Source organism: Schistocerca americana, chromosome 8, assembly GCF_021461395.2.
Source record: "Schistocerca americana isolate TAMUIC-IGC-003095 chromosome 8, iqSchAmer2.1, whole genome shotgun sequence".
NCBI lineage: Eukaryota > Metazoa > Arthropoda > Insecta > Orthoptera > Acrididae > Schistocerca > Schistocerca americana.
The window spans coordinates 212,011,859-212,118,922 of NC_060126.1; the positions used below are offsets into that span (position 1 = coordinate 212,011,859).

Genomic DNA, 107,064 nt, shown 5'->3' on the forward strand with positions numbered 1-107,064 from the left:
GAGTAAGCCGAGCATTCGTTTGTGATCACAGAAATAATACTGTTTCTTTGGTGACTCACCAGAGCATGCCAGGGTGCGACCCAGGTGGCCTCTACAAGTGCGTCTGTGAACTGTATGGATGTACAATCTCTGAATTTGCGCACATCATGAGTGAAGGTACATCAGACAGAAGAGGGTGAACTCAGCATGCAGGCTGCTTGCCGAATGTACCCGAGAAGTTAAGATTCGTTTCAGCACAATAAAACCAATATCTTACTCTAGTGACTATTTGATTCATGGGTTACATAACTGTACTGTGTTACTAAAACTGTATAAATGAGCTAAAACCAACCAGAAAAAAAACTCTAAATGCCCAATATATTTATGTTCTCATTTTTAGTGATTTTATTCCAAAACAGAAATTCTGAATATCACACTTAATTAACATATAAACACCACAATGTATTTTGGAGATACTCTTCTGCATAAAACACTCTCAGATGTTAACAATGATTCGGAACTGAGAAGTAACTAAAGTGGAGTGCAATAGGAAATAATACTACATGTGGAAAATCAGAGTTAAAAAATATATTTATTTTTTGAAAGCAAACTAATCAAATTAATAACTGCAAGCACAACTCAACTGTTTTATTACGTTCTTTGACATTCTGTGAAGTTAATATCTCTTGGATGACAGTTCATATTTACAAAAGAACTAGTGTATCAAAACAAGTGCAATGTTTGTTATTATGAACAGTAGGAGTGCAACATTTACAAGCATCATATCTTCACTAACAAGAGCAATTTTTTATACTTTATTTCAGTATAATCACAAATGACAGTGGCCATACAAGGACAGTATACAAATAGGTTTTCAGATTATCTCTCTGATGCAGTCGCATAATAAATTTTAAATTCTATTGTGTCTTCATATCAGGATCAAGTCATATGTAACGAACACCCAAGCTCTATCTGTACGTCAGAAACTGAATGTGACACTGAACCAAGACTGGAAACAAGCAGTAAAGGTGGGAAAAGCCGTCAAATTCCCTACACTTGAAACCATATCTTCCATTAGTGCATTATATAGAGGTTGCCATGGGATATGAATCAAGTCACAGCACACTGAAATTCTATTTGACCATTTTCAGTTTCTAGAAACACAAGATACCCTTGTAATTAGTGTTTAAATACCTTCAACTAATGATGAAACAGACAGTCCAAAGCACATTATACACAGGCAGTATGAAACCACTAGAAAAAAAAAGTCCTTACAATACACAGTTTATGATTGCGTTTCCTTTGTAAGGAGCTTTTGTATCAAAATTAAACTGGTAGTCACTATGACAAACTAAACACAAGAATTCCCAAAAGAAAGTGCAGGGTTCAGTGTGCCTGCAGATATACTGATAAAAATATTACCGGAGGTCATCTTTTGCCTGTAGCTGTAATACCTGCAGAAGCACATTGGCCTTCTGCTAAAGAACGAAATGTACACAGAACAAAATTAATAAAAATGAATTTAAAAGATCTATCACCTTAGCAAGTCACTAAAAACAAAAACAGCACTCATGTACACTCACAATTGTACTCTCACTATCCACACACACGCACACACACACACACACACACACACACATACACACACACACAAACACACACACACTTATTTCTCCAAAACTTCACTGACAGACTATGAACAATGGGCCATACATGTACAATATACAAAGATATATTAATAGGCAGGGACTAAAAGAGGCACAAGCGATTCCAGCACAGCACCAGTCTCCTGCACTACTCAAACTTGTCGCAGACGAGCCAGGCGCTGAGTTAGTTCATCCTGCTCCTGAGACACTTGTGTCGATGCCCCAACAGAGCCTAACTGACCCTCTGGCAGTTCCATGTTCAATTCCAACCTGTATAGAAGAAAAATCATAAATTCTTTCAGCACCCTAAAGACCAATTCTCATCATATACACTAATAAAAACCTGCTATTACATTTTTTTTTTATTGACAACTTACCCAATAACTTTCACATAACATGACAGCAAACAAATGAGAATACTATGAAATTACAACCATGATAGCTAATATTTCTCATGTAGGCAGACAGTTGAAAATGTAAATTGCACAATGAAGGTTTTATAGCATTTGTAAGCTTAGAGAAATACGAAGTGTGTTCAAAAAGAAACCAACTTTTGAAATAGCGCACCAACCAGCAGAGAAAGTGTGGTGCAGCTACTGAGCACACCTAGTAGCAGGTTTAGGCAGCAAACTGCCATTGGCCTCATTCATGTCGTTCGGACAATTAGCAAGCGAACCACAGCCTCTGAAGTAAGCACGTGTACAGCTTGCTCGCTAAATTAGGGCAATGAAGGAGCTTGAAGAACAATGTGTGTGTGTGTGTGTGTGTGTGTGTGTGTGTGTGTGTGTGTGTGTGTGTGTGTGTAATTCTGCTACAAACTTGGCAAAACTTTCACAGAGATATTTCAAATGCTTAGCCAAGCATACGGGGAGAACTGTATGAGTCGCACATAGTGCTACGAGTTGTTTAAATGTTTTCAACATGGCAGAATGTTCGCCTGTGACGACTCCAAGTCTGGACGTCCTTTCACATCAACATATGATCAGCATAAGATCATGCCAGCAAATTTTGAGTGAAAAACTTGAGACCTGTTGTGTCAGTGCCAAATTCGTACCGCGTTTGTTGACTGAGGATCAGAAACAGACCCGTGTTGAAATGTGTGAGGAACTACTTGCTGCTGTTAATGACAGCGAAAACTTTCTTAAAAACATCATAACAGGCGATGAGATGTGGGTGTACAGCTATGATGCTGAAATGAAGATGCAGTAATCGCAGTGGGTGGGCAGAGGGTCACCTCGTCAAAAAATAGCATGCACGAGTTGGTCAAAGATCAAGACAGTGATGATTGTGTTTTTTGACTATAAAGACATTATGCGCCAAATTTGTGCCACATGGTCAGACTGTAAACAAGAAAGTCTACCAGGGAATCCTAGAGTGCATGCAGGATGCTGTGCACAGGAAGACACATGAATTGTGGGAAAACCAGAGTTGGATATTGCTTCATGACAACGCGCCAGCTTATGCGTCACTCCTTGTCTGCAGCTATCTAGCGAAACACCTCATTCCCGTTGTGCCCCATCCACAGTATTCTCCACATCTAGCCCAAGCAGAGGTTTTCCTGTTTCCCAAACCGAAAAACACGTTGAAGGACGTCGTTTCCAAGCCATAGAGGAGATACAGGATGAGAAACCTGTGCATCATACCACAAATGTGTTCCAGGAGGCGTTCCAAGAGGGAAGAAATGATGGGAACAGTGTATTTCCAGTGGAGGAGACTATTTTGAAGGGACAGTGCTTAAAATGTTGTATAATAAGCAATAAACCTGTACAGCTAAAGTTCGGTTTCTTTTTGAACACATCTCTTATTTTGGCAATCCCTTCAAAATTCTGAAACTATCAGGGATAAAACACACGGAACAAAAGGTTATCTATAACTTTTACATAAACCAGATTGCACTTATGATAACCTAATAATATGAAAAGGAAGCAACACTCAAGGAAATAAGACAGGGCGATAGCTTCTTCCTGAAGTTCACCATGCACAATGAGCTAAATGTGAAGCAAATCAAGGAAAAATTCGGAAAGGAAGTTAAAAACCAGGGAGAAGGAATTACAACTCTGAGATTTTGTCAAGAGATGATAAGGGACGAGAGCAGCTGAACAAAGTACAAACTGTCTTGAAAAAAGGTTGTAAGATGAACATCGATGAAAGTAAAACAAGGTAATGCAATGTAGTCTAATTAAATCAGGAGATGCTGAGAAAATTAGATTTGAAAATGAGACCTTAATAGTGGTAGATGAATTTTGTTGTTTGGGCAGAAACATAACTAATGGTGGCTGAAGCACAGAGGCTGTAATCCGCACACTGGCAACCGCATAAAAAGCACTTCTGAAAATGAGAAACTTATTAACACCAAATATAAATTTAAGTGTTCTTTCCTCAAGGTGTTTGTCTGGAGGGTAACTTACTGCAGTGGTGAAACATGGACGATAAACAAGTAAGAGAAGATGCTTTGGGAATGTGGTATTTCAGAATAATGTTAAAGATTAGATGGGTGTACCGAATATCTAATGAAGAAGTACTTAAACAAATTGGGGGAAAATTAAAACTGTTACATAATTTGACTAAAAGGAATAAACAGTTGTAGGACACATCCTGAAGTATCAAAGAATTGTCAGTTTTGCAATTGAGGGAAGTGCGGAGGGTAATAACTGTATAGGGGACAAGGTAAAACTGTATAGGGAGACCAAGAGATGAAATCAGTAAGCAGGTTCAAATGGCTGTAGGTGTCAATAGTTATACAGAAATGTAGAGACTTTCACAGGATTGACTGGTGCAGAGGGCTCCATCAAACTTTTCTTTTACACTGAAGACCACCACCACCACCACCACCACCACCAACAACAACAACAACAACAAAAAATTGCTGGTGAATTATCTGTCAGAAGGACAGAAACTAACTTTGCGACATATCTGACTGGCATAATCCCCCCCCCCCCCCCCCCCCCCAACATTGCTTGCTACTATTTTGCAGTAGATGCTTCACAGTGAAGAAGCAACATTAAATCTTTTCTTGAGTGTTGAGATATTATTTACCTTGATTTTTCTTGCTGCGATATTGGTAACAGAGCGAAGTATAAGCCTTTTAGAAATAGTAATTGTTACCACTACAAAATGACTGACATAAATGAAATACAACAGTCAATGTAAATCTGGTACATACTTGTAAAAGGAACTGTTTCCATATACAAGCAATATAAGGATGATACCCTTTCTTACAGTGACATAGTTCAAGAATGACACTTGCAGTGATACACGCCACTTTAAGGGGGTGAGGCGCATTCAGTTCTTACTGATGAATGATGCTTGAAATGGAAATAGGATTAATGTATTTCTCAGATATTGCCAGCCTCTACATCTGTACGTGCATGTGGAACAATGTATTTGGGGACAATGCAACAAGTCTCCAGTGAGAGACAGTAGCCATGGTCACTTAAAAGGGCATGCCAGGAAGAAGTTATTGCTCTGGTGCAGTAACAGTGTCTCTTTGGAGCACAACGTTCTACCCTGGAAGTGTGCCAAGATCCCTGGAGCTTTTATAAAATATTATAAAGAAAATGAGAATGAAAATAACGGACTATCATATATATGTGAATAATCCACACCACTGAATAATCTGCACACCATAATTTCACGGGGGAATATTTGCATTAATTTATGTTTTGTTTACAAAAAAAATTCCAACATAATGATTATATTCGTCATCACTTGTGAAAGAAGTGATTCTCACTGCTATCTTCCCACAGAGTGTCGTACTCAGTTCTGTCCAGTGAATTTCTGATACCACACTTTTAGTTGGATTTTTTTGACAGTGGTATCAGAATGGGGTCCCATGCACATTTCACCCTCACAAATCTGTGAAAAATTTGGTCGCTTGATTTTTCCACTCAGCGTGAACTTGTGGCTTTCATCGGCCATCCATCGTGCATGTTGCTGTTTAACTGTAGCGTCGAATGGCCGACTTATACACACATCTAGTGGTTGCAGAACAGATGTTGGGCTTTCACAGACAATGACCAAGTCAGTTATTCCTTTTTTCAACTTGTCTCGCACACCACTGTAAAACTTGCTTCTCATTCCTGCCAGTTCATATCATGACACTTGATTCTCCTTTCCTGTTCATGGTGCTGTTTAGCGGCATTTCAAAATAACTGGTGTTTGATCCGTGTTACCAATTTGTGATAATGTATAGGAATGTTCACAGTGCAAATTTATCACATAGTGATGACAATACACCATTTTTCCTCATAATCGCATGGACACCATTGAGCGATGGTACTTTTCCTCCAGAAGCATAATCCATTTCAATTGAAAAATCTTGATAGCCTGCCCTGACTAGCTTTGAAACTGGTGATGCATAGTTCTTTTGCTAAAGCCAATGCTTTGAGTTGGCATATTTGACTAGTTACTGCGCATCCATATATTTGCTTCTCATAAACATAATCGAAAAGCCTTTTTTTGAAGTCCAGATGTTTCATTTCTTGGCCGCAAAATGCATGACGATCACCATCCGTTTCTTTAATTTTTTAATGCATCCTTTGCTCACATTGCACTTTCTTTCCACAGCCTGGTGTTCAATGTTCTCTGCTTTGTTAATAATTTCAAAGTTTTTCTTTTTCTTTATCTGTGTGTGAATGGTAACAAGAACTTGTAGCTTGTAGCCATAATTAAGAAGTTAACACTTGGTTAATACTTCATTTCTAACAGGCCACTGACATCACAGACCCATGCGACAACAACGCTATTTTATAACAGGCTCTATTGTTGGAGCCTGAGCAGTACCAACCTTATTACAACTAAACTGCGCACCCCAGTTTTTACTCTTTAAATGTGGGAAAAAATATGCATGGATTACTTGTGTATATGTGGTAGTTTGGTCTGTTGATGTGGAAGTAGTAGTGCTGTAGCCCTGCATAGGTTGTATTTGTCCTCTGAGTAATTAATATATGAAACATTAGACAGAAGCACTGGTGTCTGCCAGTTATTTAAAGAGAAGTATGTGAGATAATATTACAGGTAGTGTATGATCAGTGTTACAGTTTTATTTAAGCAACAAGATCATCATCAGAGAAGAAGTTCAAGTATTCATCATAGGAAGTTGTACAACCAAGTAAGTTTAAATAGTCCGATGTTAAAAGTAAATACATTGTTATATACGCACCTGACCAAGTAACACTGTATATACTTTTTATAGTTTGTTGGAACTCACAGGTACCATTCACAAACGTGCAAGGCAACCAGATTTAAAAACTGAAGCATTGGTATAGTATGAATCAATGTGGACATTATGATCAATTTAAAATTCATATAAGAATGGCTACTTAAAAAGAAAAGCTGATTAACACTTTAGCATCTCGATGGAACAAACATTACATTAATTATAAAAATATAAAAGTTACAACAAAGTCAATGGAATAGTGTTGAAAAACAAACAAACACACACACACACACACACACACACACACACACACACACACACACACACACACACACACACTAACCAAGCCCCCCGTCCCCCACCCCCTCGTGTCTAAGTATAGTTCTGTATTTTATCAACTGCTGAAGTATTCATGTTATTGTCCTTTTCCTATCTATGGCATCACTTCTGCCAACTTCTTCTTAATGGTCTCTGGAGTCCGGAATGCATCACTTCAAGATATCACAAACTTGTGTATGAAAGTTGCTCCTTGGTATATTCAGGAGACAAAGCCACACATTACCAAACCATGTAAGTCTATGAATAATAGCTTCTTGCCTCCTCCCTCCCCTCACTGCCATTCAATGAAGGGTCCTAGGACTTACAGAAAGTAATTATATCTGTTTTGCACAATATTTTCTTAAAGACCTCCTTCATCTTTTCTTCCTCTTAAAGGAACGCTACATTGTGGCAAGTGGCACATCATATGATAATATACCTGCCATTTCTTACCCACCCCGATCCCTTCTCTAACCTGCATCCAAAGCTGATTTGCAAGACCTTTTCAGGAAATTGGAATTTGCCCACAGGCACAATGCCTACTGTGACTGTTAAAATTTACGATGATGCCAGTTAAGAAGTCAGATGCATTGCCTACTACACATATTATGCACACCCCTATCAAAGAGCACACAACCTTACAAATGAAGTTCTATGAAATACCAACAAATATCTGCACAGAAGATCCCAAACTACTGGAAGCATATTAGCAAACATCTTTAGATATAACATCACAACTCTGTTTACACAAAGTAAAATTGTATAAACTGATATGGATGGACACACACACACACACACACACACACACACACACACACACACACCCCTAATACATGCACATGCACTGCAATCACATGCATAAAGATGAACAGTATATTCATAACTGATTTGCTACTTATTATTATTATTATTATTATTATTATTATTATTGCTGCTGCTTGGTCATACAAATATGGCACAGACACTTCACAAACTACTTGACAATCAAACAAAAATTGTATGACATCCAGAATCATGCCCTTAAAACAAATCTACTAGTGCTGAGCACTGATACATCAATAAGTGGAAAAGCACAAAATTAGAATCCAGATAGAACCTTACACTTCCTAGCACTCCCTCATTAACAAAACTGTACAGCTTTTATATGCTCAAAAAGATATATGAACAAATATTATTATTATTATAACATCAGGAAAGCAGGCATATTTAATTTATCACTTGTTTTGAACAAATCAGAGGTAATGGGAAGATATAGCAAAATACTGATGTTCCCTGATCACTGTCAGCTTGTAAACAAGAAGGAGACAATAATAATAATAATAATAATAATAATAATAATAATAATAATAACAATAACAATATCATCATCATCATCATCATCATCATCTCCTAACCTTCTTCAATTATTATTATTATTATTATTATTATTGTTAACAACAACAACAACAACAACATTCCCTGTTACGGAGAGCACTGCAATACAAGCAACTTTCATCCAATTTCTTTCTGTCTCTCTCCTTTTTTCTTCCCAAAAAACCTCTTCTGTATTCACTGTGTTTCTTCTTTCTCCCTTCTGCCCAATTCTTTCCTGTTTTCTTCTCTTTGGGCATTTGCCAAAATTTCTGTTTTCTGATGTTTTCTCAGTTTTTTCCCTCTTGAGGTCTCCCATGATTTTCTTTACCCATTTGGTTTTCAATGTACTAGTTGTTACTAAGTTAAAAATTTTCTTGGTCAATCTACTTTCGTTCACCTACTTTCGTTCATCCTATGTATGTGTCTGTAGAACTTTGCCCTTCTTTTCCTGGTGATGTTTGTAATCATCTGTGTGTTCGTACAGTTCTTTTGTTGGTCTCTCTCTATCCAGATCAGCTCTTTCTGAACTGGCCTGTACATCTTTCTCAGTATTTTCTTCTCTTATTTTTCCATTTCCTTGGTTTTTGTTCTTTCCTTGATTACTGTTGTATCTCGGACATACAAGGCCTCTGGTAAGGCTACTGTACTGAAGTAGTTTTGTGATCCCCTCTTCATTGGATGTTGAATTGAGTCCTGTTTTCTGTATAATCTCTCCCAGGTATTTGAAACTATCTTCTTGTGTTATCCCCCTCCACAAGAGAGGAGGAAAAACAGATGCTAATAACTACAGAGGAATTTCACTATTGCCTGTGACAAACAAAATTCTATCAAAAGCCCTATTAAATCAGCTAGAGCCTCAAACAGAGCCACAGGTAGGAGAATACTAAGGACAGTTCAGAAAGGAAAGATCATGCAGTGCACAGATGTGGCACCTGAGAACGATACTGACAACAAGGAAGTTCAGGGATACCAAAATAAAATTTGTTGACTTCAATAAGCTCTACATCTACATAGACAGAGAAACATTCTTCAACACACTGGAACAAATGAAGGTGGTCAACAAAACCAGAGAGTTAGTCCAGGAAACATTAACAAATGCAATATCCAAAGTGAAGTTTACAGGAGAGATCTCTAAACCATTCAAAATCAAGAAAGGAGTGAGGCACAGGGAGGGCCTGTCACTCATTCTATTTATCTTGGCTTTGAAGAAAATAATCAGGACATGAGACAAAGGAACCAATGGGGTAAAGATGGGGAGAGACAAGAACCATCAACATAACATGTCTGGCCTTTGCCAATGATACAGTCATCATAACAAATACCAGAAAAGAAGTCAAGGAAGTTCTAAAGACACTACATGGAATCTCTGTGAAAACAGGATTACAAATCTCATATGAAAAACACATTACATGGACACAAAATCCACAGACACCCACCCACTGGTAACAAAGTATGGAAAGATAACAAAAATTATTATTATTGTTGTCTTCAAGGCAAGCAATACCGAGAAAATTCATTAACCAATAGATATGACAGCAAATATTGGGAACTCTTTTCCGTTGTTTTGAAACCACCTGTCTTGCCTTTAGTAATGTGAAAATTGACTTCCTTAAAGGAAATACTGGTCTTTGTACATTGCATACTAACTGGGACATATCAAACAATTAAAAACAAATTAACATCAAAGAATGAAATTATTATGATCGTAGGAATATTCCATTATTTTCAACCACTCGCATTACACTTCACCACTTAACGCAATTTTACTATGAATTATTCCTTCATTGCAGTATACTCCAATAATTAGGTAAAAATACATACCCTGCCTCATCAGCAACCTGCTGCATCAGGTTTTCGACATCACTCTGTGGCACTGTTGTGGTGGTTGTCTGTGACATGGCATTTTCCATATACGAACTTTGAACATCCAGGTCTTCAAACTGGCTCTCAAATTTGTCCATAAGGCCTGATATCTTTTCTAAATTCATACTATTCATGGCAGCATCCATTGCTTTCACGACTCCTGCCATTGACTGAGTAACCTGCAAAAAGAAGAAATGTGATTGCATTTCAACTGTAGATGAAGACAGCGAAATTCGCAAATATATATATATATATATATATTTTTTTTTTTTTTCCAAAGGATATCCCACGAAAGCCTAACTAGTTGAAATCTGAGTAATGTACCATTCTTGCAGCAAATAGTACACTCATGCTTCAAAAAAAAAAAAAAAAAAAAAAAAAAAAAAAAAAAAAAAAAAAAAAAAAAAAAAAAAGAAGCCATTAAGGTCCTGTACTCACACGTTGTATGGGGATTCCTCAAAATTTGGAACCCTCTGTATATATCAATTGCTGTGCTGCAACAGTCTTAACAACCTTCGGTTGGCACTGTGGGATCTCCCCAAACCTCACTTTGTTGTTACACATTTGGAGCATGAGCTAACCACATTCACTGGCCACATGGCTTTGAGTACCGTTTCCATCAGTTGCCAGCCAATTGTGAAAGAGAGCATGTCACTGACCAGGATACATAAATATAGTTGTTTTGAAAAATCGGAGACGAGGTCATTGTGGGGTCAGTGTGGATCCCACAGTACCTTGTATGGAACTGCTCTTTCAAGTGTGGACTGGATTGGGGGGAAACTTACGTTCACAGGCTTTTAACCTATTACTGCAAACATGCATTGTCTTCTGGTTGACCTTTTCTCTTTCATAGAAAAATGGAGTGCATTTATAAGGACAAAGACAGTATAAAAGAGCTACAAAGGCAAAATTAGGAGAACTGTGTGGTAGTGCTGATGATCCTGAAGAGTTGTACAGTGAAGTAGAAGACAATGTCGAAATTCATGACTACGACCAAGATGATCAATTCAATGTTCTGACTGAGGACGAAATCTCACTCCCAGAACATTTTCCATCATTTCAGCCTTCTCATCATCCTCTGGCGATGAATGCAGAACTTTCAATTTGGTGAAATAGCAAACAACTATTTGGACAGATAAACTCTATTGCACTTATGGTGTACCCGGTAGGAACATCATTATTCATCTCCATGGAGCTAAAGGAGATGCTTAAGTTGCTATCACCAAGGTGGACTTTTTCACTGTTTATAGCTGACACAATGGCTGAGACTATTGTCCTTTACACTAATGAACAGATAGCCTGTATGGAATCTACATATGAACCTGGACAATCTGTCAGAGGGCTCAGAATTACTACTGAACTGAAAGCTTCGATTGGTTTGTTGTTCTTCCCAGGAATGCTGAAAGATTCAAATCTTAATCTTGATGCCTTGTACAGTCGGAACTTAAGCAGTTAAAAAAAAAAAAAGAGGGGGCATTCGGTCAGGAAATGGTGAACCACCGAAGGCTGATGACAATGGGCACGAAGTGGTGGGGGCTCACCACTTAAACGGCAATGGCTAAAAAACCAGTGCCCTATATGTAACCTAACTAAAATGATCTCCTCACAATGATAGGAGGTCGGCCAAGTTGCTGTGAAAGGCTTAATTCCCCAGAGCTTGTTCCTGTGAACAGAAGACCAGTGGTGATGAACAAGTGACACCATCTGTCGAGAGACGGCAACACAGAGATCATGCCAAGGAATAGAAGAGCTAGCAGGGCAAGTTAGAAGGACTGCAGCCTTGGCAGCAGTGCCAGCAGCTTCATTTCCCATCACACCAATGTGACCAGGAACCCATATGAATATCACAGTGGCTCCCTCAACAGTGAGCAAATGGAAGCTTTCTTGAACCCACTGCACTAAGTGATGGACTGTGTACAGCACACAGAGGCGCTGAAGGGCACTCAGAGAATAGAGCATATGAAACAATTAAAAAGTTTGTGTCACCAGATGTACTGCGTGGCCTGATAGAGGGCGAAGAGTGCTGCTGTAAAAATTGTGCAGTGTTCTGGAAGCCAATTCCGAAAATGGTCAGTGTGAATGATGAAGAGGCACCCAACGCCACAGTAAGCCTTAGAGCCATCAGTGTACACGAAGGTGCCATCGCTAAGTTGCATGCAAAGGTTGAGAAACTTATAGTGATGTATCAAACCTGGATTACTGACCTTACAAAGCAAATGAAGTCCAAGATAAACACCAGCCGTTGCACGAAGGCAAGGCAGTGAAGGGTTGGGAACATGACAAGTAGCATGAAGCTAAGCTGCTGCAAACAGTAGATAAAGCAAACTCCAGGACGGGACAAAGAAGAACGGTGCATCCCATACTGCAGTCAAGGGAGTTATCGAAAAAGAGGACATGGATAGGTGGCAGGGCATGGCAAACAAATGGCATGTATATCTGCTGAGGAAGACATCACACCAGTATGACAGTGGTAGTTCAGCAGCTTCTGCATAGAAACTCTCAACTGGGCTAGTGTAAGAGACACCAGTGGCCAAACGTTTTCCAGGATGGTGGATTATTTTGAGACTGCGTAAGAAGGATGGACATGCATATCAATGAATGAAACACCCATCATCTAGTTTTAAACAGACAAGGGATCAGTACAAAACAAAGGAGGGTTGTCCAATCGGCTCCCTAGGAAGTCACGCTTAGGACACTAAAGGACTGAGTGCTGCGTGCGGCCAGGTGAGACACGTGGAACGACAAAGAAAATTTCCTATCAAGCATGAGCCCAACGAATTTGTAGTTTCAGCAAGCACAAGAGCAACAGGCCAAAAATTTAAGGACAGTAGAAGAAACTCATTGACATAGAAATTCTTAAAAATGGTTTTGCCAGTGGAAAAGTGAAAGCTGTTGTCGATGCTCCATAAGTAAAGATGATTAAGACATCGCTGAAGATGCCACTCAAGGAGACAAGTCCATGGAGAACTGCAACAGACTGCAAGGCTTTCCATGAAAAGGGAGCCAGAGATGCCTGGTAGGAGACAGTCCTTAACAGGGTTTATGGCTATAGCAAAGATGACGACACTCAAGATAGAGACTTAAGGCACCCTATTCTCCTGGATAAAAGTTTTTTTTCTTTATGGTTTTTGGGCGCAAAACTACTATGGTCATAAATGCCCATTCTGTGGCTTAGGGAAGGGTAAAAAACCGAATATTAAATCGGCAGCAATGGGAGCGAAACTCAAAGAGAAGGGAAACTAAAAACGGTAGGATATCTTAGAAAACCACTACTGAAGGGGGAGTTGTATTCCCCAAAAAAGAACTTCAAATGACCAATGTCATCTCACTGGCACTGACAAACTCAAGGACGCGATTGGCTGAGTGCATGTCATCTTCTAAAAGGGAAGATATATCAGGTGACTACAGTAAATGGGCACATAGCGGATTAAAATAGGGGCACTGAGGTAAAAGGTGTCTCGCCCTCCACAGCTGAGAGCAGTGGGGGAAAAAGCGGGACAGCATCACCACTTAAAAGATGTCGATGGCAAAAAAGATAGTGCCCCAATGTAGTGCTTCGAGAATTTTTGAGTAAATTCTAGAACCACTCGATCTTCCACTGTTTCGAACACCCGATATTTTAGAGGTAAATGGGAGAAATGAATACGCCCTACTGTGCATCGCCTATTTGTATACGCAGGTCAAAAAACAGTTACGAGAAAAAGATGGACCTGGTGGCTGAACGGCGGCAGACAAGTACCTGCTGTACGGTCCACAGAGTTTCCGTGTACGGGTGGGTGGTGAAGATCAAGAAAAATTTATGTAGTATTCTGTGCTCTTTAGTGCCTCTGTTGACTGTAAAAAGACTAATGAACAATTGAATATAGATTTCTATGTACATTCACGTCTTGGACTTGCTAGAGGCAAGACGTAGTTCACATTTTGTGAGAAGAGGAATGGTTATTAAGCCAAGTCTCTCATAAATGTTATTTAATTGGTCTCTGGAAGTTATATATTTAAGTGAACATGAAGAAACTTATTGTGATTTGCGTCAATGACATCGTTAATCGACGAGTACGTTGACAGTAAAGCTCGTATATGTGATCATCAGATTACGGAAATAAGAAAATATTTTTTGCCACACACATCAAAAAATGTTAGAACGTGGTGACCCAAATGACATGACCCAAAGAAAACTGGTATTTCTAGACAGAAACGGGAAGAAGATATTAGGTGTTGCCATAGCAACCAGGCCTAACAAGATACGAGAACTGTTTCCAGTATAGTATTTAGTCCAATAAATCAATGGAAGAAAGTTGAGCGTGCAACGCAGTAAAAGATGTGGGAAAGTAATAGCAGCAAAAAAACGGAGAGAAAACCTCAACCTTTCGACCACGAAGATTGGGTGTGGAGAGTAAGCCATCTTCACACAACGTACATCGCACTGACGCTGACACAGTAACCAGCCACTGATGCCGACTACACCAGCTGCTGCTCACTGGTGCTGACTCTACGTCCGCTTGCCGACAACGATGCTGAAACCAACATTCAATGCCGCCGGCACCAGTGTACGGCGCCAGTGCTGTACACTGGCGCTGATTGCACATTCGCTCACCAACGCAGCTAGAACTCTACGCCGAGTGAGTGAAAAACGATAATTATTTGGTAAAGTTGAGGGAACTGTTGAATGATAAACTGTTAGTATAGTTATTATACTCAGAGGTGAATTTTTTTTAAGATCACCAGAGCTAAGAGATGGATCAAGAACATCAACTAGCAGAACCAGTTACAGCTATTAAAGTGACTAGGGAAATGCCAGACTTGTCTGAATTAGTGAATTTAATTAAAGCCTAGCAAGTAGATTCAGCAGCTGTAAACGCTCAAATTGCTGCTTTAAGAAAAGAGATAGGCTCAGTATATTCTAGATTAGATGCTAAGTTAGATGACCAGAAGGCTGATTCAGCCACTCTAAGTGAAAAATTAGATGCTCAGAGAGAAATCTTAAGTAATCAAACTGAAATCTTGAACAGTCAAGCAGCAAATATAGTTTTATTAAAGACTGAATTTGACTCTCTAAATAATAAGGCAGAAAATCTGAAGTTAGATTTAAAGAGTGAACTCACTAGTTCTTTGAATACGCACGTTAATAAACTATTTACTGAATTTAACCAGAAACAGGATGAGCAACTTCAAGATTTAACTAAAAAATTAGAATCTGACATTTAAGATAAATATAATAATATAGAATCTGAATTTAGTGAAAAATTAAAATTTTGTAAAAATGTATGTAATGCTAAATTTACTTCCATAAGACAGGAAATGAATACTTTGAAAGAGAGCACAGATCGACCTAAGGAAGTAATGTCGATTATTCAATTGAAAATCCCAGGTGTTACTACATGCGTTGTTAGTTCGCAAGTAGATAATATAGAACGAAGTTTTAAAGGAAAAATATCCAACTTTGACACTGTAAATGTAAGTAGTTTGGCGGAACCGTTTGAATTAATGAAAGATCGAGAAGTCACCAAGAGTATAATCTCCAGAAACTTTTTGACGGTTGCTTTTTCCGAACTTAATGATGCTACTAGGTCTACAACTTTGCTTCCGCCGTTTTTTCCTCGAAGTTCGGGTTTTATTGTGAAAAACTTACAAAAAAATTATGATTCATAGTATTGCCCATTGCTGGCCACTACATTCTCCCATCTTTCAGATAGCATACAAACCCCACAGCGGAAGAACTGGGGACATTTGTGGGGATACACGAATTGATTCAATTTTGCACTTGTTCATATGATCAGAAGTGCTGATCAGCCAGACTGTATGCCACTGATCGAAAAAAGATGGTAGAGGGAGAGAGGGAGAGAGAGAGAGAGAGAGAGAGAGAGAGAGAGAGAGAGAGAGAGAGCAAACGTTTGAAGAATATGGAGGGAGAGATAGGACTTCTCATTTCAACATTTCCATGTATATTCTGACAGGTGTTGCGACATGGGGGTTGAGCACTGACCTGCTGCAAAATTACCTTTGTGTGTCTATCGCTGTATTGTGGTTGGTTGTGTTTCAATTCTGGGCTCAAACGCATCAATCACTTCGATAATGATGTCCTGTGACTGTCTTCGTCATTTTCAGTAGCTACGAAAACGTTCTGTCTTCCACTGCCATGCTGGTCTTCGACATCAAAATCACCGTTCTTAAGGCGTTGAAAACATTCTCTGCACGTTCTTTCACTAATAGTTCCCTCACCATTGGTCTTATCCAGCATTTTAAGAGCCACAGCCACAGATTTCTTCATGTTAAAGGAGAAAATTAAAACTTCCCCCAAATGGCGAGAAATGGGTACGTAAGTTGACATACTTAATCGAGAATAACATATTAACAGAATCTTCTGTCGGTTCTTGGTAGAACAACATTATAATAAATGAAAAGCACCAGTTTGATTTTGTTCTATAATATTACTTTTATTGTAAACCAGTTTTCGGCTTACAAGGCCATCTTCAGACATTCACACAAAATTTAATGAGAAGTAAGGTCTACACTTGCTCAAGTGAGGTTAATATCAGATCCATGGGATCCTGGTGGAGTCACATCTGTCTCCCAGGGACGTTAACATTCTGTGTTAATGGGCGGAGTGACGACCATCGGATTCCAAATTGTTTTCGGTGTTTCTTCTATACCCATACTATTTTTCCTGCACCAAATTCCCTTCAAATCTTAAACTATTCTGTAGTCTATTCTTGAATTCTTAAACTATCCTATAATTTTAGCATATAGAAAACCAGATATGACAGAAAAATAATAGACAAGAGAATCGTGTATAAAATATAGTGTAAAGTGATTAACTAAAGAACTATTCGATCTTAGTGTACAATTGTCTATTTTTATAGAATATTTTATACCTTTTATGAGATGTGATGTATAGGGGAGGTTTTGTATTAGTTTTGGAAGGCGTGGGTAGTGTAAGTACAAGCATGACTAACACCAGACACACACCACACCTTTCAGACAATCCTCGCAGACATGTGCGACTGATTCTTTTCTTCACCATTTGCCGTTCCATAGAAGTTGCTAAGATTTTCTTCAGGGACTTCAAAGGTGAAGGTCAGAATGTCCGTTCTGTAGGAGGCGTTTAACATCATACCTCTTCTGGCTTCTCACTCAAGTACCGACGAAGTAGGGATCCTGGGGAAGGAGGATGGGAAGGGTTTCCTATCTTTGGGGCTATCCTCTTTCTCTTCTTCAATCTTAGCAACCATTTCTACTTTTTTCCTTTCTTACTTCTCATCTGAGTACCGGTCTATCTTTCCCTCTTTCCATAAGCATATACTTCCATCGCTGAAGTCCTCCTTATTTTCCGTGGTTTTCAATAACCTTCAATTTATTTCATATAAGTAGATCGAATGATCAGGCTACACAAACACACTTCCACATACACACACCATAACACGAAGACGCAAACAATGAAAGTCCAGATTAAAAGGATGTGAGAACCGTCAAGTGTTGTAGGTGGAAAGAAAGTGCACATAGAGAAATATGCACTTATGGTTGTTCATTGTGATGGTTCTACATCGCCTAGGTACTTGGGAAAAAAAAATCATTTTGATAAGGAGCATAACTAATGAGCATAAGTCAAGAAGGAACTAATTGTCATAATTATCCAGGAATGTCAGTCTAACAAATATTCTGACAACTTGTAGGATAGTGGGACTCTTATAACCTAAGTAAGCATATTGTATATTAAACAATGTATGTAGGCATGAAGTAGATGCTGGAAACACAGAAGTTGATAAGTAAAGGAGGACTCTAGGGTATAAAAGAGAAATATGAAAAAGCGAGTGTGAAGGGTGAAGTAAGTTTTACCAGATAATATTTAGTTATAGTGTGCATAAAGATGTATACTAGTGCAATGAACCATGAGGCCTACTCAAGAAGGATAAGGGGGGATGCACCCAGCATGTATTGAATGAGAAGGGCAGAAAGGCATACCTAAGAAAGGCTGACCTACACTGTGTGGACAAGGGCACCAAGATGGGGGCTTGACCTGTACTATACTAAAACAGGAATTAAAAAAGGGGCGCACCTACCAAAACAGAAGAGGATAAACATGTATGTGAGGTATAGGTACTGTTTCTAGAGGGGAAAGGGCAGTATCGTGACAAAAGTCACAAAATTTCGTAAAAATTATTCTGGTAGCATTACTACGTTCTATGAGTGTCAATAGGAACACTTTTATTTTGCCCAGTTCCTCCAGACAGCAAAAAGTTTATAAATAATAAGACCACTGCATGATAAAGAAGTAGTACAAAGAGCTGGAATAAAGAATAAAGTATTTAAATGTCATGAACACCTGGAGTTTGCGATTGGAAATTGAGACAGAGTCCTAACAAATCCTAACTATTACGTAAAATTATGTATGGAATATTTGGGGTTGATGTTAACATAGAGTGAGAGTAGAATAAATGAAAGATTAACTAAAATTTCTTCTAAATCAGTACAAAGATCTATGTTCTAATGTATATTGTTAGAGTTGTATGTGATATAAATTTACATAATGACTGTATAAAATATTGTGTGTTTGATTTAAGGGGGAGAATATATAGTGCTTTGAGAATTTCAGAGTAAATTCTAGAACCACTCGGCCTTCCCCCGTTTCGAACACCCGATATTTTAGAGTTGGGGGGAGAAATGAACATGCCCAACAGTGCATCGCCAATTCGTGTGTGCAGGCTAAAAAACAGTTACGAGAAAAAGACGGACCCAGCGGCCGAACAGCAGCAGACAAGTACCTAGGTCCACAGAGTTTCCGTGTATGGGTAGAGAAGAACAACAAAAGTTTATATAGTATTCTGTGCTCTTCAGTGTCTGTGTTGACCGTAAAAAGACTAATGAACAATTGAATATAGATTTCTGTTTACATTCACGTATTGGACTCGCTTGAGACTAGAGATTTTTAACTTACTTCATGTCTTGGCTATGAATGAAACAAGAGACACGTTTGATGTTCATAAATTATTTGGTTATCAAACAAATGATATTTGAATATGTGTAAATGAGTCTAATGTTTTAAGGACTAAGTTAGCTTGCTGAAGTTGTTGTATGTAGAAGTTGAAAATATAAAGTGATTGAACTTCTACGAGTATCCACATTATTTCAAGGATAGATAAGTAGTTTAATAAATTCCTTTAACCAGCTATAGTCTTCGGAGAAGCAGCTTTTGGGAGATCGACATAGCTGATTACCCAGAGAAGAGGATCGGCTACACACAACATGCAAGTTAACTGACTTGAGAGACGTGTGAGCCTTGCAACCCAATACCACACTGTCTCCAATCGTCCGAAAAACGTTAGACTATCCAGAGTCTAGTTAAAATTACCTCCTCTCGATGATGAGGCCAGGAGGAAGAGGTCCAAGCACAGGGAAGAGGTTTTATGTCCCGTAATTTATTATCTGGAAATGTAGACCGATGTGTGTGCCATAAAAAAGCAACACGACAACATAAAACGCTCTGCAATCAACGAAGGGAACCATGAGAGCACTGGCCAAGGAAGAGAGACTGCAGCCTTGGCCGCTATATCAGCTGCCTCATTTCCAGGGATACAAACATGCCCTAAAGCCATAGGAATGCCACAAAGATGCCCCTGAAGTGGAGCAAGTGGAGGCTGCCCTGAATCCGGTGGACCAGAGGGTGGACGGGATAAAGAGCTTAGAGGCTGAGAAGAGAGCTGAGCGAATCCGAACATATAATATATTGTAGCCGCTTATGGCAACAGATGTATTGGACAGCCTGGAGAACAGAGTAAAGCTCCGCAGTAAAAACCGAACACTCGTCAGGAAGCCGAAATTTATTAGGGGTGTCACCAACAATGTAAGCACTCCCAACACCAAATGTGGTGTTTGAACCGTCAGTGTAAATAAATGTGGCATCCTCCATTTGGGCACACAGAGCAGCAACTGTCCAACGATAAACTATGGGGGGGGGGGGGGGGGGTTACTACCCTTTGGGAGCTGACAAAGGTCACAGAGAAGGCAGGTCGAGGGACGAAGCCAAGGTGGCGCCGTACCCTCATTTGTCAATAAAGTTTTCACAAAGTGGAAGGAAAGAGAACATAACAGTTGACGGAAGCAGCCTCCCAGTGGTAGTAGAGAGGAAGGGCAGCCTGCATACCCTAAATCCAAGGAGGCGTCGAAAAGAAGGGCATGGGTCGGATGGACAGGCATGGAAGACTAGCGTAATGACTCAGTAGGACAGCTCGCCGATTGGATAGCGGAGGTTCAGCAGTCTCAGCATAAAGGCTCTCCATGGGGCTGATGTAAAAAGCTCCAGATGCTAAATGCAGTCCACGGTAGTGGACAGAGTCGAGATGCCGAAGAATAGATGGCTGTGCACAGGAGTAAACTATGCTTTCATAATCCAATTTCGAGCACACTAAGGCACAATATAGGCATAGGAGAACCACTCTGTCCACTCCCCAGGAGTTACCACTCAGAACACGGATGGTGCTGACAGATCACAGACAGCGAGCTAAAAGATATGAAACGTGGGAAGTCCAGCACAGTTTTCTGTCAAACATAAGTCCTAAGAAACTGGCAACATCTGCAAAACGGAAGGTCAACAGGACCTACGTATAGGGAAAGCGGAGGAAACTCCGGACAATGCCAAAAATTTACGCAGATGGTCTTACTGGGAGAAAATCAGAAGCTGGTTTCAATACTCCATGAGTGGAAGCGATCAAGACATCCTTGAAGAAATCATTCAAGAAGGCTGGTCCCCATTGGTGGGCATTGAAGTTCCCAACCAGCTAATACAGGGGGGGGGGGGCGGGGGGGGGGGGGGGCTAAGCGAGGAGATGAAGGAGATTGGCTGTTGCCATTGGTATGAACGATGGAGTGTATACGGTACTAAGAGAGAAGATGTATCGAGACAGGGAAAGACGTACGGCGACAGCGTGGAAGGAACTGTTTAAAGGGATTGGGTGATAATGGACAGATCATGGAGAAGAATCTCAAGTCCCCCATGTGCCGGAGTGCCATCAACAGAGGGGAGATCAAACAGGACCGATTGGAAATGAGGGAAGGCAAAATGATCATGGGGATGTAGCTTTGATTCCTGAAGACAGAAAACGACCGGGGAGTAGGATCGTAAGAGGATCGACAATTAATCCCAATTGGAGCGAATTCTGCAGAAATTCCAATGGATAATTGACACAGGTTGGACAGGAAAGGGAAAAACTCTCACCATGGTTGCCATCAACTCAACGATCGCTGAGAGCCGGCGGCTGATGGTGTGGAATGGTATTCAGCCACAGGCAGAAGATCCTCTTCCATAGGTTGCTCGGAGGCATCTCCTGCCGACAGTGATCGGCTGGTTGATTGGCTGTCAATGGTACGTCTCGGCGACATGGAAGACGGCCAAGGGCGGCTGCCACTGGATGGCACTGTGTAGATGAGGCACGCCATGGCGGAGGAGAGGAACTTTGTTTCTTTTGAGCCTTCTTGGAAGCAGGATGTTGACAGGAGGGAGGAATCAATGGTTGGGAGGTCGGGGTATGTAAAAAATCTTTGCGGGTATGTTCTTTTTTGGAAATCGAGGCATCCGATTTTGGGGCCCATGATTTAGCAGGATCCAATTGAGGGTGATCCTTAGAGTGAATAGGTGATAGTGGGGAAGTTGAACGGGCAATCTTTGGGCTGGCCAATCTGACAACTTTGGTGCTCTAGGCGAGATCTCAAGTCTGTGTGGCTACCTCCTTAGTAGGTCGAGGAGATGCAAGGACAGTGCTATATTTACCCCCTGGGAGTACAGTGGGCTTTCTACTGGCGGATAACTTACAAGCAGCAAACGTGGACACCTTTTCCTTCACTCTGATGTCCTGAATAATTCATTCATCTTTGAAAATAGGGCAATCTCTAGAGGAAGCAGCGTGGTCGCCCATACAGTTGATGCAACGGGGGGATAGAGGTGGACAATCACCCTCATGGGCATCCCTGGCACATGTAACTCATTTGGCCAGATTGGAACACGACTGGCTAGTACGATTAAACCGCTGACACCGATAGCCGATGGGTTGAGGATGTAAGAGCGAACTGAAATGATCTCATATCCCGCTTAAATGTTTGATGGAAGTTGAACTCTGTCAAACATCAAGAAGAGAGTACAGGTTAGTACCAAGTCCTTGTCAAACCTTTCCATGACTATGTACAGCCATCACACCCTGGTCAGACAGGTAATTTTGTATGTCCTAGTTAGATAAACCATCAAGTGAGTGGGTTCAAACCACCCTGCATAATGAATTTAAAGTACGGTGCACTTCCACCTGGACAGGTAAGGTGTGTAGCAGTGTAGTTCGCAGCAATTTTTGTGCCTGGAGGGCACTGATTGTTTCTAATAAGGAAGTGCCATTTCATAATCGGGAACAAGACAATTGCGTCAACACCTTACTGAATAATGAAAGGGTTGCTCAAACAGTCCACGGGTGTACTGCCAGTCCATAGTGTCCAACGGGCACAATATTGTGATGATCAGACATGTCGCCATAGTCAGGTGCGCTGATGAACTGAGCTCCTGAGGGTGGGCAGCCTTCTTAAATCCCCTGCCCCTGCAAGGTGTTCTCTCTGCGGTCTGTGGTTGCTGAGACGCTAGTGTCAGCATTTGTGGTGGCGTCGGTGTAATTGCCTCATCTGCCCTGGTCGCCCATTTGTTTTCTTTGCTCAGTGTCTTTTTAATTAGACTCAATGCTGGTACCCACGCCTTGCTGAGGTTATAGCTGCAATCTCGGTTGATGAGTCTGTCCCTGGTACGAATTTTGATAGCCTCTCTAATAACGTTATCTCAGTATTTAGATGTCTGTGCCAAGACCCTGGTATGTCGGTAGTCCATTTCGTGATTTTAGAACAAACAGTGCTCTGCGACCGCCGACTTGAAGTACCTAAGTCGAGGGTGCCTCTGGTGTTCTCAGCAATGATCTCTGCATTAGAGATGGTGCGCATCCTGTGCCCTAGTGGTTTTAGCACCCCATTTCTCTGCAAAGGGCGGTGGCACCTATCCGCATGCAAATACAGGTCGGTGTACGTTTTCTTCCTGTATACCCCGTGGCCCAGGCTGCCATCCACTCTTCTTTTGACCATGGCATCCAGGAATGGTAATCTTCATTCTGCTTCAGTCTCCACAGTGAATTTGATGTTCGGGTGTACGGAGTTCAGGTGTGTAAGGAAGTCTAAGAACTAGTCCTTTCCATGGGGCCTGATCACGATCGGGTCATCCACATACCAGAGAAAACAAGCACGTGTCCATTTGGATGACGCCAAAGCTTCCTCCTCAAAATACTCCACATAGAAACTGCGTAAGCACAGGCAAAAGTAGGCTCCCCATTCTGACTCCTCCTGTTTGTTCATATTATTCTCCATTAAAGATAAAATACGTGGAGGTCTGAACATGCCTGATAATTGTCAAATTGGATATCTGAGCTTCCAGCTTGAAGTTGTTGAGACGTTTTACGAAATCCACAGAATTACGAATGTGATAAGGGCATTTACCCACATAAGGGCTTAGTAGTTCTGCCAGGTATTTGATCAGCAAATATGTAGGTGCCCTAATGTTGCTGCAATTGGACGTAACAGCACCCCTTCTTTGTGGACTTCGGGAGTCCATTAAGTCTTGGCGGTACAGGTCCTTGACGTGTCAATTTCTTGGCGACACCCTCTGGTAAATCCACGTCCTTGAGAAGAGCCTAGTCCTTTTCTCCACCTTCTTTGTGGGGTCAGCACTGATCTACCTGTAAGATTCGTCATTTAGCAGGCTCTGCATCGTCTCAATGCAACCCTTATGGGAAAGAACAACTGTAGCATTGTCTTTGTCAGCCAGTAAGACAACAATCTCATGGCTCTGTCTCAGGTCTTGAATGGCTGCCCTCTTCCTGCTGGCAATATTCGACTTGATCGGTTTAGTTCTTGTCAGAGCACGGCAGGTTTCCTGCCGTACTTCTTCAGCTGCTATAGGTGGTAGTCACGCAGCAACCTGTCCAACTGCACTGACAATGTCCGCTACTGGCATGCGAGCAAAATTGTAAGTCCCTCCTCCAGAACAGAAACTGCATCCCCAGTCGGCTCAGTGTCCGTGAGATTGATGACCATTTTGCGTGGGGCCTCCAGCAATGGTTTGTCAGAGAGACAAGAGAATTTAGATATCTGACGTCCCGAGGCCTTCTTAAATGCAGAATCAACGGTCACCCAGGTAACACCATCAATCCAATCCCAGGACCCGGAATTAAAATGATTGGCTAGCTGTAGATGCAGTTTATGTAGTTCCTGGGAGTTGTACACAAAGCTGCGACTAGTAAAGTGCACCCTTTCACGAAACAAGGCAAGGCTAGCACGCTTCTTAATTCTCTTAGCTCGTGCAGGATCGATGTCATGCATGACCTTAGCAAAGTTTGGCACAACATCTCTTCAGAAAAGCAAGAGCACTCAGCAAATGGCTCCTTCGGGGGTGCAGCTTGTCTAATTTCTTCATGCTGTTGATACATCTCCTCCCCGTAGAGATATATGATGTGATTCTTAAATTTCACTGGGAGAAACTGAAGAATCACATCAATGAAAGGGTCAACTGTGGAGAAGTCTTGACCTTCGTCAGACTGAGAAACAACTAGGAACTTTGGCACTGATGGAAGAAGTGTCTGTGGCTGAGATTCATCTAGCTTTCTCTTGTGGGCAGAAGTTGAAGTAGAGAAAACCATTGCAAAAGTATCCCCCATGATTAACAGCATCTCCAATGGCGCGCTTCTTCCTCTATGAGGACACTCCCGCCATAGGTGATTGTCCACACTTCAGGTCACACCTCTCCAGAAACAGATGGAGGGACCAATCAGCACATTCAGAAGGTACCAGGTCAGGCATTCGCCCCTCCCTGGGCCTGGCTTTTACCAGGGGGTATGTACGTGTCCTACTTGTCTACCTGGGGTGGGGAATTACGCTTTACACCATCACCGGCTACGCGTGGGAATGCATGGGTTGACCTTCAGACACGCACAGGGAAGAAAGAGAGAGAAAAGGACGAACAAAGAAAAGGAAAGGAGAGGAGAGGAGAGGAGAGAGGTCTCAAACGCCGAAGGGTAAAGAGAAGAGGCAAAGAAAACTGAAGGACAAAGGGAGGACAGAGACTTTCCAGCATAGAGAGCAAAGAAGAGACACTAAATCTTACAGTCGTAAGCATCCGTCTCCAGACGTAGGCACAAAACAGACTCCCAAAGAGAGGGAGAAGGAAAAGGGATGGGGCGGGTGGAAGGGAGATCGGAAATGGGGAGGGATGTGGAAAAGGAAGGTATGTAGCCCGGAAAGGAAAGAGAGCTGCACTAGCTCCGTGTCTCATGCTCGCCACACACATATCCACAAGAGAGTTGTGGATCCCCTGGGGGACTGGATGAAGGTGTCTGACAAGACCGAACCCACACATACCTTGGAAGCTCGGTCTTAAAAATTCCTGATGGAAATGGGGCAGGTAGCCTCTGAAGTGCCATATGTATAGAGTACAGAGGATACCAGTCCTCCAGCAGACGTCGTTGGCTTTCTGCAAATCAAAAAGCATGGCCACAGTCTGGTATTCCTGCAGAAAACTGTTCATGGCATGGGTTGACAAAGTTACAAGACCGTCAAAACTACAAAACGGCATGCTCAAAATCCACACTGTGCAGTGTTTAGTAGAGCATGAGAGTCAAGCCACCAAACCAGCCAGCCATGAATCATACATTCCATCACCTTGCAAACACAGCTGGTGAGAGGGTGGGACAGTAGCTAGAAGGGGGGTGCTTGTTCTTACCGGGATTAGCTATGGGTATGACAGTGTCCTCATGCCAGCCATCAGCCTAAATAAGACTGTATGTACAAAGTAGAAAGTGCTTGCCCACAAGAGTAAGGTGCTGCAACATCTGAATGTGAACATCTTCCAAGATCGGGATGAAGAGGGACCATAGTTTACCTCCCTCTTAGTAAAGGTGGCATTGTAACATTCACAATTCCGAGAGAAGGATATCACCCAAGCGACCTCCACTCGTGTCCAAGGGAGGAAGGCAGATTGATAGTGGTCGGGACTAAATCCCAGCAAAATAGCGGCCCCAGGTGTCGCAGACAGATAAAGGGTCCACAATGACATCATCTGCTGTGGTCAGGCCAGAAATTGGGGAATGGACCTTGTCCCAGAGAGTTGACAGATGTTACCCCCACATAACGGAAGAGGGAGTGAAACTGATAAAAGAACTATTAAATGAATTCCAGCAAGCAACAACAATGTGCACTCAACTATTTATAACGAATACGGTTCAACATCAGAGGGTGACTGTTAAAAATGTGGGGAGCACGTCTTTATGCACGAATCGTGTCATGGCACACGTCAGTCCATAAGGGGACTGGAACATGGCAGCATGGTAAAGATGAACTGCGAGGGATGAGCCATTCTACAGTGGTAAGGATAACGTTCATAAGATACTTTAAGTTGTCATCACAAATTCATGGCTTTGGCAGAGCTGTCAATATTTTATTTTGTAGATGGGTACAAACATTTTCTGTAGAATGTCTAAAATGATGTTTGTATAACCTGAAGAACACAATTATTGATTTGTTTATTTCTGCTAAGCATGTCACCATGCTCCCACAGCCACTTTTACGCACTGCAATGAGGTGGGGTCCACGAAGACCCCATGGTACCTTATGTGTCATGTTTTCCTGATGTACCATCAGAGGATTAACTAAAAGGATGCCACTGTATCATTTGCACAGTTTTCAAGGTACTAGCTACTCACTGTAATCAATTCTCATTATTAAAGCACGAAACTTCGTCAAAATCACCCTTCTCTTTTTTAATAACAACTAATAGTTTTTGGCATATTCTTTCACATCTGCTCATTAATTGTTCAATCAAAGACTCTCAGCATAGTGACTGAAGGGAGTAGCTGTTTGGACATAAGAACAAAGTATATAATCCCTGACATTCATTTGTTTCCAGTTGCAACCAACATTATCTTTCAGTATTATTTACTAACATGCAGACATTTTTAGGTCATATTGTTTATGTGTAATTATGGTCTTGTGACTATAATAAGAACAGAAGACACACACAGTATTTGATGCTAATAACAGTTTCGTTTATTAGTACGTATGCACACCAAACACAAAGTTGCCAACTAGTTAAAGTCAACTAAGTTGGCAGTACCAAGAAAGCTGTTAGTACCAACTGACGTCATTCCATTTCTGTCTAAACAGCTACTCACATCAGCCATCAAACAGAGTTTTCCTAGAGTGAACAATTAATAGCAGGCTGTATGTTGACACCTACCAATGGTTCCGCCATTTCACTGATGGCTGAATATTTTATCAACATTTCTGGGGATGAATATTACTTTCCCTTATGAAACAGAGTAGCTTTCTCTTATCATCCCTATCTGTGCAGCATTCTAATCAGACAAAGACCTTTACCTATCATCACGCACCATGTTGGTTGTAAAACAATTTTCTTGCCATCTGGATCACATCCTTGACACTGCTCGTGTCTCCCTCTAATAGCAAGTTTTCTCCTTGGCATTTTCAACCAGCAACTACAGTGATCACAACATAGCAAAGCCCATTTCATGAATGGAAGAAAATTCTGTAAGATGATCACTCATTCCAGCAGACAGAAATGGTGAGTGGATACAAGCAGAAAAATCAGCTGTGATATCACAATATCCTAAACATGGTATACTCAGTAACATATTAAAAATGTCCTTGGTGTTAGATTGATAAAGTTTGAACTGTGTTCTCTCCCCATCATAGTTTCAATACTTTTCTACCTCGTGTGCTAAGTTTCTACTAACTCCTTGCAGTAACTGTGCAGCATTATTCCCAGCATTCATTTTCCTCATTTCATATTTGACCATTCCTCAAGCTGTGTTTTTTCCATTGCCTTCTTGACAGTTTACAACTTCTCTCATCTATCCCTACCCTCTCAAGTGCCTGCCTCATCTATGCTTCCGTTTCGATATCCATCTTTTGCCCCATGCAAGATCCTTAGTTTGTCATCCTACTTTTCTACCATACACATTAACTTTAACAATTCCAGAAATTAGGCTTTCAAACTCTTATATCATGTCCATGACACACTCACCCCTATTTTGCAATAATACACAATGAACTGCTCTCTCTTGAACTTTTTCAGTGTCCTCCATCACTCTTATCTGATGGTTGGTTGGTTTGGGGAAGGAGACCAGACAGCGTGGTCATCGGTCTCATCGGATTAGGGAAGGATTGAGAAGGAAGTCGGCCGTGCCCTTTCAGAGGAACCATCCCGGCATTTGCCTGGAGTGATTTAGGGAAATCACGGAAAACCTAAATCAGGATGGCCGGACGCGGGATTGAACCGTCGCCCTCTCGAATGCGAGTCCAGTGTCTAACCAATGCGCCACCCCCCTCGGTCACTCTTATCTGATACAGATTTCATAACATGCAGCAATACTCCAGAAAAGATTGAAAAGGTGTAGTGTAGCCAGTCTCTTTAGTATGCCTGTTGCATCTTCTAACTGTTCTGTCAATAAAACAGAGTCTTTCGTTCCCTTTGCCAAAAATATCTATGAGAGTGTTCAAATTTAAGTTATTCATAATAGTAATCCCTAAATAGTTAGTGGAAGTGATTTGTGGGATTCAACATGTAACCAAAATTGAGCAGATTCTTTCTATGCTCATGTGGATGACCTCACATTTTTTTCATTATTTCAATTCAGTTACCACTATCCACACCATACCCACAGCTGCACTCATATGTCAGTAGTTTTGTTATAACGAGTAGCATCGCTGTCGAGCAGTATATGCAGAGGGTGATGGGCAGGAGCAGAGACCTATGCATTGTTCTATTAAAGTAGTTATACATTATAAGTGCATAATAATCAACAAATTGAACAATTTTTTTAACATGGTTTATGTACACTGGTGTAAAAACGTACCATTCCCTACTTCAACCTCTTAGGGGTTTACTACTACTACACCACCACCACCACCACCACCACCACCACCACCTTAATTAGCATTTGTTCCTCCTGTTCAAGCAGTTTTGTCGTGAAAACTTAACACACACACACACACACACACACACACATTAGCATTTATAATATTAGTGTGGATTAAGTAACCGGTTCCCCACTTTTTTGTTCAGGAAATTGTACTTCTCACTTCAGTATATTGCAGGGACACACATAGGAAATGAAGTTTCGGGTATGGACAAAGTACATCTTACAATAAATCCACCACTGTCACTGACTAGCATTCTGAATTTATCATATTTATATCAAGACGGATGAGCAAGTAATGTTTAACATCCATCTATTAGACTTTTACATTCTGCTCTGTGTACTTACAAGTTTAAACTTTTTGTTTCTGGTGTGGACATGGAGAATCAGCCTGAAATTTGCCAAGACAGTGTGAGATACCAGGATTACAGAAGCATCAGATTCCATCCACCTGCTTTGACTGATGATGTCATCATTATGGCAGAAACGGTTTCTTCCAGCAAATACAAAATGACAATGACGTCATTACATACATACGCCAACAAACACGAACAAAAATAAAAATGACACAGTAATGTCTCACTCCACAAATAAAACTAAACTAATGGGACAACCACAGGAAATTGGTGGTTTACGATGGGGACATGCTAAATATATAACAATAAAAAAAAACACCGCACCATCCCAAAACATAGTTTACATCCACACTGGAGCGCTAAAATCAAACAGAATACAACAGTCTACAACGATTAAGTTTAGGTCTTAGCAGTCAGCAGTTTCTTTATTTCCCAACATTTCTTCATTCGCTGTGATCTGGCTGCTCGTTATTCTGCAGATATTACATACTTCCTCCATTCTGATGGTTTGAATGTCAGCCGTGTGTATTTGTTCTTCAGAAGAAGTTTCTCTTCTCTGTGTTGAATTTGATGTGTGGTGATGTTCAGTTCACCCAGATCAATTTTTGCTTCTTTAAACCTGATGTTTTTGGTTTTACTGTTCCAGAAGTAGTCAAAAAGTTGCTCCAGGATTCTAGTATTTGGTAGGCGAGATATGTGGCCAAAAACTGCAATCCTACTTTTCCGCATTGTATCAATACTGGATTCATTTTCTTTATACACTACTGAATTGGGCAAACGTCTTCACTGCCCATTAACTTGATGTTTTTTACTGATAATTGTTTGGAGTATTCCTCTATCAGCTTTCAGCAATTTGTCAGTTGTTGCTTGAGTATTTGGTTTGAATAGTGTTTCACTTGCATATGTCGCTTCTGGTTTAACAACGGAGAAGTAATATTGAAATTTAGCATTTATTGAGAGAGATCGTTTTTTGTAGGTTAGCCATGTGGTTCTCTGTGCTCGCTGTAGTTTTAATGTTCTACTATCTGTTGATGCTCTTTCACTGGCATTCCAGGTGATAATCTCACCAAGATATTTAAACTTATGGGATGCATCAACTGGGAAGCTGGGCATAATTTATGTTTTCTCAAATGAAAATTGCAATCCAACCTTTGCTGCTAATCATTCTAGTTGTTCTATCTGAACCTTTGCTTCATCTATATTGTTTGCTAACAGTGCCATATCATCTGCAAACGCAAGGCAATTAAGTTGAATCTTTCTTCCAATCTTAACAGATGGTGGGTATATCTTTTCCAATTCATGCACAATTTTCTCCAGCACACAACTGAACAATAATGGAGACAACCCATCGCCTTATCAAAGGCCAGTATGAATCTCAAAAAGTTCAGAGAATTAATTTCTGAACTTCACCCTAGCTTTGGTATTTCAAAGGGTGACTGCAACAAGGTTGACAAGCTTCTCATCCAAACCAAATTCTTTAAGAATTTACATAGAGATTCACTATGGATACTATCGTAGGCCTTTTTAAAATCGACAAAGGTGATCACCAGCTTCTTATTCCTGACCCATTGATGTTTCATTATCCACTTGAGACTAATAATGTGATCAGGACAGCTTCGCCCTGAACGAAAGCCTCCTTGATATTCGCCTAGTTCACCGTCAAGCTGTTCATGAATTCTGAAATACAGAAACTTGGAAAAATTTTATAAGTAATATCCAGCAGGGATATACTCCAAAACAAATAATATACAAAAAAAATTAAATTACAGCATTCTGCTACACCAATAAAACCACAGGAATCTGACATTTTCCTGGACCTATATATCTCAATCACAGCCACCAATACAAAAAAAAAAAAAAAAAAACAACACCTACAGTTCAGAAAAGTGGAATCGGACATATCCCTTGACCTTTATAGCTCAACCACAGCTATCAATACCAAAAAATCAACACCTACAATCCCAAAAAGTGGACTCTGATATTTCCCTTGGCCTATATAGCTCAACTGCAGCTACAGATATAAAAAAATCAGCACCGACAACCCCATTTCTCTTGACCTATGTAGCTAAACTGCAGCTATTGAAAAAACACAACACCTATAACTCCGTAAAGTGGAACTAAAACCCCAGCAATTCACAAACCCAAATACCCCATATTAGCTACATCAATTGAAACACAACTGACCTACCATAAATACACACCTAGGTTGGCCACACACCCACACATGCACGTGTGCGCCATATTCAGCAAGAAGAACGAACATCTGCAGAAACTTTATGACAGACATCATATCATCACCCATCTCAGAACGATAACGATACACTCATGAAATTCATTGTCATATCCATACCTAAGAAATTAGCGTGCGCTCTCTCTCTCTCTCTCTCTCTCTCTCTCTCTCTCTCTCTCTAACTCACTGAAAACACTTCTTCAACCCATGTTACCGCGCCAACTACCTAAACTCAAAACCACATTAGCACAATGACGACCAAAATTTAAATGAACCCAATACCACATGTTAAACTCAGCACATCCACAGCCACCACCAGAGGACAACATCAAATGCAACAACACGACATCTACAAACACAACCAACTCAAAAACCCCACATTGTAGTGATGTCACATACCACTATTCCATTACATCACTAGTCAAAGCAGGCGAATGGGATCTGTCACTTCCATTGACCCGAGACAACAATTAAAAACCACACTCAGGGTGGTCGCGTAATACACTTGTCAATTCAATATGCCAATTCTTATGTCAGTCTTGCAATTTGGTACTACTCGCATAATGCTACATGCTTTACTGTTTACTGTGATTAGCTTCGTCAACATTTCTGCATCACTGATGTGAGATGAACAATGATATTTTGAGAATACAGACATACAGAATATAGAAAATGAGCTAGACTGCACAAAACAATCATACGCTAAAGTCATTTCAATTCTGACAGAGGTCCACTTGGTCTTAACAGAATCTGGCATTTCAAAGCTCAGAATGTGTTTCTGAATACCACAGAAAAATGGAATAAAGACATGCATAGTTCTGCCACATAGCTGTCAGATTCATGCCATGTATGAATTGTGTCACATTCCTTCAGTGGATAGCTTGCTTTACACATCCAATGACCAAATTACAAATTTTCCCCTCACACTTCTGTAACAGCACAACTGCCTACTGAGCAATCACATCAATCAAGTTAACCAGCACTCACCTTCTAGAACTACACAGAATGTTGTTGATCCAAGAAGTATTATCTTCTAGCTGAATTAATTCCAGAAAAAGGACTAACCTTATTATCACCAGTAGTCTATGGTTGTTCCGAGTAAGACACTCAGCTACGAATTTTGTTCATAATGATGGATCAAATACACAGTTTCACAAAATTATATTAAAATCAACATTTACCCGTCGGGTTGTGAGAGCTGACTGTACACGGCTGGCCACAGCATCAATTCGGGCACTCATCCGGAGGTAGTTGAGTGCCTGGTTCTTCTGCCGAATAGCATTTTCAGCATGGATTCGTGCTCCTTCCATATTGCCCTTCTGGATGGCCTTTTTACATTTAGTCTTCTCAACTCGTTCCTCCTTCTCACATTTTTTTGAGTTTCTTTCAAGCTCTTTGACAGCAAACTTTAAATTGAACAAATGCTCTATTGTGATCTGTTAAGGCTGCATCCAGATATTCAAATTTGCTTCAGCTACACATTGTTTTTAGTAACACATTCAAGACAGATAAACCAAAATAAATTACTTTTCACCATTTATAATCCAAAAATGAAAATGTTCTTCACGGTTTACAGATTACATAACAAATCCACGGCACGAGCAAAAATCATGCTTTATACATTGGAGAGAAAATGTATTCACCACCCAGATGCAGGACACACAGATAAAAGAAGGCTATAATTATGCAAGGTTTTGGAGCCAGTGGCTCCTCCTACTGGCAGAAGGATTGAAAGGGGAGGAAGGGGGAGGAAGGGAGATGAAGGGAAAGGACTGGAGAGGTCTATTGTCAAAAACTGATTGCTTTTGTTGTTATGCTACACATATTGTAATATTAAATGTAAAAGAAAGGATCAACATGTTGTTTATATTCATATAGCTCATTACTAAGTTGTAAAATTCCACAAAAATTATGAATTAACATTAATGTGCTAATACAAATATTATTAGAGTAAAAGCTATCATTTTTAAGAATACTTGTGAAAGTATTATTCTTCAATGGAGTAGACTTTCACAAAAAGTTATTTACTTCGCACACATGTACCAGAAAAAAAAGGAAACTATCTCGATTGGTCAGAAACAGCTCTGATACAAATGCTATAGATCACTGCAAAACATACTGCAAAATATTGAAGATGGTACTACAAACATCAGAGCAAATGTATAATCAGAAAAGGTAGTCAGAGCAGATAACAAACTAAAGATTTTGATAGATACAGTGAAGGAAGAGACTAGTGGAACCAGAGATGAAGAGGGGCACATAGCATTAAGAGTAAATGATGCACGAGTAATAGATGTGTGCATTGTTGCTGAAATTTTCAATAAAGCACTTGATAACTGTTACTGAAAAGATGCGGCTTTCAGGGACAGTGGGTGCCGCCATGGAATATCTCAGACCAGTCATGTACAAATAACTATAGTAATGCAAGTATAACCCTCACTACTCCAGTAGAAGTAATGCCCAACATAAAATTCTTCAGATTAAGAAATTCTAGTGGCTATGAAAATATATCATCAAAGCTGATTAAACAGTGTGCCTCTTATTGTAGTTACATTTTAAGTTATTTGTGTAACCAGACTCAGTGGAACATTTCCTGAATGCTTGAAAGATGCTGAAGCCTGAAGGTTCAAAATTCTGTCCAATTTCACTTTTGTCCACATTCCCAACACACGTCTGCAATCTCAGAGAGCTGAAACTACCAGCTCTCAGACTACAGACGTGAGTGCAAGTTGTGTGTGTGTGTGTGTGTGTGTGTGTGTGTGTGTGTGTGTGTGTGTGTGTGTCTCTACTGCTGACAATGACCTTAATGGCCGAAAGCTATGATTGTGTGAATCTTTTTATTGTGCCTATTGCGACTCAGCATCTCCGCTATATGGTGAGTAGCAACTTTCCTTCTCTCGTATTGTTACATTCCACATGGATTTTCCATTATAGATAAAAAGTTATTTTTGTGACTTCTCCATATACAGTATTGAAAAATGCTGCCTATTATTTAGTATACATCTGAAAACATAATTGTAGTTATGAATGAGACCACGTAATAATTGAGAGGTAACAGGTTCAAATCATACCCCAAGCACACTGATCTTGACTGCTTACTTTTTCTGAATGGCACCATGCAAATTCTAAGATGATTTGTGTAACAAAGCTGTTATTCACTCACCACTTTACTGAATGATCAATGCAATGTTTTTAAAGTGGCTAGATGTTACAGCATATTTACAGAAATATCTGTCCATGAATCAAACATATATTTTTTCATTATTTGTGAATGTTTTATGATTCAATGGCAATAAACTTTTAGTGACCAAGTATCAGTCTATTTGAACATAGGACTGAGAAAGAGACTGGTGACTGGTCAAAATTTTGTTTAGAAAGCTGTTTTAGCATCATCTTAGGTGATTTTGTGCAACCAACATTCAGAACACACAAATCAGTCTGTGAAGGTTATCATCATATAACTACTGTAAAAACAGCTTACACATCATTGTTGCAACATTGCCGGCATTGATTTTTCATTTCCACTGCATTATAAAATACAAAGCAGTTAACAAGACATGGATGTTATACATTCATGTGCGTAAGGATTATCCTAAAGTGTCCACAAATCCATGTCTCAAATTTTTGTCCCACAAGTAATTTTATCCAGTATCACTGTTCTGAGGCAACAAACACATATCCTATGTTTACTTACTCTACTACTCAATCAGCATCATTTGATTACAGACGCACAATTTTCACGCTGTGTATTCTTAGGTTTTGTCACACTTAAGCATTTTTAACGGTTATTACATGTGACGTGTTGAATCCACTCACTGTCATGCATTAGCATTTTTTTCCTTTGTGCAGGTAAAAAAATGAGTTCATCCTGCTGAGTAGGTGTAAACCACCCAGATGCATTTCGTTACACATGTGCAAGTAGGCTATACACTGCCAAATCACAGTTAAAAAATCACTGACTTTGTGAAACAGGCAGATCTCTGTTATTTTGGTACAGCTTAGAGACCAAGATAAGCTGGGGATCTCCATCATGTATGAAAACATGTGGAGTGTTTGAGACAGTGGAAAAATGGAGCAAAACGACATTTACATTTCGGTGTGCCTATGGTGTGCAAAGAGTCCATGAAACACCACAAAGACTTATTTTATGTAGTGAATGTGAAAGGGTTCAATAGTTACAAAAACTATAAGTGGGAAGACCCAGATTCTGAATCTGCAAGATGACCTCTGCTGCAAAATGAAGATGTCTCCACTGTTTACTAAATTGCCTTCTGTACCCTTTTCAGACAATGAAAAAATGCAACACATAGACATGGGAGCAGTGGAAGGGAATGTGACGAATGCACAACACCTCAGCCAGCAAGAACTGAACGATCCAGTATGAGACGTCAGTTGCCGAAGTTCTAGTTTCAACAGTAAAGGATAAAAACTGTCTACAACCAGACGCTAAAATAACAGCTTAATATCAGACGAGAAAAGCAACTTCTGCAATACTTTGGTCAAGATGATGAACTTTTATAGCCCTACTGCAACATTTCAGGACTACTACACGAATTGGGATATTGACCACAACAGGTCCATCAAAAGCTTAAAATGCATTTTACTGCATATCAGTAAACATTATGCAAGTCTGCTAACTGTGCACTCAACATAAATTACCAAAAAATACAAAAATGTCAAAAGGTCAGGCAGAAGTTCTCTTTTCAGAAGCACCAGTGGTTTTGTGCATTGATCTCAGTAAAGTAAATCTCTTGCTTGGCCAGAAAGCTGGACATGCAAAATACCCCTATATCATCTGCATGTAGGAGAGCAGAGCAGCCCAAGAACACTGGGAAAAAGTGACATGGCCCCCGAGGAAAAATATGACACTGTATGGAGAGATGCCATCAATGAGCCATAGGTTGACAGAAGGTACATCGTACTTCCACCTCTTCATATCAACCTAGGACTGATAAAGCAATCTGTTGCAGCTTTGACTAAAGATGGCAGTTGGTCCAGATACATTTGTGAATCACTCTATGGTCTAAGAAATGCAAAGCTGAAGGCTAATTCCTTTGATTGTCTTCAAATTCAAAAACTCACCAATGAGCCAAATTTCACACAATCTGTGACTGATACAGGAGCTTCTGCCTGGTGTGTTTTTGTTGGAACTGCCAAAAATGTCTAGGGTAACGGGAAAACAAGCAACTATGATGAGTATGTTATTAATTTTTAAAAAATTTGGGTTGTAATATGAGCATCAAAGTACACTTTCTCTATAGTCATCTTGACAAATTTTCTGAAAACCTGCGTGATTACAGCAAAGGACAATGTGATATGTTTCACCACAACATAAAAGTTATAGAGGTAAGGTATCATGGTAGCTGGGATACGCATATTGTGGTGGATGACTGCTGGCACCTACAATGAGTCTATTCTAATGGGCCACTTAAAAGAAAACTATACACACGAAGCTTTACCATAAAGTAGCTATTACAATGTGATTCAGCTTGCTGTGTATCCATATAGTTCTGTCCTCATTCTGTATTTCACTTTTATTGTATGTGACTGATTATTAGGTATAAATTTATAGTGTCATCCTGAACGTCTTTCACTGGAATCTTTGATTAATGCAGAATCCCGGTACTTCCAGGTGGAAGTGACGAACATATCCTATTACACTTATTTCAGCCACTCTCAAGTCAACAAGTAGTTCCCAATCTGGAATAAAATGCACTGTTTGTGCATTAGATCTCTCACTCCCAGATTACTAGGAGCCCACTGTATTCCAGAAATCTAGAGTAAATCTGATAAAAATGGATGATATTTTCAACATCAGTGACCTTAACTTACACTATAAATATTGAAACTTTACTGACCGAAAAAACCATTGTTGATCATTGTTACCCATAATACACATTGTAATCACATAATTTAAAACTCATTATATGAAGCACACCAAAACTGATTATGGGCCAATGGGAGTGTCCGATTCCACCCATCTGCTTTGACCCTTGATGTAAGAGTGTTGTTGTGTGTGACGTCATTACAGCACAGTGTTTATGAGTTGGTTGTGCTTGTAGATGTCATCATGTTTCATGTTGACCTCTGGTGGTGGTGGTGGTGGTGGTGGTGGTGGTGGTGGTGGTGGTTGGTGTGTGTGTTGGGTTTATTTGAGCCTTGTTGTTGGATTGTGAAGTCATTGGCAGTGTCTGTGGTTTCAACATAAAGTTTGGAAGTTTTTTCAATGAGTCATCAATTTTTTTGTTTACGTATTTGGTGTTTACGTTAGATGTTATTGGTTTGTAGTGTGGTAAGACATTTAACTTTTATGTGTGGGTGTTTGGGCAGGGGGGGGGGGGGGGGGGGAGGAAGTATTTACCCCCCCCCCCCCCCTCTCTCTCGAGTTGTAATGTTCTGTGTATTTATGATGTATTGAATGTGTTTTAACTTATGTAGGGATGTTTGATTTGAGGATTGTTCTAGTTTTGGTTTTATTTTTCGTAGTTGTGGTTAAATGACTGATTCCCATTTTCGTAGTTGTAGGTGTTGGTGTTTTGGTAGTGGAATGTTGTAAAAAATTTTTTTTTGTTCGTCAGTTTTTCGTTTTGGGATCATGGTGTTTTTTTTTTTTTTTTTTTTTTTTAGCTTGTCCTCAACCTAACACGCCCAATTTTGTGCAGTTGCCCCATTAGTTTGATTGTATTTTTGGAGAGAGATGTTATTGTCTTATTTACATTTTAGTGTTTGTTACTGTGTGTACTGAGTGAAGTCATAGGCATGATATTGTAGATGCTTAGAATAGCCATTTCTGCCATATTGACGATGTCATGGATCAAAGCAAATGGGTGGAATTGGACACTTCTGTAATCCACTAATTACACTTAATTAAATTATCATTTTATCCCAACAGTAATAATCTTTTCCTTTTTCTTGTGCCTTTGTCCCACATTGTCGTAGGGCTGACATGATTTTACAGATCTGGCATGGCTAGTTTAATGGGTGGCTGGATGCCCTTCCTGTTGCCAGCCTGTCACCCCCAGGATGGAATATGTATAGCCTAGATGTCTGCATGCAGTGTTATTCACATAAAAGTGGGCAAAAGTTTTCTGAATGTTCGTGAATTGTGAAGGTGAAGTGGGACTTTGCTAACAGACCAGTGGTCACCTAATGGGATGTGGGAAACCGCATAAAAACCATGTACAAGCTGGCCAGCACAATGACCTTCATCGTTAATTTGCCAGGCGGTTTTAATACAGGAGGGCAGCACACCTCCTTGCCCTGAAATGGCGTTTTAACATGTAAGTTACAGCTATATGGACAGACATTGCAACAGTAATAATAAAGATGTTTTACGGAAGGCACAAAAACTAGTCGTGTATACTGCTTAATATGGTCAGACTTTTATCTCAGCGCAAACAGTAAAGCAAGCATACATATAACCATGAAGTCTTTGATGATATCACTTTGAACAATTGTGTGTACAATGTATAATTCACAAATTATCACTCCTGATACAGACATTATAGTTACTTGTAATGTCAAATATCGAGTACAAGAGAGATGAAAGATGCATTATACTTCCTGCATTGTGTTTCACGTATGAAGCACATGCTGCATCTGGCATTGCATGGGAACCAATACCAGGGACATGGGCTCCATCTGCAGCACACACTTTGACCCATTCCTCAGACTCTGGCAGATGGGTAAGTTTTAGTCACACTAGCTGAATCAGGAGTGGCTTGAAAAGAAGTCCAGTCTGAGAAAATCGTGCACCATTTGGCACTTCAGATGGGTATGTCGGCAGCATGTGCTCAGTGCTGTGCACAAACTGAAATTGAAACTGCACAAAGTAACAGAGGGAAATCATCTGATCAGCTAAGAAACTGTTGCAACTGGCTATTGCAGACTATGCACAGTGGAGAGGTTGATTGTAAAAGACTTTTCTCTCCCTTTTAAGCATGGCTGCATTTGTTGGAGTATGTGACCTCAAAGAACAATCAAGAACGGAGTTCTAAAAATCCTCATCAGTTACATCCAGTGCTTCTGACAGGTGTGAAAACAAGAGTGTGGTGCACAATTAGGGCAGCATGAATTACTGTGCTGAACCGGTTCTCCAAACCATAACTTCTGATACGTATGTGATGAATAAAAGTGCAACACCTTCTTTTCTCTCTCTCTCTCTCTCTCTCTCTCTCTCTCTGAGAACTAACAACAAAATTCCTACCATCATTTGATGTAGGTACCTAGAGCAATCATAGAGCACATACCAATGTGCCTATGAAAGTGTTACAAAGACTAATAGCACTGAATGCGCCTACTTCCTGATAATTTAAAACAGTTCTCTCTATAAGTTCACCAATCCCATCTTCACAATGTTTTCGACAACAACTGTTCACTCTATTTAATTTTAATATCACGCTTTTTTTGCCAAGTTAAGATGTGACAACACTTTCGCTGGAATTTACATACTGTTCTTTTGTTTAAAAATATTATACCTGCAGCAAGCATGGAAATTCTTAGAAAATTCCATCTAACATGCAATCGCGACGAAATGTTCAACTAACTTCCTCGGCATAAATATAGCCCTATGTGATTATGAGTCATCGTACGTCTCATGATATAACGATAAAAACCATTTAAAGTAACGAAAACACAAATACATGTGAATGTTGATTACAGTAGTTTGGTTGACAAACTTTTGTGTACAAATACGTTACAATATAAAAATAAAGGATACTTTCCATCGACGAGACAGACATTGCTACCGCAAATGATTGGACGAAGAGCTATACCACGTAACGATGATGATATAAGACGTACTGTCAGATGCGTTGGTTCTTCTATCTCTCGTCTGCACAACAAGCAGACGTCTTTAATCAATTAACAAATACACTCCAAATATTAACAAACACAACTGTCACCTCGCCCAAAGAGTACGTTGAGTAAAAACTGTGGCCCAAACCACAGAACAATAAAACCAGAGTGACTGTGGTAGAATTCTCAGAACTGCTGTAAACCAGAGGCAATATTTATGCGCTCATTTTATGAATGGCCTACAAAGAATATTTTTATGTGTATATTCCAGTTTCGCATTATAAGTTTTAACTGATCAAAAATTCATCCATTTAAAACAAATGCCGTCGTAACAAACTAAGCCATGCTTATCGTCAACACTATCTGCTGTTACATCCTAAACGAAAAAATTACGTTTTGCTGGGTTGAGATATAGAATAATCCCCGTATGTCGTTAGCCATGAAGTATTATTGATAAAACATTTAACATGTTTACATGGAGCTCACAAAACCGGATTTCGTTAACCGCTTTCTCATAGTAACACCTCCGAAAAACGGTTTTCGAAATTCGGTTTTCATCTTACGGACGATGTGTCGCATGTGATTGTCAACGTCGTGATTGAATGCAATGTATACGCGTAAACAGAGTTTACGTCGTGCTCGTTGTCGTTATTGCACCGGCAGTGATTTGCTCTTTCGCTTTATTTCGACAAATTTTAGTGTGGTTTGTTTTTTTGAATGAAAAAATTAATACAGCTGTCTTTGCGTGTGAAAGGTCTCATACGCTGAGACACGTTATTTTGTAACCCCAGAGAATATCGTACTACAGAGGAGGATCACTTGTGTTTTGGGGTTCAAAATGAAGTTTTATATTCTTGTGGAAAAGTCGGAAACAGGTTGTTGGTCTGCACTGTCAGTACCTAGAGCCGCCCTTGCTCATATATAAATTAAGACTTCAGTCGTCTACAGGCATTGAAATAAGTTAGTGGTGAATGTTAAAAATATGTGCAGGACCAGGACTCAAACCCAGATGCTCTACTTCTTTGGAACAGTTGCCTTAACCGTATCTGAAATATGGAGACACTTCCCATCTGACTCAAATGCTTAACTTGTCAAACATAAATAGCACCCCCATCCATTAGCCCCACTGTTCATAGGATTTGCGAAGACCTGCAGGGGTTCAGAGTAGGCTATATGGGGCATCTGCACTGAAAATACCTAGAGCTGCCCTTGCTCATGTATATATGGATGTGTGGTGTCTGTTCTGTCAGGCACATCCACTGGCCCTTCCCACCGACACTAGGGATCCTTTAGTATTCACTGGCCATGGTATGATGATACTTCATCAAACTAGCAGGGTCTACTATCTAGACACGCAGTGTTTAAGCTCCAGCCTCTTACATTGGTATCCGCTTCACTGATGTTGCCGACTCATTCTGCCGTAGGTGTGTCATGTAGTGTAGCGCTGAGAGACAGTGACCCAATATACCAATCCAGAACAGGACGATACGGTCTTTACATAAGGACAGGCAAATGGCAATGGATGGGTGGCAGCATGACTGTACTGGGAAAAGTACTATTGCCAATAGCAATCACACCGTAAGCTATTTGCACCAGCATTTTGTTATTTGTGCGAGGCAGGCTCGTTTATGTAAATGTGTAATCATGAAAGGCAAATGTGCCCTTTACAGATCCAAGTGTTGAACACTGTAGAACATAACAGCACCAGGCAAGTGGCGTGCCAGCATTGGGTAAGCCAGACAATGTGTGGAACATTCTCCACAGCAACTGCCATTATCCTTATCACTTACAGCGGGTGGACAAAAATATGGAAAAACAACACATTAATGTGGCTGATATTGTTTGGGGAATTTCATGAATCCACCACAAAACATTAACAAGTTGATAATACTGCACTTTATTAGCAACCTGATACAATACTCCTCATAGCAAAAAACATAGAGAATATAATACACTCACAGAGAACCAAGGGACAGTCATACAGTTATGAAGAGTGCTTCATGCACTGTGTATAAACATGCACACGCCGTGCTGAGGTGCTCAGTCTTGGCTTGGCAGCCATTGAGAATGGAGTTCCTGTTGGATGTTACCGCCAAGTGCGAATTGCACGCAGTTATTTGGTTTTTGAATGAAAAGGGCACTGTGCCAATTGAAATCCATCGCCAATTGACGGAAGTGTATGGTGAGTCGTGCATGGATGTCAAAAATGTTCGCAAGTGGTGTGGAGAGTTTGCGGCTGGTTGGACCGAAATTCACGAGGAACAAAGGAGCGGGAGACCATCAATTTCTGAGGAGACAGTGTTGAAGGTTGAGCAAAGCATGCGCGAAGATCGGCAGATCACCCTGAATGGTCTCTGCACATTGGTTCCTGAGGTTTCCCGAAGCACCAATCACAGAATTTTAACGGAAACATTGAACTACCGGAAGGTGTGCACAAGATGTGGCCATGCATGCTGACTGACGACCACATGCGGCAACGAGTTGATGTTTCTTGTGCATTTCTTCACCGCCTTGCAACTGAACATCCACAACTTTCTAGACTCAATTGCCATGGGTGATGAAACCTGCGCATAGCACTTTACACCTTAGACCAAGCAGAAGAGATTCATAACTTTCTGAACAGCATGGCGGCGAGCTGGCATGACATGGGCATACAAAAACTGCCACAGCGTCTACAAAAATTCATCGACAGAAATGGTGATTATGTCGAAAAATAGCTAAATGTTCAAGCTGTAAACTGATGTAAACCATTGTAGAAATAAACAGGTCCATGTATGGTACTTATAAAAAATAGGAGACCTTACTTTTGGGATTACCCTTGTATAATATAAACAATTTCACGATAGTTTACTTACACAGCTGGAGTAGGTTTAGTAGATCCAGAGTCCCCAGGCACTACCGTATGACAACAGTGGACCACTGTAATTTAAATGGTTCAAATGGCTCTGAGCACCATGGGACTTAACATCTGAAGTCATCATTCCCCTGGACTGCTGTAACTGAACACATGTGAACAATCAATGATTGACATATAACAGAAGCGGAGTATTTTATATATAATACATAATACATGATTATTAGAGGCTACCCTTGCTGCCTCTGAATTGTCTTCATAATCGGCAGGTTTCAGCCGATCTATTGATACTGTGTCCATCTTGCCATTTGTCTCCACACTGAAAAAACCTTAAAAGAACCCAGTTAATGTGGGGAAAGTAGCAGCCTAACTGTATTGTCTCTGATCCAAAGTGACATATATTCAAGTCATATGGAAAAATATGGGACTTACAACCATGTTTTAAAGTTTTTCGGTGCCAGAAAGTGTATATGCATCAATAGGTTGTGCAAAAACTTTACATAGTCTCTGGTCTGCAAAATAGAAGGGAGTGAGGTCAAGAAGAAATCACTGGATACTGGTACTTTCAACATTTCACTGTACACTAGCTGTATGGCAGACCATCCTGTGCCCTCTTTTATAACTGTATATAATTCTAATAAAATCAGTGGTAGTGTAGAAGACTAAGATTCCACATAGCAAGTCAATGCCGTCTTCAAAGTTTGGTGCCTACATTCCACCATTCTGTTGCTGGTGGGACAGTGGCTAATAGTACAGATATGTTTCGATCCACATATTCACAACAACTCTGCATATAATTGGCACTCAAATTGACAATCCCTGTCCCTGTCTCAAGTTGTTATCTGTGGGATGCCAAAACGCGAGACCCAATTACAAACCGAAACAGGAGCCACGAAGATTGCCAAATATCCTGTGCAGGCATTGCCTCTGGCCATTTAGTAAAACCCATCATTTGGAGGGAGAGGGCCTATGAAATCCACATGCAAATGAGAACATCTCCCAGAAGGAGAGAGGATATCACCAATAGGAATCGAGATGTGCCTATTAATCTTGTACTTTTGACACTGTAGGCATTCCCTCACCCATTGTCAGCAGTCCTGGTCACATGACTTTATCTGCTATGAATCACACAGTTGTCCTATTTCGAGGGTGTCGCCACTTAGCCTTTTCTTCAGATATATCACACCAGATACCTTGATTTGAACCATGCAGCTGTAGGTGCTTGATGCATAAACTCATTGAGGCCAGTCCATCTGCCAATGGACAAGGACCTATTCTGATACCATGTCCACCCAATCAATAGTTGTAACCAGCACACAGGAGCATTCTGCCATCACATTATCTTGCCCTGAGATATCTACACCTATATCTATAATTCGCAAACTACTGTGAAGTGCATGGCAGAGGGTACATCCCATTGAACCAGTTAGTAGGGTTTTGTCCCGTACCACTCACATATGGAGCACAGGAAGAATGGTTCTTTGAATGTCTCTGTGCATGCAGAATAACTATTCTGATCTTATTCTTGCGATTCCTAGGTGATTAAGGCAGAGTGGGGTTGTAGTATATTCCTAGAGTTGTCATTTAAAGTTGGTTCTTGAAACATTTTTGGTAGGTTTACTCAGGATACTTCAAGAGTTTGCCAGTTCAGTTTATTCAGTGTCTCCAAGACATTTTCCCACAAATCAAACAAACCTGTGACCATTCGTGCAGCCATTCTTTGTATGCATTCAATATCCCCTGTCAGTCCTATTTGGTGCAGGTCTCACACACTTGAGCAGTATTCTAGAACCGGATGAATAAGTGATTTGTACCCAATCTCCTTTGTAGGCTGCTGCATTTCCCCAGTATTTTACCAATAAACCAAAGTCTGTCACCTGCTTTCCCCATGACTAAGCCTATGTCATCATTCTGTTTCATATTCCTACAAACTACTGTACAGGCATTTGTATGAGTTGTCGAATTCCAACAGTGACTCATGGATCCTTCCCACCAACACCAGCTTTTCTGAATTCCACAGGTGGGAGCTTCCCCTGCAATACATGCTACGTTCCCATAAACCTCTTGGCTTCAACCTTTGTTAGTGCCGTCCTCACACATCCAGCCCCTTTCCCGCTCCAATTCCAGCACTACAGAGCCGTCATTCCATGACCACATCCAGTCTCACCCCCCTCCCCCCCCCCAACCTACTTCCCCCCCCCCCTCCCCACCTCTCCCTTGCTTGCCGCCCAAACTGTAGCACTTCACTGTCCGCCATCCCCACCATATTATCCCTCCCCTTCCTATCGCCATCCCAGCTTCCTCCTTTCCGTCACACAGTCCCCACTCCTATCATGCACTGCTGCTGCTGCTTGCAGTGTGGTTTCAGTTGCCTGAGACTGCAGTCGTGTGTGTGAGTTGCGTTTGCGTGAGTGTGTGTGCGCGCGTGTGTGTGTGTCTATTGTTGACAAAGGCCATTGGCCAAAAGCTTTAAATGTGAAAATCTTTTTGCTGTGCTTATCTGCGACTCAGCATCTCTACTATACAGTGAGTTGCAACTTTTCTTTTCATAATATTGTTTCATTCATATTACAGTCATAGAATACCATAGCTTTTCGTTTTATGAAGTGCACAATTTTACATTTTTGAACATTTAAAGCAAGTTGCACAGTCTTTGCACCACTCTGAAATCTTATCAAGATCTTACTGAATATTTATGCAGCTAACTGCATCATCTACTAAAGACCTCAGGTTACTATCAATATTTTCAGCAAGGTCATTAATATATGACATGAACAGCAATGGTCCCAACACACTACCCTGGGGCACCTCTGAAGTTACTTCCTCCTCTGACGAAGACTCTCCATCCAAGATAAGATGCTGTGTCCTCCCTACCAAAAAGCCCTCAATCCAGTCGCAAATTTCACTTGATACCCCATATGATTATACTTTTGACAATAAGTGTAGATGTGCTTTTGAGTCAAGTACTTTTCGGAAATCAAGAAATAGTGCATCTCCCCACTGCCTTGATCCAAAGCTTCCAGTATGTCATGCGAGAAAAGTGCGAGTTGGGTTTCACATGACTGATGTTTTTGGAAACCATGGTTGGCATGGAGGAGGTCATTCTGTTGAGATACTTCATTCAGTTTGACCTTAAAATATGTTTTAAGGTTCTCCAACAAATCAATGTCAAAAATACTGGACGGTAGTTTTATGGATCACTTGTACTTCTCGTCTTGTTGAAGGGTGTGACCTGTGCTTCATTCCAAGAACTGGGCATGGTTTTTTTGTTACAGGGATCTACAACAGATTATAGTTAGAACAGGGGCTAACTCAGCTGGAAGTTCAGTATTTATCAATACCACTGGCACTAATACTTATTTCATTCATCTTTTCAGTAGTACAAGGATTAAATTGGGGCAATTCTTTCAGGTCTTTCTTTGTAAATGAACGTTTGAAATTGGAATTAAGCAATACAGCTTTTGCTTTGTTACCCTCAATTTCAGTTCAAGTCTCATTTGCTAGGGACTGGACACCAACTTTTTGACACATTACTCTCTTGACAGCCAAATGTATTTCATTCACCATTCCTCTATTTATAGCTCTATGATTTGTTTTACACCTGTTATGCAGTAATCTCTGTTTCCTTAGAAGTTTCTTTGCAGTGACTGTATACTGTGGACAGTCCCTTCCATTATGAATTGTTCTACTGGGGTCATACATATCCCGTGCATGGTCAATTATTCTTTTAAACTTGAGCCAGAGTTCCTCTACATGCCCCTGTCCTGAGCTGAAAGTTTCATGTTCCTCACTGAGATATGATGCCACTGATTTTTTTATCTATTTTATTGAACATATTTATCTTTATGCTTGTTTTGGTTGTCCTTTGTACTTTGGTAATCATTGTTGCCACAACTTCATCACGATTGCTGATGCTAGTTTTGATGAGGATGTCCTTAAAGAGGTCAGGTTCGTTTGTTGCGAGTAGATCCAATATATTTCCATCATGAGTGGGGTTCCAAACTCTCTGTTCTAGGTAGTTTTCACAGAACGCACTTAGTTATGTTTCAATGTATTAGTTATGTTTCAATGGATGTCTTATCACATCCACCACTAACAAGACCGTAATTTTCCCAAATGATTTTTGAATGATTAAAATCTCCACTGATGATTACAATATGATTATGTACAAGTGAAGGTTTTCTCTAAAGTTTTTGGTTACATCAGTAGACGAGTATGGTGCACAATAGAAGGATCCTATTATAATTTTGAACCCACCTCTGATACTGAATCTTGACCAAACAATTATAAGTGCTGAATATCAGTCGAAAATTGCACAATGAATCCTGCTTGGCATACCTTCTGTGGGAAATTAAGCCCTGTAACTTATCTGAGGGTAATTATCACTTGAGGAAAATAGAAAAAAATCTGATCTTCAAACCATAGACAAAAATGTTCCACCATTAAATAAATAGCTAGAAGCTCTCAATCAAAGGCACTCCATTATTGTTCAGCAGATCTAGGAAAAGGTGAAGCCCTTTTAAATTATCAGGAAGGGGTATTTGCGTGATGTCATATGCTTTTCCAGATTTTTAGTCTCCTTTGTCACCCACAGTTTGTTTAGTGAAGTCAGAGAGAGCCACACAGTATTCCAGATCCCTAAAACTTGGCAGCGTCATACCAAACGGATGTCTGTTTCTCAAATACTGGTCTCAAGAGTTAGCTTACTGGTACCAGTTTGGCCAGGCTATCAACAAGTTCATTCCCCATGAGCCCAAAGTGACTCGAGGTCCAGATGTAGCTCATTGAGCATCCACATTATTCGAGGGCACACAGGGAATCCTGGATAGCCATAACCAAGGGATAGTGAGGGTGACACTGGTTGAGAGCTTGCAAACTGCTCAGGGAATCATTGTAGATGAGAAAGGACTCATTGGTACAGGAACAGATATGCTCAAGAGCGCAGGAGATGGCTACCAATTTCACTGAAAACACTACAGCCATCCAGCAAGGAGTGCAGTTCAGCATGTCCCATGTGAGTATAAGCAAAGCCTATGTGACCAGCAACCATCGAGCCATCAGTATAGACTACTCCTGAATCCTGGGATGTACCAAGGATGGAGAAAAATTGTTGGTGAAGGGTCTCAGGATGAACAGAGTCTTTCAGACCTTGTGATATGTCAGGATGAAGCTGTGGTCGAGTAATGCACCACGGAGGTTTATGTGTGTGGACCGAGAAGAGAGGCAGTAGAGAAAACAACTGGAGTTCAGAGGGGAGGGACTGGACACAGATCCCAATCATAACCCCTGACCTGAGTCACTATTGTGGGAGATGTATTTCCATTTTTGGAAAGAGGAGACGGTAGTTTGGATGCTTATGGAAGCATAATTGACAAGCTGTTGTTGGCACCTGATCCGCACTGGAGGGTCCCCAGCCACCACAAGTAAGCTGTTCACAGGGCTAGTTCAAAAGACTCCTGTTGTAAGTCAAACCTTGCACTTGTGTATTGGATCCAGCATCCATAATTCTGAGGGTGATACTGAACTGTATGCCAGACTCCAATAATCAAGATGGGATTGTATCAGGGCTTTACAAAGCTGCAAAAGGATAGTGCGCTCTGCACCCCTGCTGGTGTTACTCAGGCAGTGAAGTCTATTAAAGTGCAGGCAGCACTTTCACTCAAGCTGGCAAAGATGGGAAATCCATGCCAGCCGACCATCAAAGAGACTTCTAAAAAGTGATAAGTCTTCACCACATTGAGCAGTTGGTCATTGAGGTAAGCTCTGGTTGTGGGTGAATGGTATGATGTTGACAGAAATGCATGGCACGAATATTGGTGGCCGAAAACTGAAAGCCATAAGTGAAGGCCCATGCCTGTGCCATGCTTATGGTGCTTTGCAGTCAATGTTCAGTGACACCAACACTAGAGGAGCAACAGCAGAGGCAAAAGTCGTCAGTATACAAGGAGAGTGATACTGAGGGATGCAAAGCTGCTGCTAGATCATTGATTGCTACTAGAAAGAGAGGGACATTCAGTGCAGAGTCCTATGGGACCCCATTCTCTTAGATATGGCAGATACTGTGGGAAGCACCAACTCAAACCTGGAAAGTATGGTGCAACAAGAAGCTCTGAATAAATATCGGAGACAGGCCCTGGAGACCCCACTCATGTAAGGTAGCAAGAATATGGTGTCACCGTGTGGTGTCATAAGCCTTTTGCAGGTTGAAGAAGATGGCTATAAAGTGTTGACATTGGGCAAAAGGTGTCTAGATGGCAGATTCCAGGTAAACCATATTAACATTAGTGGAACAGCATTGGCAAAAAACCACTGTGGAATGTAGCGAGAAGATCATGAGACTCAAGGAACCAACACAGCCGCTGACTTACTGTGCATTCAAGCAACTTACAGAGAACATTGAGGAGACTAATTGGGCGATAACTGTCCATCTTTAGAGTGTTCTTACCCAGTTCCAGTACTTGGATGATTATGCTTTCCCGCCATTGTGATGGGAACTCACCCTAGCTTCAGATGAGGTTAAAGGTGGCAAGGATACAATGCTGACAATCCAGTGTTAGGTGCCTGAGCATTTGGTTGTACATGCCGTCTGGCCCTGGGTCTGTATCAGGGCAGTGTCTAGGATACTGATGAATTCCCATTCGCTGTATGGAGCATTTTATGGCTTCAGGGGGCTTGTAGTAAAAGATAACTGTTTTCACTCCACCTGCTGTTTCGCTGTTTGCTGAAAGGCATGTTGGTAATTCTCATTTGCAAGGGGTCAAGCATACTGCAGAGTAAAATGTTGGGCAACTGTGTGTGGGTCAGTGTAGACAGCACCAATCAAGGAAATACCAGATACACCTGCAGGTGTCTGGTATCTGTAGAGGTGGTCTGATGGTTGAAATGTATCATTCACACCTATGAGAAGGTGTCGGGTGGAATTTGCACATATGTTCTGGACACTGTGTAGTGAACTTGTGACTCTTAATATGCCTTTCGAGGTTGTGGATGTTCGGGTAAGGGCATTTCAGGACATTACCATCTGCAGTGCTTACCTTCCTCCTGATGGTGAATTGTCTCAAAACATATTGCTTGCAGTGGTTTCTCAGCTCCCTACACCTTCCCTAATCTTGGATGATTTCAATATCCATAACCCTTAGTGGGGTAGAACAGTGATCACTGGCTGTGATGTCATTTTATTAGATGGCAGACCTTGTTACAGAGCCACTTAAAGTCAGTGAGATGCTCGATTTATGGGCGCTTCTTATGGCGTTGGAGAGTCTCTAATGGCCTCTGCGAATTCTGATGACCGCCAAGGTACTGTCTTCTGTCGGGGCAGTCCCAAGGAACAGGGGACCACTAAATCAGCCACAAAAAGAGTAGCTGTTGTTGTAGTCTGGACTGCCTCATTGATATCTTCGTGCAGTGGGGAGCCAAGGGCAACAGTAGAGGTGAAAGCACCCCAGTCAACACTGTTGAGAGCTCATCTGGGCAGGCATCCAGGGGAATGACATTGAGAGAGAGACAGGAAGATTGGGAGGTGGTCACTACCATACAGGTCATCATGGAATCTCCAGTGGATGGATGGGAGAAGACAAGGACTGCATATGGAAAGGTCAATGGCCGAATTCTGTGTGCCACCCTGGAGTGTGTGGGGGCACTAGTATTTGAGAATCCAAGGTCAAGTTGTGCCTGTAAGTCTTTATCAGAGCCAGTGATCACTGTTCCACCCCGCAAAGGGTTATGGGCATTGAAATCATCCAAGATTAGGGAAGGTGTGGGGACCTGAGAAACCACTGCAAGCCATATGTTCTGAGACACATCACCATCAGGAGGAACGTAAGCACTGCAGATGGCAATGTCCTGAAGTGCCCTTAGCTGAACATCCACAACCTCCAAAGGCATATTAAGTGGTACAAGTTCACTAAGTAGTGTCCAGAACATATGTGCAAATTCCACCTGACACTTTCTCATAGGTAGCTTGATTCTTATAATATCCCCAGTATCCATTAAGGGCTGGGGTTCATGTTGCTGAGAACCAAGTATCCTGAAGGGCAGTGCAGAAGTCAGGGGAAGTGCTCAAAATATGTGTAGCTCAGCCAGGTGGTGGAAAAAACTGCTACAATTCCACTGGAGAATAATGTTGTCGATGTACTGTGAGGCTCTGAAGGGATGAAGGAAGCAGGTTATGCCCCATGATCACCTGCTGCCACTGGCATAGATGTTAAGGCATCAACACACAAAGACTATCATTCTGTTGTGTGTGCAACCTGAAGCCTCGGAAGCTGCCAGAATCTCCACCTCAGTCACAGGAGGGGAACAGGTGGGATCCGAAGATGTGGGGGAGGCTTGGGTGGGGAGTGGAAGGGTGGGGAACAGTGAAGTGCTGCTGGGGAGCACATAGGGACGAGGTAGAGAGAGGGTAGGGCAGCTAGGTTAGATGGAGGGCAGGGGAGAGGTGAGGAGGAAGGGGGTAGCGGTAAAGGAGAGAAGTAAAAAGACTGGATGTGATGGTGGAATGAGGGCTGTGTAGTGCTAGATTGGGAACAGGGAAGGGGCTGGATGGGTGATGATAATGACTAATGAAGGTTGAGGCCAGCAGCGTTACGAGAACGTAGGATATACTGCAGGGAAAGTTCCAACCTGCACAAGTCAAAAAAGCTGGTGTTGGTGGCAAGAACCATATGGCACAGGCTGTGAAGCAGACATTGAAAGGAAGGATGCCATGTTTGGCAGCGTGCTGAGCAACAGAGTGGTCCATTTCTTGGCCACAGTTTGTCAGTGGCCATTCATGTGGACAAACAGCTTGTTGGTTGTCATGCCCACATAGAATGTAGCACAGTGGTTGCAGCTTAGATTGTAGATCACAAGACTAATTTCACAGGTAGCCCTGCCTTTGATGGGATAGGTGATGTTTGTGACTGGGCTGGAGTAGGTAATGGCAGGAGGATGTATGGGACAGGTTTTGCATCTAAGTCTGTTACAGGGGTATGAGCCATGAGGTACATTCCACCATCTCACCCAGTCTTTTTACGTCTCTTCTTTTTGCTACCCCCTCCCCATCTCTCCTGTGCCCTCTGTCTGACCTCCCAATTGCACATAGCTGCCCTACCCTCTCTTCATCTCATCCAAAATATTTTTAAAGATGCCCAAAGTTTGGTATCCACTAGAGCATGTAGCGACCAAGAGTATTAAAATCCTAATGGTACAGTAAACTGATGAAGCATTTGAAACAAAGTGCCAGTGTCTGAAGCACTCATGAAAAACAGTGACGCTCCTGTAATACTAGGTACAGAAAGCTGGTTGAAACGTGAATTTGATACCAGTGAAATCTTTTGTGAAAATTTAAGTGTATATAGAAAGAACAGGCAAACTGTAAAGACTGACCTCTCTATGTCCACTTCAAATCATGACACAGCTGTGGCAACAATGATTACCAAACTACAAAGGAGAACTAAAGCAAGCAGAAAGACATATATGTTCAGTAAACTAAATAAAAAATCAGTAGTGCCATATCTCAAAACAGAACATGAACCATGTTGAGGAACTCTGGATCAAGTATAAAAGAATAGTTGACCATGCGCTCAATAGATATGTGCCCAGTAGAATAATTCATAACGGGAGAGAACCTACGTGGTATACAGATACTGTAAAGAAACTTCTGAAGAAACAGAAACTACTGCATAATAGGTGTAAAAAAGCATAGTGTTATAGACAGAGAGATGCTTCAATGACTATCATAGAAAAATATTGTCAAATGATCTTTCACAAAACCCAAAGAAATTTGGTCATATGTAAAGGCTGTTAGTGGCACCAAAGTTGGTGTCCAGTCCCTAGAGAATGAGATGGGAACTGAAATTGAGGGTCGTAAAGCAAAAGCTGAATTGCTTAATTCCAATTTCAAATGTTCATTTACAAAGGCAAACACAAGAGAATTCTACATCTACATCTACATCTATACTCCGCGAGCCACCTTACGGTGTGTGGCGGAGGGTACTTATTGTACCACTATCTGATCCCCCCTTCCCTGTTCCATTCACGAATTGTGCGTGGGAAGAACGACTGCTTGTAAGTCTCCGTATTTGCTCTAATTTCTCGGATCTTTTCGTTGTGATCATTACGCGAGATATATGTGGGTGGTAGTAATATGTTGCCCATCTCTTCCCGGAATGTGCTCTCTCGTAATTTCGATAATAAACCTCTCCGTATTGCGTAACGCCTTTCTTGAAGTGTCCGCCACTGGAGCTTGTTCAGCATCTCCGTAACGCTCTCGCGCTGACTAAATGTCCCCATGACGAATCGCGCTGCTTTTCGCTGGATCATGTCTATCTCTTCTATTAATCCAACCTGGTAAGGGTCCCATACTGATGAGCAATACTCAAGAATCGGACGAACAAGCGTTTTGTAAGCTACTTCTTTCGTCGATGAGTCACATTTTCTTAGAATTCTTCCCATGAATCTCAACCTGGCGCCTGCTTTTCCCACTATTTGTTTTATGTGATCATTCCACTTCAGATCGCTCCGGATAGTAACTCCTAAGTATTTTACGGTCGTTACCGCTTCCAATAATTTACCACCTATGGCATAATCATACTGGAATGGATTTCTGCCCCTATGTATGCGCATTATATTACATTTATCTACGTTTAGGGAAAGCTGCCAGCTGTCGCACCATGCATTAATCCTCTGCAGGTCCTCCTGGAGTACGTACGAGTCTTCTGATGTTGCTACTTCCTTGTAAACAACCGTGTCATCTGCAAATAGCCTCACGGAGCTACCGATGTTGTCAACTAAGTCATTTATGTATATTGTAAACAATAAAAGTCCTATCACGCTTCCCTGCGGTACTCCCCCAATTTAATCCTTATACCACTGAAAAGGTGAATGAAATAAGTATTAGTGTCAGTGGTGTTGAGAGACTGCTGAAGTCATTAAAACTGAACAGAATTCTAGAGTGTGATGGAATCCCTGTCGGACTCTATAATGAATTTTCAGCTGAGTTAGCCCCTGTTCTAGCTATAATCTGTCATAGCTCCCTCAAAAAAAAAGAAGGGTAGTTTAAGTGATCCACAAAACTACCGTCTAATATCCTTGACATTGATTTGTTTCAGAATCTTAGAACATATTCTGAGCTCAAAAATAATGACGTACCTTGAACAGAGTGACCATCTCAATGCCAATTAGCATGGATTTAAAAATATCAACTGTGTGAAATCCAACTCGCAATTTCCTCACATAACATACTGAAAGATTTGGGTCAAGGCAGTCAGATAGCTGCAGTATTTCTGATTTCTGAAAGGCATTTGACTCGAAAGCACACATATGCTTATTGTCGAAAGTATGATCAAGTGAGGTACCAAGTGAAATTTGTGACTGGATTAAGAACTTTTTGGTAAGGAACATGCAGCATGTTATCTTGGATGGAGAGTCATTGTCAGATGTAGAGGCAACTTCGAGTGTGCCCCATGGAAGTGTGGTGGGACCTTTGCTGTTCATGTTATACATAAATTACTTTGCAGACAGTATTAACTGTAACTTCAGACTTTTTGCAGATGACGCAGTTATCTAAAAGAAAGTACCATCTGAAAGAAGCTGCATAAATATTCAGTCAGATCTTGATAAGATTTCAAAGTCGGGCAAAGATTGGTAACTTGCTTTAAGTGTTCAGAAATGTAAATTTATGCTCTCCACAAAATGAAAACTCATAGTATCCAATAACTATAATATCAATGAATCACTGTTAGAATCAGCCAACTCATACAAATACCTGGGTGTAACACTTTGCATGAATACGAAATGGGATGATCACATAGGTTCAGTCGAAGGTAAAGCAGGTGGTAGGCTTCAATTAATTGGTAGACTACTGGGGATGTGCTATAAACCTACAAAGGAGATGGCCTATAAAACACTCATGCAATCGGTTCCAGAATATTGCTCAAGTGTGTGACTATGCAAATGTAGACAAGATGCAGATCAAATTCAAAGATATAGTAGCAACAGCAATTGAGAGATTCATACCTCATAAATTGGTAAGAGATGGAACTGATCCCCCGTGGTACACAAAACAGGTCCGAATGCTGTTGCAGAGGCAACGAAAAAAGCATCCGAAGTTCAGAAGAACGGGAAATCCCGAAGATTGGCTCTAATTTACAGACGCGCAAAATTTGGCATGGACTTCAATGCGAGATGCCTTTAATAGGTTCCACAACGAAACATTGTCTCGAAATTTGGTAGAAAATCCGAAGAAATTCTGGTCGTATGTAAAGTACACAAGCGGCAAGATGCAGTGAATACCTTCGCTGCACAGTGCTGATGGTTCTGTTACCGACGACTGTCCCACTAAAGCGGCATTATTGAACACAGTTTTCCGAAATTCCTTCACCAGGGAAGACGAATGGAATATTCCAGAATTTGAAACATGAACAGCTGCTAGCATGAGTTTCTTAGAAGTAGATACCTTAGGGGTTGCGAAGCAACTCAAATCGCTTGATACGGGCAACTCTTCAGGTCCAGATTGTATACCGATTAGTTTCTTTTCAGATTACGGTGATACAATAGCTCCCTACTTACCAATCATATACAACTGCTCGCTCACCGATAGATCTGTACCTACAGATTGGAAAATTGCGCAGGTCGCACCAGTGTTTTAGAAGGGTAGTAGGAGTAATTCATCTAACTACAGACCTATATCATTGACGTCGGTTTGCAGTAGGGTTTTGGAGCATATACTGTATTCAAACATTATGAATCACCTCAAAGGGAATTATCTATTGATACGTAATCAGCATGGTTTCAGAAAACATCGTTCTTGTGCGACGCAGCTAGCTCTTTATTCGCATGAAGTAATAGCCGCTATCGACAGGGGATCTCAAGTTGATTCTGTATTTCCAGATTTCCGGAAAGCTTTTGACACCGTTCCTCACAAGCGACTTCTAATCAAGCTGTGGGCCTATGGGGTATCATCTCAGTTGTGCGAGTGGATTCATGATTTTCTGTCAGGAAGGTCGCAGTTCGTAGTAATAGATGGCAAATCATCGAGTAAAACTGAAGTGATATCGGGTGTTCCCCAGGAAAGCGTCCTGGGACCTCTGCTGTTCCTGATCTATATAAATGATCTGGGACCTCTGCTGTTCCTGATCTACATAAATGACCTGGGCGACAATCTGAGAAGTTCTCTTAGGTTGTTCGCAGATGATGCTGTAATTTACCATCTAGTAAGGTCATCCAAAGACCAGTATCAGTTGCAAAGCGATTTAGAAAAGATTGCTGTATGGTGTGGCAGGTGGCAGTTGACGCTAAATAACAAAAAGTGTGATGTGATCCACATGAGTTCCAAAAGAAATCCGTTGGAATTCGATTACTCGATAAATAGCACAATTCTCAAGGCTGTCAATTCAACTAAGTACCTGGGTGTTAAAATTATGAACAACTTCAGTTGGAAAGACCACATAGATAATATTGTGGGGAAGGCGAGCCAAAGGTTGCGTTTCATTGGCAGGACACTTAGAAGATGCAACAAGCCCACTAAAGAGACAGCTTACACTACACTCGTTCGTCCTCTGTTAGAATATTGCTGCGTGGTGTGGGATCCTTACCAGGTGGGATACACGGAGGACATCGAAAGGGTGCAAAAAAGGGCAGCTCGTTTTGTGTTATCACGTAATAGGGGAGAGAGTGTGGCAGATATGATACGCGAGTTGGGATGGAAGCCATTAAAGCAAAGACGTTTTTCGTCGCGGCAAGATCTATTTACAAAATTTCAGTCACCAACTTTCTCTTCCGAATGCGAAAATATTTTGTTGAGCACAACCTACATAGGTAGGAATGATCATCAAAATAAAATAAGAGAAATCACAGCTCGAACAGAAAGGTTTAGGTGTTCGTTTTTCCTGCGCTCTGTTCGGGAGTGGAATGGTAGAGAGATAGTATGATTGTGGTTCGATGAACCCTCTGCCAAGCACTTAAATGTGAATTGCAGAGTAGTCATGTAGATGTAGATGTAGATGTTGACCCGTACCAAATAGGGCTAACAGGGTATATCACAGACATACAGATAAGGGCAGCACAAATGGTCACAGGTTTGTTTGCTTCACGGGAGAGTATCACAGAGATACTGAAGGAACTGAACTGGAAGGCTCATGAAGACAGGTGTAAACTACCCTTAGAAAGTCTATCAACAACGTTTCAAGAATCGACCTCAAATGATGACTCCAGGAGTATACTACAATCCCCTACATATCGCTCATGTAGGAATCATGAGGATAAGATTAGAATAATTACTGCATGCAAGGAGACATTCAAACAATCATTCTTCCCAAGCTCCATATGTCAATGGAACAGAAGAGACCCTAATAACTAGTACAATATGATGTACCCTCTGTCATGCCATGGTGTTTTGCAGAGATAGATGTAGAATGGTCTTGTGGTATCGGCCACTATTTGGTAGGCTGCACTTTCAAACAAGCATGCCGCCAGTCACACCACCATGTGTCCTACAGCCACCACCATGATACAAGGGCACTGCCACAAATGATAACGCCACTGCCAATGAGATCAAGCATACCCTCTCCAGAGCTCCAGTGACAGGTTTTCTTATGTCCGAACATTCATGCACTGATCCCATGTTGTGAGTTTGCCTGCTGAATAACATTTACAGAAGTACAGGAGTCAACATATTCTGAGTAGACATTGTATTGAAGGGTGACAGATTTATAAATCTTTTGCATCTGTATATATTTCTACATTCAGATCTACTGTTAGCAAATGAAACTGCTAATTCAGCAACAAAGTTATGCATTATTTTTATTATTTGATATCTGAATAAATTAATATCTGAATTCTCTGTTCATGAATGGCATCTGTTTCTCAGTTCTGTATCAGCTAGAGAACCTCACAGTGTGCAAAGGGGAGAGATGGGGATTCGCCTGAATATGTCTTACTGTGAATGATTTTCTGGAGGCATGATTCTGGCGTTAACAGAAGCTGCTGTAGGGCAGCCTGTTCAAACACAGTATAAAACTGCTGTTCAACAATATTCAAGTCTAATTGACAAACAATTAAAGTAAATTGCTCCGAACCTGACATGCGGCCATGTAACTTAAATATTGCTTCAGCCTGATTAAGCCACAGCTGCACCCTTGTAGGGCGAAGAGGAAGTAACTTTACATTCAAATTCTTATTGGAGTTGCCAAAGCCAGAGGTAAGAGGAACAGCAGCTGTCAGAGAAATGATGTTGTTTGCTGCAGCAGAGATGAACTTCTATTTTCATTGTAGTATTTGTGAAGGGTTCCATTGTGTCGCTCTGAAGACACCAAGAAGTTAAGCACTGTTCATAATCAGGGTCACCATTTTTGAGAATTTATCAAATCCACCATGAAACATAAACTGGTTGATAATACTGGATATTAGCAATCTAATACAATATTCTTCAGAGAACAAAACATAGAACATCAACACTTGTTGCAAAACACCAAGGAACCTAAATTACCAAACACAAAACTATCTCCAATCAAGTTCCTGACACTTCAATCAATTATTAACGCGAATCCACTAAAATGGTGTGTTAAGACCATTGGTGTTCAAAACAGTTTCCATTCAACTGGGAATGAATAAATTGGATTGTTTTCATGGTAATCTTATCTTATATTTCCTGCAAAATAGTGTCAAGTTCAGGTAACAATGGAGGTGGATTGTGATCCCGCACCCTTCTCTCCAAAGCAGACCACAAAGGATCAGTAAAATTGAGATATGGTCACTGTGGTGGTCCCAAGAGAAGTGACAATTCAGCCTCGTACTCACAAACCCAGTCCTGGATGATATGAGGTGTGCGAACAAGGGCCCTGTTGTCTTGGAATGCAACATCACTGTGGTGCCCGCCATCACTCAGCCACCAGCCGACAGTGAAAGACGTCAATACGTGCAAAGTGTGGCCAGCCGTGCAGGTGCAAAGATAACACACACGGACTGGGCATATAGATTCGCCGACTGGAGGCATAGTCCATTTTGAGATGACCACTAGAGGGCCGGTGTCACAAGAGATGGAAGCGAGTCTCCACTCTGCCCCTGGCGCCACCACATGCTGTATTCCCAGACTACCAGGATGGTATATAGACCGCTGCAACAGCATCGTACAGCCAGTCCTATGCCTGCCTTTGGTTGTACTTGTGACTAGTGACTGCATGTCTAGGAACCTTGTGGAACTTAGGATACTGTCTCAGCTATCTTGGATGTGAACTGGAGTCCCCTGGACTTGTGCAATTGCTATGTATTGTTAAGTTCTATTGTGAACCAGTATCGTTGTGAATAAATCATTTAAGTATTTTGGATGTTCTTGTGTTATTCTGATACAACAAGAACTGACATCTCTGGAAACACTCATCAAGCGGTTAATCCAGCAACAGGCAGAGAACCAGCAACAACTCATGGCCAGTCGACAGCCTCTTCTCGCAAGCGTAATACATCAACAATCAATTCATCAAATCCCGGCTTCTGTTCTTTTGATGAACCCCTTAAAGAGAGGAAATCACATGAAACAAGAGTGAAGGAACAATTCCAAGCATTCCAGGTAACTGACATCAAGCTCATGAAATCTCTCTCTCTCTCTCTCTCTCTCTCTCTCTCTCTCTCTCTCTCTGTCTGCAGCTCGTGGTCTAGTGGCTAGCGTTGCTATCGCTGGGTCCCGGATTTGATTCCTGGCTGAGTTGGGGATTTTCTCTGTCCAGGGACCGGGTGTTTATGTTGTACTCATCATTTCATCATCATCATCCTCATCATTTGTGACAGTGGCTAGATTGGACTGTGAAAAAAATTGGACTGTAAAAAAATTGGGACTTTGTAAGGTGCTGATGTCTGCACAGTTGAGTGTCCTACAAACCAAACATCAACATCATCATCATGAAACCTCTGTTTCTTTCCTGGTCCAAACCGGTGGTCTATGGTTTGCTATGAAAATTGGCTCCATTGTCCATCCTTTGGAAGTATCGTTTCCGGAGATATGTGCCTTGTTGACACAATTTTACCAGCGCTATGCGCACATTATTTCCTCACAAATGGCTTTCTACCAATGCAAAAAGCAGGTGTCACAATCATATCATGAGTGGGCAGCAAAATTACAAGGTCTCAGTTGCAAATGCCGTGTTGTCACTGTCAAGTATAAGGAATCGTATGCTGAGGCAATGATCTGTGATATGATTATTCATGGTGCACTGGACAGAGAATTCTAGCCTGATGCCCTACAACTTGAGGATCCCTGATTAGACAAAGTATTAGAACTGGTGGAAACGTTCAGAGTCTCGTGCACTGCAGACCAAAAATTGGAGACTTGGGTGGAGATTGCAGCTTCCATGCCCCCTTGCCTTGTAATCCTGAGGGAACCTATGCCCACTGATGACATGGAGGTTGCCGCCGTTAACCCCGACTGGTGTCCTGCATGCCCATCCCAATCTCAGCAGAAGCCTGGCCACTTTTCTTGGCAGTATAACCTTCGCCGTCTTCCATTTTGTCCAGACTGCTAGAAACAGCCTGACAGGGATGACTGCCCAGATCATTGGGCCTACTGCTCTGCCTGAACCTTACAGGGTCATTTGTCGTCAGTGTGTCATTCTGCTAAATCCAGGCCAAGAAAGACTCTTGTAACACTCCAATGGACGTTAATCAGATTTCCACTATTGAGGCCCAGAATACTTCCAATAAAGTGTTCCTGGACATCTCCATTCACAACAGGCCGCTAAAATTACACTTGAGCAGCAGCTAGCTTGATCAATTATGCAACTTATGTACATCTTGGAGCATGCCCCTTGCAGATTTCCTCTCTAAAACAAACTCAGCATTCCTCTCCTGGGCCACACTGATCTTCCTTCAACTTATCGTGGAGTAACACGGATGATCACACACTTGATAGTCAACAGTGGTACTACTTCCAACCTTTTGGCCTTGACACCTTTCGTGCCTTTGGATTTTCCATCAAGCACTCTTATCAATCTGATTTCTGATGAAGTTCCATATACTGGCCTGGAAGAGCTGTGTCATGAATATCAATGTATGTTCCACGAGGAATTGGGTAAAGCACGCAATTTTCTGGCATGTATCCCTGATGCTTGGTGCATGTCCTTGTTATTTTTGTGCCTGTCCGGTCCCTATCACACTCTGCAATCTCGTCAAGGAAGAACTAGATCATCTCACTGCAGAGGTATCCTGGAGCCCATATCCTCCAGTCCATGGGCCACACGATGGCAAATATTTCTCCAAGACTGATTTAGTGGAGGTGTATATGCAGTTACCCTTGGATGATGCTACTCAGAAGTTCCTCATGCTCAATACTCCACATGGCCTGTATCGCCTAAAGCGCCTCGTGTATGGCATTGCTACCACACCGGCCATTTTCCAGCGCTTTCTTGAACAAGTGGTTAAGGCTGTGTCAGCTACCTTGATGAAGTGATTGTTACAGGGTGCATGATGGACAACCACCTCCAGAATCTTCAACAACTTTTCCAGATTCTCCATAACAATAACCTCCACTGCCACAAAGACAAATGCTGCTTTTTCCAGCAGGAAATTGAATATCTGGGACACAAGATTTCCACCAAAGGAATCAAGCCACTAGATCATCACATTCAAGCCATCGTCCAGTTGGCTAGACCCACCAATCTCACACAACTGTGGTCTATTGGTCCGTTTTGGGGAAAGTGTCATACTAACGGAAGTTCCTTCCTGCATCAGCGATGGTGATGGCTCCTCTTTCCCACCTTTGTAAAAAAGGGGTGCCTTTCACTTGGTTTCAGTTTTGTGAAACTGCCTTCCAGACTTTGAAATCACAACTTCTTACAGCCCTGTGCCTTGCCGCTTTGACCCATAGCAGCAATTCATCCTGGCCACAGATGAATCGGAGGCGGGTGTTGGGGCAGTGTTGGTGCATTGATTCCCTGATGGCAGCAATTCATCCTGGCCACAGATGAATTGGAGGTGGGTGTTGGGGCAGTGTTGGTGCATTGATTCCCTGATGGCTCTGAGCGCCCTATTGCCTACACCTCAGAAAAAATATTCCCAGATCGAAAAGGAGGCTCTTGTCACTGTCTTTGCGCTCAAGAAATTTCACATGTTTCTGTATGGGAATAAGTTCCACTTAATAACAGATCACAAACCTCTCATCGCATTGTTCAACCCTGCCTCCAAAATTCCAGACCAGAAGGCTCATCGTTTGCAGTTCTGGGTGCTGTTACTGGCCCATTATCAATATGACATTCACTTTCGGCATACTTCAGAACATACAAATGCAGATGCCCTTTAGCGCCTTTCCTGGGGCCCCAATTCTGAATTTGACAAAGAAGAGCTTCTCTGTTTTCAGATTGATGACACAGCCCAAGCGGTTGTGGACTCCTTCCCACTGACTGGTTCCACAGTTGCTGATGCCACAGGTCAGGATCCTGATCTCCGGTGGGTTCGTAGTAGCATTCTCCACAGATGGCTAGAGAGGCAACCGCCTCCTACTTCTCGGCACTGCTTTACCGTGCATCACCAGCTCATCACCATAGACAGAGTAGTGCTTCTGCTCTCTGAGGATGGACAACCGCAGATGGTCATTTCAGACTCTCTGCGCTCCATGACACTGCAACTGCTTCATGAGGGCCACGGGGCATCACTTGCTCCAGGCTCTTGGGTCGTCGTTATTTGTATTGGCCTGGCATGAGCCATGACAGTGAAGAGATAGTCCAGGACTGCCCAGTATCAGCAGGTGGCGCCACACAAGACTTTTTGTTCTTGGCCTGCCTGCTCTTGACCATGGGAACATCTAAACCTTGATTTCACTGGCCTGTTTTTTGATGACATGTAACTCATCATGGTGGATGCTTATTCCCACGTTCCATATGTCATCCATTGTCCTTTCATAACCACATCCGTTATTGTGTTTACCTTGAAACATATCTTCGCCACTGAAGGCCTCCGTGTAGTGATGGTCACTGACAACGGCCCTCAATTCCGCAGCCGAGAATTTCTCACCTTCTGCGTTCACCATGGCATATGCCACATTCCTACATCCCCTTTTCATCCCCAGTCTAATAACAAGGCAGAATGCATAGTGGGACTTTCAAGACCCAACAGTGCAAATATCTTTAGGACCGTTCCATGGTTAATGCACTCACATTATTTCTCAGCTTTTGCAGGTCTACTCCGATTGGTGACAAGAGCCCCGCTGAGCTCTTGCATGGTCAACAGCGTAGGACACTCCTCACTCTTCTGTTCCCAGTGCTCAGGTCGGTGCCACCTCTGTTGGCACCACATTTCCATCCTGGAACTTCCATTAGGGATTGAGGTTTCGGTCGCCAACCAAACTGGCTGCCGGGTGTGATCTTCCAAGAGGGGGCCCGCAAGGTTTTCTGTGTCAAAATCCAGGACAGGGTCCTGCTCCGGCATGCTAATCAGCTCTATCCCCAATCGGTGCAGCAACCATCAACTGCCTGCCAGCCAGATCCTCACCAATGGTTGTCAGATAGTAGGCCCATCAGCCAGATTCCTCCTCCACCTGCTATGGACCTGCTGGTTCCAGCAGGTGGCATCATAGGAATCCTGCTGCCTCTGGTCACTGGCCAGTCACTGTCTCCTAGCCCTGAGGGTGGTTTGGCCGTGCCCGATGTCCGGAGCCCATCTGGACCTCTGCTGCCTTCATCAGGAGCACAACCTTCAGTGGGAGACATTTCCCCAGCACCACAATGCCCTTCCTGGACATGGGGGCCAGATGAGGAGATGCCTCTCCAGCTGCCTCTGCTACCTAAGCCCCAGCAGGTCTTCTGGCCTTACTGTCTCTGCCATCGCCAGGGCCACTTTTGGCCTTACTGCACCACTCTCCCACGAAAGTCCGATGAAGAACCCATGGACATCTCCTGCATCACCAGCTGCTGTTTCACAGCTTCCTGTGGGAGGAGGAGTGTGGTATCCACCATCACTCAGCCACTGGCCAACAGCCTCGGACATCAACATGCACGAAGCACAGCCAGCCACCCAGCTGCGAAGATAACACATGCGGACCTGGCATATAGATTCACCAACCATCCGCATAGTTCCTTTTGAGGTGACCACTAGAGGGCTAGTGTTGTGAGATCGAAGCAAGTCTCCACTCTGTCTCTGGCACCACCACATGCTGCATTCCCATACTACCAGAATGGTATGTAGGCCACTGCTTTGTACTGCTAGTCTTACACCTGCCTTCACTTGTACTTGTGTCTAGTGACTGCACATACTAGGAAACCTGTAGAACTTAGGATACTGTCTCAACTAACTCGGATGTGAGCTGGAGTGCCATGGTCTTGTGTAACTGCTATGGATTGTGAAGTGCTATTGTGAACCAGTATCATTATGAATAAATCATTTAAATATTTTGGATGTTATACCATGTTGTACCATGGGATGGATCTGATCTGCCAAAATGGTCACATAATCCTTGGCGCTAATGTGACAGCAGAGAGTAACCACTGGGTCCATTGAATAAAACAATATCGCTGCCCAAATAATCACCAAGTGCCCAAATAATCACCAAACACCTGACATGTTTCACTCATGATATGTAAACTTGGTCAGAAGTTGGAAATAGTGTGAAACAGGACTCATACAACTAAATGACATTCTTTCATCTCTCAACAGTCCTGGTTTTATTGATCCGGCACCACATTTTTGTGTTAGGGGCATATGCATTATTGATATGTGGTTTTGAAATTCCAGGTTGTCCTGCAATTCCCAGATTATGGAGCTTCCTTTGATTTTTTTTTTAATTTTTTTTTTATTTTTTATTTTTTTTGCTGACAAAGTTTCCAAATGCAACATTCAGTTCTGCAGTGACTTTTGCAGCTGTCATCCTCTTATTCTTGCCACAATCATCTTCAATGACCACCTGTCACAATTACTGAACACACACTTTCTTCCGTATAGTGCCTTAGCAGATCATGTTTCTTGGCTTTCCATATACGTGATATTAATCTTTGATATGGTTCCTTTTGAAACAGCAAACACTTCGACGTCCCTCTGACATAATACACTCACACCTAAATAGAACCCTGCTCTGACCACAACTGACACTTGCAACATATTGAGGACATTGGTCAAATACAACGGTGTAACCTGCAAGCTTGGCTAGTATCTACTTATACGTTCCAGCATGCATTTCTTACAGTGTTTCCACATCTCTGTCTGGCCCTTGTAAAAGATGTGCAGGCCACATTACATACGGACTTGCACCCACGTTAAAGGCTTTTTTGCTGCTTCATTGCACAGATCATCATGCTGCTATGATTTCTGTCATCCATCCTACTCACACATGTGGTTATCTTTATGAGGGGAAGTGTTGTGACTCGCCGATCATTCAAAGCGCCGCCGCGCAATTACGCGCATCCTCTACGTGCGGCGCTGTCTGCCAGCCATGCAGCAGCTGCGACACCTAAGCGGCCAGCCGAGCAGCGGCCGCTAGATTGGGACTCAGTGCTCATTCGAATGCTAACGTGTACACAGGTCTTGCTTGTCAACTTACTCTGTGACTTATATGTGTTGTGTTGTTCTGAAATATATTTGTTAAACTTGACGTTATAACAATTGGCGACAAGTTGCAAAATCTCCTTGAACAGCAAACGCTTCTAACAGCGGCGATTCGTGATTTCGTTGCGGCGTCAAATGCGGGGCGTTTCTCGTCGTTGGCTGTACCTCATTTTCCTCCTTACGACGAGACGGCGGAAGACTGGTCTGATTATGAAAAACGTCTTCGACAGCACTTCTTGGCATTTCATGTCACGGAGGAACAACCATGTAAGTCTCTGTTCCTTTCCTGGATTTCACCTCAAATGTATCGGTTGTTGTCGCAATTGGCTCCTTTGAAGGATCCTGCATCTTTGTCCTTTGCTGAAATGTGCTCACTTCTGTCTGTCTATTTTCAAAAGCAAGCCCATGTGGTAGCCTCTCGTGTTGCCTTTTATCGTTGTCAAAAACAGCCACATCAATCCTATCGCGCTTGGGGTGCTGAACTTCACGGCCTCAGTCAAAAGTGTCAATTTGTTACTGACGTTCACAAAGAATCCTATGCCGATTCCATGGTACGGGATGCTATTATCCGGTCGGCGCCCGACAAAGAAGTTCGGCAACGTGCCCTTCAGTTGGCGAATCCGACTCTAGATGAAGTTCTCTCCATTGCGCAGTCTTTTGAAATTTCTCGCGCCGCTGGGGCGCAAATAGAGGCGTGGGGTGATGTCGGGGAAATACAACCTCTGTGCGGTGTTGACAACGCGTGCGGCGCGTCCCCGCCGGCCGATGTGGCCGCAGTGCGCTCCCATGCGCAGCCTCGGCCTAGCCGTAAACAACCCGCTAAGAAACTGCAGCAAAACCCCCGGCAACTTCCTTCATGTCCGCGGTGTTTTACAAAACATTCACGCGAGGATTGTCCCCAACGTTGGGCAGTGTGTCACAATTGCAAAAAGAAAGGTCATGTGTCTTCCGTTTGCAAATTCGACCGCATACATGATGTTCACGAACATGACGCTGATTCTGATTCTGTGTTGTCTGTCAATTGCACTTCTTCCCTTTCAGGGAAGTTATTCCTCACTGTCCAAATCCTTGGTCGAGATGTTCGCATGCAAGTGGATACCGGTTCTGCTGCCACTATAATTAATTCTCAGACGTATCTTCAGTTGGGTTCTCCACTCCTGTCACCTGTCACTCGGCAATTACGGACGTACAATAAACAGAAGATTTCTCTCTTGGGACAGTTTAATGCTGAGGTATCTTACAAATCCGTCGTTCGCACTGTTCCCATATTTGTGGTCGACCAGAGCAACGTAGAAAATCTTTTTGGTTTCGATGCCTTTCACGTTTTTGGTTCTCCATAGATGACTCTGTCAATATTGTCTCTGATGCTATTCCTTATGCTCAACTGGATTCCTTGTCAACGACATTTTCGTCCCTTTTTTCTCCTGGGTTAGGCCGTGCAAACAACTTTGAATCTCATATCACGCTCAAACCCACTGCTCGGCCTAAGTTTTTTTGGGCTCGGCCCATTCCTGTGGCCCTTCGTGATCGGGTAAAACGTTAGTTGGATCATCTCACTACTTCAGGGGTCTTGCTTCCTGTCACTTCCAGTGAGTGGTCCTCTTCTGTCGTCGTTGCTAAGCCAAATGGTGATATTCGTCTCTGTGGCGATTTCAGAGCCACTGTAAATGCTCAATGCCTCATCGACACTTACCCTATGCCCGTCCTGAAGAACTGTTCGCTAAACTTGCTGGAGGCCAGTATTTTTCTAAAATTGACCTGTCAGAAGCTTATCATCAACTTCCTCTCGACACTGCTTCCCGGCAGTTTCTGGTTCTTAACACGCCTTTCGGCCTCTATCAATACCAACGCTTGCCATTCAGGGTTGCTAGCGCCCCTGCTCTCTTTCAGCGATTCTTGGAACAATTATTGCTCCCTGTCCCTGGGTGTATCAATTACATGTACGACATTGTTGTCACTAGCTCCACCACTGAAGAACATCTTCAAAATCTCCGCACACTTTTTCATGTCTTACAGACTGCCGGTCTTAAGTTTAATCTTCAGAAATCACAATTTTTTCAGGCATCTATCACGTACTTGGGGTTTCAACTCTCTTGGGATGGTATTCGTCCGCTTCAGCAAACTGTCGCTGTGATCAATGCCCTTCCTCGCCCTACATCTGTTAAGGAACTGCAGGCCTTCTTGGGGAAAATAGCATACTATCACAAGTTTTTACCGCCTGCGGCTTTGGTGGCTCAGCCGTTGCATCCCCTGTTGCATAAAAACGTGCCTTTTCACTGGTCCGCATCATGCGATGCGGCTTTCCAGAAATTGAATACTATGCTGAAACAGGCCCCGTGCCTGGCTACTTATCGACCTGGCCAACATCTTGTTCTTGCCACAGACGCCTCTCAATGCGGGGTTGGTGCAGTCCTTGTGCACTGTTTTTCTGACGGTTCGGAACAGCCCATTGCTTATGCCTCCAAAACGCTCACGGATGCCCAACAAAAGTATTCTCAAATTGAAGCTTTGGCCATTATTTATGCTCTTCATAAGTTTGGTGTTTTTCTCTGTGGCTCAAAATTTCATCTTGTTACGGATCACAAACCACCTGTTTCCTTGTTTCATCCATCAACGTCACTCCCCGACAAGGCTGCACACCGCCTCCAGCGTTGGGCTCTTTACTTGTCTCGTTTCAATTATGAGATTCATTTCCGGCCAACGGCTCAACATGCAAATGCTGACGCCTTCCCATGGGTCCTGATCAGGCATTCGATAGGGACGAACTTTTGTGTTTCCACCTGGATGTTGCCGAGCAGCGGGTTGTGGACGGGTTCCCCATCACTGGGGACAGATTGGCGGCTGCTGCGGGTTCTACCCTCTCCCGGGTTTTACACTGTATTCAGAAGGGTTGGCCAGATCGCCCATCCACTAAGACTTCTGATCCGTTGTGGAACTACTACGCTCTGCACTACCGCCTCACGGCTAGGGATGGTGTTATCCTCCTTTCCACTGACGATGCTTCACCGTGTGTTGTGGTACCTTCATCTTTGCGTGCTTTGGTCTTGCGCCTCCTTCACCAAGGGCACTGGGGTGTGTCTCGCACAAAATCTCTGGCGCGCCGTCATGTGTACTGGCCTGGCATCGACTCTGAAATAGCACACATGGTCGCTGCCTGCGGCCCTTGTGCGTCACAGGCTGCTGCCCCGAAGTCATCTTTGTCACTGTGGCCTTCGCCTGAGAAGCCCTGGGAGCGCATTCATGCTGACTTTGCGGGACCCTTTTTAGGTACTTATTAGCTCCTCGTAATTGACGCCTACTCTAACTTTCCTTCCATTGTCCGTTGCACGTCGCCTACCACTGCGGCAACCACCAGTGCTCTCGCCTGCATTTTTTCTTTGGAAGGCCTCCCCTCTACTCTTGTTACTGATAATGGTCCGCAATTTGCCTCTTCTGAATTTGCGGATTTTTGTGCTCGTCACGGCGTTATGCATGTCACGGCCCCGCCGTTCCATCCACAATCCAACAGTGAGGCTGAACGACTGGTCTGCACATTTAAGGCTCAGATGCGGAAACTTCTGACTTCTTCTGCTGCTGATGATGCGCTTCTCCAGTTTCTGGAGTCTTACCGTTTCACCCCTACGGGCGACCACAGCCCGGCTGAGCTCTTACATGGCCGACAGCCCCGCACGCTACTTCATCTTCTGCGGCCTCCCACCTCATGGCCGTGGGTGCCTTCCCTTGGCCGGTTCACCACTGACGACCTCGTCTGGGTACGGGGATATGGCAGGCGGCCAAAATGGAGCCCAGGCCGCATCTTAAGACACTGTGGCAGACGCCTGTATGAAATCCAGACGTACACGGGTGTTGCAGTGCATCATTCGGACCAGCTTCGGCCTCGTGTGCCGGCAACGCCTGTTCCGAATGCTGCTACACCACTTTTGGCCCTACCTGATGCTCAGGATCTTGGCATCTCTCAATACTCACAACGCAGCCCTCTCACCGTCATCGCGATGCCAGCACAAGAACGGACGCCACCAGGAGACGTGCCCATGCAGGAACCGGATGACCATCCTCTGTCAGAGAAAATCTACTCGCCTCCTCCTCCAATGGACGCCGACACATCGCCCATGTCTCCTGTCATTTCAACTGGACTTGCCGTAATGGGCAGTTTGGTGCAGGGGACCCCAGCAGATTCGAACCCTACGTCTCCTGTCATCTCGACCCATTATCATCGGGGACACTTCCATCTGTACGGGAAGCCTCCTCCTCGAGACTTTACAGTGAGTCAAACAACGCCTATAGACGTTAGCCATCTCCAGGACACCTCCATCAAGGCCAGTGCAACAATTTCAAAGGGGGGAAAAGTGTTGTGACTCGCCGATCATTCAAAGCGCTGCCGCGCAATTACGCGCATCCTCTACGTGCGGCACTGTCTGCCAGCCATGCAGCAGCTGCGCCACCTAAGCGGCCAGCCAAGCAGCGGCCGCTAGACTGGGACTCAGTGCTCATTCGAATGCTAATGTGTACACATGTCTTGCTTGTCAACTTACTCTGTGACTTACATGTGTTGTGTCATTCTGAAATATATTTGTTAAACTTGACGTTATAACAGGAAGTATCCTCAACCTTCACAACACCCACGCATGTGGGTTTTGGAGGACCCCCATGGAATGGTGACAGTGAACAATCAGGATCGGTTCAACCTCAGTGTGTAGGGGTGTGGATTATTGATGACAGCTTTATGGGATCAGTCATCCTTTCACAAAACCTCACAAGTGAGCAATATTTGCACTTCCTGGGAGTGGCTTTGTTGCCTCTGTTCTAAAATGACCTTCGGTGGTATGAAGATAATGTGGTGACTCCATGATTGTTCTCCAGCTTACTTCTGCATTTCAAAAACATGTACTCTAGCCAATGGATCAGATGAATTGGTTCAATCACAGGCCTAATCCCTGTAGATTTCTACCTATGGAGGCACCTGAAAGAAGCTGAGTGTGAGGAACCCATCCTGGATGTGCAGACATTGGAAAAATGTGTTGCTGTTCCTTGTGATGCCATCTGGCTGCTGGATTGCACATTTGAACACAAGAATCAGTTTCTGCTGCATTAGATTCATGCATGCTTAGAGGCCTGTGGGAACCACTTTGAACGCCTTGTCTAACAGTGATATCTTCACAGTATGTGTGTACAGCATTGTAATGTGCAGGCATAATGAATTAATAAATACCATATACCACAGACATCACGAATTTCCAGCTATATGCCCATAATACCTTTTGTTCTACTTATTCTCTCAGGGATTGTTTCCTGCAGGTTGTCCCCTTTTAGATGAATCACTCAGTATAAATTAATGTAGAAAAATTCCTATAATTATCAATGTTAGCAGATTACCTCTAGATGCTAGCATACTTTACACAGTGGATACTTCTTCTGTTAGTTAAGGTACAACTTTACTCACTATACATCCCTGAAAGCTCTCCTTCAAGTAGACATTTACAGAAAATGATGTATGAATGAGTGAAACATGTCAATGACAAGATCTTAGGGCAGGCAATCGATTGTGGCCGTTCCAAATAAACTATTCCAACATTTGCTTCAATCAAGTTAGGGAAATCACAGGAAGTCTACAATACAGTGGCTACATGAGGATTTGAACCTCCACTGTCCATAACACAAACCCAGTTAATCTCATAGTGTCAAGTATTTAGATTTGTCATCACAGCGTCAAGGTAGATATCAACTCTGGCTGGTAGATGGTTTATTACAAATAGCCCATAACTGGCTACTAGGTACATAAATTATCTCCCCTTTCTGCTCCCTTTACCACTGTCTACACTGAATCCATCAAACAATGCAATTTTAGATTTCAAGTGCATTAAGTAGCACAGGTGAGATTTCATTTGGTTGATAAATTTTTCAAAGTTGCCATTTGGAGAATGGTATACTGAGATAACAATTGTGTAAAGATCTAATAACTCCAAAGCAGCCAACTCTAAATCTAGGTCCAGAGAGTAGTTTTTGAATCAATTTATTTAACACTGGATTTTCTGTTGGCATATATAGATACACCAGCAAAGGAAGCAGTTGTTTTGTACCGTGCACTTACCAAGTTTGAGTAGTCAATACAGTTTTAGTATTCAGCTTCCTGTGCTGATAACCAATGGTGACATAGACACAGCACATCTGGCTTCACCACTTCTATAAAGAATGACAGCACATCAAGTTTAGTCCTGACAATGTACAATGGCACTGCTTGTAACTATAGGAGTGATACTCTGGGCTGTATTTGATCCATTTTCACTTAGTTGCTCATGGTGCCTGTTTATTATAGAGGAGCCTAATTCTCAAGGATACTGGTCATTCTTCAGAATAAAAAAAAAAAAAAACTTTATTATAATATTTTTGGGCCATATAGTGCTATCCATTACTTTATCTCTTAACTTGAAGTCAACACTAACTTTGAAACTGTTACTAAGCCCCTTAGTTTTCACACTTCACAGCTGTACGCTTTAAGAAACATTTTTTGCAGGAAACTAATGACATCTGGAGTTGCCCCCCTTCTGACTCTGCTTAGATGAAAGCAAGCACCTTTTTCACCAAACAGGAGTCCTTGTTCTTGTTTAGATGCAATCAAATTCTGTGATGGTGAGGATCCACTTTGTTTAGTACTCCATAGTGCATTTTTGTATGAATTTAGCCACCGTTTGAACACTGACGCACTGTGCATTTCTGCTTCTGCCATGCACTTCTTGAAAGGGTGCCTCTGCATTTTTTGACAAATTTTCATCTGAGATTTACAAAGCCATTAGGAATATTTAGATCAGAACACTGATGTGTTTCCATATCATTTGATGATTTGCTATGTACCTTTGGAATTTACAAGGTCTGTTCAAAAAATTCTGGAACATTCATGATTTCGCACCAATGGAGTTGGAGTGAAATGCAGTTGGCATCCCTACACACAACTGTGTTTAATGTGTAACTGCCGGAAGTTTCATTGTCGTATGTCAGTTACTGACTGTTCAGCGCTGTATTGAATAGAACATTGTGTTGCACAGTTTGCGAATTTTGAGATGGCAGAGTTAAAGGAGCAACGTGTCTGCATTAAATTTTGCGTGAAACTCTAGAAAATCTTTACAGACACACACCAAATGATGCAGGAAGGCTATGGTCACGAGTACTTAAGCTGTGATTGGTGTTATGAATGGTTCACATGGTTTTAAAGTGGCCGGATGGAAATTAACGATGACCCTCGTTCAGGACGCCTTTCAACGTCTACAGAAGACACTTCTCAGGAACTTCAACAAAATTGTGCATGCCAATCAAAGACTGACTTACTAAGGGATTGCAGAGGAATGTAACATTTCAGCTGGATCATGTCATGAAATCCTGGCATCCTTGGAATGCACCATGTTGTCGCCAAGTTCATCCCATGGCTCATGAGTCAAGACCAGAAAGACCTTTGCCTCACAATCTGTGAAGAGCTTTTTGGTCATGCAAATGAGAAAGAGATTTTCCTTAAGAGACTCATAACTGGTGAGGAGACATGGATCTATGGTTAAGGCATTGAGACCAAGGTTCAATCTTCACTATGGGTCGAGAAAGGTTCTCCAAAAAAATTGTTAATTGATGGCACAGTCTTAGACTCTCATCAATGGTACTATTGCAATGTGTTGCAATGTGTGTGAGAAAATGTGAGAAGGTAACGGCTTGAAATGTGGGAGGCAATTCATGGCTCTTGCATCATGATAACACACCTGCACATTCACCCCTGTTGGTGCATGACTATTACACAAAAAACAAAATAACTGTGCCATCTCATCCTCTAGACTTGGCCCCTGCAGACTTTATTTCAAAAGGTGAAAACTCCATTGAAAGAAAATTTGCAGATGGTGCTTCATGTGATCCAGCTAGAGGCGTACCAAAACTACTTCCGGAGGTGGAAACAGCATTGAGAGTGGTGTATCAATTGTGGAGGAGAGTATTTTGTAGGTGACAACACACAATGAGTAACAGGTAAGCGAAGAAAAATTTTGTGGACAAAGCTCCAGAATTTTTTGAACAGACCTCGTACGTTACTATAGTGGCATGTTTTTATTTACTTGAGAAGTTATTGGTATGTATTAAGTTATTGTACACATTTGATTTATTTTTGTTGGTTTGTTTACTATTTACAGTAGAATGGTATCCTTCTATAACATTTTGTTGTTGACTATCATTAAATTTTCGGGGAGATCACTTGCAATATGTGACCAGCTGTTATCTTCAGTTTGTTGTTGTTTTGATAACTCTGATGCAGAGCACTTCATTTGTTTACTGTTTACACTTCGGTTGTGAGTTCATGTTGTTGTTTTTCTCACCAGTATCAGGTTTTCATTTTGTAGAAGAAATTTCCACAAAGTCCAGACTGTAATAATTGGTTTCTTCACTAAGCTTCTCAGTGCACCTTGAGGACTGCAGTAAGTATTTGTCTAATCTTGTATTGGATTGACAACTATATTTAACTTTTATTTACAGCTGAGGTGATTGATAGTTTATCTGTTAACTCAACTAAATTTTGCACTAACTCTGGTAAGTTGACACAATTGTTCACACAATTCTCTGGTTTTTTAGGTTCCTGTGTTTCTTTTTCTCCAAGTGGCATTAATAGAGGACAGAAAGACTTACATTACTTCCAACAGGATGGATTGGTTGGTCAGATGGGTTAAAAGAGGGGGAAAGGGACCAAACTACGAGGTCATCGGCCCCTTTTTCCTAATAAAACAATCCCACAAGTGTGAGAATAAAACAGACGAGACATATATAACACAAAACAGAAAGAAAGGAGGACACAGAGGGAGAAAAGACATGGCTAAAACTCAGATCGTATGATAAAACCTATCCTCATGGATGAAACGTAAAACCAAATCAGCTGGTGAGGTGTTGTCTGCTAAAATCGATTATAACGAGTCCGGTAACCAAAGAGAAAGTTGCAGGACAGTGAAAGAAGGACAGAGCAGAAGAATATGGGCTACTGTCAAGCAGGCGCCACACCAACACTGAGGGGCACAGGAGGTAGCTGTGGGTCACCCAGGCATGGCCAATGTGGAGCCGGCAGAGAAGTATGGAGTCCCTGCGAGAGGCCCTCATAGAGGACTTCCACACATTCATGGTCCCCTTAATGGCTCGCAGTTTGTTGTGCATACTGAGATTTTGCCATTCCGTCTCCCAAAGTCACAAACCCTTGCAGCATAATAATGAACACAAGTCAGTTGTGGGGATGTCCATCTCCAGAAGTGGTTTCTGTGTAGCCTGTTTGGTGACCCTGTCAGCAAGTTCATTTCTTGGGATTCCGACATGACCAGGGTTCCAGACGCACACTACTGAATGACTGGACCATTCCAGGGCATAGACAGACTCATGAATGGACGCTATCAAGGGCGATGAGGATATCACTGGTCGACAGCTTGTAGGCTGCTCAAGGAGTCAGTACATAAAGGAAAAGACTCCACAGGGCATGAATGGAGATACTGAAGTGGACAAGAAATAACCACCCTCTCTGCAGTGAATACACTGCAGCCATCAGGTAAAGAATGCTGTTCAATATGGCCACTGTGAATGTAGGCAAAGCCAATGCGACCATCAGCCATCGAGCTGTCGGTGTAAACCACTTCATAGCCCTGAAACACATCAAGAATCAAGAGGAAGTGACAGTGGAGACCCACAGGGTTATCGGAGTCCTTATGGCCATGTGAAAGGTCCAGACGAAGCTGCGGCCAAGGCGTACGCCATGGAGACGTATGTGAACAGACCAGAAGTAGAAGTGGTAAAGGGAAGGACTCTAGTTCGGAGAGAAGGGACCACACATGATTTCCGATTGTTACCTCCAACCTCGGCTGCCAATGCGGGAGATGGACTGCCACGGACGGGAAAAGGGGGTGGTGATTTGGATGCTTAGGAGGAATGTGTGCTGCATAACTGGCGAGCAGTTGTGCACATATGATCTGCAATGGAGGTACCCCAGTCTCCACCAGTATGCTGGTCATCGGACTCGTACTAAAAGCTCCTGTCACGAGTCGAATCCCACAGTGGTGCACAGGGTTGAGTAAATGCAATGTTGAGGGCGCTGCTGAACCATAAACCACACTCTCATAGTCAATTCGAGATTGGACAAGGGCTCTGTTTGCCGCAGCAGTGTAGAGCGATCTGCACGCCAATTCGTATTGCTCAGGCAACGGAGGGCGTTGAGGTGTTGCCAGCACTTCTGCTTAAGCTGGCAAAGATGAGGAAGCCAAGTCAATCGAGCATCGTAAACCAGTCCTAAGAATCGATATCTCTCCAGTGCAGTGAGTGGGTCATCATGAAGGTAAAGTTCTGCATCTGGATGAACGGTACGATGCTGACAAAAGTGCACGACACATGACTTTGCGCTTGAAAACTGGAAGCTGTGGCCTAAAGTCCATGACTACGCCTTGTGGATGGCTCCCTGCACATAACACTCAGCAACATCACACTGGGGCAGCAGTATGAAATGCAGAAGTCTGTGTACAGAGAAGGTGAGACTGAGGGCCTGACAGCTGCTGCTAGACCGTTAATGGCCACTAAAAATAGTGAGACACTCTATACAGAGCCCTGTGGGACTCCATTCTCGTGGATATGGATGGAACTATGGGAGGCACAAACTTGGACACAGAACGTACGGAGTGACAGGAAGTTTTGGATAAAAATCAGGAGCGGGCCCTGGAGACCCCACTCATGCAATGTGGCAAGGATATGATGTCGCCAGGTCATGTCGCATGCTTTATGTAAGTCAAAGAAGATGGCAACCAGATGTTGCCATCTGGAAAAGGCTGTTCGGATGGCACACAAGTCAAAGAAGATGGCAACCAGGTGTTGCCATCTGGAAAAGGCTGTTCGGATGGCACACTCAATGGACACAAGATTATCAGTAGTAGAGCGACCCTTGCGGAAGCCGCCCTGAGATGGAGCCAGTAGGCCATGTGACTCCAGGACCCAACTCAACAGCTGACATACCATACATTCCAGCACCTTACAAAGAACATTGGTGAGGCCGATAGCTATCAACATCAAGTGGGTTTTTACCGGGTTTGAACGCAGTAATGATAGTGTTCTCCTGCCATTGCGATGGAAAGATGCCATCGCACCAGATATGGTTGAATATGATGAGGAAACGTTGCATGTAGTCAGATGAGAGATGTTTAATCATTTGGCTGAGGATCCAATTGGGCCAAGGAGCTATGTCGGGGCAATCTTCCAGCCACCGTTTGAGAGAGCGAAAGGCTGGGGAGGGGGGGGGGGAGTGATTCTCCAACGCTGAGGCTCGAGCAAAGTGCTCAGCAATCGTGTTTGTGTCGGTAGATAGCATGCCATTTATGCTAACACAGGGAACACGAACACATGTTGGGGTCTGGTACCTCAAAAGACGTTTGATCTTTGCTCAGTCTTGGGAAGGTGATGTATGACACCCAATGGTCGAGATGTATCTTTCCCAACACTCCTGCTTCCGTCATTTGATAAGTTGGCGAATGCGGGCACAGAGCCATTTAAAGGCTATGAGGTGCTCCAGGGAAAGTTGCCGCTGTAGAGCTCGCCAACGTTCCTTAATTGTTTCACCGACTTCTGGCGACCACCAAGGGACTGCCTTACGCCTTGGGCACCCAAAGAGCGAGGGATCGCTTTTTCTACCACGGAAACAATTGTTGTAGTCACCTGCTCAACCATCATATCATTGATACCGTGTGGGGGAGATTCAGTGGTGACAGCAGAGGTGAAAGTTTCCCAGTCGGCCTTGTTTAAAGCCCAACTGGGCAGGTGACCATGGGCCTGACACTGGGGCAGTGACAGGAGATGGGGTAGCGGTCACTACCACACAGGTTGTCATGTGCGCTCCTTTGGATAGATAAGAAAAGTCCTGGGCTGCAAATTGATAAATCAATGGCCGAGTAACTACCATGAGCCACACTGAAATGTGTGGCAGCCTCAGTATTTAAGAGGCAGAGGTTGAACTGAGACAGTAAAGTTTCGACATCTCTCCTTTGCCCAGTAAGCACAGTCTCACCCCACAAGGGGTTATGGGCATTAAAATCTCCAAAAGTAGGAAAGGTTTAGGGAGTTGATCAATCAGTGCAGCTAATACGAGGGCGGTGCAGAAAGTAACCTCCGATTGGTCACAGTGCGGGTTGTGGGGGGAGTAGCGACGCCTTCTGTACGTTTACGCACTCAACAGGTCAGTCGGCATCAAGCCATGGTCGAGTGAACGTCATACCTGCGCTAGTTTAGTTTTTGTGGCAGTTTGAAATGTGTGCTGCAATAGAAAACCCCGCCAAATGTGAAGTGCGTGCTGTCATAAGGTTTTTTACAGCCAAAGGATATTCTGCAGCAGCTATTCATCGTGAGCTTTGTGCCGTGTATGGACCAAGAGTTATGAGTGAAGGAGTTGTCCGTGAATGGGTACGTTTATTTAAAAGTGGACGAGAAAACGTTCATGATGAAGAGAGGAGTGGTAGACCATCATTGGTGACTGACGAACTCGTTCAGACAGTTGATGCAAAAGTTCGTGAAAATCGACGTTTCTCAATGTCGGAGTTGTCTACTGGTTTTCCACAGATTTCTAAGACTCTCTTGTACGAGATAGTGACAGCAAGATTGGGTTACCGTAAGTTCTGTGCACGATGGGTGCCCAAAATTCTTACCGACCACCACAAAACTCAAAGAATGGCCTCTGCATTAGACTTTCTGTCACGTTATGAGGACGAAGGTGAACCATTGTTAAACAGAATCGTGACCAGTGACGAAACCTGGATTAAGTACGTGAACCCTGAGACAAAAGAACAATCAAAGATGTGGGCACATTCAAATTCGCCTACCAAACCAAGAAAAGCCTTGCAAGATTTTTCTGCTAGAAAACTGATGGCAACGGTGTTTTGGGATGCCAAAGGGGTGTTGTTGGTTGAATTCATGGAACGTGGTATGACCATTAATCAAGACGTGTACTGTGAAACAATAAAAAAGTTACGACGGGCTATACAGAACAAACGCCGTGGTATGCTGACTTCCGGTATCGTTTTTTTGCACGATAACGCCCGCCCTCACTCTGCTCGCAGAACAACGGCCCTTCTTGAGTCCTTCAAGTGGGACGTTATCAACCATCCACCTTACAGCCCAGACCTGGCGCCAAGTGATTATCACCTCTTCATGCATTTGAAGAAATGGCTCGGGTCACAGCTCAAAGATGCGGTCACAGGCTGGCTCCAGGCACAAGTGAGTGATTTTTATGCAGAAGGAATTTCAAAGCTTGTGAAGAGATACGATAAGTGCCTCAATCGCTATGGAGACTATGTAGAAAAATAGTGCAAAGATGTAGTTGTAAGATGTATATATTAAAATATTTTTATTTAACTTGGTGTATTTTTTTAAATCAACCGGAGGTTACTTTCGCAACGGCCCTCGTACATTCAGGTGTACTGCACCATCTGGAGGAAGATATACATTGCAGACAGTTATTTCCTGCATCATCCTTATCCTGACAGCCACAGCTTCAAGAGGGGTTTGAAGAGCACAGGTTCACTACAGACTGAGTTTAGGACACAAATGCAAACTCCACCTGACACTCGATTATAGTCACTACGGTTCCTGTAATATTCCTTATAGCCACAGAAAGCAGGGGTCCGCATTCCTGGAGGACAATGCAGATTGCAGGTGTAAAGCTTAACAGTTGCCGTAGATTAGCCAGGCGGTGGAAAAAACCGCCGCAGTTTCACTGGAGGAAGGACGTCACCATGAGACTGTGAATTCATGGAACATTCAATGAGGTAGTTTACGCCTCAGAGCCACCTGATGCCACCGACTTATTACCTGAGCAGTCTATATCCATTGTGTCTGGCGAGATCTAGGTCCTCAGTGGACGCCAGAATCTCCACCCCATCCTCAGATGCAGTGCTTGTAGGTAGCAGTGGTGTGGGTGCCAGCGCTATTCCCATGGTCTTGGGGATGTTCTTTTTGGATTTCTCTCACTGTTTCTTGGGTTTCCCTGGCTGGGAGGACTTCACTGATTCAGTCTCCAGGACTGAGGATGAGTGTGAAGACCTGCGACCAGCTGCTTTTGGGCTCTTCAGTCACTGGCGGGTGTCATCTTTTCCACTAGCAGAGAACTGGGAAGGGAGTGAACCACGGGACCCCTTCCTAGCGAGAGCAGCTGAAGAAGATGTACGCTTCTCTGGCTCAGAAGTGGGAACTGAAATCCCCGATGGTTGGGGGGTGGGGGGTGGGGGAGGGCTGTTGCTCCCAAAGTAGGTGGTGCAGGAGCAACAGGGAGGGAAATGCCCCCCACCATCGAGGGGCAGGTGTAGCCTTCTGTCTCTGAGAGGTGCCTGGGGTTGGCGGAGCTGATGGTGTCAGAACTGTTGTAGCGGCAGCTTAAGATGATGTCATACATACAGGATGCAGGTGTTCAAATTTTCTCTGAGGCTCAGTGTAGGTCAGTTGGTCCAGGGTCTTGTACTCCATGTATTTTCCTTTCTTTCTGGAGAATTCTCCAGTCTGGCGAGCAAGGCGAATGGTGCCCTCCACCTTTGACACAGATGGGAGGCGGGGCACATGGAGTATTGGGATGTATTGGGCATCTGCAATCTTGACATCTGACGCTGGAAGTATGACGACAAGACATATGGCTGAACTTACAGCACTTAAAGCACCACATCAGGGGAGGGATATAGGGCTCTACATCACAGCGGTAGACTATCACCTTGACCTTCTCAGGCAATGTATCATCTTCAAAGGCCAAGATGAAGGCACAGGTGGCAACCTGATTACCCCTTGGGCCTCAGTGGACACACTGGACGTAATGTGCACCTCCCTGCTCTAACCTGTCGTGCACCTCATAGTCAGCCTGCAAAAGAAGGTCCTTGTGAAATATGATACCCTGGGCCATATTTAAGCTCTTATGTGGCGTGATGGTTACAGAAACATCCCCCATCTTGTCACAAGCGAGTAACGACCGTGACTGCGAAGAGGATGCTGTTTTGATCAAGACTGACCCAGATCTCATTTTGGACAAGCCCTCCACCTCCCCAAACTTGTCCTCTAAATGCTCAACAAAAAACTGAGGCTTCATCATCATGAAAGATTCCTCATCAGCTCTCGAACATACAAGGTACCGGGGGAATAAGATCTGCTGCCATCCTTAGCCTGACATTCCTCCCATGGTGTGGCCAGTGAGGGGAACGATTTGGGGTCATACTTCTGTGCATTGAATTGAGTTCATGAACGCTTAGAGACTGCTGGTGTTTCACCACCAGCAAGAGATGATGGACTATGCTTCATCGCATGTCATCTGCTCTGATGCCACCCACTCTGGCCAGAGGCCCTCCCCACGGGTGCCACACAGCCCCAGCAAAGGCCACCTGGCAGGATGGCTATTGCCGGGAGTCCCAATGCCCCAGGGGGATGGGCATCTACCCCTTGGCATACATGGGGAGTTAACGGTGCAGACATCAGTAGAGTGATCCTTGTGGGGTCAGGGGGCTACAACCAAGAGGGTACATGGCGGCCCTACCACAATGGACTGGCTACCGTGCTGGATATCAGGTGCGAAGAAGTCCATGGTCATCGTGAATGCATTGTCAACTTGAAATATCCATCCCAGATTACTTCATAACATAACATAACAGTGGAAAGTTGACAACTCCCACTGTAACTGCTGTTATGGTGGTTGGCCTTGCTGGTTTCATGCTGAAAGCAATATTAGATTTGTATTCAGGCAGTTTCACTGGTTATTCACATCAGCTTTGTGTCTTGCACAAAATGTACTGTTTTAAGCTTACTGAGGCTGACTTAAATGATGTTTGCAAACCTCAGAGAACTTTGAAGGACATACCGTAAAATATTATTTAGATAGCTTTTGCAGCAGATGTGTGTGCTGAAATGTAGTAGGTTTTATGCATTTGTAGTTGCTCTCTGGATCACTGTGAAAAAATAAGTAATATCAGAATCGGTAATTAGAATTATTGTATATAGGTCAATTCTAGTTATCAATTCCAACATTTATTACTTTTTGTGAATTTTCGTTATTTGTGTACTGGCTTTTATTAAGGATTTCTGTACTGGTTTTTTCACATGCCATGCTACTGTCTCATATATGTTAATAGTTATTTCATTTTCCCATTGTTGTGTTACATTGTAGTTTCTCCCTGCCCATATTACAATAATATTGTGTCTTCACTATGCGCTATACTGTAATGAAGTTTAAAGGTACTCTGTGGTTTTCTTATTTCAGACATATATATATTTTAGTTTTGTTCTTATTTATTTCAATTATCTTCTATTTGTTTCAATGTAATTTGTGGCTCATTAAATAACTGCATGAATTGTGAATGTAATTTTAGCATATACTATGCTCCTTTGTGTACAAAATCTTTGTGAAGATCATGTTTACTTCTTATATCGTCCCCATGATATTCACTGTTTGTTTTGTAAACTGAATGATTATTATTCACAAAGCACATTAGTGAAAAAATGTACTGAGATGGCACAGTGAGGGTCCCATGCTGATTGAATACGTTTCTGCAAGAGCATCTGTGGTACACTATATCCATAATTCTGATGACTTTTTCCTGTGCAATAAAGACTTTGTTTGTTAATGACTGGTTTCTACAAAATATGATACCATATGTCATAAGTGAATGGAAATATCCTAGGTCTGCAGCTTTAATTGTTTCCAAGTCACAAATAGATGAAACTGAGTGAATGGCAAATGCTGCTGAATTCATTCTTTTACATAGATCATTGATGAGAACTGACCCATTTAGATTGCTGTTTAAGTGTAATCCCAGGAATTTGGAAGACTGGACTTCCAATATTTCTTTGTCACCACATTTTATTTCAATACCTGTTTTTTAATTGCTGTTTGAAACTGAATGAATTGGGTCTTGTTAACATTGAGTGGCAGTCCATTTAAAGTGAATCAATCTAGAGCTTCTTTGAATACAATAGTCGCACAGTGTTCTCTAGACTGCAGTTGGGTGTTTTGTCAATCATAATGGTTGTGTCATTGGCACACAAGGTGAAGTGTGTGTTTGACCTCAAATAGAAGAATACATCAGAAATGTTCAGTTTTCTTCATTTCGCACTCCATTTTCTAGTATTCACAGCTCCACTCACTATCTCAAACAACAAAATATAAACTCAAATAGCAACAGTGAATTACAAATAAAAATGACAATCGAGAATAAACCCTTAGCAACCAGAATACCAACATGCAAAATAAGAACACTACCAACTTATGCACCAACCTAATATATGTTTAGAGATTTAATATGTATGTAATTAAATACTTTTGCTTTCTGTTTGGTATGGAATTTCTTCTTGATGTCATCAGGGGTACATCCAGGCCATATTTCACTGCTAATTGCCTCCACAATTTTTTTATACCCTTCCAATCTTCTTACTCTATTTTTATACTCTGGATATTGCATGTTACAGAGTGCTTCATCTGCTTCGTACATTTCTATCAACTTTGAAGTTGACAGAACACACCAAAAAACTTTGTACTAGCAACCATATTTACAAGCACTGCGGCATCAAACAGCTGCGCAGTGCTACCTTGCATTGCCAACTTTCCAAAATGAAATAAGACAAATTTGTCTGATGATGATGATGAGGCCCCATACTCCTAGGAGCATAGGGGGACGATGCGGGAGACTCGCACCGCCGACTAGGCAAAGGTTCTAGCGGAGGTGGTTTGCCATTGCCTTCCTCCGACCGTAATGGGGATGAACGATGATGATGAAGACGACACAACATCCAGTCATCTCAAGGCAGGGAAAATCTCAGACTCCACCGGGAATCGAAACTGGGACCCTGTACACGGGAACAGAGAACGCTACCGCAAGACCACAAGCTGCGAACCAATCTAATGTTAGTTTGTGGTGTCTACAATAAAAAACCAGAAAAAAAGCTGAAAGCAAACAAGGCGTATAATTCTGTAGTTTAATTTTTGGAATATTTTTTCTACAATATGCATATAGAATATCAGCCCATTTTAACAAGGATACTTTGGCATAAAGGGGCCCGCACGTGTTCAATAATATTGTCAAACTGCCAACATATTGACCATCTGAGCACACATGCTGACATATTGTCAATAAATACTGAATGTGTGGAGTCAAATATTGACTATGTGAAAATATTTTCCATTTAGATGTTGACAGGGCATCAGTAACCAGCCATGCAGCATTTTTAGTGTGCACTGTTTATTTTTTCAATTCGCCATTGTGTGTGTCATGTATTAGATTCCATTTTTAAGGAGTCTTAACATAAAAGAATTTTAAGAGACCTATGCAAGGTTAATCACTGTATATGCCACTTTAGTACATTTAAAGTGTGGTCTCTGTGGTATTGCTTACTCCATTAATTTGAATATATAGTGTACATCTTTCTGTTAGATCACAGTTTTGAAAAATGCTCCAATTTCGAAAAATACATCATATACCTGCAGTGACTAGTAAGAGGTCTGGGAAATGCATGTCAGTTATTACACTGCTTAAAAAGAAATGTTTGACGTTGTTAATTTCCTGAACAGAACCTTGTCAGGCAGATATCGCTTTGTGGGTTTCCATAAAATTTTGCTAATTGTGCTTCCTGATATTACAGAACTAAACTTCGAGCATTAAAACAACCTGTCGGTCACCAGACATCTCTAAGTTAATCCTAATCTCTTGTTGAATGCAATTGCTCCTCTCATTAACATATTTTGCTTCTCTATTTTATCTCATACCAGCACTAATAATGTGTAATGCGACGTAGAACTCTTCAGAAAATAATGTATAAAATCGTTCTAGTCCTTGATTCTGATTTCAGTCAGAAAATTAACTTTTTTCAACTAATCTCTCACCCATTTCCTCTTCTTCGTTGTATGCAAGCTACAGCTTATATAATTGCAGCATAAACTTTCTTTTAGGTCTTCGACATCGTAACCTTGTAAAATAGTGTTGTCAACTAACAGTTTGTTTCAATGTTGTTGATAGTGTGAGGACGCTTCAATACAATGTAGGTCTGACAAAATAGTACTGTCAATAAACATTGAACGCGTGCAGGCCACTTACAATTGTGTTTAAACAAACATCTTCAAGTGTGTTTCCTTCGCACAACTTTCTAAAATATAAATGATGTGTCTGCTAAGTATTAAAAGAACAAATTTCACACCATCTGCACTGTAATATTACATCATTTCTTATACTTAAATAACTTCTGCATTGAACCTGCATCCTGCATAAATCAAAGTCTGCTTTGCTTGGAACAGCTTCCTTAATTATTGTGAAGTTAAAATACTTCACTGATGGCAGCTAATCTGCAACAGCGTTCACAGTAACACTCTTAACTGTTTGTATTTTGTAGTTACGCTTTTGCTCTTGTTTATGTGTATGAGCCCATAGCACACACCAACATGGCTTAATCCTTGTCTGTTTCATCATTTTTGTACATAGTTACAAATTGATATTGGACAAGTCAATTTGTGTGAGATGGTGAGATGAAAAAATGTGAATTTATGTCATGATTATGTATTGTATATCTACTACAATATAAATAAGTTTGCGTACATAAAACTGTAAGAAAATGGGCCGGCCGCAGTGGCCGAGCTGTTCTAGGCGCTTCAGTCTGGAACCACGCGGCTGCTACGGTCACAGGTTCGAATCCTGCCTCAGGCATGGATGTGTTTGATGTCCTTAGGTTAGTTAGGTTTAAATAGTTCTGAGTTCTAGGGGACTGCTTAGAGCCATTTGAACCATTTTTTTTGTAAGAAAATGTATACAAACAAGTTACTGTCTTCATGCTCTTCTCAAGAACTTGTATCAGTTTTATAGTTAAAAAAGCAAGAAGATTTTTTTCATCATTGTGTTGATCATAGCTTACTTTTTGTTGTAAAAGGAAATAAATTTACATTACATCATTACACTTTTCTTATGAATTAACAATTACACTTAAAAATTAAAGAAAAGCTGAGTACTATTTACAGTTTCTGTGGCATCTTCACGACTATAGTTTACAGCTTTCCCAGTTTATACGATATACATTAACACTGATTATGTTGCTGAGTGAAGTATTCAACTGGAACTCATCCAGATTTTAGAAAGTAGCTAGCTTCTATATAGTTTAAGGTTGCATATATTCATCAACACTATAATACAGTTTATTTAAAAGATACAGATTTAGAGCCATTTTAAAATTCCTTAAATTTTGTTTGTGTCTTAATGTGGTGTGGTAACCTGCAAAGTTTTTTCCCTGCTAGTAGGGGCCCATCTTGTCTAAGTTTTGTTTTTTTATATTCACTATGAAGTTCCATTTCCTGTCATGTATTGTAATGTTGAATTGTTTCATTTTTTCACTAGTTGACCTTCAGTGTCCATTATTTTCTTAATGAAACATATAACTTCCAAAATGTAAAAGAAAGGTGGTGGAAGTTCTTAAATAGTAGCCTCCATGAGCTTCTAGTAGTTGCATTTCCTATGGTCCTTATAATTCTTTTTTGGACAATAAAGCAACTTCTGCTGGCAGTTGAGTTGTCCCAAAAAATTATACCCTATCTCAACAGTGATACAATCTGTGTGTAATAATCAAACAATGTAGTTTCAGCTCTCTGAGACTGCAGATGTGTGTGCAAGTTGCGCTTGCGTCAGTGTGTTTGTGTGTGTGTGTCTACTGCTTACAAAGGCCTTAATGGCCGAAAGCTATGATTGTGTGAATGATTTTATTGTGCCTATCGCGGCTCAGCATCTCCGCTATATGGTGAGTAGCAACTTTTCTTCTCTCAACCTGTGTATAATATATATTTTTTGTCATTTGTTGTGTCATGTAGCCAGTAAGAATTTTCGCGCAATATCAGGAGGTACTTAATTTCTTATTGCTGAAGCTTACATGTTCGCCTCACTTTAGGTTTGCTTGGATCCACATTCCAAGAAATTTAGTGCTGTTTACAGTGTCTAATTGTTTGCCAGATAACATTACGACAGGACTTGACGCGTATATTCTTTGTGTTGTATATAAATGCATAGTTACTGTCTTCTCTACATTTATGATAAGACTGCTTCTGGAGAACCAATCAGTTATGTGTAACATGCACACTTTGATTTTGTTCATCTACAGTCTTCCCTTTTATCAGAATGTTGGTGTCATCTGTAAATTTTATTCATGTCTGTGAAAATGTTGCTGACTCCAAGTTCTTTACAGACTGGGAAAATGTTGCTGACTCCAGGTCATTTATAAACAGCAGGATTAAGATTGGACCTAGAATGGAACCTTGGAGCACACCATATTTAACATTTTGTTTCCTTGACTGATACATATGTATGTGGTTTCCTTCTTGATATTTAAATTCCACTATTTGTTGTCTGTTATTCAGGTATTATTGTATCCATTTGTGTCCCAGCCCCCTGACACCTACACATCAAAAGATTTGGTGAGGTCCAAAAATATAGTAGATAATTATTGTTCATTTACAAAACCAAAGATGCAATTCTGTGGAATTACATTTACAGAAACCATGCTGCAATTTTGAATGAGGTTATTTTCTTCCATAAAAAGAACCATACTCTCATAAAATATTTTTTCTAATATTTTAGGAAAGCAAGACAGTAGATAGATTGGTTTGTAACTTTTTACCTCTGTGCTTTGAACCTTTTTAAACAGAGGCATCGCTTTTGCTATTTTTAGCTTTTCAGGAAAAATCCCAGTCGCCATTGAGGAATTACAAACATCTCCAAAGGGTTTTGCCATTACAGCCAAGCACTTCTTTGAAACACCATCAGGAATGTTATGAATGCCAGACAAGAGTTTTGATTTTAGTCCTCTAATGACATTTTCTCATCTGTTGGAAATAAAAAAAAGGCACACTTTTATTTAAACTGTTCAGAACTTGTTGTGTCCTAGCATTTGGTGGATGCATTTTGATAACATTTTCTGCTACTTCTGTAAAGTAGGAGTTAAATTTATTTGCAACTTATTTTGGGTCTGATATTTTGGTTTAGTTTTCCTGTTTCTTTTCTTACTACGTCCCATATAGCCTTCATTATGTTCTGGACTCTTTTTACAGAATTATCATTTGTCAGTTCCTTAGACATTGTACTGACTTTGTTTAGAATATGCTTATATCTCCTTAAAATAAGCACCAAAATCTTGTGGATTTTGTTTGTTTTGATACTCCATATAGAAATTTCTTTTTATTAAAGTGATTTCAACATGCCTCATGTGAGCCATTTACTTTTCTTATTTTTCTGTATTATCTTCTTTCTTTTGGGGGAGGGGGGAACAGTTCAAAGTAATAGCAGAAGTTGTTACTGAGAGCATCAAAAATTGTAAAATTCTTCCCATTTGTTCACTGGTTAGGAAATACAGCAAGGAATTTGATTTGTTCACTGCAGCTCCTAAAACCAGCTGATACAGACTGTTTTGAAAGTTGACAATTTTTTAGTTCTACAGAAATTATTTGAGTGTTGTGAACCCCAAAGTTGAAAGTTTATGTATTGTATTTACATGGCATATTTGGTCAATGGTTGAACTGATGTTGCTTTAAGTTAAAAGGCAGTTCAAAAGACCAGTTTTTTTGTTTTGATTCTTTCAGGAAGTTAATATTAAAATATCCATACATAATGAGATTTTTGAACCTTTTTGTTAAGATGTGGAGATATGATTTCAAACTTGTTAACAGGATAGGTATATTGCCTGTTGGGGCCCTATACAAGCAAATAACAGCTACATTTTCAGCTACTAATTCAACTCCACATATCTCTAAAAATCTTTAAGTATTTCTTTTGGGAAACGGATAACTGCAAATTTTATACCACCTTTTATATAACTACCTAACACAAAATTTTGCAAACTCAACATTTTTCGTTTTTCTTCTTCAAGCCGATGTTCTGTTATGCAAAGTACAGTAACATATTTTAGTCCAGTCCCTAGAAGAACTTGAAGTTCACTCACTTTATTTGTCAGTGACTGCACATTTTGATGAAGCACCTAGGTTTTCTTGTAGTTGCTCCTTTTCAGGTTACAGGAAATGACATGACCATTTATCTTGTGTGCTTCCCTTCTGTCTGCCCCCAACTAAAAAAATCTTTAAAACAGGTGGGTAGCAATGTTTTTCCCCCGTGCACAATATTTGACCCTGATTATTCTATTCTGAACATTTTCTCTCCTTTTACTGGTGTTGCTGTAGATGTTGTTGAAAGTTATGTAGCTATTGTTGGTGTCTACTCTGATGTTCCTGATGTTGATCGCAGCTCAGCTGTTTCTGTTGAGACTGAGGCAGTTGTTTCTTCTGTTTTTGTAGGTTTCACCATTTGATTTGGAACTACTGCTTCTGCTGTTTTTGTTTGTGTGGTCACTTCATCTGGGATTGTGTTTTCTGTCCCACTGGGATGGCAGGCTTGTACAGACTTTCTTTTTTTTTCCAGCTGAATGTTTGGGTGATTTTTTTGCTAGGTAATTTTTTGCCACTTCTTTTCAGATGCATTCCCCATTTTGTATAATGGCACCTTCGCAGAAAGTCCACACTAAGGAAATGGGCATTTGTGTATATTTTACAGATCTTGAGAAACTGCCTGTTTGCCTTTTAATTTCAGAATTTACACAAGGTTAGGTATGAGATCATGTTTGTGTGGTATTACTGCTACAATATTTTTTTACTTGCACAGTGAAGAAATTGCCTTAGACTGCAGATCGCAGTTCCCAGTTCATTTCTGTAAATATCGTTTGCACTCCCCATCACCACAGTACTTCTGTTTTTGCTATCTGAACTGTCCTGCTCGATGTTTTTGGTAACTTCATAAATGGGTGTACCAGGTTTGACATATCCGCTTGCTTTCACACTGAAATCACTTCGTAAGATTTATGCAAGATTGCATCCATGACTGATCGACTGATCCACATGCTTTCACATGAAATCATTTCATAAGATTTATGCAAGATTGCTTCCATGACTGTTCAACTGAACAGCTATTTCTGCAGTTTTACCATATCGTTGTGACTTCTTACCTGTGTTTACAATATTCCATTCAGCAGAATTCTTCATTTCATGCTTTGATATAGTTTTAGGTGCCTGCAGAAACAGCATGTCAAACATGAGTGGTAAGCGTTCCAGATCGCTACACCACTCGCGTGAGGACACTTTGAGGCTGGGAGATACTGCGAATGGTATACTGCTGCAGTCTTATTCAATGAAAATATTAGTTCAAAACATTTAACTAAACTGGTAGGGAACTTATATGTATAACAATATGGTATAATTATCTATCTTGAACCCAGTTAAAGGATCAGGTATTTGTTGTTTGACCAGTAATAGATCTCTTTAGATTTCTAAATAAAGTATGGGAAAAAATATGAAATAACTTCATATTGATTGGCAGAGCAGCTACAACAAATGTAAGACCTTTTTTATTTTAAGAAAGAAACATGTAAATATAATGCCCAGAAAAGGCAGCAGAGGCTACAGATTGGTGGTGCCCCATATATGAAATGTAAGTTCCACATTGTGTACAATTAAATACACGATTGCAGATAGTGCTGCTTGAAAAGGAACATAGCGGAACCAGAGACAGGAGGAAGAACTGTATTGGTTAAAAAAAGGCATAAAACTCAATATAAAGCCTAGTTTACACGACAACACTTGGTTGCACCACTCGTTGTGTGGAATGAGTTGCACGCATATGGTTTCATATTTGACTGTAGACACGGGGAAACCAGTATATACTTCAGTTTCGTCGTTTTGTAGGTTCCCGAGTCATGTCTGAATTGAAAGTTTTGGCAGCTGCATGTCACACAAGTTGTGATGGAGTTAAAGTTTGTTGCGTGGAATCGCTGCATAATAAAAAATAAAAAATGTGTTTCGATTCGTGGCTGGATGAAGAAAAGACATCACCTCAGTTGTTCAGCATCCTTGCTGAAACAATTTGTAATGGAAGACCCAAGAAGTTCTTTTAATTATCTTAGAATGTCACCAGAACCGTTAACATTTATTTTAAGTAGAGTTAATTATGTGATAAGGAATAAAGATATTGTAACGCATGAAGCACTGTCACCAGAACTGAAATTACGTATCACATTGCATGGATTACAATCGAGAATGCAGTTTCTGTTGGTGATGACGCTTTTTCATTGATACCAATAATTATTAACATTATCAGCAGTAATTATTCGAAGCAGGCTGCATTAAGAAGAGAATGGTTTGCACACTACTCTCTTGAGGACGGCAATATTTCAAAATTCAAACATATACGAATGGGGAGCAATGCTGTGACATTTTAAATAGATGAATATTGAATAAAGAATGTAGTTTCTTGATTTGTATAGCCTTCCCTCCTGTCAACTATTTTTCCTTTAAAAAAGAGTGGGCCAACTTGAACGATGGGATTTTAGTCTTGTAGACAAGAGCAGATCTACAGCTAGAATTACATTTGCTTGTATTTTTCTTAATTCAGTTGTATATGTCCTCCTAATTCAATAAATTTTGCCCTGCATCTCAGGTACTGTCAAACTATCTAAGTTTTGATCACACATGAAGGTCTCAGGAGCAGCAATATAATTCTTATTTTTGTAATCAGCATCATTGAAATCCCACAAACACCTATATAGACACACACACACACACACACACACACACACACACACACACACACACACACACACATATATATATATATATATATATATATATATATATATATATATATAAAACAAATTATTTCAAAACAAAAATAAATTAATCTATATAAATTTGTTTGTTTATTTTCATTTAATTACATCAGAGATTTAAAATAATTCAAAAAAACTGTCTATTGTGCATGTTGTCTATGTCATACACATAATTTTAATAATCCTGCTGGCTACCCCTTGTCAATACAAACAAATTAAGTCTCCAATGGACAGAAGGAACTCATCATAGGCAAAATATTTGAGCGTCTGTAGCAGCTGGTTCACTGGTGGTACAGAGCCATTTCTGAAAGCAAGAAAAGAATTACATGAGATGAGAGAAATTTAAAAATGCAACTTGCCAGACGCTCCATCCGCTGTTATGATTATGTAGATTCAAGAACTAAAGATTATTGTTAGCTGAATGTTCTTATAACAATAAGATAACAATCACTTTATGATAAATATAGATGCAGTTATGTGGATAATATTTTAAGCACAACTAATTTACATATTTATGAGAATAATGCTAGGTGGTGGACAAAAAATGGTTCAAATGGCTCTGAGCACTATGGGACTTAACATCTATGGTCATCAGTCCCCTAGAACTTAGAACTACTTAAACCTAACTAACCTAAGCACAGCACACAACACCCAGTCATCACGAGGCAGAGAAAATCCCTGACCCCGCCGGGAATCGAACCCGGGAACCCGGGCGTGGGAAGCGAGAACGCTACCGCACGAGGGTGGTGGACAATTTTTTTGCTTTGAAGCATTCACTAAAAGGTGGAAAGTAGTTGTCCCGTTGGGAGATAAGAGTGAGCAATATTTTCTGCATTCCTTTCACATGCTACAACTATGGAGATTCAGTAGCTGGACTCTTGTTCTGCTCCTGTAAAATTCATACATAGCTACTATTTTATGATAAATATGGGTGGACTAACGTGGATAATACCAGTAGCTGAGAAACACAACAGCTATATTCTGTAGCTGGGAAAGCATCACAATTTCTTTCTTTCTGTCTTTCTCCCTTTCTACGAAAAAATGCTAACTCCCCTCTTTACCTTACCACATATAACTTAGCCTGAGAGAGCGTCAATAGAAAACAGAGTGGAACAGTATTGTCTGCTATTGACGTAATGTGGCTGAGTGAAATTGGCACACTATTGTTTTATCAAAACGTTTTTCAACACAAAACATTATGTTTTGACTAAAACAGAAAAAAACTTAATACAAACAGAACACATAAATGGCGAGTTTTTTCAATTTGGTTAAATCTATTATGGCACTGTCTGCTAAATAAAATGAAACAGTCCCTTCCACATTGTAGCAATTGTAACACAAGCAAGATAAACCAGACTATTTTTGCATATTGTAATATCTTGATTTACATAAATAATGTGACAGAATTCACAAAGTACTGAAATCAAATGTATATAACTACAAATAAAAAATATTATTTAAGAAGACAGAGAAATAGTCTCACCTGAGTCTCGTATGTTCCAGTTTCTCACGTAAAAGATTGAAAAGACGAAGTGCGGCTTCCTTTGATATGCGAAATCTGGATGTAAATTCGGAATCAGTGTCATCTCACTTCCTTCTCCCTCCTCAGTCTGACAAACAGTTCAGCCAAAATCTTGTCATAGCTGTCTGCATGTGTCACTATCCCTGCAATCTTGAAAATTTAATCCCCCATTAAACTTGCTAACCAGACAGAAATCGCCGATTAAGTAGTTGTGGTCTTCAGTCCAAAGACTGGTTTGATGCAGCTCTCCATGCTACTCTATCCTGTGCAAGCCTCTTCATTTCTGAGTAACTACCGCAGCCTACACCCTTCTGAATCTGCTTACTGTATTCATCTCTTGGTCTCGCTATACGATTTTTACCCCAATGCTTCCCTCCAGTACTAACTTGGTTATCCCTTGATGTCTCGGAATGTCTCTTACCAACCGATCCATTTGTCTAGTCACGTTGAGCCACAGATTTCTTTTCTTCCCAGTTCTATTCAGTAGCGCCTCATTCATTATGTAATCCACCCATCCAATCTTCAGCAAAAGCTTCTATCCTTTCCCTGTCTAAACTGTTTATCGTCCATGTTTCACTTCCATACACTCCGTACAAATACTTTCAGAAAAGTTTTCCAAAGTTTTTAGTTCCTCTCCCTGGATTTTAATTCCAATCCAAATTTTTCTTTTGTTTCCTTTGGTGCTTCCTCAATATACAGATTATATAACATTGTGGATACATTATAACCCTTACCAACCATTGCTTCCCTTTCATACCCCTGAAATCTAGTTTCTGTACAAATTGTAAATAGCCTTTCTCTCCCTGTGTTTTACCCTTACCACCTTTTATAATTTGAAAGAGAGTATTCCAGTCAACTTTGTCAACAGCTTTCTCTAAGTCTACAAATGCTATAAATGTATGTTTGCCTTTCCTTGAACTATCTTGTATGAGAAGTTATTGGGCCAATATTGCCTCATGTGTTCTTATATTTCTCTGGAATCCAAATTGATCTTCCCTAAGGTCAGTTTTTCCATACTCCTCTAAAGAATGTTTGTTAAGTATTTTGCATCTGTGACTTATTAAACTGATAGTTCCATAATTTTCACGTCTGTCAGCCTCTGCTTTCTTTCGAATTGGTATTATTATATTCTTCTTGAGGTCTGAAGGTATTTCACCTGTCTCATATATCTTGCTCACCAGAAGGAAGAGTTTTATCATGGTTGGATTTCCCAAGGCTATCAGTAGTTCTAATAGAATGTTGTCTGGTACCGGGGTCTTGTTTTGACTTAGATCCTTCAGTGCTCTGTCAAATTCTTCACACAGTATCATGTCTCCCATCTCATCTTCATCTATGTCCTCTTTTATCTCCACAATATTGCCCTCATGCGCATCTCTGTTGTATAGGTCCTCTATACAGGGTATTACAAAAAGGTATGGCCAAACTTTCAGGAAACATTCCTCACACACAAATTAAGAAAATATGTTATGTGGACATGTGTCCGGAAATGCTTAATTTCCATGTTAGAGCTCATTTTAGTTTCGTCCACCTACGCTCAATGGAGCACGTTATCATGATTTCATACGGGATACTCTACCTGTGCTGCTAGAACATGTGCCTTTACAAGTATGACACAACATGTGGTTCATGCACGATGGAGCTCCTGCACATTTCAGTCGAAGTGTTCGTCTGCTTCTCAACAACAGATTCAGTGACCGATGGATTGGTAGAGGTGGACCAATTCCATGGCCTCCACACTCTCCTGACCTCAACCCTCTTGACTTTCATTTATGGGGGCATTTGAAAGCTCTTGTCTACGCAACCCCGGTATCAAATGTATTGTGGACAGCTGTTATACAATACGCCATACTCCAAGGCTGCATCAGCGCATCAGGGATTCCATGCGACGGAGGGTGGATGCATGTATCCTCGCTAACAGAGGACATTTTGAACATTTCCTGTAACAGAGTGTTTGAAGTCACGCTGGTACGTTCTGTTGCTGTGTGTTTCTATTCCATGATTAATGTGATTTGAAGAGAAGTAATAAAATGAGCTCTAACATGGAAAGTAAGCGTTTCTGGACACATGTCCACATAACATATTTTCTTTCTTTGTGCGTGAGGAATGTTTCCTGAAAGTTTGGCCGTACCTTTTTGTAACACCCTGTATTCTCCTTCTACCTTTCTGCTTTCCCTTCTTTGCTTAGGGCTGGTTTTCCATCTGAGCTCTTAATATAGGTAGTTTTCTTTTCTCCAAATATCGCTTTAATTTTCTCGTAGGAGGCATCTATCTTTCCTCTAGTGATATATGCTTCTAAATTCTTACATTTGTCTTACAGCCATTCCTGCTTAGTCATTTTGCGCTCCCTGTCAATCTCATTTTATAGATGTGTGTATTTCCATTCACCTGTTTCATTTACCGCATTTTTATAATTTCTTCTTTCATAAATTAAATTCAGTCTCTCTTGTGTTACCCAATGATTTCTACTAGCCCTCTTCTTTTTACCTAGCTTGATCCTCTGCTGTCTTCACTATTTCATCCCTCAACTGATTCTTTCATTTTATCCAGGTCTCATTAGCTGAAAATTCCTACCTTTTTGTAGTTCCTTCAGTTTTAATTTACAGTTCACAACCAATAAATTGTGGTCAGAGTCCACATCTGCTCCTGGAAATGTCTTATAATTTAAAATGTGGTTCCGAAATCTTTGTTTTGTCATTATATAATCAATCTGAAACGTTCAGGTGTCTCCATATATGCAACCTTCTTTTATGATTCTTAAACCAAATGTTAGCTATGATTAAATTATACTCTGTGCAAAATTCTACCTCTTTCATTTCTTTCCCGTAGTCCATATTCACCTGAATATGTGGTCTATTCACCTACCCTGCGTTTATTATCTGTCAGGTTAGACATTATTCCAGATTCATAAAATGTGTTTCTCATTCTATGGACCTGGAGTACAATCTCCAGTTTGCAACCAGTTAAGCTCTATTCAAGCTCTATACAATCACTGCACAATGGAAAGGACTGTCTTGTTTTATTTAGCAGACAGTGCCATAACAGACTTAACCAAATTCAAAATACACACCAGTTATGTATTCTGTCTGTACGAACAACTTTTTCTGTTTTAGACAAAACATCATTTTTCGTGTTGCGAAACGTTTTGATAAAACATTAGTGTCCCAATTTCACTCAGTCACATTATGTCGATAGCAGAAAATATTGTTCAACTCTGTTTTCTATTGTGAATGTCCCTTTTTGTAAACACCACAGTGGTGTCAGAACAACTTGAAAATATTAGGCTCATGGGCCCATTAATGTTTCAGAGCACCAACATTGTCTTCCACCTAGCTTTAGTCACTGAAACTTGTGTACTATTTGAGCTTACTCAGGCTAGCACAGTAAGATTAAGAGGGAAGTTAGCATTTTTTCTTAAAAAAATAGTGATACTTCACCAGCTGTAGAACATAGCTGTTGGTATCATAAATTGATAGCTATAAATGTATATTACAAGAGCAGAATAGGAATCTAGATATTGACTCTGCATAGTTGTAGCGTGTGAGTTATTTTCAGTGTCCTTTACTCAAATGGCAGCTTGCTGAAGACAACTAAAATTGAAATATATTATGTTGTACTTGTGTAAAGTACTATTTTTCTGCAATTGGCTTAATATGATTGTTTAAAGTACCAAAAAGTTTGACGTACACTAATATCCCAAGTTAACTCAGCCCCATCAGTAGTAGTCACTCTTATCTCCCACTGAGACAACTTCCCATCTTTTTGTGAATGCTTCAGAGCAGAGCAACATAACTGTCCACCACCTAATGTTATTCCCATAAACATGTCAATTGTTACCGTTTACTCAAGCTCAGTTTAACACAGTAAAACTAACAGGGAAGACAGTTAAAAAAGAGAGGGGGGGGGGGGGGGGAGAGGGAGAGGGAGAGGGAGAGGGAGGGAGAGAGAGAGAGAGAGAGAGAGAGAGAGAGAGAGAGAGAGAGAGAGAGAGAGAGAGAGTTATTAGTATTATCCACATAAGCACATCCACATCTATCATAAAGTGATTGTTATTTGAAATGTTGTTATGAGAAAATAGTTATTTGTCATTCAGCTAACAGGAATCTTTAGTTATTGAACTTACATTATCATAACAGTGGAAGGAGTGGCTGGCATGGTATGTTTTTAAGTTTCTCTTGAATTCTCTTATGTTATTCTTTTCTTGCTTTCAGAAATAGCTCTGTTCAACCAATGAACCAGCTACTATGGACACTCAAATATTTTCCCTCTGGTGAGTTCCTTATGTCCATTGGCGACTTAATTGTTATTGGCAAGGGGATTGCCAGCAGTATTATTAAAAATATGTACAACACTGGACAACATACACAAGAGACCATTTTTTTAAATTATTTCAGTTCTCCGATGTAATTAAACGAAAATAAAATAAACACGCGTACATGGATTACTGTACTCTTATTTTGAAAATCATTTGTTTTAATTTATATTTTCTGATCCTGATATGGAGCTTTACGCTCTTTTTTAAACCAGTACAGTTCTTCCTCCCTTCTCTGGTTCTTGTCAAGCTACTTTTGGAACAGCACCATTTGCAACTCTGCTAATTCTTTTATGTTTGAGGACAGGTATTTTTATTTTGAAAACAAAACTGACTGTTCAAAGCTAAGATGGCTACAGGAAAGAAGGAAGAACACAGTGAAGGTGTCGTACCTCCCACGTTACACACAGCTGCCGCAGATGATGACACAAGCCAAAATTATACATGAAATAGTTACTGTTTGTCAAAGGTTTAGGTGAGATACAAAAACAGCAGCCCCAGTTTGGTATGTGACATAGATACATTTCCACCCTAGGATTATAAAAAAGATAATGGTTGTTTATTGTAAATGTTGGCATATCATCACATCATAGAAACAGGATTTATATATGCCCAAGAACTGCACAAATAGTGTTCAATAATTCAGCAAGGTTTTCTTTGTGTAGAACAAAAAACTGCTGCTGTAACGAATCAATCATTCTAAGATGTAAATACAACTGCAAACTATCCAGTAACGCCTCTCAGAATTTTCAGTCAAATCAGTCTCCATGATGTCTGTGTTGTCAGTTTGTTGGAGAGACTGAAAAGACCAACTATTTCACAAAGGAGACTACATTTCACAATTACTTCTATAATATGTGCCCAGTTACAATTCACCATCTACATTTGATGGAATGCTATTGTGTGTAGAAATGTTGCATCTGAATCGAACTGATTGTGGCATCCTTCTGTTGACTATTTGATCAAATTGTGTATTTCATTGTATGCCACTTGGAACTTACATTCCACTTATGAGGCACCACCAATCAGTAGCCTCCACTACCTTTTCTGGGCGTATACTCTGATCTATGTGAAGCTGTTTGTGAATGGAAACTGTTCGTATTTTTTCCCGTGCTTTACTCGGAAATCTAGAAAGATCTCTTACTGGTCAAATAACAGTTACCTGATCCATAGATGGTGTAAGGCATATATTTAGTTAAATATTTTGGATTAATATTTTCATTGAATGAGATTTCAGTAGTTTTCGTGTATCCTACAACATCCTTGAACTTGTTTACAAATAGTTTTGTGACCTGGAATGCTTATCACTCGTGTCTGACACATTATATCTGCCTCTGTACATCCATCTTTTTAGTGATGGTCGCTGGACTCAGCTGTTCAATTGGGGATGTCAAACACCTTACAGCCAACAATTTTTAACGTTATTTTATTAGGTCGCCGTCGATGGGTGATGTTTCAAGTGGTCACTGTAGCAAGTAGATATCTACTAATACCAGTATCGCTTCGACAAGTGATGTAGATTATTCCTACTCGTTGCTCAGGGGCCTGAAGATAGCATAATAAAGCCCTGAAACTGGTTGCCTAATAAAATAAGGTTGAAAACTGACAGCTGAGAGGTGTTTAATTTGACATCCGCATTATATCTGCAAACGACGGCGAAGTAAATATGAAATGATGTGCACGAAAACACTCCAAAATGCTCTTCGGTTGTTGCCAACTTAATTGCATATGAGTGCTATTCCAGAAGTAACTACTAGTAGCGGGGGAATAAAACGATGTCTTATAACCACACAGTAAGTTAACCCTCGGTTAGCCTATTCCTTGGTTAGATACTCTTGGATTTTTCACAAGATTGTACAACTTGCCCTTAGTTTGCTTTCTTGTGCTTTTTAATTCAGTCTCTTAATATATTTTCATGGGATATTAAAGCATGTCTTGATATATTAGTTAAGTGCAAGAATTTTCCTTTAACCTGCACCGATTTTAATGCTTTGCTGTAGTCAAGGGGAAAAAGCCAATGACTGTGAAAAAATCATTACTTCCAGATCCCAGCTAAATAAGTCGTTTTCCAGGTGACTGGTATTAATACGAAGCCAAAATTAGCTTAAAAAAAAAAAGAGGGCTGATTAGGCAACATCGGTGCTAGTGCTTCATTTGGTTACATTTCTCACTGCAGTAAACAGAAGACAAACGATTTATTTGATGAAAGGCGACATTAGACGAAACTTTCGTTGCACTACATCCAATATAATGGTCAAATCAACCTTGTCCAATAAATTTCACTGTGTAATATTGGTATTACAACTGATTGGCAACATTTTTGTGTGGTCATTCTTCTGTCATTCAGAGAAAAGAGAAGTAGCTCTATGAATATTAAGAGCTCAGATGTATACCAATCGTCGGCAAAGAAAGGAAAGCTGAAAGGTGGAAGGAGTACGTAGAGGATCTATAGAACGAAGATGAACTTGAAAGCAATATCATAGAAATGGAAGAGGACATAGATGAAGATGACATGGGAGATATGATACTATGAGAATAATCTGACAGAGCACTGAAAGACCCAAGCCAATATAAGGCCCGGGGAGTACATGACATTCTGGCAGGACTGCTCATAGCCTTGGTAGAGCCAGCCATGACAAAACTCTTCCATCTCGCGTGCAAGATGTATGTGACAGATGAAATACCCTCAGACTTCAAGAAGAATGTGTAATTCCAATTGCAAAGATAGCAGCTGACAGGTGTGAAAATGATTGAACTATCAGTTTAATAAGTCATGGCTGCAAAATACTAACATGAATTCCTTACAGAAGAATGGAAAAACTGGTAGAATCTGACCTTGGGAAAGATCAGTTTGGATCCTAGAGAAATGTGGTATCACGCAAGGCAGTACTGAGCCTATGACTTATATTGGGAGACAGGATAAGGAAAGGAAATCCTATATTTATAGCAAATGTAGACTTAGAGTAAGATTTTGACAGTGTTGACTGGAATACTCTCTTTAAAATTCTGAAGGCAGCAGAGGTGAAAGACAGAAAGCAAAAGATTATATGCTGCTTGTACAGAAACCGGGTGGCAGTTATAAGAGTTGAGGAGCATGAAAGGGAAGTAGTGGTTGAGAAAGGTGTGAGACAGGGTTGTAGCACATCCCTCATGTTATTCAATATGGGCATTTTGTGTGCAGTAAAAGAAACCAAAGAAAAATTTGGAGTAGGACAAAGTTTTGAGAAAAGAAATGAAACCTTTTGAGGTTTGCTGATGACATTGTAATTCTGTCAGAGACAGTAAAAGATTTGGAAGAGCAGTTGAATGGAATGGACAGTGTCTTGAAAGGAGGATATAAGATGAACACCAACAAAGGCAAAACAAGTAAAATAGAAGGTAGTCAATAAAATCAGGTGATTACATTAGGAATTGAGACACTTTTACGAGTTCTGTCATTTAGACAGCAAAATAACTGATGATGGCTGAAGTAGAGAGGATATAAAATGTAGGCTGGCAATGGCAAGAAAAACATTTCTGTAGAAAAGAAATTTGTTGATTCTGATAATAGGATTAAATGTTAGGAAGTCTTTTCTGAAAGTATTTGTCTGGAATGTAACCAAGTATGGAAGTGAAACATAGACGATAAACTATTTAGACGACAAGAGAATAGAAGCTTTTGAAATGTGGTGCTACTGGAGATTAGATGAGCAGATCACATACCCAAAGAGGAGGTCCTGACAGAACTGAGGAGACAAGAAATTTGTGCCACAACTTGACTAAAAGCAGGAACAGCTTGATAAAACACATTCCAGGACTTCAAGGGCTCACCAATTGAGTATTGGAAGGAAGTGTCGGACGAACAGATGGATACAATAAGCAGATTCAGAAGGATGTAGGTTGAGTAGTTATTTCAAGATGGAGAGGCTTGAACAGGAAACAGTAGCATGAAAAGCTGCATCAAATCAGTCTTTGGACTGAAGACCACCACAACACAACAAATCAGTAAAAATGATGGTGACTGAGACTTCTGATCCTAGAAATAGAATAGTTCTAATTAACAGTCTGGGTATCAAAGGGGGGGGGGCGGGGGAGGGGGGAAAGGAAGGAGAAAGGAAGGTGGAGGGGTTTGGGGTGCACAAAAACACAGGGTGTACATTCTGAGGAGGATAAGCAAAGGTTCCAGCAGAGGGTTGCAAGACAAATTCCAACTGGTAATCTCACCCAAGGCGTGAGTCAGGTGATCGATGCCTCTCATAAGCAAGAGGAGGATATGATGGATTATCAGGAATGCGTTGAATGGCAATTGCATAGGTGAAAAAGAATTGGTACCACTGGCACTGAAGAGGGAAGATCCCTGCCGAAGCAGGGATCTTCTATGGGACTAATCCAGCAAGCACCTGTGGCCAGTCAGACTCCATGATGATGAATTGGATCTAACAATTTCAAAGCCAAATGCATCACCAAGCCATAAACGTGGCAACCATAGACCAAATGGGACTGGACTGGAGCCTGGTAGATATGAGGGAGAGTAGCGCTATCTGCATGCCAACAGGTTTGCTCAAGGAAGCAAAGAGAGTTCACCTTTTGCATGCAACTAGTCTTAGTTAACGAATATTAGATATGTCAGCTTCTTGTCAAAGAGGAGTCCCAAAAATAAGGACTGCGAAACACTGACCAAGCACTGGGTACCCAAGTAGAGTTCTGGATCAGGATGGATTGTGATACGATGACAAAAATGCATGACTCGCACTTTTGCAGGAGAGGGTTTGAAAACATGGGAAAGTGTATGAGTAGAGTCCTGTCACATGACGACTTAGATCTGGCATTCAACCCTCGAATCATCAGTCTTCTGACTGGTTTCATGTGAGCTACCATGAATTCCTCTGCTGTGCCATCCTCTTCAACTCAGAGTAGCACTTGTAGCCAATGTCCTCAATTATTTGCTGGAAGTATTCCAGTCCACTAACCAAAATGGCCTTGCTGTGCTGGTACTGCGAACGGCTGAAAGCAAGGGGAAACTACAGCCGTCATTTTTCCCGAGGGCATGCAGCTTTACTGTATGGTTAAATGATGATGGCGTCCTCTTGGGTAAAATATTCCGGAAGTAAAATAGTCCCCCATTTGGATCTCCGAGCGGGGACTACTCAAGACGACGCCGTTATCAGGAGAAAGAAAACTGGCATTCTACGGATCGGAGCGTGGAATGTCAGATCCCTTAATCGGGCAGGTAGTTTAGAAAATTTAAAAAGGGAAATGGATAGTTTAAAGATAGATATAGTGGGAATTAGTGAAGTTCGGTGGCAGGAGGAACAAGACTTTTGGTCAGGTGAATACAGGATTATAAATACAAAATCAAGGGTAATGCAATAGTAGTTTTAATAATGAATAAAAAAAATAAGAATGCGGGTAAGCTACTACAAACAGCATAGTGAACGCATTATTGTGGCCAAGATAGACACGAAGCCCATGCGTACTACAGTAGTACAAGTCTATATGTCAACTAGCTCTGCAGATGATGAAGAAATTGATGAAATGTATCATGAGATAAAATAAATTATTCAGGTTGTGAAGGGAGACGAAAATTTAATAGTCGTGGGTGACTGGAATTTGAGAGTAGGAAAAGGGAGAGAAGGAAACACAGTAGATGAATATGGATTGGGAGAAAGAAATGAAAGAGGAAGCCGTCTGGTAGAATTTTGCACAGAGCATAACTTAATCATAGCTAACACATGGTTCAAGAATCATGATAGAAGGTTGTACACATGGAAAAATCCTGGAGATACTAGAAGATATCAGATAGATTATATAATGGTAAGACAGAGATTTAGGAACCAGGTTTTAAATTGTAAGACATTTCCAGGGGCAGATATGGACTCTGACCACAATCTATTGGTTATGAACTGTAGATTAAAACTGCAGAAACTGCAAAAAGGTGGGAATTTAAGGAGATGGGACCTGGATAAACTGAAAGAACCAGAGGTTGTACAGAGTTTCAGGGAGAGCATAAGGGAACGATTGACAGGAATGGGGGAAAGAAATACAGTAGAAGAAGAATGGGTAGCTCTGAGGGATGAAGTAGTGAAGGCAGCAGAGAATCAAGTAGGTAAAAAGACGAGGGCTGGTAGAAATCCTTGGGTAACAGAAGGAATACTGAATTTAATTGATGAAAGGAGAAAATATAAAAATGCAATAAAAGAAGCAGGCAAAACGGAATACAAACATCTCAAAAATGAGATCGACAGGAAGTGCAAAATGGCTAAGCAGGGATGGCTAGCAGACAGATGTAAGGATGTAGAGGCTTATCTCACTAGGGGCAAGATTGATACTGCCTACAGGAAAATTAAAGAAACCTTTGGAGAAAAGAGAACCACTTGTATGAATATCAAGAGCTCAGACGGAAATCCAGTTCTAAGCAAAGAAGAGAAAGCAGAAAGGTGGAAGGAGTATATAGAGGGTCTATACAAGGGCGATGTACTTGAGGACAATATTATGGAAATGGAAGAGGAGGTAGATGAAGATTAAATGGGAGATACGATACTGCGTGTAGAGTTTGACAGAGCACTGAAAGACCTGAGTCGAAACAAGGCCCCGGGAGTAGACAACATACCATTAGAACTACTGACGACCTTGGGAGAGCCAGTCCTGATAAAACTCTACCAACTGGTGAGCAAGATGTATGAGACAGGTGAAATACCCTTAGACTTCAAGAAGAATATAATAATTCCAATCCCAAAGAAAGCAGGTGTTGACAGATGTGAAAATTACCGAACTATCAGTTTAATAAGTCACAGCTGCAAAATACTAACACGAATTCTTTACAGACGAATGGAAAAACCGGTAGAAGGCGACCTCGGGGAAGATCAGTTTGGATTCCGTAGAAATGTAGGAACGTGCGAGGCAATACTGACCTTACGACTCATCTTAGAAGTAAAATTAAGGAAAGGCAAACCTACATTTCTAGCATTTGTAGACTTAGAGAAAGCTTTTGACAATGTTGACTGGAATATTCTCTTTCAAATTCTGAAGATGGCAGGGGTACGATACAGGGAGCGAAAGGCTATTTACAATTTGTACAGAAATCAGATGGCAGTTATAAGAGTCGAGGGGCACGAAAGGGAAGCAGTGGTTGGGAAGGGAGTGAGACAGGGTTGTAGCCTCTCCCCAATGTTATTCAATTTGTGTATTGAGCAAGCAGTAAAGGAAACAAAAGAAAAATTCGGAATAGGTATTAAAATCCATGGAGAAGAAATAAAAACTTTAAAGGTTCGCCGATGACATTGTAATTCTGTCAGACAGCAAAGGACTTGCAAGAGCAGTTGAACGGAATGGACAGTGTCTTGAAAGGAGGATATAACATGAACATCAAACAAAAGAAAAACGAGGATAATGGAATGTAATTGAATTAAGTCGGGTGATGCTGAGGGAATTAGATTAGGAAATGAGACCCTTAAAGAAGTAAAGGAGTTTTGCTATTTGGGGAGCAAAATAACTGATGATGGCTGAAGTAGAGAGGATATAAAATGTAGACTGACAATGGCAAGAAAAGCGTTTCTGAAGAAGAGAAATTTCTTGACATCGAGTATAGATTTAAGTGTCAGGAAGTCGTTTCTGAAAGTATTTGTATGGAGTGTAGCCATGTATGGAAGTGAAACATGGACGATAAATAGTTTGGACAAGAAGAGAATAGAAGCTTTCAAAATGTGGTGCTACAGAAGAATGCTGAAGATTAGATGGGTAGATCACATAACTAATGAGGAGGTATTGAATAGAATTGGGGAGAAGAGGAGTTTGTGGCACAACTTGACAAGAAGAAGGGACCGGTTGGTAGGACATGTTCCGAGGCATCAGGGGATCGCAAATTTAGCATTGGAGGGCAGTGTGGAGGGTAAAAATCGTAAAGGGAGACCAAGAGATGAATACACTAAGCAGATTCAGAAGGATGTAGGTTGCAGTAGGTACTGGGAGATGAAGAAGCTAGCACAGGGTAGAGTAGCATGGAGAGCTGCATCAAACCAGTCTCAGGACTGAAGACCACAACAACAACAACAACATTCCAGTCTCTGCCTTCCTCTACAGTTGCTACTTTCTACAGCTCCCTCTAGTACCATGGGAGTTTTCCATGTCTTACTATCCTGTCCCTTTCTCTTGTCTGTACTTTCCATACATTCCCTTCCTTGCCGATCCTAAGGAGAACCTGCTCACTGCATATCTTATCAGTCCACCTAATTTTCAACATTATTGTGCAGCACCACATCTGAAACACTCCAGTTCTCTTCTATTCTCGTTTCCCCACAGCATACAATGCTGTGCTCCAAATGTCCATTTTCAGAAATTTCTTCCTCAACTTAAGGCATATGTTTGATATTAGAAGACTTCTCTTGGCCAGGAATGCCCTTTTTCTCAGTTGTAGTCTGGCACTTTCAGGGCACTGAAAGACTTGAGTCAAAACAAGCCCCTGGGAGTAGACAACATTCCATTAGAACTACTGATAGCCTTGGCAGAGCCAGCCCTGACAAAATTCTACCATCTGGTGAGCAAGATGTATGAGACAGGCGAAATACCCTAAGACTTCAAGAAGAATATAGTAATTCCAATCCCAAAGAAAGCAGGTGTTGACAGGTGTCAAAATTACCAAATTATCAGTTTAATAAATCACGGCGTGAAATACTAACATGAATTCTTTACAGATGAATGGAAAAACTGGTAGAAGCTAACCTCAGGGAAGATCAGTTTGGATTTCGTAGAAATGTTGGAACACGTGAGCAATACTGACCCTGCGCATTATCTTAGAAGATAGGTTAAAGAACGGCAAACCTATGTGCTTCTATTACAAATGCAACAACACAACTGCATCTCTGGTGTCTTTATCTTTCCTAAATCCAAACTGATCATCACCTAACACATCCTCAATTTTCTTTTCCATTCTTCTGTATATTATTCTTGTCAGTAACTTTGATGAGTGAGCTATTAAGCTCATCGTGTGACACCTCTTGCACTCTTCAGCTCTTGCAATCTTAAGAATTATGTGGATGGTGTTTATCTGAAAGTCAGGTGGTCTATCACCAACATGAATAGTCTTTTGTTGCAACATCCCCAAATAACTTTAGAAATTCTGATGGAATGTTATCTATCCCTTTTGCCTAAATTGAACTTAATCCTTCCAAAGCTCCTTTCAATTCTGATTCTAATACTGGATCCCCTTTATCTTCTATATCAACTCCTATTTCTTCTTCTATCACGTCATCATCCAAGTCCTCCCCATCATAGAGGCCTTCAATGTACTCTTTCCACCTATCTGCTTCCTCCTCTCCATTTAACAGTGAATTCCCACTGCACTCTTAATGTTACCACCATTGCTTTTAATTTCACCGAAGATTGTTTTGACTTTTCTATATGCTGAACCAGTCCTTCTAACAACCATTTCTCTTTTGATTTCTTCACATTTTTCATGTAGCCATTTCACCTTAGCTTCACAACACTTCCTGTTTATTTCATTTCTGAGTGTCTTGTATTTCTATATTCCTGAATTTCCCTGAACATT

The 107,064-nt window shown here is 41.3% G+C and overlaps 1 protein-coding gene across 1 annotated transcript; it reads right to left on the reverse strand.

Annotated features, from left to right (window-relative positions):
- Nucleotides 1–552: 552 nt before the first annotated feature.
- On the reverse strand, nt 553–40,918 carry LOC124544878 (charged multivesicular body protein 1b). The gene is made up of 4 exons (XM_047123602.1): nt 40,621–40,918; nt 33,083–33,327; nt 10,276–10,496; nt 553–1,895 (listed from the first exon to the last, which is right to left on the reverse strand). Exons 1-4 carry the CDS (start codon nt 40,640–40,642, stop codon nt 1,778–1,780), a joined length of 606 nt encoding a protein of 201 aa, XP_046979558.1. The 5' UTR covers nt 40,643–40,918; the 3' UTR covers nt 553–1,777.
- Nucleotides 40,919–107,064: the final 66,146 nt, after the last annotated feature.

Excerpts from the sequence above, each read along its gene's own strand:
- LOC124544878 (XM_047123602.1), bottom strand. The coding sequence starts at position 40,642 with ATGTCTGTCTCGTCGATGGAAA. Across the intron at positions 33,328-40,620 it reads GTCTGTCTCGTCGATGGAAA|AGCATTTGTTCAATTTAAAG; the intron begins GTATCCTTTATT and ends AGATCACAATAG. Across the intron at positions 1,896-10,275 it reads CAGGTTGCTGATGAGGCAGG|GTTGGAATTGAACATGGAAC; the intron begins GTATGTATTTTT and ends TCTTCTATACAG.